The 144,179-nt window shown below is 45.9% G+C and overlaps 4 protein-coding genes and 1 long non-coding RNA gene across 5 annotated transcripts; 4 read left to right on the top strand and 1 right to left on the bottom strand.

Moving 5' to 3' along the window:
* The first annotated feature begins 29,735 nt into the window (after nucleotides 1-29,735).
* LOC122944149 (CARD- and ANK-domain containing inflammasome adapter protein-like) lies at nucleotides 29,736-32,054 on the top strand. The gene has a single exon (XM_044302378.1). The coding sequence runs from the start codon at nucleotides 29,736-29,738 to the stop codon at nucleotides 32,052-32,054; it is 2,319 nt and encodes a 772-aa protein (XP_044158313.1).
* Nucleotides 32,055-36,980: 4,926 nt separating this feature from the next.
* On the top strand, nucleotides 36,981-39,356 carry LOC122943381. The gene is made up of 5 exons (XM_044301064.1): nucleotides 36,981-37,365; nucleotides 37,888-37,928; nucleotides 37,997-38,071; nucleotides 38,521-38,719; nucleotides 38,881-39,356. Exons 1-5 carry the CDS (start codon nucleotides 37,299-37,301, stop codon nucleotides 39,285-39,287), a joined length of 789 nt encoding a protein of 262 aa, XP_044156999.1. The 5' UTR covers nucleotides 36,981-37,298; the 3' UTR covers nucleotides 39,288-39,356.
* Nucleotides 39,357-41,063: 1,707 nt separating this feature from the next.
* On the bottom strand, nucleotides 41,064-71,538 carry MYSM1 (Myb like, SWIRM and MPN domains 1). The gene is made up of 20 exons (XM_044301062.1): nucleotides 71,452-71,538; nucleotides 69,909-69,987; nucleotides 68,697-68,767; nucleotides 68,137-68,214; nucleotides 67,671-67,700; nucleotides 66,092-66,170; nucleotides 65,780-65,878; nucleotides 62,265-62,875; nucleotides 61,050-61,180; nucleotides 60,860-60,963; nucleotides 58,518-58,595; nucleotides 49,302-49,384; nucleotides 48,921-48,975; nucleotides 47,524-47,574; nucleotides 47,367-47,441; nucleotides 46,706-46,894; nucleotides 45,701-45,833; nucleotides 45,421-45,526; nucleotides 44,756-44,813; nucleotides 41,064-42,360 (listed from the first exon to the last, which is right to left on the bottom strand). Exons 1-20 carry the CDS (start codon nucleotides 71,508-71,510, stop codon nucleotides 42,196-42,198), a joined length of 2,334 nt encoding a protein of 777 aa, XP_044156997.1. The 5' UTR covers nucleotides 71,511-71,538; the 3' UTR covers nucleotides 41,064-42,195.
* Nucleotides 71,539-71,796: 258 nt separating this feature from the next.
* Nucleotides 71,797-105,068, top strand: OMA1 (OMA1 zinc metallopeptidase). The gene is made up of 9 exons (XM_044301054.1): nucleotides 71,797-71,887; nucleotides 75,548-75,979; nucleotides 76,445-76,673; nucleotides 78,757-78,933; nucleotides 79,495-79,602; nucleotides 82,564-82,692; nucleotides 83,409-83,483; nucleotides 96,056-96,205; nucleotides 104,150-105,068. Exons 2-9 carry the CDS (start codon nucleotides 75,552-75,554, stop codon nucleotides 104,339-104,341), a joined length of 1,488 nt encoding a protein of 495 aa, XP_044156989.1. The 5' UTR covers nucleotides 71,797-71,887; nucleotides 75,548-75,551; the 3' UTR covers nucleotides 104,342-105,068.
* Nucleotides 105,069-130,179: 25,111 nt separating this feature from the next.
* Nucleotides 130,180-138,766, top strand: LOC122944051. The gene is made up of 5 exons (XR_006390930.1): nucleotides 130,180-130,216; nucleotides 131,971-132,047; nucleotides 132,398-132,457; nucleotides 134,798-134,958; nucleotides 138,428-138,766. It is a non-coding gene; the product is annotated as an uncharacterized LOC122944051 (long non-coding RNA).
* The last annotated feature ends 5,413 nt before the right edge of the window (nucleotides 138,767-144,179 follow it).

Here is a 144,179-nt window from a genome sequence, read left to right on the forward strand (position 1 = left end):
ACTTGATGGTTGATAGAAAGCGGAGGTCATAGAAGCGCCTTATTTAAGAGAATTGAGGACTTTCCAAAAATAGCGAACAAAGGCTATGCAAAGCTTAGAGAGTTAAGTGACTTATTAATGGAGCTGAGTGTAGCAAAGGCAGAAGGAGATCTGGTGGGATTGACATTCCTCGACACTGCGAGAGGTGTGAATCCCAAAGTTCACAAACTCCCATACAACCTGCAAGAGAAGTGGGTCATGTATGGTTCTCGGTATAAACAGACTTACAATGACCTATTCCTCCATTTAATGTGTTTGTAGATTTTGTCTCTGAACAAGCAAAAATATGAAATGATCCTTGCTTTGATTTCATAATGTCATGTGCCACCACCTCGGTCAGTAATCCTCGTAGGGCAACGGTGGAGGTCAACAAAATTAACGTTTCTTCCACAGGTTCAGTCCATAAAGAGTTCAGCTCCTATCAAGGAGGAGACAACCCCAAGGACCCGAGCAGACAGTGTCCCTTACACAAGAAGCCTCATTCCCTACTCAAGTGCACAACCTTCAGGGAAAAGTCATTGGAAGACCGCAAGACTTTCCACAAGGAGAACAACATCTGTTTTAAATGTTGCTCTTCAACTTCGCACTTCGCCAGGGACTGTGAGGTTAGTACAAAGTGTGCCGAATGTGACAGAACAGACCATGACACAGCTCTACACCCTGGGCCACCATTGTGGGCTTCACCCAAAACCCAAGAGCATAGCGGGGAGCCGAAGGACACAAATACTGACACTTTGGCAGTAACTTCTAAATGTACAGAGGTTTGCAGAGACCTCAGAGGAGGCAGATCCTCTTCTAAAATCTCCCTAGTGAAGGTTTACCCAGCAGACGACCGAGGCAAAGCCATCAAAGTGTATGCAATTCTAGACAATCAAAGTAACAAGTCGTTAACAAAGTCTGCCTTCTTTGATAGCTTTGACATCAGAGGACCTGGTGCCCCATACTCTGTAAAAACCTGTGCTGGTACTGTGGAAACAGCCGGAAGGAGGGCAAGCGGCTACATAGTTGAGTCCAGCGATGGTCAAATGCGTTTGCCTTTACCAACTATACTGGAATTTAACCAGATTCCTGACAATAGGTCTGAGATACCCACGCCAGAAGTAGCAGCGCACCAGCCTCACCTGAAGCGTATAAGACACCTGATCCCAAACCTTGATCCTGAAGCTCAGATAGTCTTACTCCTCGGGAGGGATATCCTACAGGTCCACAAGGTTAGACAGCAGATCAATGGACCTCACAATGCTCCATACGCCCAGAGACTTGACTTAGGATGGGTCATTGTAGGAGAGGTCTGTTTGGGAGGTGTACACAAACCGACAACTGTCAACTGCATGCTTACCAGTACACTTGAGAATGGATGCCCATCTCTTCTCCAACCATGAATGCGAAAATCACTTTTTTATTAAGGAACTGCCTCAAAGCACTTCATCACCAGGTACCCTTGCAGGTCCTGCCTACAATTACTTAATCTGGGATGGCAATCAAGACCATCTGGGATCCACAGTCTTCCACAAGACTAAAGAGGACAATCGTATGGCGATATACGTATAAAGGCAAGTTGTTTACTGTGTAAACAAAAGAGAGGGTGGGGACGCACCATAGGGTAAAAACTTTTGGAAATTCGGACTAAATCCCAATTTGGGAGGCTCACCTTGCAGAGTAGCGCAATTATAGGCACAACGCTATTGTAGACATGTGGGAGATGATTTAATCCCCAATATGAAGGTTGGTATGCGGCCACGGATGTAGATGTCCTCGGATAAGCGTGCCTAGGCCCACACGGAGGATTAAAATGACAGGAAGAAAAGGAACATCCCTCGGCGCAAGGAACCAACCAGAGGTAGACGGTGAATCTTCAAGAGTTTTATTGCAATCACACAATCGTATGGCGATGTCATTCGAAGATAGACTGTTCCTAGATATAATGGAGCAGGGAATGGTGCAGGACAATACAAAAAGATAGGTTGCACCTCTACCCTTTAAGCCTCAAGGACAACGCTTACCCAACAACAGAGAACAAGTTTTCAAACGATTTGTCTCTCTCAGGCACAGCCTACGAAGTAAACCTGAGATGAGAGAACTCTTCTTTACCTTCATGGAAAAGATATTCCAGAACGGTCATGCAGAACTAGCACCCGTACTTCGAGACTCAGAAGAGCGCTGGTACCTGCCCATGTTTGGGGTTTATCTCCTGAGGAAGCCAGGTCAGATCAGAGTAGTGTTTGACTCAAGTGCCAAGTATGAAGGCGTATCATTGAACAACGTTTTACTGTCAGGCCCGGACCTAAACAACAAGCTCATAGGAGTGCTTCTCCGTTTTCGCAGAGACTCCGTTGCATTCATGGCGGATATCCAACAGATGTTCTATTGCTTCCTAGTTAAAAAGGAACATAAAAATTTATTGTGATTCCTTTGGTTCAAGGACAACGATCCCTCTAAAGATGTTACAGAGTATCGTATAAAAGTTCACATCTTCGGCAATAGTCCTTCTTCTGCAGTTGCCATCTATGGATTAAGATGCACAGCTCAGAAAGTAGAAGAGAAGTACGGAGCGGATGTCAGACTCTTTGTAGAGAAGGATTTTTATGTGGATGACTGTCTGAAATCAATGCCCTCAGATGAGACTGCAATCAGTCTTCTTAAAAGAACCCAGGAGATGTTCTCTCTGTCTAACCTGAGGCTACACAAGATCGCTTCTAACAGACAGAAATTGATGGAAGCCTTTCCTTCTCTGGACCATTCAGATGACTTAAAAGATTTAGACCTAGGTTTTGACTCACCTCCGATGCAACCTTAGCCTACTCTGGAATATAAAAGCTGATACCTTCACCTTCCAGGTTAACAGAGAAGAAAAACCCTTTACTCGCAGAGGAGTACTGTCGGCCATAAGCAGTCTATATGACCCACTGGGATTTGCAGCTTCTATAATAATCAAAGGTAAAGCTATGTTAAGAGACTTCACCAGAGAAGTGTGGAACTGGGACACTCCCCTTCCCATGAAGGAAAGAGCCACGTGGATGGCTTGGAAAAATTCCCTTACAGCCTTATCTGATCTTCACATAGCTCGCCCATATGTTTCTGTACCAACTACTAAGGTTGAGACACAAATACTTTGTGTTTTCTGCGATGCTTCAGTCAAAGCAATTGCGGCTGTAGCTTACTTGAAGACGTTAGATACCAGCGGACAATGTCATGTGTGGTTCGTCAAGAGCAGAGCGAAACTATCGACACTCCATAAACAAACAATACCACGCATGGAACTTTGTGCCAGCGGTGGAGTTAGCCGAACTCATCGCTACAAAAATGGACCTGGAGATTAAAGACTCTGAGTTCTATACCGATAGCAAGGATATATCTGTAATGAAGCTAGACGCTTCTATGTCTACGTCAACAACAGAGTCCTAAGGATCAGAAGATCTACCTCTCCTGAACAATGGAAATATGTACCTACGCATCTCAACCCTGCGGACCAAGCAACTAGATCCATCGCTGCTGACCGTCTCAAGGATACAATTTGGTTTACAGGCCTCACCTTTTTACAGTATATATAGCGAAATTGAGGCACACAGATTTTTACTGTTGCAATCAAACATTTTTTATTTTTTAGTTTCGCAGTAGTTTCATCCAATTGCCCAATATTTTTCTTCAATGTACAAACAGAGTATCTAGATCGGTTTAGATACTCTGTTTGCACATTGAAGAAAAATATTGGGCAATTGGATGAAACTACTGCGAAACTAAAAAATAAAAAAAGTTTGATTGCAACACTAAAAATCTGTGTGCCTCAATTTCGCTATGTGTACATTGGCTGTTCTCAGCCCTTGATTGGCATCAGAACCAACTGAATCGAGTGCGGTTCTCCACTCCATTATATATCACCTTTTTGTATAGGCCAACGCACAACACAGCAGAAACTGTTATGTTCGAACTAGTAGACCCACATGCTGATGTTGAGATACGTCCTCAGGCATCTGTGTTACTTACAGAGACTCTGGACCACCACCTGAAAATCCCATAGATTCAGTAGGTTCTCTACATGGAGATCTCTTGTCCGTGCCATCACTTGCCTGACTCACATTGCTCGGTCGTACAAAGCAACCTCATCAGCAGATAAAAATATCTGTAGAGGTTGGCATAATGTAAACATGTTTACATAGTTCTCGATCTAGAGCGGTCAAAAAATGTAATCATCCAAGCTGTACAGGATGAAACCTATGCAACAGAAATAGACTGTGTAGTCAGCCAAAGACCCGTGCCCAAAGGTAGTGTTTTAAGGAAACTTCACCCAGTGATCAATGAAGATGGGCTCTTAAGAGTAGGTGGACGCCTTATGGAAGCCAATGTAGGTCTGGCGGAGAAACATCCTGTGATAGTTCATGGACAGCATCATATAGCTACTCTGCTCGTGCAACATTACCATGAACAGACAAAGCACCAAGGTTGTCTGTTCACAGAAGGAGCTCTAAGAGCAGCTGGACTGTGGATAGTTGGAGCTAAAAGATGTGTATGCAGATTCATATTTAAATGTGTTACCTGTCGGAAACTTCATGTTATGTCACAGGCACCGAAGATGGCAAACCTCCCGTATGGCCGACTAAGTATGGATCCACCCTTCACCAATGTTGGCCTAGACGTGTTCGGTCCTTGGTCTGTGGTTGTCCGGCAAACCAGGGGAGGCCGCATGCATGGGAAACGTTGGGCGATTATGTTTATTCGAGCTGTCCATCAGAGCTGTCCATCAGAGCTGTCCATATTGAAGTAATTGAATCTATGGATACTTCCTGTTTCATTAATCCTTTCCGACATTTCATTGCCATTAGAGGACCTGTCAAACACATTCGTTCTGACCGAGGCACAAACTTTGTCGGAGCAGCGAGAGAACTCTCTTCCAACTTGGACCTTAACAGTATAGAAAGATACCTCAGTGAACGAGGATGCACTTGGACGTTCAACCCACCACACTCTTCACACATGGGAGGTGCTAGGCATCGCACGGAGAATCCTCGACTCAATCTTCTTACAAGAAGGATCTTCAAAGCTCACTCATGAAAGCTTGACTACCTTCATGGAGGAAGTATTGGCTATCATAAATGCCAGACCGCTAACTCCGATATCTAGCGATCCTGTTGACCCAACAGCTCTCACACCCGCCACACTGCTTACCCAAAAGACTGAACAAATTTGTGCTCCACCCAGAGAATTTAATCCCAAAGATCTTTACAGGAATCGATGGAGACAAGTACAGAGTCTCTCAAACTCGTTCTGGGACAAGTGGAAAAAGCAATACATTCCCACTCTGCAACCGAGGAGAAAGTGGCAAACCAGGAAGCCTAACCTCCAGGCCAGCGATATAGTACTAATGAAAGACTGCCAGTCACAAAGAAATGAGTGGCCGTTAGGTCTTGTTACTAAGACATTCCCAAGTAAAGACGGAATTATACGCAATGTAGAATTGAAAATATGGAGACAGGGAGAGACCAAATTGTTTCTCAGACCAGTAGGAGAACTCATTCTACTGTTTTCACCCAACGAATACAATAGTGAAGTCGGCTGAGTGTTCTGTCCTCAGATGCAAATCCAGTTGTTTCTGTGTGTTTATCAGTTTTCACATTGCAATTTACCTGTGTTGTATTTCATCTGTGGTATATTGTATAATAACAGCACCATCTACTGGTGAGTTCATGTATTTCATACAGTCTGTTTTCCTATGCATTATGGGAGTCCTAGGGCATTGTGGGTAGTTCCTGGTTCTTTGTAGTCTTGTGCTTGTATGAGAAGCAGTAGCCATCTTATGTCTGTGTGAGAAGCCACTCTCTCACTGGTTCTTCTGCTCCTGATTTCTTATACATCCTGTTTCAAGCATAGTCGGTAAGGACACTATCTATGTGACATTACACTGTAGTTTATATATGTTACTTGTATGTGATAGCTCATTATTATTGTATTACCCCATATACTATGGATATTTATGTTCTAAAATACTACTGTTTTATTCTGTAGTTTCACCTTTCCTGTCACAGTCTACTAGCAATAAAGAGAAGGTTAAAGCTGAACAGTCTCTTTTTCTCAAAAAGACAGGGGGTTTAACTATATGTCAGATTACACACCATGCTAACGTGTATGAGGACAGTATAAGTACAGTGCCGTCTTAAAAAGATTAAAATAGACAAATCGCCAGGAACAGATGGCATACACCCCCGTATCCTAAGAGAATTAAGTAATGTCATAGCCAGACCCTTATTTCTGATATTTGCAGACTCTAGACTGACAGGGAGTGTTTCACAGGATTGGCATATAGCAAATGGGGTACCAATATTCAAAAAGGATCCAAAAACAGAGCATGGAAACTATAGGCCATCTGTCATGGATAAACTGTTAGAACTTTTTCTAAGAGATGCTATCTTGGAGCACGTCAATGAAAATAAGCAAATAACGCCATATCAGCATGGCTTCATGAGGCTTCATGGATGTCGTATATCTGGACTTCTCCAAAGCATTTGACACTGTACCACATGAAAGGTTAGTATATTGTAACAGCGGCTACTGTGCACCGCTGTTCCCCTGCTTACCGCCGCAGTTCCAGGCTCTGTGTTCAGCGGTGATCTGCGGCCGGTACTTACCATTTCACCGCTGAAGTCCTGCGCTCTGTCTGTGTGGGTGCTGTTGTTCTGGATCTGCTTCACAGTTTGCTCTCAGCACTGGCCACAGCATGCTTGTGGTTTGTGGCTTAGGTCATGTGGCCTCGCTGACCTATCCTAGCCCTCCTGTGCATATATAAGTGGCTCAGCCCCCTTCCCAGATGCCTCAGCGTCAAGGTCCTTGTGCTCTGCTAAGGCTCCTGATAACCACTTGTGTTCCTGACTTGTATTTGTGCTATTGGATTCTGCTACCCGTCTAATCCCGGCCTGCTTGCCTTGACTCTCCTGTTGCCGACCCAGATTGCCTGACCTATAGCTATGCCACCTGCCCTGACCTTTTGCATGACTCTGCCTCATCCTTTGGTCCTGCACTGTTGCTCCTGGTAACGACCCCGCCTGCCTGACTACGCCTGTACGTCTGGTACCTTTCCCTGGTATCTCCTGGTCAGCCTGGACCAGCTGCCTTGTGTGTCTATCCTCCTCAAGAGGTAGTGACCTGGTGTTCCCCTCTGGAAAGTCTATCCCCACCATCAGGGGTACTGTAAATAATCAAGAGGTTCACTTAGACAACACCCTTAGAGGGGGTAGGACACGAGGCACAGTGGGTTCAGACCCGCTGGTTCGTGACATATATAAAATGAGAATGCTTGGACTGGGAGAAAATGTCTGTATGTGGGTAAGTAACCGGCTCAATGATAGAAAACAGAGGGTGGTTATTAATGGTACACACTCAGATTGGGTCACTGTTACTAGTGGGGTACCTCAGGGGTCAGTATTGGGCCCTATTCTCTTCAATATATTTATTAATGATCATGTAGAAAGCTTGCATAGTAAAGTATCAATTTACAGATGACACTAAACTGTGTAAAGTAATTAACACTGAAGAGGACAGTATACTGTATATATACTACAGAGGACAGTATACTGTATATATATATATACACTACAGAGGACAGTATACTGTATATATATATATATATATATATATATATATTTATACTACAGAGGACAGTATACTGTATATATATACAGTACAGACCAAAAGTTTGGACACACCTTCTCATTCAAAGAGTTTTCTTTATTTTCATGACTATGGAAATTGTAGATTCACACTGAAGGCATCAAAACTATGAATTAACACATGTGGAATTATATACTTATCAAAAAAGTATGAAACAACTGAAAATATGTCATATTCTAGGTTCTTCAAAGTATCCACCTTTTGCTTTGATTACTGCTTTGCACACTCTTGGCACATTCTCTTGATGAGCTTCAAGAGGTAGTCACCTGAAATGGTCTTCCAACAGTCTTTAAGGAGTTCCCAGAGATGCTTCGCACTTGTTGGCCCTTTTGCCTTCACTCTGCGGTCCAGCTCACCCCAAACCATCTTGATTGGGTTCAGGTCCGGTGACTGTGGAGGCCAGGTCATCTGGCGCAGCACCACATCACTCTCCTTCATGGTCAAATAGCCCTTACACAGCCTGGAGGTGTGTTTGGGGTCATTGTCCTGTTGAAAAATAAATGGTCCAACTAAACGCAAACCGGATGGAATAGCATGCCGCTGCAAGATGCTGTGGTAGCCATGCTGGTTCAGTATGCCTTCAATTTTGAATAAATCCCCAACAGTGTCACCAGCAAAGCCCCCCCACACCATCACACCTCCTCCTCCATGCTTCACGGTGGGAACCAGGTATGTAGAGTCCATCCGTTCACCTTTTCTGCGTCGCACAAAGACACGGTGGTTGGAACCAAAGATTTCAAATTTGGACTCATCAGACCAAAGCACAGATTTCCACTGGTCTAATGTCCATTGCTTGTGTTCTTTAGCCCAAACAAGTCTCTTCTGCTTGTTGCCTGTCCTTAGCAGTGGTTTCCTAGCAGATATTCTACCATGAAGGCCTGATTCACACAGTCTCCTCTTAACAGTTGTTCTAGAGATGTGTCTGCGGCTAGAACGCTGGGTGGCATTGACCTGGTCTCTAATCTGAGCTGCTGTTAACCTGCGATTTCTGAGGCTGGTGACTCGGATGAACTTATCCTCCGCAGCAGAGGTGACTCTTGGTCTTCCTTTCCTGGGGCGGTCTGCATGTGAGCAGTTTCTTTGTAGCGCTTGACTGCACTTTTGTGACTGCACTTGGACACTTTCAAAGTTTTCCCAATTTTCCGGACTGACTGACCTTCATTTCTTAAAGTAATGATGGCCACTCGTTTTTCTTTACTTAGCTGCTTTTTCTTTCTTGCCATAATACAAATTCTAACAGTCTATTCAGTAGGACTATCAGCTGTGTATCCACCTGACTTCTCCACAATGCAACTAATGGTCCCAACCCCATTTATAAGGCAAGAAATCCCACTTATTAAACCTGACAGGGCACACCTGTGAAGTGAAAACCATTTCAGGTGAATACCTCTTGTGCAAAGCAGTAATCAAAGCAAAAGGTGGCTACTTTGAAGAACCTAGAATATGACATATTTTCAGTTGTTTCACACTTTTTTCTTATGTATATAATTCCACATGTGTTAATTCATAGTTTTGATGCCTTCAGTGTGAATCTACAATTTTCATAGTCATGAAAATAAAGAAAACCCTTTGAATGAGGTGTGTCCAAACTTCTGGTCTGTACTTTATATATATATATATATATATATATATATACTACAGAGGACAGTATACTGTATACATACTACAGAGGACAGTATACTGTCTTGTTACCTGTACACCTTCCGTGACATTAATGTCACGGAAGGTGTACAGGTAACAAGACAATGCAAAATGAATGTATGACTCACTGGATCCAAAACTAAGGAACAAAAGGGAGACCCCTGCATAAAACCTGGCACTCTCCCTGACTGCTCAGCCAATGCAAAAATCCCAATGGTAGATGATCGCATATCCTCGTACCTCGACTGTATAACACCTGAACATCCTACAATAGTGAGGGGACACGACCACCGGCTCCCTACACTAGACACGGAGGGAGTCAGGGTCACCTGGGATCCAGCAAACAGAAAATCACAAAAGAATGTAACACTTATCTCGTAGAAGACTGGAAAATAGGATCAGCATGCACACACACTCCAGGAAGTTGTATAAGCCGCACACTAATGCATTATGGGGAGGAATTTAAAGGGATGCAATCAGTCCAACTACATGACAGCTGAGAGAGGCTAACGAGATGAAGAACTGAAAACCAAAACAAAGAATAGCTCAAGGAGGAGGTTCTGACAGGCATCTGTCAGAGCTTCTCAGATGTCTGGTTGTGACAGTTCTGCAGGGGCGGTATTTTGTGCTGCACTGTGGTATCTGGTTCTGCTAGGGCGGTATTTTGTGCTGCACTGTGATATTTGGTTCTGCTGGGGCGGAATAGTGTGCTGCACTGTGGTATTTGGCTCTGCTGGGGCGGTATTTTGTGCTGCACTGTGGTATCTGGTTCTGCTAGGGCGGTATTTTGTGCTGCACTGTGGTATTTGGTTCTGCTGGGGCGGTATTTTGTGTTGCACTGTGATATTTGGTTCTGCTGGGGCAGAATAGTGTGCTGCACTGTGGTATTTGGCTCTGCTGGGGCGGTATTTTGTGTTGCACTGTGATATTTGGTTCTGCTGGGGCGGAATAGTGTGCTGCACTGTGGTATTTGGCTCTGCTGGGGAGGTATTTTGTGTTGCACTGTGATATTTGGTTCTGCTGGGGCGGAATAGTGTGCTGCACTGTGGTATTTGGTTCTGCTGGGGTGGTATATTGTGCTGCACTGTGGTATCTGGTTCTGCTAGGGCGGTATATTGTGCTGCACTGTGGTATCTGGTTCTGCTAGGGCGGTATACTGTGCTGCACTGTGGTATCTGGTTCTGCTGGGGCGGTATTTTGTGCTGCACTATCATATTGCTGACCCCACCTATTTGAGTTGCCTACTTGTATTGGCCTCACCTCTTGTAAATTTGGACCCGCTTACGACATTGGGTCACTTTGGTTTTTTCCAGGGTCACTTTATACTCCCAATCCATCCCTGTGTATAATCATTTTCTCCAGGCGGTAATGGTAATGACCGATCTATGATCTGACTTCCTGCTGAGCTTCTGCTTCTACACAGGAGTCAATCTGAACAAGCAGAGCTGCAGTGTAGAACATGGTGGAGGCAAAGAGCAGCTACCTGAGCTTCTGATGGGATAGGAGGTGCAGCTCGCACTACCTCAGATTCCAACAGACTTTGCAGTCAGGGTGAAGTCACTGATTTTATCCTAATGGAGCACAGATAAAAATGCAAACTACCATAAACCCCAATGGACAATGCAGCTAAGCTGAAGTCATAGATATAACTGCTTCTGGAGCAAAGAGAACAAAAACAGCCAAAAATCAGATACTGAATTATATATGAGTGTTAAAACCCAAACATTTAAAGGGGTATTCTAAACTCATAGCAATGGCGTATATCACTCGGATATGCCATTGCGTTACGGCTGGCGGTGAGGGTCTGACCTCCGGAACCCCAATAATCCTGAGAATGAAGGGGCTGTAGCAATGTTTCTCCCTGCACAGCAGTGGACCTGGTCCTGGCTGTGCAGGATATATAGACTTAACGGGTGCAGGCCTTCCGCACAGCGGGTGACGCCCCCCCCCCCCCCCCCCCCGGTCAGGGAAAGGCTTTATTAGCCTGCGTCCCCTTCATTCTTAGGACTGCTCACCCATGATAAAGTGATAGCGTATCCTGGTGGGATGCCACCAGCTTATGAGATGGGATTACCACCGTAAGGGCTCATGCACACAAATGTATTTTCTTTCCGTGTCTACTGCATTTTTTTTGCGGACCGTATGCGGAACCATTCATTTCAAAGGGTCCGCAAAAAAATAAATAAAAAAAAGGAGGATACTCCATGTGCGTTCCATTTCCATATGTCTGTATGTCCGTTCCACAAAAAAACAGAACGTGTCCTATTATGGTCCGCATTACGGACAAGGATAGGACTGTTCTATTAGGGGGCGGCTGTTCTGTTATGCAAAACACGGAATGCACACGGACGTCCGTGTTTTGCAGACTGCTAAATGCATACCGTTGTGTACATGAGACCTAAGCCTGTGCTATATATAACATGTAATTATTATAATGACGTACCCCGTATCCAAAATGATGCTATCTCTTTAAGTTAAGTTTTTCATAAACTCCACAAAAGTCCCAATTTCCCCCAGTCTTATTGCAAATAGAATGGAAGAAAGATTTTTTTTCATGTCCTGCAAACGTCTGGAGGCGACCCCAGGTGCTGCCTCCCTCTGTACAGCCAGACTATACGTGATTTCCCTTCAAGTCACTTTGCAGCGCCTGCTGCGTAGTCCTAAGTCACTGAACGCCCTTTATAAAAGCCTGTGTTGACAAGCCATATTAGCATAGCACACACGCGTTCCTCTATATAAACAACGGAACGTAACTAATCAGAAAGAACCACATTCACCATCTGCGGGGAACATTCACGAGACGTCTGCAGGGATCCAAAGAACCTTCCACAAACATTTCTAGTAAACCTGCAAGTTTTCACTTCTGCTAAAGGAAAGTCTCGACCCCCCCTCCTCCCGCTCCTTCCCTGACTGGAGCACAATAGGTTCTCACAAGCCCTTAAACAGGTGCATTGCTGTTAAATAGGGGGCACAGAGCGCTCTTTGTACCCATACAGCCAGCAATGACAGATGGAGAGTCCATTGTGGTAATAATAAAGTGCTGGGCTACGGAGATAATCACATTGCAGTTAATTGTCACAATATTTGGCATGCCAGCGCCCCATGTATCAGGACCAACTCCTGGCATCTCAACTGATACTTGAAGCGACCACTACAGTCACAATGTAACAGCCCCACTCTGATATATAGTGAAGATGAAGGAGGATTGCTAATTGCTGTATAATTCATAGTACTCACTTTCCCAAGAACCCTAAGAATTCCCCCAGAATAAGAACTGAGGGTGAAAAAGTGGCAAATGCAGCTCTGAGCACAATGAATGATATCTGTGATTTCCATGGTTTTTTTTTTATTACTAAACTTGGGAGTAAATACAGCAGATGGATTCAGATTTCTGCACTGAGATGGAACCAACTGGAAGAATACAACTCCCAGTTCCCCCTTCACAGCGCTGTACGCTCCATTCTCCAGTTGGCATATCTTACCACACTGTACTCAGTGCTACCTCATGATAAATAGTGGACTCAGGACTATAATACTACCCCCTATGTACAAGAATATAACTACTATAATACTACCCCCTATGTACAAGTATATAACTACTATAATACTAGCCCCTATGTACAAGAATATAACTACTATAAGACTGCCCCCTATGTACAAGAATATAACTACTATAATACTGCCTCCTATGCACAAGAATATAACTACTATAATACTGCCTCCTATGTACAAGGATATAACTACTATAATACTGCTCCTATGTACAAGAATGTAACTATTATAATGCCGCCAGTTTGGTTTCACTGTGATTTCAGCATTATATCCATATAGTATAAATCTCAGTAATCCGTTGCTCCACGTGGTGTTGAATCTTCTGTTATTTCTTACCTTCCGCTGGTGACGTTTTATTTGTGAATCACAGGAAGTATTTACAGGAAATCGTCCTTCCTCTGGGTTCTGGGATTTCAGTTATAGTAGAACTATGTGATACTCTGACAGCGGCTCGTGATCCACCTTCTGCTCTGTTATAACGTAGAGCTATGAAGCGCGGTAGGAATGGTCTGCGCCAAAAGAGAATGTCTGAAATTCCTGGTGAAACCTACAACTTTGTAACATTCCTGCTGCTCGATTATAAACCGTATTCTATTGTATGGATACATTGTATACACAAGGACTGCACCAAGAATTATTGGTATTGTTACTGCCATTTTTAATATACGATACCCAAATAAATGTGTGGTCCTAGGGGTTGCCCATATAGTAGAAGAACAGGCCCAAGTGTGGTGCTCCATCCATGGATGGTCATTCCGATAAAGTACTGTTACCCAAGGAACAGAAAGCATGAACCCATGGATGGGGGGCATGGCGTCCTCTCATAGTGCCTATTTTGTCCCATTGAGAACAGGGCCCAAGTATAGTGCTCCATCCATGGATGGTCAATCATCCTGACAAAGTACTGCTAGAGTACTTTCACACTTGCGTTGTTGGATTCCGGCAGGCAGTTCCGTCGCCGGAACTGCCTGCCGGATCCGGCATTCTGTATGCAAACGGATACCATTTGTAGACGGATCCAGGTGCGAATCCGTCTCACAAATGCATTGCAATACCGGGTTCGTCTCTCCGGTTGTCATCTGGAAAAACAAATCCGGTATTTTTCTTTTTCACATTTTTGAAGGTCTTCTCATGCGCAGACCGCAAAACCGGATCCGTTTTTTCGGAACACTTGGGGACGGATCCGGCATTAAATAAAAAATAACGCCGGCTCCAGCATTCCGGCAAGTGTTCCGGAATTTTGGACGGAGAAAATACCTCAGCATGCTGCGGTATTTTCTCCGTCCAAAAACCGTACAGTGACTGAACTGAAGACATCCTGATGCATCCTGAACGGATCGCTCTCCATTCAGAATGCATGGGGATCAAACTAATACTAATACTAATAATTTTTTTCCGGTATAGAGCCCCTAGGACGGAACGCAATGCTGGAAAAGTTTAACGCAAGTGTGAAAGTCCCTTATCCAAGGATCAGAATGCATGAATCCATGGTTTGGGGGTATGGTGTCCCCTAATTTTGTCCCCCCTCTGGTTTTATTACATTGGATAATGTTTTCATGTTGAAAAACTTTTTAATGAAAGATGAGCCTGGTTCCCTTTAAGTTAACCCTTTACCCTTCGCCCTTGTTTGCCTGCATTGACAACAACCTCTGTGCCAGGCTCAGCTGCCCCATTCCTTCCTCTTTGTGCACACTCATCCGCACCCTCTCCCTTCCCGCGCCCGTCCAGCTCGGTTAACCACCAGATCATTTCCACAGCAACTTTTTATGTTTCTACACCGGATGGCGGAAATCAGATGCTAGCAATCTGTCCTGTAATCGCCACTCCTGTGGGGCTCAGTCCACTGGAGTTGTTTTGTAGAAAGAGTCGGGTAATGCCGCCTGCCGCCTACAGAGGGCGCCGTCAAGTTGTTTACTTCCAAAGGGAATTCTGCTCCTGCCAAGAGTTTAAAATAATTTCCAGGGATACTTTACCAATAAGCAGATAACGCGGGGCCTGACCTACTTAGAGCTGGTGACAATGATGGGGGTGATATCTGCTGCCTTCCAGGACAGGACTGAAAACAGGGACTATTATACAAAAATGCTACAAAATATCGTCGTCTCTAAATAAAAAATGATAAAGAATCCCCAATAGCGGGAAGCCCTTGAATATTCAGCCTTTTCTGTTTCTGGGGAAAACACTGGGTGACAACCAGGATGGCCTCTATTATTGCTCTCACAGGGGTTGTCATGAATATTTCTGGGACCCCACGTGTAATATGGTCACATCCGAATCACGATCTGCATAGATCAGTATGGGGAGGGGGGGGGGGGGGAGAAATATCGGCCGTTAGAAGGGAAGTGATTTACATTAATGTACACACAGGAATGTCGCAATCCTACTGAGCGGCGGGAAATGGAGAAAGAGAATATGGGCTTATTTCTGATCTTTCCATTGGGCAGGTCACACAATGCAGCCTCGACCATTGTCCTTCACCAACAGAGCTTACAATCTAATCTCCATGTCTCACCCACACACTGAGGGTAGCATGTACATGTACAGAGAGATCCCAGCTCTGAAGCCTCCAGATTAGTCTGTTCTATCTATCAATCTATCTATCATTTATATTCTGAAACATGCAGCATTGTGAGTGCAGCTCTGGAGCACAATACATATGATGATGCTGTTCCTCTATCACAGGTTTTGATGCCATTGCTGCACTATCAGGAACGTTCTGGGGGTCATGACGACTGTAATATGGAATACGATCATGAAGTTGTTTCAGAATCAGTCAGCTCATAATTCAGCTTTCAGTTCACCTGATTTCTCGGCGGCCCGCGACAGCACATATACATGATATTGGCTTCGTTTCTGAGGTTCTCTCTTTGATCTTCAGTCCAAGTTACTAATTTGGCATTAAGTATCTGGCGGCAGCATCCCTTTCTTTCCTGCCGCTTTTATCTCGTTCCACATGAAGCCAAGAAAACTCCTGCTGATCAGTGGGGATGCACGTTCTCAGGAGCCATGTGCCTTTAAGAAGTAACCTCTGCTGACAGGACAACCTCCGATGTCTATGGCCTGCTTAAAGGGCCACTAACCCAACAATCAGCAGCTCATGGTAGACATTGTATCACTGATCCCATTGAAGAACGTAACAGCCAAGCCCCCCCAGCATTAAATGGCTGATAACAGGGGGCAATAGACTGTATTCTCCTGCCCTACAGTCATCCTCTCCCCTGAAATGGCTGATAACAGGAGGTAATAGACTGTGTTCTCCTGTCCTACAGTCATCCTCTCCCCTGAAATGGCTGATAACAGGGGGCAATAGACTGTATTCTCCTGTCCTACAGTCATCCTCTCCCCTGACATGGCTGATAACAGGGGGCAATAGACTGTATCCTCCTGTCCTACAGTCATCCTCTCCCCTGAAATGGCTGATAACAGGGGGCAATAGACTGTATTCTCCTGTCCTACAGTCATCCTCTCCCCTGAAATGGCTGATAACAGGGGGCAATAGACTGTATTCTCCTGTCCTACAGTCATCCTCTCCCCTGACATGGCTGATAACAGGGGGCAATAGACTGTATTCTCCTGTCCTACAGTCATCCTCTCCTCTGACATGGCTGATAACAGGGGGCAATAGACTGTATTCTCCTGTCCTACAGTCATCCTCTCCCTGAAATGGCTGATAACAGGGGGCAATAGACTGTATTCTCCTGTCCTACAGTCATCCTCTCCTCTGAAATGGCTGATAACAGGGGGCAATAGACTGTATTCTCCTGTCCTACAGTCATCCTCTCCTCTGACATGGCTGATAACAGGGGGCAATAGACTGTATTCTCCTGTCCTACAGTCATCCTCTCCTCTGACATGGCTGATAACAGGGGGCAATAGACTGTATTCTCCTGTCCTACAGTCATCCTCTCCTCTGAAATGGCTGATAACAGGGAGGCAATAGACTGTATTCTCCTGTCCTACAGTCATCCTCTCCTCTGAAATGGCTGATAACAGGGGGCAATAGACTGTATTCTCCTGTCCTACAGTCATCCTCTCCCCTGAAATGGCTGATAACAGGGGGCAATAGACTGTATTCTCCTGTCCTACAGTCATCCTCTCCCCTGAAATGGCTGATAACAGGGGGCAATAGACTGTATTCTCCTGTCCTACAGTCATCCTCTCCCCTGAAATGGCTGATAACAGGGGGCAATAGACTGTATTCTCCTGTCCTACAGTCATCCTCTCCCCTGAAATGGCTGATAACAGGGGGCAATAGACTGTATTCTCCTGTCCTACAGTCATCCTCTCCCCTGAAATGGCTGATAACAGGGGCAATAGACTGTATTCTCCTGTCCTACAGTCATCCTCTCCCTGAAATGGCTGATAACAGGGGGCAATAGACTGTATTCTCCTGTCCTACAGTCATCCTCTCCTCTGAAATGGCTGATAACAGGGGGCAATAGACTGTATTCTCCTGTCCTACAGTCATCCTCTCCCCTGAAATGGCTGATAACAGGGAGCAATAGACTGTATTCTCCTGTCCTACAGTCATCCTCTCCCCTGAAATGGCTGATAACAGGGGGCAATAGACTGTATTCTCCTGTCCTACAGTCATCCTCTCCTCTGAAATGGCTGATAACAGGGGGCAATAGACTGTATTCTCCTGTCCTACAGTCATCCTCTCCCCTGAAATGGCTGATAACAGGAGGCAATAGACTGTAGTCTCCTGTCCTACAGTCATCCTCTCCCTGAAATGGCTGATAACAGGGGGCAATAGACTGTATTCTCCTGTCCTACAGTCATCCTCTCCCTGAAATGGCTGATAACAGGGGGCAATAGACTGTATTCTCCTGTCCTACAGTCATCCTCTCCCCTGAAATGGCTGATAACAGGAGGCAATAGACTGTATTCTCCTGTCCTACAGTCATCCTCTCCCTGAAATGGCTGATAACAGGGGGCAATAGACTGTATTCTCCTGTCCTACAGTCATCCTCTCCCCTGAAATGGCTGATAACAGGGGCAATAGACTGTATTCTCCTGTCCTACAGTCATCCTCTCCCCTGAAATGGCTGATAACAGGGGCAATAGACTGTATTCTCCTGTCCTACAGTCATCCTCTCCCCTGAAATGGCTGATAACAGGGGGCAATAGACTGTATTCTCCTGTCCTACAGTCATCCTCCCCCTGAAATGGCTGATAACAGGGGGCAATAGACTGTATTCTCCTGTCCTACAGTCATCCTCTCCCCTGAAATGGCTGATAACAGGGGCAATAGACTGTATTCTCCTGTCCTACAGTCATCCTCTCCCTGAAATGGCTGATAACAGGGGGCAATAGACTGTATTCTCCTGTCCTACAGTCATCCTCTCCCCTGAAATGGCTGATAACAGGGGGCAATAGACTGTATTCTCCTGTCCTACAGTCATCCTCTCCCCTGAAATGGCTGATAACAGGGGGCAATAGACTGTATTCTCCTGTCCTACAGTCATCCTCTCCCCTGAAATGGCTGATAACAGGGGGCAATAGACTGTATTCTCCTGTCCTACAGTCATCCTCTCCCCTGAAATGGCTGATAACAGGGGGCAATAGACTGTATTCTCCTGTCCTACAGTCATCCTCTCCCTGAAATGGCTGATAACAGGGGCAATAGACTGTATTCTCCTGTCCTACAGTCATCCTCTCCCCTGAAATGGCTGATAACAGGGGGCAATAGACTGTATTCTCCTGTCCTACAGTCATCCTCTCCCCTGAAATGGCTGATAACAGGGGGCAATAGACTGTATTCTCCTGTCCTACAGTCATCCTCTCCCCTGAAATGGCTGATAACAGGGGGCAATAGACTGTATTCTCCTGTCCTACAGTCATCCTCTCCCCTGAAATGGCTGATAACAGGGAGCAATAGACTGTATTCTCCTGTCCTACAGTCATCCTCTCCCCTGAAATGGCTGATAACAGGGGGCAATAGACTGTATTCTCCTGTCCTACAGTCATCCTCTCCTCTGAAATGGCTGATAACAGGGGGCAATAGACTGTATTCTCCTGTCCTACAGTCATCCTCCCCCTGAAATGGCTGATAACAGGAGGCAATAGACTGTATTCTCCTGTCCTACAGTCATCCTCTCCCCTGAAATGGCTGATAACAGGGGGCAATAGACTGTATTCTCCTGTCCTACAGTCATCCTCCTCCCTGAAATGGCTGATAACAGGGAGCAATAGACTGTATTCTCCTGTCCTACAGTCATCCTCTCCCCTGAAATGGCTGATAACAGGAGGCAATAGACTGTATTCTCCTGTCCTACAGTCATCCTCTCCCCTGAAATGGCTGATAACAGGAGCAATAGACTGTATTCTCCTGTCCTACAGTCATCCTCTCCCCTGAAATGGCTGATAACAGGAGGCAATAGACTGTATTCTCCTGTCCTACAGTCATCCTCTCCCCTGAAATGGCTGATAACAGGGGGCAATAGACTGTATTCTCCTGTCCTACAGTCATCCTCTCCCCTGACATGGCTGATAACAGGGGGCAATAGACTGTATTCTCCTGTCCTACAGTCATCCTCTCCCCTGAAATGGCTGATAACAGGGGCAATAGACTGTATTCTCCTGTCCTACAGTCATCCTCTCCCCTGAAATGGCTGATAACAGGGGGCAATAGACTGTATTCTCCTGTCCTACAGTCATCCTCTCCCCTGAAATGGCTGATAACAGGGGCAATAGACTGTATTCTCCTGTCCTACAGTCATCCTCTCCCCTGAAATGGCTGATAACAGGGGGCAATAGACTGTATTCTCCTGTCCTACAGTCATCCTCTCCCCTGAAATGGCTGATAACAGGGAGCAATAGACTGTATTCTCCTGTCCTACAGTCATCCTCTCCCCTGAAATGGCTGATAACAGGGGGCAATAGACTGTATTCTCCTGTCCTACAGTCATCCTCCTCCCTGAAATGGCTGATAACAGGGGGCAATAGACTGTATTCTCCTGTCCTACAGTCATCCTCTCCCCTGAAATGGCTGATAACAGGGGCAATAGACTGTATTCTCCTGTCCTACAGTCATCCTCTCCCCTGAAATGGCTGATAACAGGGGGCAATAGACTGTATTCTCCTGTCCTACAGTCATCCTCTCCCCTGAAATGGCTGATAACAGGGGGCAATAGACTGTATTCTCCTGTCCTACAGTCATCCTCTCCCCTGAAATGGCTGATAACAGGGGGCAATAGACTGTATTCTCCTGTCCTACAGTCATCCTCTCCCCTGAAATGGCTGATAACAGGGGGCAATAGACTGTATTCTCCTGTCCTACAGTCATCCTCTCCCCTGAAATGGCTGATAACAGGGGGCAATAGACTGTATTCTCCTGTCCTACAGTCATCCTCTCCCCTGAAATGGCTGATAACAGGGGGCAATAGACTGTATTCTCCTGTCCTACAGTCATCCTCTCCCCTGAAATGGCTGATAACAGGGGGCAATAGACTGTATTCTCCTGTCCTACAGTCATCCTCCCCCTGAAATGGCTGATAACAGGAGGCAATAGACTGTATTCTCCTGTCCTACAGTCATCCTCTCCCCTGAAATGGCTGATAACAGGGGGCAATAGACTGTATTCTCCTGTCCTACAGTCATCCTCTCCCTGAAATGGCTGATAACAGGGAGCAATAGACTGTATTCTCCTGTCCTACAGTCATCCTCTCCTCTGAAATGGCTGATAACAGGGGGCAATAGACTGTATTCTCCTGTCCTACAGTCATCCTCTCCCTGAAATGGCTGATAACAGGGGCAATAGACTGTATTCTCCTGTCCTACAGTCAGTCCTCTCCCCTGAAATGGCTGATAACAGAGGCAATAGACTGTATTCTCCTGTCCTACAGTCATCCTCTCCCCTGAAATGGCTGATAACAGGGGGCAATAGACTGTATTCTCCTGTCCTACAGTCATCCTCTCCCTCTGACATGGCTGATAACAGGGGCAATAGACTGTATTCTCCTGTCCTACAGTCATCCTCTCCCCTGAAATGGCTGATAACAGAGGGCAATAGACTGTATTCTCCTGTCCTACAGTCATCCTCTCCCTGAAATGGCTGATAACAGGGGGCAATAGACTGTATTCTCCTGTCCTACAGTCATCCTCCCCCTGAAATGGCTGATAACAGGGAGCAATAGACTGTATTCTCCTGTCCTACAGTCATCCTCTCCCCTGAAATGGCTGATAACAGGGGGCAATAGACTGTATTCTCCTGTCCTACAGTCATCCACTCCTCTGAAATGGCTGATAACAGGAGGCAATAGACTGTATTCTCCTGTCCTACAGTCACCCTCCCCCCTGACATGTCTGATAACAGGGGGCAATAGACTGTATTCTCCTGTCCTACAGTCATCCTCTCCCCTGAAATGGCTGATAACAGGGGGCAATAGACTGTATTCTCCTGTCCTACAGTCATCCTCTCCCCTGAAATGGCTGATAACAGGGGCAATAGACTGTATTCTCCTGTCCTACAGTCATCCTCTCCCCTGAAATGGCTGATAACAGGGGGCAATAGACTGTATTCTCCTGTCCTACAGTCATCCTCTCCCCTGAAATGGCTGATAACAGGGGGCAATAGACTGTATTCTCCTGTCCTACAGTCATCCTCTCCCCTGAAATGGCTGATAACAGGGGGCAATAGACTGTATTCTCCTGTCCTACAGTCATCCTCTCCCTCTGACATGGCTGATAACAGGGGGCAATAGACTGTATTCTCCTGTCCTACAGTCATCCTCTCCCTCTGACATGGCTGATAACAGGGGGCAATAGACTTGTATTCTCCTGTCCTACAGTCATCCTCTCCCCTGAAATGGCTGATAACAGGGGGCAATAGACTGTATTCTCCTGTCCTACAGTCATCCTCTCCCCTGAAATGGCTGATAACAGGGGGCAATAGATTGTATTCACCTGTCCTACAGTCATCCTCTCCCCTGAAATGGCTGATAACAGGGGGCAATAGACTGTATTCTCCTGTCCTACAGTCATCCTCCCCCCTGAAATGGCTGATAACAGGGAGCAATAGACTGTTCTCCTGTCCTACAGTCATCCTCTCCCCTGAAATGGCTGATAACAGGGGGCAATAGACTGTATTCTCCTGTCCTACAGTCATCCTCCCCCCTGAAATGGCTGATAACAGGGAGCAATAGACTGTTCTCCTGTCCTACAGTCATCCTCTCCCCTGAAATGGCTGATAACAGGGGGCAATAGACTGTATTCTCCTGTCCTACAGTCATTCTCTCCCTGAAATGGCTGATAACAGGGGGCAATAGACTGTATTCTCCTGTCCTACAGTCATCCTCTCCCCTGAAATGGCTGATAACAGGGAGCAATAGATTGTATTCTCCTGTCCTACAGTCACCCTCTCCCTGAAATGGCTGATAACAGGGAGCAATAGACTGTATTCTCCTGTCCTACAGTCATCCTCCCCCTGAAATGGCTGATAACAGGGAGCAATAGACTGTATTCTCCTGTCCTACAGTCATCCTCTCCCCTGAAATGGCTGATAACAGGGGGCAATAGACTGTATTCTCCTGTCCTACAGTCATCCTCTCCTCTGACATGGCTGATAACAGGGGGCAATAGACTGTATTCTCCTGTCCTACAGTCATCCTCTCCTCTGACATGGCTGATAACAGGGGGCAATAGATTGTATTCTCCTGTCCTACAGTCATCCTCTCCCCTGAAATGGCTGATAACAGGGGGCAATAGACTGTATTCTCCTGTCCTACAGTCATCCTCTCCCCTGAAATGGCTGATAACAGGGAGCAATAGACTGTTCTCCTGTCCTACAGTCATCCTCTCCCCTGAAATGGCTGATAACAGGGAGCAATAGACTGTATTCTCCTGTCCTACAGTCACGGACACCCTCCGCCCCGCGGCGTCCTGTGGCTTTCCTTTCTCCGCCACACTTTGTACCATGAGAAGAACCCCCCGTTTCTCACGCTCATCTCGCTGTGGTCACCATTAAGGAGGCCAGTGTTACTTAGAACTCGACAGGATGACATTTCCCAGGAAGTGCGGCGTTAACCGCTGACAGCTCTGCTACATTCGCCCTGTGCACCATGACAGCAGGTTGATACAGCGCTCCCTCTAGTTCCGGGGCGACCATTGTATGCTGAAAGCAGTGTAACTTGGCTCCATAACTGTACGGAAAACTGGTAATTGGTTCCAAAGTCCCAAAATTTCACCTGGAGATAAGAGAAAGCGAAGATTAAAAATAAGCAGATAACTATTCCAGATAAAGCATACAACAGTCAGGAATAGATGCTGGAAGCCGTACATCACTTTCTATGATGAGGACAGGAGCTTCGCACAGGAGAATACCAGGAGCCCCCGACAAGGAGCAGCTCCTCCTGGCACAGGCAGAGGGCAGTACAGGACATGTAGTACCGCCCTGTACTGTCATCAGGAGCTACTACACACCAATACGGGGGTTTACCAGAGGAATGGCCGTGTTTATTGGTGGGACCTGAGTCTGAGGCATCGGATGTTGAGTCTTGTTCCAACGGCCCAAGAAATATCATTATATGCTGAAAATACTGTATCCTGGGGCCGTTGTATCCGGAGGAACCACTGTACCTATAGTCATACAAAGAAGAAGCCTTGCCCATGTATCAGGGGCACAAACCTCTTTACCGTACAGCTACACTGCCCCATTGTACTGGACAGAAGGGCAACAATAAAATGTCGCCATGTTGTACATTATTAACATACAGAAGCTGCCTATACACTTTACATGTCAGGTCCCCTTGGAGTAGTGACTCTCCCCAAATGTTTAATGTCACAGGTTTTGATATTTGACATCCTTCATAAGAGGTGACAGAGGAGTCAGACGGCTTCTTATCTCTCCGACTACACAGACATAGTGTAAGGGCTGAGCAGGATGGGAATGATAGTCCTTATCTAAAAAAGAATTCACTGCAATGTATGTGAGCCACTTGTTTTAACACCATATTATATCCTGTATTATACTCCAGAGCTGCACTCACTATTCTGCTGGTGCAGTCACTGTGTACATACATTACTTATCCTGTACTGATCCTGAGTTACATCCTGTATTATACTCCAGAGCTGCACTCACTATTCTGCTGGTGCGGTCACTGTGTACATACATTACTTATCCTGTACTGATCCTGAGTTACATCCTGTATTATACTCCAGAGCTGCACTCACTATTCTGCTGGTGCAGTCACTGTGTACATACATTACTTATCCTGTACTGATCCTGAGTTACATCCTGTATTATACTCCAGAGCTGCAATCACTATTCTGCTGGTGCAGTCACTGTGTACATACATTACTTATCCTGTACTGATCCTGAGTTACATCTTGTATTATACTCCAGAGCTGCACTCACTATTCTGCTGGTGCAGTCACTGTGTACATACATTACTTATCCTGTACTGATCCTGAGTTACATCCTGTATTATACTCCAGAGCTGCACTCACTATTCTGCTGGTGCAGTCACTGTGTACATTACATTACTTATCCTGTACTGATCCTGAGTTACATCCTGTATTATACTCCAGAGCTGCACTCACTATTCTGCTGGTGAAGTCACTGTGTACATACATTACTTATCCTACACTGATCCTCAGTTACATCCTGTATTATACTCCAGAGCTGCACTCACTATTCTTCTGGTGCAGTCACTGTGTACATACATTACTTATCCGGTACTGATCCTGAGTTACATCCTGTATTACAGGCATGCCCAACCTGCGGACCTCCAGCTGTTATAAAACTACAACTCCCACAATGCCCTGCTGTAGGCTGATAGCTGTAGGCTGTTCGCGCATGCTGGGAGTTGTAGTTTTGCAACAGCTGGAGGGCCGCAGGTTGAGCATGCCTGCTGTATTATACTCTAGAGCTGCACTATTTTGCAGGTTTCAGAGCTGAATTCTCTCCACAGGATGGGTGAAGGGATAGACAGACGGACAGATAGATAGATAGATAGATATTTCTATTGTGGTCACATTCTATGAAGGAGAAGAGAATTCCTGGATCTCTCAATCCTCTGCTGTGGGTAATAACAATGCACAGTCCTGGTTTCTCCGGGCCGCACCCTGCTCGTCCTCTCCAGCTGCAGCGCATGTTGTTAAACCTGCACAGTAGGAGGCCCCCTGACTGCACAATGCAATGCTGCCATCTAGTGGTGGACAATGAACACTGTGGATGTGGCAATGAATGGAGGAGTATAAATAATACAGCTGTGGCCAAAAGTTTTGACACTGACACAACTTTAAGTTTTTACACATTTTGCTGCTTCAGTTTTTCTGGTTGCAATTTGCATGAACCCTAGATTGTTAGGAAGGGTGATCAGATGAATCACAATTATATTAAGTCGTTTCCATGAAAAGGAACTTAATAAAAACAAAGATTTTCCACCACATTTCAGCTGTGCCGCATAATGACCTGCATCAGGAAAAGCATTAACAAGGACAATGCAGCTGATATCACTCTGTCTTGTTAATTGGATTAGAAGAGGAGACTGGTTGCTTAAAAGGAGGGTCGTGCTTGAAATCATTGTCTTCTTCTGCTAACCATGGTTATCTCCACGGAAACGTGCAGTCATCATTGATTTGCATCAAAACAGCTTCACAGGCAAGGACTTTGCTGCTTGGGGGTGAATTGCTGTGAAGAAGGCTTCAGGGCACCCAAGATAGTCCAGCAAGTGCCAGGACTGTCTCCTAAAGAGGATTGAGCTGCAGGATCGGGTTACCACCAGTGCAGAACTTGCTCAGGAATGGCAGAAGGCAGGTGTGAGTGCATTTGCAGGCAAAGTGCGGCGAAGGCTTATGGAGAATGGCCTGGTGTCAAGAAGAACTTCAAAGAAGCCGCTTCTCCAAGAAAAACATCAAGGACAGACAAACATTCTGCAGGACGTACAGGAGCTACCTAAGAACACTGCCATAAATAAACTTCTCACAACCGTCCGGGAGACACGTCTCCCAACCGTCCGGGAGACACTTCTCCCAACCGTCCAGGAGCAACTTCTCCCAACCGTCCAGGAGCAACTTCTCCCAACCGTCCAGGAGCAACTTCTCCCAACCGTCCAGGAGCAACTTCTCCCAACCGTCCAGGAGCAACTTCTCCCAACCGTCCAGGAGCAAATTCTCCCTACCGTCCAGGAGCAACTTCTCCCTACCGTCCAGGAGACACTTCTCCCTACCGTCCTGGAGACACTTCTCCCTACCGTCCAGGAGACACTTCTCCCAACCGTCCAGGAGACACTTCTCCCTACCGTCCAGGAGACACTTCTCCCTACCGTCCAGGAGACACTTCTCCCTACCGTCCAGGAGACACTTCTCCCTACCGTCCAGGAGACACTTCTCCCAAACGTCCTGGAGACACTTCTCCCTACCATCCAGGAGACACTTCTCCCTACCGTCCTGGAGACACTTCTCACAACCGTCCAGGAGACACTTCTCCCTACCGTCCTGGAGACACTTCTCCCAACCGTCCTGGAGACACTTCTCCCAACCGTCCTGGAGACACTTCTCCCAACCGTCCTGGAGACACTTCTCCCAACCGTCCTGGAGACACTTCTCCCAACCGTCCTGGAGACACTTCTCCCAACCGTCCTGGAGACACTTCTCCCAACCGTCCTGGAGACATTTCACACAACCGTTCAGGAGACACTTATCACAACCGTCCAGGAGACACTTCTCACAACCGTCCAGGAGACACTTCTCACAACCGTCCAGGAGACACTTCTCACAACCGTCCAGTAGACACGTCTCACAACCCTTCAGCAGCAATCTGGTGATGAACAAAGTAGCTTCCAGCATGATGGAGACCACGTCACAAGGCAAAAGTGAAGACTAAATATCTCATTGAACAAAACATTAAAATTCTTGGTTCACAGCCAGGAAACTTTCCAGATCTCCATCCCATTGAGAACCTGTGGTGAATTCTAAAAAAACGTTGGGGAAAACCCCCCCCCAGGATTGGTGATAAACTTCAAACACTGATTAGGCAAGAATAGGCAGTCATTGGTCAAGATATGGGCCAAAAGATGATCTAGCATGCCATAGAAAACTACAGAAAGAAGGGTCAACATTGGAAATATTGAGTCCTTATATTATATACAAACTTGATGGATATGTAAAAAAAAAAAGTCAAATATACAAATATCTGACAAAAAGATCCAAAAACAATGAAGCAGCAAACTGTGTGAAAACCAAGATTTGTATCAGTCTTAACACACATGACCATGACTGTATTATCAGTGTTGTTATAGGGATCCGCAGGCTCATCATGGGGTCCTCCTGCTGAGACCCTCACATGGTCAGCTGATATCTGCACTCGTACCGCTTCCATTTGCCTCTTCTTCTGTTCTCTGTACTTTGTTATAAAAAGAGAGAGCGGCGTAAAACATGACGGCAGAATCAGACTGCACAGGGGGCGATTGTAGTCTGCAGCCATGGGGACACATAAGGCTGCATAACAGCTGTATACACAAAACGGGGGGAGACTTTTTTAATGAAGAATATCTTAAAGTTGTTTCATTTTTTCAGCATTGGAGCATTAAGAGTAACGCCGTAGAGAGGACTTTGTCATTGACACGATGAGGACCTGTTATAAGGCACATCTGATGTCTGACATTGTGACTCGCGCTCTGTATCACCCACACGATTCTCTCCTAAGTGGTCAGAATAATCAGATCATAAATAACCCTAATGCAGAAAATAGCAGTGACGAGGTTGTGGCGGTGCAGGGAATGCTGTAGGGTGAATTCTAGTTTGGAAATGGAAAAGTATGACTCCCCCAGCAGAGGGCAGCACTGAGAGCACAAGCACATTATATTGTAAGTGATTATTTGTGCTCATGACAAACACTCTACAAACCAAAAGTAGAGTACAAAAATATATTACATAGCAAATGCTATGCTAATAACTTAGAGATGCTTAGCAAATACATTTTGTACAAAATCATTTAAGCCCGTCTGCCGTACGCCAAGGCGATCTCTATAAGACGGGTTCTAACATTATTTGTGCTCATGTTTGTTTTGGGGGCCGTTTATGCTCTTAAAGGGGTCCTCTCACTTCAGTAAGTGGCATTTATCATGTAGACAAAGTTAATACAAGGCACTTTCTAATGTATTGTGATTGTCTATGTTGCTCCCTTTGCTGTCTGGATTCATTTTTCCATCACGTTATACACTGCTCGTTTCCATGGTTACAGACCACCCTACATCCCATAAGCAGTGGCCGTGCTTGTACAATTTGGAAAAAGCACTAGGCTATGTGAGCTCCCATGGTCCCGGCCACCAGAGCGGCTGGCGCTTTTTCCTATAGTGTGTAAGCACGACCACCACTGATGGATTGCAGGGTGGTCTGTAACCATGGAAACGATCAGTGTAAAAAGTAATGGAAAAATGAATCCAGCCAGCAAAGGAAGCAACATGGAGAATCACAATACATTAGTAAGTGCCTTGTATTAACGTTCTCTACATGATAAATGCAACTTGTGAAGTGAGAGGACCCCTTTAAGGCTGTGGCTACATGGCGATCTTGGGCAGGACAGGTGTCAGTGTAGCACTGCAGCCATAAAAATGATGGGGTTACGGCCACTGCTGCAGTGCAAATGTGAGGTGCTGTGCCTATGTGCCCTCCCATGGTCCCAGCCACCAGACAGGCCTGAGCTTTTTTTTCTATAATGTGCAAGCACGACCACCACTGCTGGATTACAGGGTGATCGTAACCCTTGTATACAAGCAGTGTATAATGTGTAGAAAAATGAATCCAGCCAGCAAAGGAGGCAATATGGAGAATCACAATACATTAGTAAGTGTCATGGATTATAAATGCTATTTGCTGAATGGGTGACTGCCAGCACCCACAGTGAAAACTCACCCTTTATAGCCTCTGCACACGGGTGCGGGTAAACATTCAGAAGATCCACATGAATTTCCATGCAGATGTCTGTGCGTTTTTGCACCAAAATCCACGTGTGTTACTTGCACATGTGTGACATGTATGATATCTGCACATCTTGACCTGATATTTTTAGGAGGTGTTGTGCATTTAAGGCTCTGCTTGGGTCATTTTATCTAAAATCCTAGTCCTACACTTTGATGCAAAATTGCAAGAAGACGCCCAGGGTTGTAAAGTACGAGGTAGATTTTCTACAATGTGTCAGGTGTCTACTCAAAACATATCTGGGTATGGGTGTGTAATAGGATTTAGGTATTTATTTGCACTTGTCAAAAGTGTGACCAGTGTCCTGGTAGGAAAAGTGCAAATCTGAAACGCGTGAGCGTTCCTGTAGTTCGAAGTTGTGTAGTGTTTATATAAGTGGACATTCTGCTCTACATTCAGTGGACGTGTCATCTCCTGACTCCCCGACCCAACTTCTAGTTACAATGTTTCCACTGCTCCCAAAATGTATCAGTCTCTGGACAGTTTGTGTTGATCCTGGTATCGTTGTGGCAGAGTCCATTACACAGGTCTTTGCTCTGTCACCCGACTCTCTCTTTATTATGTGTAATGACCTCTCTGCTTCCCATATATTTCTGCGCCGGTTCTAATCCCCGTCTCTTCTGTACACAGATTACCCGCTCACACTCCACTTACTGAGTTGTGTTTGCAGCAACAGTCGCTAAGCTATTATTGACTTGTTTGTTAATCTGGACAAACTGCTTTACTTCCTACCAAGCCCAAACAAAAGGAGACCTGTCCAACAAAGGACTCCAGGGCAGTGTGTGTGATATGATTGCTGAGGCTCAGTGGCTTCTTACAAGGAGCTGGCATTTACTACGATGGTGTCTTGGACTCTCTCATGCTTCGAGGCTGCTCCAGGTTCCAGAAACTAAGCCGGAGTAATCTAAAACCTTGGAATGATGAGTGCTGCAAGTTCGGTGTTGTTCCCGCTTATTCCCCCCCAGGGGCAGTTTAAAAACCCTTACGCTGTAGATGTGCTGAAGACCAAGAAAGAGGAGCTCATCGAAGGTATCAAAAACCCAGAAGAACTCATCAACCTTCTGGTCGACCATGGAATCTTCTCTACAGATAAGAAAATGGTGATGTCCTACTACAGGACAAGGACTGAGAAGAATTCCCGGCTGGTAGACATCTTGTTGTCTAAAGGTGAGAGGGCTTGTCGCCTCTTCTTCTACCCTTGTCTGAAGCAGATAGAACCCAGTTTATACAACAGCATCAAAAGTTACGTCAACCATGTTAACAACGCAGTGGGAGATGGGAGAAGACAACTGGTGGGATATCTACTGGAGAGGGATAAGGAGGAAAATCGAGGTCCCGTCAATGAACCACCAGAAAAAATTCCCCGGAAGGAGAATTTGCCCAAGACAGTTAAAAAAGAGACTCAAAAACCAAGTGTCAAAGTCAAGGAGAAGAAGAGTCCTCCACCAGAGACTCCGAGACAGAAGGTGGGTCAACAGTCAACTGTTGGGGTCTTTGATGCTGTCATGAAGGGCGACCTCTCCACATTGGAGGCAATTCTCAAGGGTTCAAATGTAAATGCTGTAAATTCCTCTGGAGAAACGCTGTTACACGTAGCTGCTTCTAATGGACACGTCCCGGTCATTGAATTCTTGCTTTCGAAAGGGGCCAAAGTAGACGCCAAGGATAAAAAACGGAGGACGCCTCTGCACCGAGCAGCAGAGAATGGGCACATAGAGGCTGCAAGGGTTTTACTCCAAGCTGGGGCAAACATGTACTCCCTGGACAGTGACTCTCAATCTCCTCTACACTTAGCAGCTCAGAACAATCACCACCATCTGGTAAAACTCCTCCTCCAAGAAGAAGGGAAACGCTATAAAAATCGAACCAACTTTTTACACCAGGAGACTTCCAAGGACAATAGTCGTTTGGTGGAGATTCTTCTAAAGAATGGTGCCAGTGTGGACGGTATGGATGAAAAGAAGCGAACCGCCTTATACCACGCGGTGTCGGGCGGCCACGAAGCGACAGTCAAAGTGTTACTGGAAGCTGGCGCTACTATTGACCCCAGCATTATAGACGTGGCCTTCAGTACCAATAACGAATACATTTTCGGTCTCCTTCTACAATATTCCAAGGGGCTCTCCCCCGACACCATGATCTCCGCCATGTTCAAAGCCGTCAAGCTGAACCTTTTTGGAATAATCAAGGCTTTAATTGACAAAGGCACCGATGTGAATGCAAGGAACGACATCCAGTACACACCTCTTCTGCTGGCGGCAGAGCTGGGCAAGTCGGAGACGGCACAGGCGCTTATCGAGAAAGGAGCGCAGGTGAGTGACCGGACGCCAAATCTGAACACAGCATTGCATCTGTCTGTTCAAGCAGGAGATGTTTCCACCACAAATCTGCTGCTCCGGAAGGGAATTAATGTGAATATTACAGGTCCGGGAGAGCAAACCCCACTTCACGTGGCAGCCTACCACAACAGACCGGACCTGAGTGATATCTTACTTGCAGCCGGTGCAAATGTGAACGCTGTCACCAAGGAATCGGTGACTCCTTTGCACCTTGCCAGCCAGAGGAACAATGTTGACGTTGCCCGGAATCTCATAGAGCACAAAGCCAACGTGAACGCCAAAGACAAGCATTCAAAGACGCCCTTACATATGGCGACAGAAGGAGGGGGGCTTCCTCTGGTGCAATTACTCCTCAATAGCAAAGCAGACCCCAATGTCCCAGATAAGGAAAAGAAGACCCCGCTCCACCTTGCAGCCATTGGGGGAAACTCCGAGGTGGTGTCAGCCTTACTCAATAGCGGGGCCAGGTGTGGTGTGAAGGACATGGACGGTTGTACCCCCATCCACTACGCCATCATCTCCGGAAACGTGGACGTTGTCAAATCTTTGCTGACAGCTGGGAAAAATAAAAACCTAGAAGATAAAAATGTCTGGAGGAAAACGCCCCTGCACCTCGCGGCTGAGCATGGACATAGTGACATCATCCACCTGCTTCTAACCAATGGGGCGGCCATAGACCCCCTGGATAGTAACCGTGACACCCCACTGCACTGCGCCTGTAGAGCGGGTCACCTGAGCTCTGTGCAGACCCTTGTGGGCTGGACCCAGGGCCAAAAAGCCAATTTACAGGCCACCAACAGTCTGAAGAAGACCCCACTTCAAGTGGCAGAAGCTGAAAGCACCGACGGTCACCAGCAGGTGGCGACACTCCTGAAAAAGAAAATGCTGATCATTAAATAGAAATATAGAGGCGACTCCTGCAGCTGCTCTTAAAGGGGCCCCTCGTGCAGTAAACTTAAAGGGGTTATCCCATCTTAGACAATGGGGTCATATCGCTAGGATATGCCCCCATTGTCTGATAGGTGCGGGTCCCACCTCTGGGACCCGCACCTACAAGGAGAACGGAGCAGAGAAAGTGGAGGAGGGCGTACTGCCACCCTCCATTAATTTCTATGGAGCTGCGGAAAATAGCAGAGCGCTGGCTCGGCTATTTCCGTCGGCCCCATAGAAATGAATGGGAGCGGTGGCCGCGCATGTGCGGTGCGCTCCCATTCACTTCAGTGGGAGAGGCGGGGAGCTGCGCCTGGTGGTGGACAGACCCCTCTCACCGACTCCGTTCTCCTTGTAGGTGCGGGTCCCAGAGGTGGGACCCGCACCTATCAGACAATGGGGGCATAGCCTAGCGATATGCCCCCATTGTCTAAGATGGGATAACCCCTTTAACCATAAAAAATCTGCAACTTTACAATATACTTTGTTTCAGCTGCTCAACATTTTCAAGATCTTTGCTCTCTGTCAGTGAACTGCAACATTAATGTTTATATACAGACACAAAAACACCTGTATGACTGACCTAATGCTTCTCACAGCTGAGCTTTCGTTACAGTTGCAGGCAATCTGCACATGTGATAAACAGAATGAATGCGAAACTGATACATTGTAGTAAACTATCAACACCAGGGTAGATAAAATGGGAACAAACCCTCAGCTGTGAGAAGTGCCAGGTCTATGGGGTTCTCTGCCTCTGGTTGTAAACAAGAAGGTTCTTATTCATTGGCAGCAAGCAGAGATTTTGAAAATGGTTAGGAATTGAAACACAAAATCTATTACAAAGTTGCAATGCTTTTTGCTGTGTAAGCTTTAGATCAGGGGTCAGCATTAGCAACCTTCGGCGCTCCGGCTGCTGTGAAGCCACAACTCCCAGCATGCACACTTAGTTTGGCTGTTCTGGGAACTGACATAGAAGTGAATGAAGCATACTGGGAGTTGTAGTTTCCCAACAGCTGGAGTGCCAGAGGTGTACAGGAGAAAAGGCATATGAGGGGCGCAGACCTGAGGAGGGCATCAGAATTGAGCCAGGCCACTGTTGCTGCAGACTTTAGATCGCCATAGCGCAATGCTCTGCAGAACTACGATGTGACGCTGCTCCATGCCGCTTGTTGAAGGCGGTTGTCGGAGTGTGCTGGGACTTCACAGCAGGGGTGCACCACCAATGAGGCCAGGTGAGGCGATCGCCTCAGGCAGCACCAGGTAGGGGCAAGAGGGGGGGGGGGCAGCTAAAGGGACATGGGCTGAAGGGAAGGGGTTAGGTTACGAAATTTGCATTGGGAAGGCGCTGTTTCAGTTTTCACCTCAGGCAGCAAAAGGCTAGGTGCACCCCTGCTTCACAGAGGTCGGAGTGCCTCTATAGCGTTCTGTATGCCTTAGTAGATTGCTTCATACTTGTTTGTATTTCAGTTTTTCCTTAAAGGGGTACTCCATCCTGACTCACTAGGATACGCCATCATTTTAAGATCGGTGGGGTCTGGCCGCCTCCTGGACCCCCAAGGATCCTGAGAATGAAGGGATCACACAGCATTGGTGCCGGGCTGCAGCTGCCGCTTTGCTGGTCTCCTTGCACAGCTGAATTGGTGCTACGCCCCCTTCCCCCCCCGTCCGAACCCCTCAATCATAAAGTGACCTCTCAGGAAATATTCAGGATATATAAAATTTTGAGTCATCCACTTCAGCCAAATTTAGTCAGCTTCTGGAAAAGCTGGGTGACAAGCATCAGAAAAGTCAATGTTCTCTCATCTGTGGCTCTCTAGCTATTGCAAAACTACAATTCCCATCATGCCATGACAGCCCACGGGTATCAGGGCATGACTGGAGTCTGAGAGAGGCTACAGCCGTGCTCTACAATACCACAGTGCAATTCATTCTAATGGCCGCTTCCAGCATCGTCTGCACTGAGCAATAAGTCACCGAGAAATGGTTAGAAGCAGGGGTCGAGTGGAGGGGGAACGCGTGGGAACGGCGTTCCTGCACTTTTTTCATGGCAGGAACGCCGTTCCCTTTACAAGCCTCAAGCCAGGAGAACGCGGCTGAAATCAGGGGGTGAAGCGCACTGTGCAGGGCAGGCTAAGCGGCTTCACAGCTGTCTGTGCGGTGCTGCTGCTGTCTGTGACTCCTCTCATGGCGCCCCGCCCCCTACTGACATCATCTCCTTCACTTCTTCTGTCGGCCTAATACGCTGCGAGTATGTTCAGTCACTTCGCAGCTGACACATAGGAGATCATTTAGAAGTTAATCATTAAGAAAAGTTTGTCCCTGGGATTCGAACTCACAACCTCTACACATCAGAGGCAAGGCATTTACCCTCACAGCCATGAATGCTGTCTAGGTAGTTGCTTAAAAAAAAAAATATAAGACTTCTACTTATACCTAGTGTACTGATACCTAGTGTACAACCATACACATGACAGCTGTCCACTGTGTATGGATGTAGCAGAGCTGGGTGTGTTGGGGCAGCTGTCATGTGTATGGTTGTACACTAGGTATCAGTACACTAGGTATAAGTAGAAGTCTTATTTTTTTTTTTTTAAGTAACTATCTAGACAGCTTTCATGGCTGTGGGGGTAAATGCCTTGCCTCTGATGTGTTGAGGTCATGAGTTCGAATCCCAGGACAAACTTTTCTAAAAGTGTTTTTTTTTTTTTTAAGACTCCTACTGATACCTAGTGTACTGATACCTAGTGTACACCCATACACATGACAGCTGCCCCAACACACCCAGCTCTGCTACATCCATACACAGTGGGCAAAGTTACCTACAGTAGAAGTCTTATATATTTTTTTTAAAGTTATTAGCTAGACAGCTTTCATAGCTGTGAGGGCATATGCCTTGCCTCTGATGTGTAGGGGTCATGAGTTCGAATCCCATGACAAACTTTTCTAAAAGTGGTTTTTTTTTTTTTTTAAATACCGGACTGTTACTTTACTGCCACGGGGGAGGCGGGCTATTGGCGCCATGATACTGGCACATGAAGGGGGTAGGAGAGAGGAACTTGATACTGGCACATTAGGGGACAGGGGGAGAGGATGGCACTATGATATTGTGTTTTGAGAAGTCACAAAATCTGCTTTCCCCTAATAGCATTCCTGGCTGCTGGGTGTGATGATCAGTACCTGTCTATGACCAGCAGGGGCCGCTGTTACCATCAATATTTCTGATATGCACTTGTATTACAATGGCGACAGTGACCCCTGCAGGTTGTACGGAGACATTACAGGCGGTCAGGTCACAGTCATTATATTTGTATAATTATATTTACATTTCTATTAAATATTAATATTCATATAACCTCGTGTCAAATTATCTCTGCATTTATCTGTAAAGCTCACCGGATTTCTGTGTATTCATTGCCACATTCACCCTCTAGACACAAGCATTGATGCTATTAGAGGGAACCTGTGGTCAGTGGAGAAGATAAAGGTGAGAGATATGGGAAGTTACAGCATGGTGGACAGGACACTGCACATGCTGTGCTCCTGGTCAGAGTCTTTCCTGTTGATGCCAATGAGGAAAAATGACGCAAAATACAACAGATTATTGACAGAGTCAGGGAGCTTAGAGATTCCTAGGGGTGTGACGTCACTGTGCTGGGGGTGTGATGTCACTGAGCTGGGAGTGTGATGTCACTGTGCTGGGATTATGATGTCACTGTGCTGGGGGCGTGATGTCACAGTGCTGGGGCTGTGATGTCACTGTGCTGGGGGTGTGACGTCACTGTGCTGGGGCTGTGATGTCACTGTGCTGGGGGTGTGATGTCACTGTGCTGGGGGCGTGTTGTCACTGACATGGGAATATGATGTCACTGTGCTGGGAATATGATGTCACTGTGCTGGGAGCGTGATGTCACTGTGCTGGGAATATGATGTCACTGTGCTGGGAGCGTGATGTCACTGTGCTGGGAGTGTGATGTCACTGTGCTGGGGGCGTGATGTTACTGAGCTGGGAATATGATGTCACTGTGCTGGGAATATGATGTCTCTGTGCTGGGGGCGTGATGTCACTGTGCTGGGAATATGATGTCACTGTGCTGGGAATATGATGTCACTGTGCTGGGAGCGTGATGTCACTGTGCTGGGAATATGATGTCACTGTGCTGGGAGCGTGATGTCACTGTGCTGGGAGTGTGATGTCACTGTTGGGGCTGTGATTTCACTGTGCTGGGAGGATGATGTCACTGTGCTGGGGCTGTGATGTCACTGTGCTGGGAAGATGATGTCACTGTGCTGGGGCTGTGATGTCACTGTGCTGGGAGTGTGATGTCACTGTTGGGGCTGTGATGTCACTGTGCTGGGGCTGTGATGTCACTGTGCTGGGAAGATGATGTCACTGTGCTGGGGCTGTGATGTCACTGTGCTGGGGCTGTGATGTCACTGCTGGGAGGAGGATGTCACTGTTGGGGCTGTGATGTCACTGTGCTGGGGCTGTGATGTCACTGCTGGGAGGAGGATGTCACTGTTGGGGCTGTGATGTCACTGTGCTGGGGCTGTGATGTCACTGTTGGGGCTGTGATGTCACTGTGCTGGGGCTGTGATGTCACTGTGCTGGGAAGATGATGTCACTGTGCTGGGGCTGTGATGTCACTGTGCTGGGGCTGTGATGTCACTGCTGGGAGGAGGATGTCACTGTTGGGGCTGTGATGTCACTGTGCTGGGGCTGTGATGTCACTGCTGGGAGGAGGATGTCACTGTTGGGGCTGTGATATCACTGTGCTGGGGGGAAGATGTCACTGTTGGGGCTGGGATGTCACTGTGCTGGGAGGATGATGTCACTGTGCTGGGGGTGTGATGTTACTGTTGGGGCTGTGATGTCGCTGTGCTGGGGCTGTGATGTCACTGTGCTGGGAGGATGATGTCACTGTTGAGGCTGTGATGTCACTGTGCTGGGAGGATGATGTCACTGTTGAGGCTGTGACGCTCTCAGTCTGCAGGGCGCAGCATGGAGACAACTTTCCTGTGTGAGGCCGATACCTCTGTTCTTAGGCGGACAGGCGCCGCCCACGCCCGAGATCTCCGCCTGGTTTATATTTGGCCCCGCCCCTCCGCTGCTGATTGGTGATGGGAGGAAGATGTTTGTTGTAGTCAAGACAACACCTGTCCGCCCATCTGACGTCACGTGACAAGAATGTCAGCTGACCGGAAGTAAAGGTAAACATGGCGAGAAACGAGGAGAAGCAGCTGGGAAGACTGAACCGCCTGTGGCTGCAGAAGGAGAAGGAAGGTGAGAGACTCGGGGGTCCTGTCCCTGGAGAGAGGGCCAAGCCCCCCCCCGCGTCCTGTCCCCGGAGAGAGGGAGCCTACCCCCCCCCCCCCCTTCCCCAGTCCTGCCCCCGGTGAGAGGCCAGGGCCCCCCGCGTTCTGTCCCCGGAGCGAGGCCCAAGCCCCCCGTGTCCTGCCCCCGGAGAGAGGGCCGAGCCTACCCCCCAGTCCTGCCCCCGGTGAGAGGCCAGGGCCCCCCTGCATCCTTCCCTGGTCAGAGACCTGAGACCCCGCTTTCTTGTGATAGGCTTGAGCTCCCTGCACCTGGTGAGAGGCCCAAGACCCCCCCCCCCCCCCCCCCAAGGGAGAGGCCTAAACCCCGCCGCGTCCCGCCCCCGGTGAGAGGCCCAAGCCCGTCCCGGTGAGAGACATGAGACCCCCAAGTCCTGCCCCCAGTGAGAGGCCCAGGCCCCAAGCCCACAAGTCCTGCCCCCTGTGCGGTGACCCCTGGCCTTCCCATCATCTCTTGATTTGTTCTCTGCAGAGGGACGCGTGAGAGAGATCTCCGGGGAGCGGCCGCGTCTGGTGAGTGTAGTCCTGGAGGATGGGGGTATCCTTCCCGGCTCCATGTACTGACCTCCTGTTCTCTGTAGTCAGCTCTGCACACCGCCGCCGATGTCCGGAAATGGATCCCAAGCATCAAGAATGAGATGGAGTATTACCTGGAGGTCAGTCCCCCTGATAACGTGTCATAAGACCCCAGAGACAAGACGTGTTTCCATTCCTCTCCATTACAGTATCTCTGCTTGCTTTCAGAAGATTGTAACTTTAACATCCAGGGAAACAAGTCTTGCCCCACTTCAGTTGTATCCAATCCTCTGTGAGGTGAACCCATCAGTAGCACAAACCTCTCTCCTGTTCTGACAGTTTGTTACAATGTATCAGTCTGTTTACCACACAGGGGATTGTATACAATTGTAACAAACCCTTAGCTGTAAGAAGTATCAGGTCTGTACAGCTATTCTGGTCCCCATTTACTGACTAAAACTACAGAACTGTTAATTCTACAATGATTATAGGAGTAGTCAGTGAGGGTCTGATCGCTGGGACAGGTGACCCCGGTGCAGTCACGTCTTGTCCCTGCCCCCATTCACCGATTCGGCCTTTCTCCTTGCAGCAATCTCAGCTGATTCACTATTCAGACAGAAAGATTGAAGAATTCCAAGAGAAGCTCGAAGCCCTGAAGAAGGAGTATCAGAAATATCTGTGGAAGTTACGCCGCTTGGATCCGTCCTGCAAGGAGCACCCATGGAAACCGCGAGGATACACAAGGAAGAGGACGGCCGACGGGAAGGTGCCATCATGGGTGACATCAGGTGCGTGCAGACAGCACAGGGGACTCTAGGGGTGTCAGTCAAGGGGGCCTCTATCCAACAGCATAAAAAGCTCCCACCAAATGTTTTTAGAAATGAAGAGCTGATGGGACTAATACCCCCAATATCTGCAGATGACCTATGACCTTTGTTCTCTCGGTTAGGTGGACGGCCCGGTGATGCGCTGATCTCTACCCCCATCCTGTCTGACAGCATCAATACTGAGCTCAGTGACCCGGAGGAGGATGATGAGAGTAGCTCTTGGATCAGAGGACGTGAAGCAGCCGTGCCGGACCTCGGCCGCGTCAATCCTCAAGGTCAGGATGCTCCTCTACAGTTCAGTAACGTGAGGTCTCACCCCAAGCACGTCTGGCTGCGCTCGTCCTATAACACAGGGGACGACAGTGCCAATAAACTTAAAGACATTCTCCGGTCTACCCAGCCAATGCAAAAGGAAACCAGTGCTGCAGGGAACAGCATGGAGGACAGGACTGAGAATCAAGCTGCTGGATCAAAGAGCAAAGGGATCCTGGGGTTAGACTGTTACTCGTCTTCTGAGGAGGATGATTGACATATACATTGGTGAAGAACGGTTTCATTAAGAAAATCTTTGTTGAAATAAACACGGTCGGGACGGTGAAGAGAATGTGTGGATGAGGCCGTTCTGTCGTTACCTGCCAGGAGTTTCTGCCGCTCGTTTTGACTCCAATGTGGCTATGAAAACACTTCATGTCTGCACGGTGCACCATAGCTGCCTGTTAGGTTGTGAATGGTGTTTGGACACAGACAGGAGGTGTTGTCATAGGGACATAGGAGCAGAACAGCAGGCAGAGAACACTGCTCATCCTGAGCCTCTCCTGATCTCATCTGCTGTACAGAACTCTTTATTTGGGAATTCATGGGTTTGTATGAGGTTAAAAAAAAAAACGGAAAATACTGCACTAACACAATAGATGCAAGCATTATATATGGACTAAGCCCTCACTCACCTACCTGTGCCATTGGGCATCTACATTCAGGAGAGCAGACCCTGCCAAAAGGCTTAGGCAGGTTTAGAGTAGGACCTGCCTGACTGAGACTATCTTGGCGCTGGTAGGTGGGTACAGATGTGTTTTGATCAAAATATATTGGCTGAGAATCTCAGATTTTATTATATCAGAGTGAGGGCTATGGCCACATAATGTTTGCATCTATTGTGTTAGTGCAGTATTTTCCGTGCTTTGTATGAGGTTAGAAACAGCGCCACACCTGGCCAGAGGTTTGGCATTGCAGCTATACCCCATTGATGTGAATAGCAGACACAGCCAAGGATAAGAGCAGAACGGGTCCTGGGAGAAAAGGCCTTCCATTGCTCCTCCACCCCGTAGAGAACAGTCCAAATTCATCTGGAACCTTCACAGAAGGCACGGGAACCGCAACAGCGAATGGCTGGTGTAACTTACACAGCCTGCGTTATCCTCCAGAGCTGCACTCACTGTTCTGCTAGGAAATGGTCATCGTAGATGAGATGCGAAAAGGATTGCTCAAGAGCAGAGAGAACGGCGCACTGCACTATAGGGCTCCAATAAAACAAGAATATAAGCAGAGGCTACACGTTTCGGTGACTGACAGACCGCATTTATTGGAGCCCTATAGAGCAGCCTACCATTCTATCTCTGCTCTTCAGCAATCCATTTCACATGGTTCTTCCGGCATCCTCAGGTCCAACCTGCACACAAGACCGACAGCCCGGTATCTCCCCCATATGGGAGTGGCTCCATCATGCTCTAGTGCAGGCATGCTCAACCTGCGGCCCTCCAGCTGTTGCAAAACTACAACTCCCAGGATGCCCGAACAGCTATCAGCCTACAGCAGGGCATTGTGGGAGTTGTAGTTTTACAACAGCTGGAGGGCTGCAGGTTGCGCATGCCTGCTCTAGTGTTACTCGTAGGGTGCACCACACTATATGGTAAGGTGCATTACTCTTGTTACCTTAAATCTACTCTGAGGGTATCACATCAGGGAGCGCCTCCTCCTTTTCTTTTTTCCATACTGAATGAGAGATGATTGCACAGCACCTGAAATCACCAGAACAAACTGTGTGCAGGCACAGGGAGATTGCAGCTCTGAAGTATAGTATTATGCAGGATGTAACTCAGGATCAGCAATGTATGTACACAGTGACTGCACAAGCAGAATAGTGAGTGCAGCTCTGGAGTATAATACAGGATGTAACGCAGGATCAGTACAGGATAAGTAATGTATGTACACAGTGACTGCACCAGCAGAATAGTGAGTGCAGCTCTGGAGTATAATACAGGATGTAACTCAGGATCAGTACAAGATAGATTACTTTCACATTAGCGTTTTTTTTTTTTGCTCCGTCATGGATCTACAAAAACGCTTCCGTTACAATAATACAACCACATACATCCATCATGAACAGACCAGGTTGTATTATGTCTTCTAGAGCCATGATGGATCAGTTTTCTATTGTGTCTGTATGTACACAGTGACTCCCCCAGCAGAATAGTGAGTGAAGCTCTGGAGTATAATACAGGATCAGTACAAGGTAAGTAATACAATGTATTTACAAAGTGGCTCCACCGTTTAGGTAGATGATATATATGTAAACATCATTTTTTTCCCCTGCCAGCAGGACGCTGTATTTGGGAGCTTTTAGGTTATCACTGTAGGAGTTGCTGTGACTTTATTGAAAGTTTCCAGGTTGATCTGTTCAGGGCCGGGGAGCTGGAAATCCGTTGTAAAGTCAGGTTACAAAGTCTTTCCCAACATGCTTCAGGCATTCATCAGCTTTTCCTATTTACTATAGAGAGACATGCACATGCATGACAGACACCTCTGTGCTGGAAGAGGGGCCCGGGAATGTAGTGCTCGGCCCTCCGCTAGGGGCTGCACCCAAGGCCCCCAATACTACGATGCGCCGACCACCACTGCTGTAGACCGAGCTCCTAGTAGTCAGTGGGGCAGTTACCATCTTAGTGACTGGAACGGATTGCACGCTCTTTACCTCCGTCTTATAGAATAAAGTGATACCCCGTTATAATGGAGGCGACAGTGCACAGAGCGCTCACGTCTCTCACAATATTATAAAGGGCACCATGTAATTATTCAGTGCCAGCAGCCTCTGTGATTACTGAACCCCTTTATATATTTGGATATTTTACCAGAGGCACTGGATATGGTGCATTTCAGAGAACCCCTTGTATAACGCACTATTAGGACTTGAGGTAACATTAAGGGAGCTTCCAACTAGAACCACCAGAATTTGTCTCCCTCTGGGGTACCCGACCCACCCATAGGATCAGTGGGCACAAAAGAAACGAGCATTGAGTTCCTGCATGGTTAGATCTGCTGGCCGGGGACCCCCACAACAAGTGAAGTGAAGTGAAAGGGCCCCAGTCTACAGTCGGTGGCTAAAGATGAACTGTCCTTAAAGGGTTAATACAAGGACGGGACATGTCCATCAGACAGCAGCCTCACTCTCCTCCTGTGTCCTCTGCCGGCAGCACCTCCCCCGGCTCCTGCTCCTCCTTCACATTTGTATAGCTGTTCAGGAAATAGTCCTCGATCCTGCTCAGGAACTCATCCGCGAACACCGCGCAGGCCGAACTCACCAACGTCCTCCTCAAACACGACAGGAGCTGCAACCAGGACAGAAGAGAGGATTAAAATAACCAACAGACCATTATCCTGAGCTACGGCCTATACTCCAGTCACATCCAAAGCTGCACTTGTCATCACCCCAAAGCTGATAAAGACTCAATCGGCAGCATAGGACAGATCAGAGCAACCAATAAACTCATCTGCAGTGCATTCTGGGAGACCACTATAGTCACATGACATAGAAACGCAGAGACCGGGAGCGCCTCCCACGTGTGGTACCTCTGGTATCCAATGCTGGGCCCTGAGCGTGGTAAACGCAGAGCTCAACACCAGGCTGCCGCGCTTCTACCGCCAGGCACGGGAGGAAAAGACCCTGGGATAAAACAGCGCACTGCGCTCAAACTTCTTCTGATGAGGATTTTTATGTAAAAAAAAAAACCATAAAAATAAATAAAAGCTACGCGTTTCAGCTGCAGTCAGCCGCCTTCCTCAGGCTTGATACAAATGAAGAAAGTCTATTACATAAAAAAAATAAACCGGACGTAAAAGGTAAGTCAATAAGAAAAAATATATATATTGATCACTATGGAGAGTGCATTATACAAGGAGCCACATATGATAATAGTGTGACAGAGACAAAGGGACCCAGCGCAGGAAGTGGTTGCGAATCAACCAGTAAATAGGAATGAAAACCGTAGTGGAAGGCAGCAGCGAATGTCAAGAAATCCCACAGGAAGCAGCAGGTAAGGGCGGTGGAAACCAGTACCAAGGGACGAACAAAGGAAACACCATGGCTGAGTGAAGGACCATTGCTTGTAGAATACTCCATGGTCATCAGTATATATATATATATATATATATATATATATATATATATATATATATATATATTTTTTTTTTTTTATCAAGCCTGAGGAAGGCAGCGGGCCGCAGCTGAAAAGCAAAGCTTTTATTCATTTAGTTTTATTTTTTTAAAAATAAAAATCCTCTTTAGAAGAAGTTTGAGTGCAGCGTGCTATTTTATCCCAGGGTCTGTTCCTCCTATGTCCCCACTAGTCACAGGACGTGGCCGGAGTCATCACGGCGAACCAGCAGGGGGCAGCAGTGCAGCTCTGGGTGGGACCGGAACATGCAGACAGGATCTGGGTGTTGTGGAGATTCTTTAGGTTTCTTTTTATTAGTTCTCAGATATTTTCATCCCTGACAGATAATTCCGGAATGCATGAAACGGGAGACGCGGCGCCGGCCACGGCTCTCCCTGGATCTCGTGTCTCGCAGGTATTTCTCACTTGCCAGAGGAGGACGAGTGTGAATGTTTTAGTGTGGAGGACGCGGCACTGTGGGAGACGTGGGTGATTGACGAAGGAGGCTGGAATGTCACATGACGACTGCCAGCGCCGAGGTCAATAATCGTCATATCCCGTTACATTACACATTAATTCCTTGGATCCAGCACCTGATGATCTGGAAGTCCCACCACCAAAAATAGACCCGGCCCAAGCCCGCTGGATGATCGGAATTGTCCTGATACAGAACAAAGTGATCCCATTCTTTAACTAATTTTTTTTTTGCTCCATGTTCCAGTTAAAGGGGTCCTCCACTTTCTTCATAAACTTATGCCATGCCATACACGGACAAGGTATGCGAACTGCTGTAAGGGCCCATTTTCTACCCCAGTGTGACCTTAAAAGTCCCCACAGTCCGCCATGTCCATTTACCCACGCGTCCACATCCTCTTCTGCGCAGTAGATCCTGCATATGGGATACGGCGGTCAGTTCACACACGGTACCCATGAGAAGACTCTAGGGAGACTCTACACTTGTGTTGAGGTAAGGGCAAAGGGCATTTCAGAAGTTTAATCAGAAAGCAGACAACCCCTTTAAATGCAGCCTGCAGTGTAAAGGATGGGTTTAATTCTGGTTGTCATGTATGTATAGACGTCATGTCTTATTACTGCGTTTAATGAAGACCAGCTCCTGCACAATAGAAATGGACCTGTATTTATTCTAGAGCCTGAAAATATTCTTTACTATGCAGTGTTCTTACGTGCAGTGCAGGACAGTACGCGCCGCTACCCCCCCCCCCCCCCCCCCCCCCCCTGTTTTCCAGCAGCTCCGTGTTAAGATCGGGGGTACCATGCACATGTGTGTCAGTATAATTGCTACATACATAGCTGTATTATACAGAAGTCATACAGCGCCATCTGCTGGCGTTTTGTGAAACTGTCACTATCTGTTGATGTTGAGACTTTGGGGGGAGAAGCTTACAGCAGAACAGAGGATTTCAGGAGAGATGTATGCCTTGTTTGCATCATACTTTTAGCAACCACAGACATAAGTACGCAGTCACACATCTATCACAGCAGCCATGTTATTGTCACCCAGCTTTCCTGGAATCAGATAGGAGATTCTATTATTGGGGATAACACTCACCTTCTGTAAACACGTTAGATCACTGTCTTGTCGAAAGCGCCGGGTCATCGGGACGCTGCTGCTCATGGAAAAAAAAAAGAAAAAAAGATTAAAACCCAACTCGTGCCCATCGCCAGCACTTGTGGGAGGCGATCAATGTCCTGTGGGAAAACAATGAAGCTACTGAACCAGGACTCACTAACAGGTTGCAAATGAAGGGAGCAGGGGAAAAAACATGGTGGTAAGGGCGTTCCCTGCACGGGCAATGTGTGGTCTACTGCAGCTGAAATCCTTAAAGGGGCCATTAGGCTTCTGGGGTAGGAGACGGGGTCATAGAGAAGCTGCAGAGTGACTCTCACTGTGAATGTAATAACTGCAGGGTAATGTGCACTGAATGCAGCCCCTCTGACATCAACTAGTCGCTGGGGGATTCACTAAAGTAGGATTTGTCCCTGCAGACGCCCTGCAACTGATCCGCTAATGGATGTAGCGGAGATCTCAGCAGCGCCTCTGCAGGGAACATGAAGTATTGCATGGCGTCCACTGAAATCAGAATCAGGACATGTAGATCTCTGCTCTGAAGGTGGGCTTAATCGAATACCTCAATATACTGTAATAGGGCACCCTATATGAATACTAGAGGAGCGCCCCCATCAGTGGGCACAGGACGTTTTAATGTCTCCTACTTGTGGGAATGGCGATACTTCTCAATGATCCATCTTGTCTTCTCAAACAGAAGTTCCCAGTGAGGTTCTCCGGGCAAGTGTTCTACATCAAACCGGTACGGTATCCCTTTAAGAAAGGAGACGTGTCCATCAGCGAACGAAGCTACAGGTACAATATCTGCACTGATACAGTGTAACAAGTCCTGCTACTGTGTCGGACAATGTCCCCTCTCAGTGACAGGAAGCAAAGTCTATAAGGTCATTATAGGATGATTACGCTCCCCCCACCTCCCGTACTTACTGTGTGATCCATCGTCGCTGGGATCGTCACTTATCACCAGGCAGGAGAGCTGAGACTGGGGCAGGGGGTTACTGCGATTATACGGGCTGATAATCATCCCCAAAAACTTCGCTCCTCCCCGAGAAAAATAACTCTGGATACAGAATAGAAGGATAAAAAGGTCAGTGCCGGCCATGTATACATATAAGGGGGGGGAGGGGGTCTCAGCGGACACTGGATACGTCCTCGTCACCACCTCTCCAGCCGCACCTACATTTTAAAGGAGTTGTGTCATCTCAAGCATTGGGGGCATGTCGCTAGGATATGCCACCGATGTCTTATAGCGGGACCCGCAGCTACCTCTAGAACGTAGTCCGCAAAAGGGAAGTCCAGTGGACTGCACATGAGCAGCCGCCCTCCATTCATATGGGATTGCCGAACATAGCCGAGTGAGACGCTTGGCCATTTTCAGCACAGAAATGAATGAAGGCAGCCGCACATGCGTGCCCTGCTCTCCTTCACTTTGCAAGCTGTTGAAAAAGCCGATTTGTCACTTAAAAGGGATTCTCCGGGCTTTTTCTATTAAAGACCTATCCTCAGAATAGGTCAAAAATATTAGATCGGCGGGGATCTGAACCCCGGCCAATCAGCTGTTCGAGGAGACGGTGTGCGCAGTGCACACATGCCGTCTCGCTTCGCTCTTCCTGCTCTCTGCTGTATGTCTATGGGACAGCAGTGCTGAACAGGAAGAGAGAAGGCAAGTGTGCACTGCGTCTCCTCAAACAGCTGATCGGCGGGGGTGCAAGGAGTCGGACCCCCACAGATCTGATATTTACAACCTATCCTGAGGATAGGTCATCAATATCAAAAGCACGGACAACCTCTTTAAACCTGATCTCTGTTTTGCTTCATTTTCTGAATACAGCCTGCAGTGTAAAGTATGGAAGTTTGTGTACTAGTTGCCTCAAGGGTCCCACCTCTAGTCCATAGCTGCATATATAACTACATTACATATGGAAGTCCCACCTGGTATTTGGCCTGAGTATCGATATCTCGGATTGAAGGGTTGGGGTCGAACGCTGGGTGAGAGTGGTACCATCCGATGACGCTGTAGCCGCGCAGGTGCAGGGCCTCCGATGCCTGGGTCTGGGAGACCGGATCCATCTCACACTGAAGTCCGGTGCTGAGGCTGTTACACGGCTCCGCGGCGCAGATCTGTGAACAACCGGAGAGCACAGTGTACAGGAATACGCGGGGACGACACCAAGATCGTCAGTAGGGGGCGCCAGAATTTACAGTGCAGCTCCTCTATGTAACGGCATCAGGAGAAATCTACTTATAAGGCCTCATACACACGACCGTAGTTTCAGTCCACATCCGATCCGCATTTTTTGCAGATTGGATGCGGAACCCATTTATTTCAATGGGGCCACAAAAGATGCGGACAGCATACCGTGTGCTTTCCGAATCCGTATGTCCGTTCCCGAAAAACTGGATACAGTCATGTGCATGAGGCCTAAGGCTGAGAACTGTAAAATAACTATCAATGCAAAATCTGAAAACGTAAAAGGTATTTATGAATTATAATATGAAGATTAGTACGGCCGCTCAGTGTGTATAACGTGTCATATGTGCTTCATTCTTCCACCTGTCAGCGGCTGACGGACGGCTGATATCGGCCTCTTACTTCTATAATACCGTCATCCTCTGAATAACTTCCACCCAATAAGCCGATAACCTCCGCCATGGATACGTGAGCGTGCTGAAAGACAGACAGGTTCGTATTAACTGGTCAGACACATAAGACAAGGGGACAGAGACTGATGTCTTCATGCTTCACTTACCAAATCCAATATCAACATGGCTTCCGCTGACACCTTCACTCGAAACGGGGCCTACGACACAAGAGGTAAAAAACTGAAATCTGAAGACCACAAACAACTGAGAAAATAAGAAAATATTCTGATAGATTTCAGACCATTCCGAAAAATAAAAATAGGCGATTCATCTCCTAATCCATCTATATAAGGACTTGAGATCCTTTTTTCTCATAGAAATGCAAGGGCACCCCCTAGTGGTGTCTGTATAATGTATATGTAGTGAGCTCCCTCTAGTGGTGGCTGTATAATCTGTATGTAGTGAGCTCCCTCTAGTGGTGGCTGTATAATCTGTATGTAGTGAGCTCCCTCTAGTGGTGGCTGTATAATCTGTATGTAGTGAGCTCCCTCTAGTGGTGGCTGTATAATCTGTATGTAGTGAGCTCCCCCTAGTGGTGGCTGTATAATCTGTATGTAGTGAGCTCCCTCTAGTGGTGGCTGTATAATCTGTATGCAATGAGCTCCTCCTAGTGGTGGCTGTATAATCTGTATGTAGTGAGCTCCCTCTAGTGGTGGCTGTATAATCTGTATGTAGTGAGCTCCCCCTAGTGGTGGCTGTATAATCTGTATGTAGTGAGCTCCCCCTAGTGGTGGCTGTATAATCTGTATGTAGTGAGCTCCCTCTAGTGGTGGCTGTATAATCTGTATGTAGTGAGCCCCCCTAGTGTTGGCTGTATAATCTGTATGCAGTGAGCTCCCTCTAGTGGTGGCTGTATAATCTGTATGTAGTGAGCTCCCTCTAGTGGTGGCTGTATAATCTGTATGTAGTGAGCTCCCTCTAGTGGTGGCTGTATAATCTGTATGTAGTGAGCTCCCTCTAGTGGTGGCTGTATAATCTGTATGTAGTGAGCTCCCCCTAGTGGTGGCTGTATAATCTGTATGTAGTGAGCTCCCCCTAGTGGTGGCTGTATAATCTGTATGTAGTGAGCTCCCTCTAGTGGTGGCTGTATAATCTGTATGTAGTGAGCTCCCCCTAGTGGTGGCTGTATAATCTGTATGTAGTGAGCTCCCTCCAGTGGCGGCTGTATAATCTGTATGTAGTGAGCTCCCTCTAGTGGTGACTGTATAATCTGTATGCAGTGAGCTCCCTCTAGTGGTGACTGTATAATCTGTATGCAGTGAGCTCCCTCTAGTGGTGACTGTATAATCTGTATTGGTACAGTATCCTCAGGATAGGACAGCAATATCTGATCAGTTAAGGTCTGACTCCTGCATCCCTACAGATCTGCTGTTTGGAGGGGCTGCACCGCTCCTCATACTATACCAAGCACAGCGCCACACATTGTACAGTGGCTGTGCATGGCATTGCAAGTAAATCCCATTCACTTGGGAGCTGACATGGCACAAGTATAAAATGCTCATACCGGCTTCTCTTCTGTAAAGTCGGAGCAGGGAATCAGCTGGAATGGGTCAAAGGAGCTGTGGGACAAAGCACCGGGGTTAACTGCAGGTAGTTCATACAAAAAGCATTACACAGACTTAGCACGTCAAAGAACGTGGAGCCGGCGCTCCCCCTTCCCCAGAACAAGCTGGATTAAAGGGTTGCAGTTTGTCACCATTACAAAGATGGAAACCTTCTTGATTCCATCCAGAGACTAATAACCATTCCTGATCAAGTCTGGTTGACGCCAGTGCACTGACACACTGTAACAAGCCCTGCAGCTGTGTCAAGAGCAGCTCTCAGCTTCGGGTGACAATAAAGCTACTTTACAAGTCCTGAGGATGCAGATCTGAACAGTTCATACCTCTTGGACGGTCTCGATCCTTTGGAACACTTTGACTGTTTCATCTTCTCCCGTCTGATCGCTACCTCTGCTGCCGAGAGATGCTGACAAATAGAAACATGGATCGTTACAGTGTATCTCTGTCCTGATACTGTAACACTGACCATACGCGTCAGATAGAGGTCACTGTCCCCCCATACGCATCTGACAGGGCGTTGATAATCATGTGTGTTCAGAAAGCGCTACCAGACGCTTCTCGAGACACATCTCCCCTGAGAACAAAAGGATTGGACATGCTGGAGTCCAACTGCTTGATCATTATTGATACTGACATCTGTGGAGAGTCTGGACAGTAATGTGTACGGCCAGCCTGACTATAATATACTATACATATCTGTATGCAGTAATCTCCTGAGCTCCCTCTAGTGGTGGCTGTATATATCTGTATGTAGTAATCTCCTGAGCTCCCTCTAGTGGTGGCTGTATATATCTGTATGCAGTAATCTCCTGAGCTCCCTCTAGTGGTGGCTGTATATATCTGTATGTAGTAATCTCCTGAGCTCCCTCTAGTGGTGGCTGTATATATCTGTATGTAGTAATCTCCTGAGCTCCCTCTAGTGGTGGCTGTATATATCTGTATGCAGTAATCTCCTGAGCTCCCTCTAGAGGTGGCTGTATATATCTGTATGCAGTAATCTCCTGAGCTCCCTCTAGTGGTGGCTGTATATATCTGTATGTAGTAATCTCCTGAGCTCCCTCTAGTGGTGGCTGTATATATCTGTATGTATTAGGGGAACCGCCAAGTGAACAGCGTGCAGGGGTTGTGACGTTTCGGCTGCTTCACAGCCTTTATCAAACACAAAATGCCATTAACAAGTGCCTGTTTAAATATCTTAAAACACACCCACTCATAAGAGAGTGGCCAATGATAGTGTGACTAAGGTGCTGAGGTCATCACAGATGCGTCCTCAGGTGCTCCTACTACATGTGTCAAACAATCATACATATTAGATCCTTATCGCCCACATACCTGACAGGCACACATGTGCCTCGGCGTTCACAAGCGCCAGGCGCGCATGACAGGAAAGAGAGGGTCACGTCACTGCCTGTTTCCTTAGGATCAGCTGCTCGCAGTGCGGCTCCGCCCACCCGATCTCACGTCATCCTATCTCCCCCGTCGTGCGCGCCGTTGTCAGGGACGCCTCCGGGCTGGTCCGCCCCTACCCCACAAGACGGGTGCGATAACTCCACCCCACCGCATCCGCAGTATTCACGATCCAAACCTAGATCGGATTAGGCTGCAATGCTGTTCTGCATTCCCTTCACAGCTTAAGGCAACGATGGGGGACGTCCACAAAGGAGGCGGTGTCATCACGTCATCAGCCGAAACCCGGCCCTGATGACATCACAGTCCCGCCTCTCCAGTGTCCGATCCACCCCGCATTGCCGAAGCTGCAACCTCGGTCTAGCCCCATCCTTTGCTGCGGTGCGTGAAGGGAGAAATCCACACTCATCTAGGGGTCACGGATTGGACCCAAGCCTTAGTTCTATGGCATGCCGTACTCCATGTGGGCTAGGAAAAAGTGAGAAACGTGCCTTAATAAAAAACAAACTACAGTTAAAAACATTACACAGAGAACCAGTTCAAAGGTCACTCAGGCTCATTACACATTCGTTATCGGAAAATCTATGTTCATCCCATAAGGTTGGAGGGCTCTCATTTCAAAAATCCACCTAAGTTCTTTCTTCTGTAGAATCCGATCCTTGTCCCCCCCACGTCTCAGAGGGCCAACCGAATCAATGATTCTGAATCGGAGTTGGTTGACCGAGTGCCCACGCTCCAGGAAATGTTTTGCCACCGGCTTGTCAATCTGGGCCCTACGGATGTTACTCTTGTGGGAATTGATGCGTTCCCTGGCTTCCATAGTGGTCTCCCCAATGTAGATGAGGCCACATGGGCACGTGATCATGTATATCACGTCCCGTGACCTGCATGTGAAAAAGTTTTTGATCTTATAAGGCTTGCCGCTATAGGGATGGGCAAAGGTATCACCCTTCAGCATATTGCCACAGTTACAACACCCAAGGCAGGGAAAACATCCCAACTTCCTTGGTGCCAGATACCTTTGCCCATCCCCATGCGGCTCCCCAACCTCGGTCTTCACCAATCTGTCACGCAGGTTGGTCCCTCTCTTGTATGCCATCATGGGGAAACCCACAAATTCCTCTACCATGGGCAAACCTTTTTGTAAAATGTGCCATTCTTTGCGTATAATACGCGCTATATCACCACTTTTGGATCCATATGTCGAGACAAACGGAATCCGTTTAGAATCCCTCTCCTTCTTCTTTCCCTGGAACGTGGACTCCCGGTCAACCTCCCCCACTTTTTGTGAGATCTTCTCTACCAACCGTCGTGGGTACCCCCTCTCAAGGAATTTCTTCCCCATCTCCTCCACCCTTATCCCAAATTGCTCTTCCCCCGATACCACCCGTCTCACCCTCAACATCTGACTCCACGGTAACGACTCAACCATCCGTCGTGGATGACTGCTCCTAAAATCTAACAAATTATTCCTATCTGTAGGTTTGTGGAAAATGTCAGTCTCGATACCCCCATCCCTGACATATACCATCACATCGAGAAATTGCAAAGATACTGTGGACATTGTCATGGTGAACCCGAGCCCGGGCACCATACCATTGAGATACCCAAAAAAGTGCTCTAATTCACCTTGAGAGCCTCCCCACACCACGAAAATGTCGTCGATGTAGCGCCACCAGCACCGGGCTTTCCCGAACAGAGCCGCTTGGTAAATGAGTCTGTCCTCCACCTCCGCCATAAACATGTTGGCATACGTGGGCGCCACGTTCGAACCCATGGCCACTCCGCGCAATTGTTGATAATAGGTGCTCCCGAAACGGAAGTAGTTCCGCCTCAGGACCACCTCTAGGAGATGGAGGACAAAGTCACGGCCGCCCAGGGAGAGCCCGGTGCTGGCCAGGGCCACACCGACGACATTCAACCCGTAAGTGTGCTCTATGGAGGTATATAGAGAGACTACATCGAAACTGACAAGGATGGGATCGGCAGGTAAACTCAGTTCTCTGAGTTTCAACAAAAAATGACTCGTATCCCTGATATAGGAAGGGGCGCTGGTGGCATGGATTCGCAAAACCCTGTCAAGGAATATGGCTATATTGCTAAAAATCGAATCCCTGCCCGACACAATCGGCCGACCAGGGGGGTCGACCAAGCTTTTATGTATCTTGGGAAGTACATAGAACAGGGGAGTGACCGGGTGTGTGACCAGGAGAAAGTCCCTGACATCCTTATCGATGATACCCTCCACCAGGGCTTCACCGATAATTGTTTCTAAGTCACGTTTGATGTCCCATTTGGGATCATTCTGAAGCTCAATATATACCTCCCGGTCACCCAGTTGTCTATGTACCTCCCGTTCGTAGCTTGTTGTGTCCATCACCACCACCGCCCCTCCCTTATCAGCAGATTTAATCGTCAGGGATTTGTCACCTGTCAGTTGTCTAAGTGCCTCTTTCTCCCCCCTTGTCAGGTTCGATGTAGCCCTCCTCTCCTTATGTTCTCTCAATGTCTCAATCTGTTTAGAAACAATATCAATATATGCCTCCACAACGTGGTTATTACGCGGTGGAGAAAAAACACTTTTGTTTCTCAAATCAAATGTCTTCAAAATAAAGTCAGCATTCCCAGCTCCCTCAGAAGCTGATACTGCCTTCCTTTCCTCCTTATCAAGAAAGAAGGCCTTCAATCTCAATGTACGGTAAAAGCGATGGAGGTCAAGTTCCAACTTGACCTCTCACTTTTTCCTAGCCCACATGGAGTACGGCATGCCATAGAACTAAGGCTTGGGTCCAATCCGTGACCCCTAGATGAGTGTGGATTTCTCCCTTCACGCACCGCAGCAAAGGATGGGGCTAGACCGAGGTTGCAGCTTCGGCAATGCGGGGTGGATCGGACACTGGAGAGGCGGGACTGTGATGTCATCAGGGCCGGGTTTCGGCTGATGACGTGATGACACCGCCTCCTTTGTGGACGTCCCCCATCGTTGCCTTAAGCTGTGAAGGGAATGCAGAACAGCATTGCAGCCTAATCCGATCTAGGTTTGGATCGTGAATACTGCGGATGCGGTGGGGTGGAGTTATCGCACCCGTCTTGTGGGGTAGGGGCGGACCAGCCCGGAGGCGTCCCTGACAACGGCGCGCACGACGGGGGAGATAGGATGACGTGAGATCGGGTGGGCGGAGCCGCACTGCGAGCAGCTGATCCTAAGGAAACAGGCAGTGACGTGACCCTCTCTTTCCTGTCATGCGCGCCTGGCGCTTGTGAACGCCGAGGCACATGTGTGCCTGTCAGGTATGTGGGCGATAAGGATCTAATATGTATGATTGTTTGACACATGTAGTAGGAGCACCTGAGGACGCATCTGTGATGACCTCAGCACCTTAGTCACACTATCATTGGCCACTCTCTTATGAGTGGGTGTGTTTTAAGATATTTAAACAGGCACTTGTTAATGGCATTTTGTGTTTGATAAAGGCTGTGAAGCAGCCGAAACGTCACAACCCCTGCACGCTGTTCACTTGGCGGTTCCCCTAATAAAGGGATGTTTTACCGGTCATGCTGCCTCCATCTTCTTTCTTTGGACTGTTCATGAAGGAGCCCTGATGAATCTTGGACTCCAGGTAGGCTGCTGCATACCAGATGACCTCAAGCTCTGGTGAGTGCGATTCCAATACTAATTTTTCTGTTATATCTGTATGTAGTAATCTCCTGAGCTCCCTCTAGTGGTGGCTGTATATATCTGTATGCAGTAATCTCCTGAGCTCCCTCTAGAGGTGGCTGTATATATCTGTATGCAGTAATCTCCTGAGCTCCCTCTAGTGGTGGCTGTATATATCTGTATACAGTAATCTCCTGAGCTCCCCTAGTGGTGGCTGTATATACAGTGGAGGAAATAATTATTTGACCCCTCACTGATTTTGTAAGTTTGTCCAATGACAAAGAAATGAAAAGTCTCAGAACAGTATCATTTCAATGGTAGGTTTATTGTAACAGTGGCAGATAGCACATCAAAAGGAAAATCGAAAAAATAACTTTAAATAAAAGATAGCAACCGATTTGCATTTCATTGAGTGAAATAAGTATTTGAACCCTCTAACAAAAAAAGACTTAATACTTGGTGGAAAAACCCTTGTTTGCAAGCACAGAGGTCAAACGTTTCTTGTAATTGATGACCAAGTTTGCGCACATTTTAGGAGGAATGTTGGTCCACTCCTCTTTGCAGATCATCTCTAAATCCCTAAGGTTTCGAGGCTGTCTCTGTGCAACTCTGAGCTTGAGCTCCCTCCATAGGTTTTCGATTGGATTAAGGTCCGGAGACTGACTAGGCCACTCCATGACCTTAATGTGCTTCTTCTTGAGCCACTCCTTTGTTGCCTTTGCTGTATGTTTTGGGTCATTGTCGTGCTGGAACACCCATCCACGACCCATTTTCAGTTTCCTGGCAGAGGGAAGGAGGTTGTCGCTCAGGATTTCACGATACATGGCTCCGTCCATTTTCCCGTTTATGCGAATAAGTTGTCCTGTGCCCTTAGCAGAAAAACACCCCCAAAGCAAAATGTTTCCACCCCCATGCTTGACTGTGGGGACGGTGTTTTGGGGGTCATAGGCAGCATTTTTCTTCCTCCAAACACAGCGAGTTGAGTTAATGCCAAAGAGCTCTATTTTGGTCTCATCAGACCACAGCACCTTCTCCCAGTCACTCTCTGAATCATTCAGGTGTTCATTGGCAAACTTCAGACGGGCCTGCACATGTGCCTTCCTGAGCAGGGGGACCTTGCGAGCCCTGCAGGATTTTAATCCATTGCGGTGTAATGTGTTTCCAATGGTTTTCTTGGTGACTGTGGTCCCTGCTAATTTGAGGTCATTAACTAACTCCTCCCGTGTAGTTCTAGGATGCTTTTTCACCTTTCTCAGAACCATTGACACCCCACGAGGTGAGATCTTGCGTGGAGCCCCAGAGCGAGGTCGATTGATGGTCATTTTGTGCTCCTTCCATTTTCGAACAATCGCACCAACAGTTGTCACCTTCTCTCCCAGCTTCTTGCTAATGGTTTTGTAGCCCATTCCAGCCTTGTGCAGGTCTACAATTTTGTCTCTGACATCCTTGGACAGCTCTTTGGTCTTTCCCATGTTGGAGAGTTTGGAGTCTGCTTGATTGATTGATTCTGTGGACAGGTGTCTTTTATACAGGTGACTAGTTAAGACAGGTGTCCTTAATGAGGGTGACTAATTGAGTAGAAGTGTCTAACCACTCTGTGGGAGCCAGAACTCTTAATGGTTGGTAGGGGTTCAAATACTTATTTCACTCAATGAAATGCAAATCAGTTGCTATCTTTTATTTAAAGTTATTTTTTCGATTTTCCTTTTGATGTGCCATCTGCCACTGTTACAATAAACCTACCATTGAAATGATACTGTTCTGAGACTTTTCATTTCTTTGTCATTGGACAAACTTACAAAATCAGTGAGGGGTCAAATAATTATTTCCTCCACTGTATCTGTATGTAGTAATCTCCTGAGCTCCCCCTAGTGGTGGCTGTATATATCTGTATGCAGTAATCTCCTGAGCTCCCTCTAGTGGTGGCTGTATATATCTGTATGCAGTAATCTCCTGAGCTCCCTCTAGTGGTGGCTGTATATATCTGTATGTAGTAATCTCCCGAGCTCCCTCTAGTGGTGGCTGTATATATATATCTGTATGCAGTAATCTCCTGAGCTCCCTCTAGTGGTGGATGTATATATCTGTATGTAGTAATCTCCTGAGCTCCCTCTAGTGGTGGCTGTATATATCTGTATGCAGTAATCTCCTGAGCTCCCCTAGTGGTGGCTGTATATATCTGTATGTAGTAATCTCCTGAGCTCCCTCTAGTGGTGGCTGTATATATCTGTATGCAGTAATCTCCTGAGCTCCCCTAGTGGTGGCTGTATATATCTGTATGTAGTAATCTCCTGAGCTCCCTCTAGTGGTGGCTGTATATATCTGTATGCAGTAATCTCCTGAGCTCCCTCTAGTGGTGGCTGTATATATCTGTATGCAGTAATCTCCTGAGCGCCCTCTAGTGGTGGCTGTATATATCTGTATGCAGTAATCTCCTGAGCTCCCCTAGTGGTGGCTGTATATATCTGTATGCAGTAATCTCCTGAGCTCCCTCTAGTGGTGGCTGTATATATCTCTATGCAGTAATCTCCTGAGCTCCCTCTAGTGGTGGCTGTATATATCTGTATGCAGTAATCTCCTGAGCTCCCCCTAGTGGTGGCTGTATATATCTGTATGCAGTAATCTCCTGAGCTCCCTCTAGTGGTGGCTGTATATATCTGTATGTAGTAATCTCCTGAGCTCCCTCTAGTGGTGGCTGTATATATCTGTATGCAGTAATCTCCTGAGCTCCCCCTAGTGGTGGCTGTATATATCTGTATGTAGTAATCTCCTGAGCTCCCTCTAGTGGTGGCTGTATATATCTGTATGCAGTAATCTCCTGAGCTCCCCCTAGTGGTGGCTGTATATATCTGTATGCAGTAATCTCCTGAGCTCCCTCTAGTGGTTGCTGGAGGCAGACAGAATTTTATCATGTAACTATGTCTATGGTGAGGATTTGGAGCTCTGTATCAGTTCAGTGCTGCTGTGACGGCTATAAAAGGTATATAATGAAAATCAATCAACAAAAAAGCACAGAATGCAGCGCTCACCTGTGTGCGATCGATCTCCAACAGAAGCCTGGAGGTGCTTAGGATACAGCACGATGAAAGCCATAAAACAAGGGGGAAAAAATCCAGCTCCCGATAAAAGGTGCGGACCTTTATTTTTAGCGCAATAAAAATCCGAACATAATACACACAGCATTTACTCGTTTCCGATCTAGGGAATACAATCCTTAAATCTTGATTAACACTTATCAGAAGCTGGATTATTTTTTCCTTGTTTTGTAAATGAAAATAATCAGCACCAAACGTTTGAGACTTAAAAATAACATGGTGCAGAGGTTCACTTAAAGACATGGGTTGCTAGATGGCCGCTAGGACATCCGCAATACCCAGTCCCCATAGCTCTGTGTGCTTTTATTGTGTAAAAAAATAATAATAAATGATTTGATACATATGTAAATTAACCTGAGATGAGTCCTGTATGTGAGATGAGTCAGGGACAGGACTCATCTCAAGTTAATTTGCATATGTATCAAATCGTTTTTTTTTTACACAATAAAAGCACACAGAGCTATAGGGACTGGATATTGCAGATGTGCTAGCGGCCATCTAGCAACCCATGTCCTCAGCTCTATACCCAAAATCCCGGTGACAGGTTAGCTTTAACGGCCAATTGACAGGCATGTACCCGTCTGACGGCCGTTAAAAATGAGTACACTTTATCTATATGGCCATTTAGGGGGTTAAAAAAAACCTCACCTCATCTACTTGCTTGCGCTGCGGCAGTCTCTTCTCTCTTCATTGAGCAGGACCTGCCGAATGACCTGCGATATGCGTGGTGACGTCATCACGCACATTGCAGGTCCTGTTCACTGAAGAGAGAAGAGACTGCTGCAGCGCGAGCAAGTGGATAAGGTGAGGGGTTTCTTTTTTTTTTTTTGTGTAAAATCAACAAAAAACAAAAACAAAAAACTGCGGCGGGCCATTATTTAAGATGTGGGACATTATTTCAGAAGGGGCTGTAAAAATAAAACAATCCCTACACTATGGGGGACATCATTTCAGCTGGGGGCCTACCATCATGTGGGTGTTCTCAGAAGGGTGGGTCTGCTAATCAAATGCATCCATTTTCCAGGTCTTTAATGTTTTTAACGGACATGAAGAACTGATGCAAAACGGACATGGGGCCAGAAAATGGATGCACACTTATGCAAAATGTCCATGAAAAACTGACAGTGTGTCTGTTTTCAACGGTCGTGTGCATGTAACATTAGACTTGAGTTCATGCTTTCAACACCCACGTGCTGACACTCTTCCCCCCCGACCTCCAGGAGGGACATCCCATAAGGGCACCGCACCCTGAAAGATCCTGACGAGCAGGGACACTGAACACAGAGTGAACATACATAAGATACATGAGGAGGTGTGTGGCGTCATGGCCGCATGGACATCCAACGCTTCCTGAACTCACTTTGAAGGCATCCACCTACCTCAAAGGTCTGTCCTTCCAGATCTCTGGCATCACACCAGTTTCCCCGGGGGTCTCGGACACGTCTTCTTCTGGTGCGCTAGTGCAAAAGAGGCAAGACTGTTACCGACACCGAAATGCTGGGAACTAATAAAATCTGGAGAACTTTTCACTTAATCTCTTTCACCCGTTGGCGCCACATGCCGCCCATTCAGCCTACCCTTAAAGGGGTTTTCTGAGATTTTACTACTGATGACCTATCCTCAGAATAGATCATCAGTATGTGATCGGTGGGGGTCGGCACCTGGGACCCCTGCCGATCAGCTGTTTGAGAAGGTACCAGCGATCGGCGTAGCACCAAGACCTTCTCGCAGCTTTTCCTAGGCTGAGTGACAACACGTTCATCGGTCACGTGGCCTAGGAGAAGTGAATGAGGCTGAGCGCGATACCAAGCACGGCCACTATACAATGCACGGCGCTGTGCTTGGTAAGCACGGAGAAGCACGCAGTGCTCACAGGAGCTCCGGTGCCTTCTCAAACACCTGATCGGTGGGGGGGGGTCCCAGGTGTTGGACCGCCACCGATCAGATACCGATGACCTATCCTCAAGATAGGTCATCAGTTCTAACATCTTGAAAAACCCCGGACTGTGGGCACAAATCGAATAACAGCCTGCCTGCAACAACAGCCGAGATCAAACATAACTTCAATCTCGGATGTTTAACCCATTAGATCCTGGAGAGAAGGGGCTCCTTTTGTTTTTCCTCTACAGCCTCTGTGACAAGATGACAAGGCCTGACAGGCACCCGAGTGGGACAAAAATATAAGGTTTAACCCCTTCTTGCACCTTGATGTACATATAAATCCCAGGTGCGAGAAGAGTGACCGGGTGACACCTGCTTGCAATGGCTAGGATCAGAGATATTCCCAATCCTGGCCGTTTTCAACTCCACAGATGAGACAAACAATAGTGAAGGCATCTGAGGCGTTAGACCAGGGATCAGCAACCTTCGGCACTCCAGCTGTTGTGAAACTACAACTCCCAGCATGCTCCTTTCTCTTCTGTGGGAGTTCAGAGAACGGGTGTGCATGAAAGTGATGCATGATGGGAGATGTAGTTTCACAACACCTGGAGGTTGCTGACCCCTGCGTTAGGGGAAGAGGGCTCCTGCTTACCACAATTTATCGCACAAAAACATATATAAAAAAAAAAAATTATATATATATTTTTTTTTTTTTATAACTGGCATCGCTACATCGAAAAATTAAAATATTGAATTACCTATAAGATCCAATGCCAATTTTTTTTTGTCTTTGCCCTTCCTCCAAAAAATTATAAAAAAAAAAAAAGTATGTACCTGAAAATAGTAAAAAGTTATGGGTGTCAAAATATGGTGACAAAACCAAATGGTTTTTTTTTAGGTGGCAAAGGTAGCAAAACAGAACAAAATTTGCTATCACTGTAATAACGGTAACATGTCAGCTTCACTGCACAGAGGCGGCTGTAAAAGCGAAATTCAATGAAGGAATTTTTTTTATCCTTTCCACCTCAAATATATTTTGAAGTTCCTCAATATATTATATAGAACATTAAATGGTAAAAAATGTAACGTCCCACAAAAAACAAGTCGTCACATGGTGATGTTGAAAAATGGCAGGTAGTGGAATAAAGAAAAAGGTCGCTGCCAAAATGGGGTTAAAAATCCCACAAAGATAACTTATTTTCATAAAAATAAAAAACCTATTGAATAAATGTGATCAAATACAATAAAATTGTCAGGGGTTTATTACCCGGACCCCGCGCTCTGCAGCAATATCGAACTAATTTCTGGCTGCAGCAGCGACGCCGGCTGGAAATCCTCCAGGTTTGTGTAAAAGGCACTTTATCGCCGCAGACACCAATATAAATAAAAGAAATGTTTGTTCCCGAAGAAAAACTGTAAAATCTTCCATAATCTCCATTGATTTCGGCACATAAATCTTACCAGGCGGCCGCTGCGCAGGACTGTGTGCAAAACTGTAAAATGCAATATAAATCAGAAAACTGTAGCCAAAATCTTAGGCTGTAGCATGAAATTTGCATTTTTTGGTCAGTGAAACAGGTTGTAGATATTACAGAAGCCATGACGCCATGCTGGATCTGTCATATGATGGTGAATAACGGATCCCAGTGACTTCCAATGGGGTCCATGGAGGTTAAAGGTGAGACTATTGATGCAAAATGTGCTACGCTAAAGCTTAAAAGTGATGTAACCCTGATGTGAACAGACATCTTGGATTATACTCCAGTCACAGCCAGAGCTGCATTCACAATTCCAGCAGACAGACTGAGCTGTTGAAATTCATCATGAATAGACGCCTTACCATAGAGTGCAGGCGGTGAGCCAACTCGTAGGCTTCCAAGGTGTCCTTCCCCATCTTAGACTTGGTTTTGTCCACCGGTCGCGGACGGTTGTAGACAGCTTGCTCTGCAAAATGGACAGAAGGTCTGGTGAGCGTTTGGTAGCGATCTGTCGATGAATCGCTGGGTGTGAAGTGACAACTGGTAATTTACCACAGCCAAAGTTGATGGCACCAATTAATTCCAGGTAAGTGTGGATGCGACCGATGCAGTTCACGTCTCCGCAGTTCCTCAGCCCCGGACGCACGGACGTTTTGTTTAGATAGTTTGGTTTACAAATCTTCCTGTGAGAAACGGAGAGAAATCCCTGGAGATCACCATCCACATCATGACCGACATCCTCCCCGGATAGAAAGGTGGCAGCTACGCGTGACCATTCATAAGGGTGGAAGTGTGGGTGTATACCTGACAACACTGCGCCTGACACAAATCAAGGGCGTGATGTCATCTGAATGTCTCAGTAGTGCAGCCTCCTGCTCCAAGGAAACCAATGAAAAACAGATGTGTCACGTGACGCATAAGGGACACGTCACTACTGCTGCCAGTCATTGGCTGCAGTAGCACAGATGACTATCTGTCAAATTAGCTGTTGACACTGAGTGTTATTGGCACCGAAAGAGCCAAAACCCAACGCTTCATTCTGCAGGCCTGACGACGTAGGGGCTGTCAGTCCAAAGGGCCTCTGAACATGGACAATCCCTTCAATACTGCTAATAGTTGAGGATTTGTTACAATTGTATCCAGTCTAGACAAATCTCTGACCTAAGCAGACTGGACTCCAGACTGATACATTGTATCAAACCATCATGAGAGGACAGAGGTTTGTTGGGCTCAGAGGATTGTCTAGACTGGATACAATTGTAACAAACCCTCGGCAGTGAGAAGTGTAAATAAGAATTCCCATTCTCTGTCCACAGAGGTCTTAAAAATGTTGAGGAATTGAAATACATGCGGAAAGTTCACACACGGTGGAAAAGATTCTGCAGCAAATTCCATTGTGAAGGGTGAGATCCACAGCAATGAGGGAACTGAAATGTTTTGGGTGGAGATACATTTTAAAGGGTCACTGAGGTCTGAGTGCTGAGACCGCCACGATACCTAAAATGAGAAGAGAGAAGCGTTCGCATATCACGTTCCCTCCTCGCTGAAGAAGGGAGACGGACTCAATAGAAAGTCTGCAGGACCGTCTCAATCCAGTCTCCTGCAGCGAGCATGATATGCGAGCGCTCCTCCCTCCTCATTCATTCTGACCCCCTCTCTATGACATATCAAAGGTCTGCTGAAAATTCAAGTGACCCGTCTAGGATATTAGATCAGGGATATACATTTCTGTGGTACTGAATCACAGCATTGTTACTCCTACATTACCATTGATCCAGAATGTAATTGCGAATCCGGAGATAACGCTCTGGAGTCTTCGCTGGCCGGCCCTCGAAAAATTCTGAGATGGCCTGCTTCTCTTCCTCAGAAATAAAGTCTTGCTCTATTTCCACTTCCTGCTCGGGAGGTTTCAGCTCGTCTACTTCCTCCAGCTGTTCCTGCTCACAGGGTGGAGGGGACGGTAATGAGGACGGACAGTCGTCCTTCTCCTGGGTGTGTGGAGAGGCAGGACTCGCCGCCTGCATTTGAGGACTGGGGGCTGGAGTGTCGCTGAGAGCAGGGGGAGAGCGTCCACCGTCCATCAGCTGACACATGGGATCTGTAATTGCCTCCTCTCCTTGTTCACTGACTGTAGGCCCCACCTCCTCCGCCAGAATCATTAGCGGGTGGTCTCCATTATCGGCAGGCTCCTCCTTCACCTCATCAGTTATGTCAATCTCTTCGTCGTCTGATAACGTCTCGATCTTCACTGCGTTGAGGTTAGGATCGGCGCGGCCTCGGAGTGCGGACAGCTCATCTCCAGCGGCATCCTCTAGACGGAGCAGATGAAGAACCGCAGAATCCACCTTGGAATCGTTCTTTCCATCTTCCGCTTTACACTGTACAAAGAGAATGGCATTACTAAGTGGAGATACAAGAGACGAAGGCATGGATGCAGGGTTCACAAACTTCCTTATGGAGCTTAGGACTACATATTGCTTTTCCTATGTCAGATTGGCCCATATTTGCCTGGGACGATAAATCAATTCAGACATATACCGTATTTTTCGCCGTATAAGACGCACCTAGGTTTTTGGGGAGGAAAATAAGAAAAAAAAAATTTTGAACCAAAAGGTGTGCTGTGTGTTTGGTGGGTTTGGAACTAATGGTGGTCTGTGGATGGCACTATTACTGGGGATCTGTGGATGATGGACACTGTTATTGGGGGGGGGGGGGGATCTGTGGATGACGGACACTGTTATAGGGGGGGGGGATCTGAGGATGACGGACACTGTTATGGGGGGGGAATCTGTGCATGACGGACACTGTTATGGGGGGGGGGGAATCTGTGGATGACTGACACTGTTATGGGGGGGGAATCTGTGGATGACTGACACTGTTATGGGGGGGGAATCTGTGGATGACTGACACTGTTATGGGGGGGGAATCTGTGGATGACGGACACTGTTATGGGGGGGAATCTGTGGATGACGGACACTGTTATGGGGGGGGAATCTGTGGATGACGGACACTGTTATGGGGGGGGGAATCTGTGGATGACGGACACTGTTATGGGGGGGGAATCTGTGGATGACGGACACTGTTATGGGGGGGGAATCTGTGGATGACGGACACTGTTATGGGGGGGAATCTGTGGATGACGGACACTTATGGGGGGGGAATCTGTGGATGACGGACACTGTTATGGGGGGGATCTGTGGATGCACTGTTAACGGGGGGGGGTGGGGGGGGATCTGTGGATGGCACTGTTACAGGGGGGGGGGGGATCTGTGGATGGCACTTTTACAGGGGGGGGGGGATCTGTGGATGGCACTGTTACGGGGGGGGGGGGATCTGTGGATGGCACTGTTACAGGGGGGGGGGTCTGTGGATGGCACTGTTACAGGGGGGGGGGGGGGGTCTGTGGAATGGCACTGTTACAGGGGGGGGGGATCTGTGGCTGGCACTGTTACAGGGGGGGGGGATCGGTGGATGGCACTGTTACAGGGGGGGGGATCTGTGGATGGCACTGTTACAGGGGGGGGGGATCTGGGATGGCACTGTTACAGGGGGGGGGGATCTGTGGATGGCACTGTTACAGGGGGGGGGGGGATCTGTGGATGGCACTGTTACAGGGGGGGGGGGGGGATCTGTGGATGGCACTGTTACAGGGGGGGGGGATCTGTGGATTGGCACTGTTACAGGGGGGGGGGGGGATCTGTGGATGGCACTGTTACAGGGGGGGGGGGGGATCTGTGGATGGCACTGTTACAGGGGGGGGGATCTGTGGATGGCACTGTTACAGGGGGGGGGGGGGGGATCTGTGGATGGCACTGTTATACATGTGTCATCCACAGACCCTCCCAGCCCATAACTGTGCCATCCACAGATCCCCCGCCGCTCCAGTATACTAATATAATATGTCTTATTCAATTAATAGTTATTAAATATGCCTCTTTATTCCTAATAGTACCTTAAATCCTAAGCGCTTCAGTACAATGCCGGCAGGCCGGGCGCATAAAGGGGCATATTTAATAACCATTAATTGAATATGACATATTATATTAGTATACCGGAGCGACGGGGCTACCATCGAGCGGCTATTGCCGGCCCCAGCTCCTCCTCCCAGTCCCCGCTCGCTTTACATCGCAGCTTGCGATGTAAAACTGACAGCATTCGCCGTATAAGACGCAGGGGCATTTTCCCCCCATTTTGGGGGAGAAAAAGTGCGTCTTATATGGTGAAAAATACGGTATATGCATTCCCGGGAAAGGTAAGGACATCCCTATAAGACCAGGTGGTTTACCATCAGCATTGGTGCCAAAAGATGAACTGTCCCTTTAAGAAAGCAGCCATCCAATTAAAGAGCATCTGTCAGCATGATCAACCCTAACAAACCAGGCATGCAGCCTGGTAGGGTTGATCATGCTGATAAAAATGACACCCTTATTATGACTAGCTGTGGCCCAGCTGCTGAGTAAAATCAATTTTATTCATATGCAAATTACCTGACTGGAGCACTGAGGGGGCAGCCATAGCCCTCGGAGCCCCAGTTTGTAAAGCTTTAGTCCCTCTTCACTTCCCCTGGATTGACAGGGCTAGACATCTCTCAGCGCAGACTGGGAGGCGCAGTGCAGGTGCAAAAATGACAGGTCTCAGGCACTTTCTCAGTTGGAATCTACTCTGCTTGGAGAACAACTGGAGACCCACTGAGCACAGGCCAAGACTGGAAGACACAGCGCAAGCAGAAGAAGACAGGACTAGACTAGATGTGTAGCCAGGAGAAAGGGGGGGGAGAGATTGAAGCTGAAGGGATGTAACAAACTGGTTCTCCGAGGTCTCTGGATGGCCCCTCGGTGCTCCAATTAATCCATTTGCAGATGAATAAAAATAAATTTTTCTCACCGTGATCAACACTGCCAGGCTGTATGCCTGGTTTAATAGGGTTGATCATGCTGACAGATGTTCTTTAAAAGGGATAATCTGCTTTGGAAAATCCCTGTTAGAAGGGTCCCTTGACAATAAACCAATCACAATGTGGGACCTCCAGCGATCAGCTGTAATCTGTGGTTAGACATAGCAGTAACTGTTCAATTTCCCTGCAGCGCCACCACAGGGGAAGCGAAGCATTACATGACGCCTATTCACATCAACGGGTTGTCCGTGTAAGGTAGGACAGGTCCTTCAGAGTGAGAGATGCTCTTTGTAACCGCTCTCCGCTCTGCTGAAAACCCTGCTTCCAATAATGGTGCATGACGATATGTTTTCCAAACTGGAAAACCCCTTTAAGCGCGAGCACTGACCTTATTCTTATAATACTGCCTGGCGTAGCTCTTCACTTGCAGCACTGTGCGGCTCCCGATCAGCCTTGCGATACTCGTCCAACGTCTGCCATACTTGGCCTTAAAGAAACACAGGAGAATTGAACATACAAGCTTACTGACACCTATAGATTGGGCAGAGCGGTACGGTGGGATCGGGCAGAGCGGTACGGTGGGATCGGGCAGAGCGGTCAGGGCCCAATGTGCTTTTAGTTTGCGATTAGAAATCATTTCGATCAGAAGATGAACCACAGCAACAAAAGAAAGGAAGGAAAAGGTCAGGAGAACGCTCACCAGTCCCTGCTCAAACAGAGCCTTCTCCTCCGCGCTCCACTTCACGGCGCTGCTGCCGGGCTTAGACGGCGATCTGACCCTGGAAAGTGACCGCAAGGCGTTAACAGTGCGGAGAAGACAGCGCAGAGGTTTTATTACAAGACGGGGTTGTTGTAATACTGATGACCTACACATAAACTTATGAAAGGTCATCCACGTCATATGGACAGGGGTCCGACTCTTGGCACCCGCACCAATCAGCTGCTCTCTGGAACAAGCACAGCTCCGTATACTGGGTAGTGGTCATTAATAGTGCCGCAGCACTGCCCCCAATCCAAAGGAAGAAGAACTGCACTGCCAAGCATTGACACTAAACAGCTGATGGTGGAGGTCCTGTATCCCGATCAATCTGATACTGCTGACCTATACTAAGGAAACTTCATCAATATTGCCAGAGAACCCCTTTACATACTGATGACCTATTCTCAGAATAGATCATCACTATGACATTGGTGGGGTTGGACCCCCGGGACCAGCTGTTTGAAGAAGCTACGGTGCATGTTCATCGGTCACGTGGCCTAGGAGCCTCAAGTGAATGGGCCTGGGCTGCAATACCAAGCATGGCCACTATACAATGTACGGCACTGTGCTTGATAAACTGCGGGGAGGCTCTGAGCGCTGCGGCCTCCGCAAACAGCTGGTCGGCAGGGGTGCTGGGAGTCGGACCCCTGCCAGTCTCATATTGATTACCTATCCTGAGAATAGGCCATGAATATGTAAATCCTGGAGAAACCCTTTAATCAAAGTATAATGAAAAGCTCTGTAGACAGGATTCTTTACTGTGAGAGCAGTGAGACAAGGGAGCTGCCTCAGGGTTTTCTGGTGGTTGAACCATTGTATAATTTCAGGAGGGGTCGGGATGTATAATATCACAAGTTTCTGAGTAAGTGACGTTGATCCAGGGAGTTGGGAAGAAATCTTCCCCTAGATAGGGGCTGATTCAGACGGCCGTATGCTGTCCGCAAAAATGGGGATTAGTTTTTTTTTTTGCGGATTAGACATTATCCCATTCACTTCCATGGGGCCCTTTTCTTCCATTGCATGGCTCAGCAAAAAAATTAAACATGTCCTATACTTGTCAGTGAAAATCAGGACATTGCCCTATTGAAGTCCATGGATCAGCAAAAAAACGGAATGCAATCCGTTTTTTTGCGGACAGGCTGAACTGTCCGCCAAAAAAACGGATCCACATTTTTGCAGACAGCATACGGCTGTCTGAATGAGCCCTAATATGGAGAATCTGCTGACGCCGTTGAGCCGTTCCTCAACCACGTCAACTCTGTAAGGTAATCGTCATCACTGTACTTCCTGTCAGTGAACGGTAACAATGCAGGGCATGGCGTCCAGTCTAGACGCTGTGTGAACAGCTGAACTCCAGACTGATACATTGTAACAACGGTCAGGAAAGAGCTTTGTGCTGTTGATGGTTCAGCTCACACTGGATACAAATGTAACAAGCTCCTGAACAGGTAACGATTAGGCTTTAATTACTCGACCACATACAGCTACATCCAATGACGGAGTCGCTCTCACTACTTACGGGGCCCGCGCCACTTTCTTTTGTGGACTCCTGTAGGAAGAGAAAATACTGTCCGTTACTGTACCGGGAGTAACAAGCTCATAAATAATAACCCCACCCCAATCACCACAAAAAAAAAAAAAATAGACTGGCAGCAAAGATGTGCTGAGCCGTTCCCATAACCCTCACCTCAAATACCAACTGCCCCCCCCCCCACCCCCCACCCCAGCCCCTGGACAAAGATCAGAAAGACATTGTGTAACTGGGGTTTTGTTACAAAGTTGCACTTCTTACAATTGCAGCCTTCAGGAAGCAGCAATTTTTTACTTTAGAAATTCCCGTACACACGGCAGGACATGTTGTACTGTTGGGGGGGTCTAACAGAAAGAAATGGAGTCAGGTACGGATGGCTGGGGGTTCAAAATGTAAAAAATGGACAACCCCTTGAAGTCCACCACAAAGACATGAAGCTTCACCCACACCAGACCTTTTGATGCCGGGCTTGTCGCCATCTTTAGCATCAGACCAGACCTTGCCTGCGGGCGGCTTGTTAGAGAAATAGTATCTGGGAGCAGCTAAGGAAGATCTGGCACGGCGAGGCCCGCTGCCGCACTGAGCAGCCACATTCCTTTAATTCGGCAATCAATAACCCGAGTCTGATAATCCGGCACAGACAGAACCAGACCTACCAGTCGCAGCAGAATTAGTGGTAACATTTGGGCTCCTCTTAGCTGCCTCTACAAGACCCGTTTATAGACTTTACGATGACCGTCCAATAATCCAGAAAGTGGCGCTGCACAGTCCGCGGGCGGGGTTAACCTAAGTCCTAAACATCGTGATAGCGCAATTGCAGTTTAAAAAAAATTCACTGAGTTTTCTCCATTCACATCCAGAGCAGCTTAGAAACAGACAGAGGATCCTCCCCACCATCAGACATGTGACCCAACAACTGTAACTGTCCTCTCAGCTCCCACAATGCACTGCTCTCTAGTAGCTTTAGACCTGAACAGAGAAGAAAACTGCTGCTGCGCTCAGAGCAAAGGATACTCCTCCTCCAGCAGCATTCGCTCGATGGCGGCGCGGTTCTCATCACTGATCGAGTTGTCCAGGGTCCACGGCTGCAAAAGGAGAACAGGTCAGCGAAGAGTTAAAACACTAAAATCAATCAATTCTACTTTGTGAACCTTTCACTATCACATCATCCGCCTACCGGTGAGCAAAGTATTAGATACCCACAGAATGTGCTCCAAATGGTGTCTCGTTATGTGTCAGTCTTTAACGTATTGTTGGCGTTATATTCATAAAAAACTAACTCAGGATCAGTACAGGATAAGAAATGTATGTACACAGTGACTGCACCAGCAGAATAGTGAGTGCAGCTCTGGAGTATAATACAGGATGTAACTCAGGATCAGTACAGGATAAGTAATGTATGTACACAGTGACTGCACCAGCAGAATAGTGAGTGCAGCTCTGGAGTATAATACAGGATGTAACTCAGGATCAGTACAGGATAAGTAATGTATGTACACAGTGACTGCACCAGCAGAATAGTGAGTGCAGCTCTGGAGCATAATACAGGATGTAACTCAGGATCAGTACAGGATAAGTAATGTATGTACACAGTGACTGCACCAGCAGAATAGTGAGTGCAGCTCTGGAGCATAATGCAGGATGTAACTCAGGATCAGTACAGGATAAGTAATGTATGTACACAGTGACTGCACCAGCAGAATAGTGAGTGCAGCTCTGGAGTATAATACAGGATGTAACTCAGGATCAGTAATGTAATGTATGTACACAGTGACTGCACCAGCAGAATAGTGAGTGTAGCTCTGGAGTATAATACAGGATGTAACTCAGGATCAGTACAGGATAAGTAATGTAATGTATGTACACAGTGACTGCACCAGCAGAATAGTGAGTGCAGCTCTGGAGTATAATACAGGATATAACTCAGGATCAGTACAGGATAAGTAATGCATGTACACAGTGACTGCAGCAGCAGAATAGTGAGTGCAGCTCTGAGGTATAATACAGGATATAACTCAGGATCAGTACAGGATAAGTAATGCATGTACACAGTGACTGCACCAGCAGAATAGTGAGTGCAGCTCTGAGGTATAATACAGGATATAACTCAGGATCAGTACAGGACAAGTAATGCATGTACACAGTGACTGCACCAGCAGAATAGTGAGTGCATATCCACAGTAGTGGAGAGGCCCCTGAAGTGGTCACAGCACACAGGTCACTTACAGTCAGTAGGTCGTCTCGTTTCCACACGGGTTCCACGTAGTGATCGGGGGTGAATGGCGAGTCCAGAGTTTCGTAGGTTCTGCGGGACACATGTAGAGGGGGTTAGCGGTGCGGACTCTGTATGTGGTGCTTTACCAAGTATGAGTTTTTTCCAGAGGCAGGAAACCTGTACAGACCTGTAACTTCGCACAGCTGAGATTTTGTTACAATTGTATCCAGTCCAGACAATCCTGTGTGGACTCCAGGCTGATACAATTTACATGCACTGATACAATGTAACAGACTATCAGCACTGATGTGTTTAGCTCACAAAGGATTGTCCGGACTGGATGCAAAAGTAACAAATCCACAGCTGTGAGAAGCGTTAGGCCTCGTTCACACTTCAGTGTTTGGTCAGTGATTTCCATCAGTGATTTGTGAGCCAAAACCAGGTGCAGCTCTAAACATAGAACAGGAGCAGATCATTCCCTTCTACCTAATGTCTATGGAGGCTCCACTTCTGGTTTTGGCTCACAAATCACTGATGGAAATCACTGACCAAACACTGAAGTGTGAACTAGGCCTTAGGCTGAGTTCACACGGGCGCGATTTCCGCGCGGGTGCAATGCAGTAGGTGAACGCATTGCACCTGCACTGAATCCTGACCCATTCATTTCAATGGGGCTGTGCACATGAGCGTTTTTTTTCATGCATCACTTCTGCAATGCTTTAAAATCGGAGCATGCTCTATATTCTGCGTTTTTCACGCAGCCCTGGCTCCATAGAAGTGAATGGGGCTGCGTTAATAACGCATTGCATCTGCAAGCAAGTGCGGATGCAATGCGTTTTTCACTGATGGTTGCTAAGAGATGTTGTTTGTAAACCTTCAGTTTTTTATCACGCGCGTGAAAAACGCATCAAAACGCATTGCACCCGCGCGGAAAAAACTGAACAGCTAAACGCAATTGCAGCCAAAACTGACTGAACTTGCTTGCAAAATGGTGCGAGTTTAACTGAACGCACCCTGAACGCATCCGGACCAAATCTGTCACGCTCGTGTGAACTCAGCCTTAGGACATGTAATCTACAGCCCGCGGTTTTAAGGGGACGTCCGTGCGGTAGTTCACACAATCACGGACATGAGGTCCGCATCGCGAAAGAAAAGAAAATAAATCGTTAACTCTCAAGGAACAGGGCGACATCAGCTGCAGATTCCGTATCTGCCTCTGGTTGTAAACAAGAAGGTTCCCATTCACTGACAGCAAGCTGAGATCTCACAAAATGATGAGTAATGGAAACAAACTGATGCACAATTTTAGCACCACGTTTTTTTTCCGCTCACATCCCTCCCTTTTCCATGAATATTTAATAATAATAAAATATTTTTCAAAGGAGAAGAAGAAAAAAAACAGAAAGGAGCAGGAAAACAACCATTAATAATTATTTGAGTGTCAGCTCTTCCTCCATGTAATATAGCACAGAACGATTAGATTGTAAGCTCTTCTGCCTCGTACCCCTCCCCACACATACTGTCAGGAACCCATCACATGCAATAAGTCCTCACCCCCTGCACGACTCAGTCACATCTCCCTCTATGTCCACATCCGCCTCCTCCGCCGCCATGTTGTCTGCGCCTCAAACAGCCTTTGCTGACGTCACAGGGACGTCTACCAATCAGCGTCCCCGACAGCCACATTAGTACACTCTCGCCGCTTCCTTGCAGGCGCCATATTGGTCCTCCCTTTACGTTTGCGTGAGAAAACGGAGGAGGCCATCTTTGTACACCCGCTCGACCTTTTTTTTTTTTTTATTAACGAAAAGGAAGCATTTCAGGACCAGGTTAAGGCCTCGAAGATGAATCAGTTTCCTTATCCCATTGTACCATGCTGGTAATAAAATTTGTTCCCTAGCCAGTATTTGTTAAAAGCGGGTGCACCAAGATGGCGGCGACGTGACAACCATGAGCTCTGCCTCTTCTGCCCGTTTCTCCTCCAGGCTGGGTGAGTCTGTTGCCCGGGGGCCGTACTTAGAAACGTTGTGTTAGAGGTGGACGGCAGTAAATGGAAGGGCTTTATCGTAACAGGCCGCGGCCCTGACCTGCTCCTCCTGCCTCGGGACTTGTGGTGAGTAGAGGTCAGTGTGCAGGGAAGGTGACAGCAGCTGGCAGGTGACAGGACCCCGAGCTACATCACAGGGGTCCCCAGTGACAGATGTGGGACTACAAATCCCAGCATGCCCATGCCAGTCAGTATTAATATGCAAAAGTATTGCACTATGGAAAGTTCTGCAACTTTCTGATACACTTTTTGTGCTTTATTGCTTTATCATTTTCAAGATCTGTACTTGCTGTCAGTGAATGGAAGCATTCTAGTATTGATTGAAAAACAGAAAACATGTTGTGCCCTTCTCTGCTTGTTCAGTGTCTGCACAGGGTTTGCTCCAAGGATTGGGGGTCATTTGCAAACATTTTATGTCAGTATTTATACCAAATGTATTTGCGTACAATGCATGACCCCTTTTTTTGCCCCTTTTTAAATGTCGTGTGACCTTATTTTGTGGCATGGGCGTCTTTGCACCTTGTTCGACGGTCGTGGGTGTTGCCACCTGGTCTAGTTTTTCCCATAGTCCAGGGTCTGCTGAAGGTGCGTCTAATTTATGGCGCTTTCTCATAAATGATGCACATTTTCCGCAAGCAAAACCTGCACAAAAGGATTATTCCTGCGGCATGTGCTGGTGCTGCAATACTTGCAAATCTGGGCGGAAAATCTGCAACGTATCCATATCGTGTGGCTCAAAGCGTGGGGCACATTTACATTTTAGGCGTGAAATAGTCGCAAGTCCCCTTTTCTAACCGGTCATGTAACATTGCACAACCAGTTTTACTCCGTGTCGACAGTTAGGCGTGATGGCGGCGTATTTGGAGGGGGGGGGCGCGTGCCAGGGCCAGGACTCCAGCCCCGGCAAATTTACTAACATTTAATCTTGGAAACAGATGTAAATATTAGCGATAAACGACGTCAGCCAGCGCCGCAAGGACAGCCATACATGCGCTTAATTTGTGACAAGACGCATGCTTCGTCATAAATTAGATGAATCTAATGGAAGCGCAGAGGGGGAAACTGGGGCTACTTTCACACTAGCGGTATTCTTTTCTGGAGTTCCATCCTAGGGGCTCAATAACGGAAAGGAACTGATTTTTATCCCCATGCATTCTGAATGGAGAGCGATCCGTTCAGGATGCATCAGGACGGAGATAATACCGCAGCATGCTACGGTTTTGTCTCCGGCCAAAAATCCGGAACACTTGCCGGAATGCTGAATCCAGCATTTTTTTCCGATGGGAATGTATTAATGCCGGATCTGTCCTTCCGGTCTGCACATGCACAGACCGAAAAAAATGTGAAAAAAATAAATGCCGGATCCGTTTTTCCGGATGACACTGGAAAGACTGATCCGGCATTTCAATGCATTTGTAAGACGGATGAGGATCCTGATCCGTCTTATAAATGCCATCAGTTGGCATACGTTTTGACGGAACTGGCAGTCAGTTCTGGCGACGGAACCGGCAGTCAGTTCTGGCGACGGAACCAGGCTCGGACTGGCCCACAGGGGTACAGGGGAATGCCCCGGTGGGCCCCTATGCAAGGCGGGCTCCTAGTCTCCCACCCCCCTGCACAAGTGGCACAAAACGCATATTATATTTACTGCACTACATACATATATATATAATGTACAGCACCTCAACCAGCCTATGTTCATATAAAAAAATTAAATGATTTATTATATTCAAATGTAACCGTATAGTGGGCCCCCAAAATACATTTTACTAGTGGGCCCTAGGTAACCCAGTCCGACACTGGACGGAACTGCCTGCCGGATTCCTCTGCCGCAAGTGTGAAAGTAGACTGAGACTGGAGTAAATATGCCCCGTTGAGTTCTGCATTTGGATTTGCATGCACTACCACCAGCCAAGTAGATGAGATTCAAAATTTTTCATAGTGTAAATTTTCCATGTGTGAACAGACCTGAGGTGTGGAATCTGAAATCTGCAGCATGCCAGTTATTTCTGCGGTATTTATTGCAGAATGGGCAGCACAGTGGCTGAGTGGTTGGCGGTGGCTCAGTGGTTGGCACTTGTGCCTTGCAGTGCTGGTGTCTTGGGTTTGAGTATAAGGAGTTTGTATGTTCTCCCCGTTTTTGCCGGGGTTTCCTCCCACACTCCATAGACAGACTGATAGGATCCTTAGATTGAGCCCTATTGGGGACTGTGTGATGATGATTTCTGTAAAGCGCTACGGAATATGTTAGCGCTATATAAGTCCATAAAATGAAAATAAATTCACACTTTGCAATGCATAGATTGATATCTGCAGCAAATCCTAGATTCATTCCAAACATGTCAAATCCGGATTTTGCTGCAGATTCGTTATGGAAATTTAGTGAAATCCACATGAAATTCTGCAGAGAAAATCCACATCCAATGTATTTCCGTGAGCAGGTAGCCTTGGAATTCCTACAGGGAAATCAGATTCTCCACTGCTTCTCTGCTGTGGTGTTAGCAGATAGAAAACTGCTCATAAGGCAGTTCCCTAACCCTAAGTTCACACCTGAGCGTTTTACAGCGTGTTCCTACGCGCTGTAAAACGCTCAACAAGGAGAAACCAATGCTTCCCTATGGGAATGGTTCTCACCTGGGCGTTTTGCTGCGCGTACGATCGCGCTGTAAAACGCCCGACGCTCAAACAAGTTCTTGAGCTTTTTTTGGGGCGTTTGTCGCGCGTTCCCGCACATAGACTTTCGGGAACGCGCGACAATGGGCGTTCGCTTGTCTCTGTATGAGCGATTGCAAACGCCCGTACAATCGCGCATACAGAGCGCTCGTTTCAGAACGCTCAGGTCTGAACCCAGGGTAAGGGCATGTTCGCACCAGCACCAGTCATTGCAGTTGTTATACACCTCTAATGGAAGATGAGTAATACAAGTGCACAAAACGGAACCAAATGTAGGGCTGCAGAAAACGATTATTTTAGTAATTATTTTAGCTCCACTCCGCCCCAGTGCCTTCCTCTTTCCTCTCCACTCCCCCTCCAGTGCCTTCCTCTCCACTCCCCCCCAGTGCCTTCCTCTCCACTCCCCCCCCCCCCCCCTCCCCAGTGCCATCAGCTCACCCCTTGTGCCCTCCTCCTGACACCTGTAGTGCACAGCGTCATTGGTTGGTATGATGCTGTGCACTCTTGGCGCCCGGCTATAGTTGGGTCCCTACCCCCTCTGTGTCACCAACTTAACACAGCGTGTTAGGTCACGCCGTGTGTGTGTGCGTGCGTCAGGAGGTCAGTGCAATGCGGGACCATGGACGTGCTGTGGAGTGTCTGGAGGCCCCCTGCTGGAAAGGTGAGTATTCCAAGTGCATTGCAGGCCAGTGGGAGTAATAGCAAGCGCTTCACTCCCGCTCCGTGGCCACGTGACACAAAGGAATCCTCGATGCAAAAATTACTCAATTTTATTGCTTTCTGTTCGGAAGCACACTTTTTTTTAACAGAAGAAAGAATCCTGCATGCCCTAATATAAACCTTTCAATGATGAGTGAAACATTGTAACCTTTCTGTTATGATCTGTTGTATGTGTGTAAGATGAAACATTGTAATCCTTCTACGTTATAGGGAGATGATGGAGGCCGCCTGGATCCTGTGCATCTCCAGACAGAGAATCTCCCCTCTGCTCAGACTGATCTCTTCCAGATTAACCCCTCATAAATGCTTCTTAACACCAGATCCGGCCAGGCCGGCCATGGCCCTGAGGACCGGACTGTGTCCCCCCGCTGCTGTACACCTCGGCTCCCCGTTATTCTCCACATATGCATCCGGGACCTCGTTCTATGGAGGATGTGGCCTGAAAAATCTCAGTCATGGACACAGCCCGGTGGTGTATGCTAGTTCTATACAGATCTGGGACCGGACTCCCCCCAGAGCACAGAACTTCATGGGGGGCAGCAGATCCATCCACACCACCCGCCGCCTGAACGTCCTCTTACCACCTCATATCTGGATCTTTATCAAACCGCTACAGAAACTGTTTGCGATTATACTTGGCAGGTCCGGTATAACTTGTTACTTTTATTATTACACATAAGAGAGCTCTCCTGAAATACTTTGTGCTGCTGTTAAACTCTGCACCTCCTCCTATGTAACTCAAAATCTGTCTAAGAGCTCCTTCAAAATCTGTCTAAGAGCTCCTTCCACTATGTAGCTCTTAGCCTCCATTCTATAAGTGTGACACTTATTCTGCCACGTGCAGCCCTGTCCTCACATTGTCACAAGAGTGAACAGGTTACCGGCTCCCACACGATCCTGAAATACTTTGTGCTGCTGAGCAGCCCTTCTTCTTCTACTATATAACTGTCTGTGACCCACTTGTCTAGATCCTTGGCACATCATCACAGGAGTGGACAGGTCAGCATGCGGCTCTTCTCCTGAAATACTCTGCGCTGCTCCTTCCACAATCATGATATCTGTGGACGGGTTGTCTTGTCTTCTCACTGATGTCTCTTATTTTTCTAGGAGTGTGAGGAGATGGTGGAAATCTCTTCCAGCAAACAAGCAGCAGCTGTTTAAAGAGAGTGTGAGGCGGAATAAGTGGAAGGTGTCTCTTGGTGCCGGAGCGCTGGGAATTCTCTTCATTCTCTTTTACTTCACCAATCTGGAGGAGACTCCTGTTACAGGACGCAGCCGGCTCCTGGTGTTCAGGAAGGAGGACTACGATCTGCTGACCAGCTTGGAGTATGAGAATGTGAGTATCATCCCCAGAGCATGTAATGTCGGGAACCATAGTTTGACTGACGCAGTGCAATCTTATCAGCCTTAGAAATGCATAAAGACCCAGGATGGTTAGATCCTCCTCAACCATGGACTTTGTGTATATATTATACTCCAGAGCTGCACTCACTATTCTGCTGGTGCAGTCACTGTGTACATACATTACTTATCCTGTACTGATCCTGAGTTACATCCTGTATTATACTCCAGAGCTGCACTCACTATTCTGCTGGTGCAGTCACTGTGTACATACATTACTTATCCTGTACTGATCCTGAGTTACATCCTGTATTATACTCCAGAGCTGCACTCATTATTCTGCTCACTATTTTTGAAAATGGGAATCAAGCATAATGTTAAGGGGGAGTTAATTACTGTACATATGACAGATCACCAGAGCAAGCTTGCTGCAGACACTGTGCAGGCAACTGATATTAGTAGATTTCAGCTCTGAAGCCTGCAGAATAGTAAGTGCAGCTTTCGAGCATAACACAGTCTGTAACTCAGGATGATTACAGGGAGTGCAGGAGGACTACAGTGCATCCATTACCCCAGGCTGTAATGGATAATAACACGTGTGCTCCGCAGTGGATGCCTCCCCTTGTAGCATTCCTCGCCGCCTCCTTCCTGCAGCATCATCTACCTCCAGGTCGCACGTGTTTTTCTGAGTAGAGATGAATCGTGCTGCCGTCTACTTATGCGATAGAAAACGGATGTTATTTGCGCAGTTAGGTGCCAGCTGTGAACAATTCTCCTTGATGAAAATCTAATTCATTTTGAAAGAACGATTTCAGTGAAAGGAGAGAAAATAACATTTTTCACGGCCAAACTAGTAAAAGCAGCAGGACGCTAATGCAGCAATAAAGACGCTCGAGACTCCTTATAAGTGATATGGGAGCGGAATCGGCTCATTACATCAGATATTCATCAGTATTAGAAGAGGAGGCGAAGAACGGCCCGTTATAAGGATTATAATAGACGGACCCAGTACGGGGGGGAATCTATCGCATATCTATCTATCTCATATCTATCTATCTATCTATCGCATATCTATCTATCGCATATCTATCTATCGCATATCTATCTATCTATCTCCTATCTATCTATCGCATATCTATCGCATATCTGTCTATCTCACATCTATCTATCTATCTCATATCTATCTATCTATCGCATATCTATCTATCTATCGCATATCTATCGCATATCTATCTATCGCATATCTGTCTATCTCACATCTATCTATCTATCTCATATCTATCTATCTATCTCATATCTATCGCATATCTATCTATCGCATATCTGTCTATCTCACATCTATCTATTCTATCACCCTGCTTTCCTAGAGTCCTCTCTTTGAGGAGTCCGATGCGCAGTCCCCCTGGCACCCGTAGTAGCGGCCGTCCATGGCTGTTGATTCCTCAAGTCCATGAATGATGAATGTGCCTCATTATGTAGTAATATGGGAGTGGGGAAAGTATCTGGCTTGTGGGAAAGCTGGGTGAGCATGTCCCAGGACCGGTATTATACAGCAGGGATGTGACTGCATAGCGGGCAGGTTTGCCTTTCAGGATCCCGGGAAAGCTGTGTGGACAGGAGAGGAGGGCTGGCGCACGTCTCAGTCCATAATTGGGTGATTTATAAGGCAATTCAGTGCTTTGCGCTGAGTAGTGTTATCGGACGGCGGGTCTGCGCCGTCTCATTGAAGTCTCTCCGCTCCCGCAGATTATCTCCCGCGTCCAACAATAAAACCCATTATTTCCCTTTTATTCCCCTGTTTCCGCCCTATGACAGAAGACGTTGCTGGACACAGAGGATTTTTCCAAGCGCAGCAAATCTGGCCTGTTCCTCCATTTTAATTTCTTCTCAGAGATAACCTGGTATGGAGTCTCCTCTTAGGGGTCTCCCCCGGTTCATGGGCTCATTCGTCTCCCCCGCTGCGGAACAGATAGGACAATTATAATAGACAAGAGATTAACGTATGGAACCTGCTGAGCTGTCGCTTTCCAGATTTTACCTCCTTCTTTTTTCTTCTCTTTTACGTTATCTCCTTGCAGCTGATGGAGGAGTTTAAGGACGCCATACTTCCCGCACAGAGCAAACTTCATCAGCTGGTGCAGAAGGTCGTCGACCACCTTATCACCTGCAACCGCGACCTGGCCGAGGTGTCCAAGATCCAGTGGACCGTGCACGTGGTGGACAAGCCGGAGGTCATCAACGCTTACGTGCTGCCGGTGAGATGTCTGCTATGCTACCTTATAGTGGTGTTCACCAGCCCAGGCCTAACTACGACCCCCAGCATGCTAGGAGTTGTAGTTTCACAACAGCTGGAGAGCATATATTGGAATCCACTATGTTAGGACATAATAAAGTACCAAAGAGGAGTCTCACGATGGTAGAGTATTGTTGGATGATGAGTACACACTATCAGATCACTTTCAGATTATACTCCAGTCGCCTCCAAAGCTGCTTTCTGGATTTTTCTAGTTTCCCCTTTATATTCGTCAGCCCTGTGATCACAGTCACATCCCCTGATAGCATTGCTGGACTCCATCATGAGCAGTCCAGTGTAAAAAGTGTAAAGTGCGTCAGTCACCGAGACCGGACTCCTTGAATTTTTAACCCATTGAATGTCCCTCAAAATGTAACAATGAAAGATTTCAGATTGTACCTGATACGGTATATGCGGACAGCTCGCTCTACCTCTGATACACACCGACAGATCTTACATGTGAACACTGCCGTGTCCCCATCATATTAACCAGGGCTGAGACATCTAATGATTTGTTTTGCAGAACGGTCAGATATTTGTGTTCACAGGGATGCTGAATGCGGTGAAGGACATTGATCAGCTGTCTTTTATTTTGGGTCATGAACTCGCACACGCCATTCTTGATCATACGGTAAGTACATAGGTGTAATATTGGTTACTTCAGAAGGAATATAACTACTATAATACTGCCTCCTATGTACAAGAATATAACTACTATAATACTGCCTCCTATGTACAATAATATAACTACTATAATACTGCTCCTATGTACAAGAATATAACTACTACAATACTGCTCCTATGTACAACAAGAATATAGCTACTATAATACTGCTCCTATGTACAAGAATATAACTACTATAATACTGCTCCTATGTACAAGAATATAACTACTATAATACTGCCTCCTATGTACAAGAATATAACTACTATAATACTGCCTCCTATGTACAAGAATATAACTACTATAATACTGCCTCCTATGTACAAGAATATAACTACTATAATACTGCCTCCTATGTACAAGAATATAACTACTATAATACTGCCTCCTATGTACAAGAATATAACTACTATAATACTGCCTCCTATGTACAAGAATATAACTACTATAATACTGCCTCCTATGTACAAGAATATAACTACTATAATACTGCCTCCTATGTACAAGAATATAACTACTATAATACTGCCTCCTATGTACAAGAATATAACTACTATAATACTGCCTCCTATGTACAAGAATATAACTACTATAATACTGCCTCCTATGTACAAGAATATAACTACTATAATACTGGCTCCTATGTACAAGAATATAACTACTATAATACTGCTCCTATGTACAAGAATATAACTACTATAATACTGCCTCCTATGTACAAGAATATAACTACTATAATACTGCCTCCTATGTACAAGAATATAACTGCTCCTATGTACAAGAATATAACTACTATAATACTGCTCCTATGTACAAGAATATAACTACTATAATACTGCTCCTATGTACAAGAATATAACTACTATAATACTGCCTCCTATGTACAGGAATATATTTGGTATAACCCCCCTTGGCTATGTGAATGTAACCACAAATTGTAATTTTTCACATAGTTCTCGTATAAATAAATAAAAAATAGCAAAAATAGCAGCACTCTCTAGTAGCAAAATTAAGAAAATGTATTCACCCATGTAGGACGCAATGTTTCGGCTTTATAGTAGAGCCTCCCTCTAGTATAGAGCCAAAACGTTGCGTCCTACATGGGTGAATACATTTGCTTAATTTTGCTACTAAAGAGTGCTGCCTTTTTTGCTATTTTTGGGCGATTGTCTAGTCCCATTGGGCTTGCCCTTCAATTTGTAGGCTTTTGTCTGGTGCTGCCATTTTTCCTTCTCGTATAAATAAGAGATAGAAATTATGACTGATGTGTCCGGTATTGTTAGTACGTTACTGGGTATAATCTCCATATATTCCAGTTTATATCTCCTGATAATTATGGGGCTACTGGGGACGGGGGATGGGCTTGGCTGAATTTGCTGCTGAAATCCTCACGTCCGCTGTGACTAATAAACCGTAATTGGATCATTTTCTGGTAATGATGTATCTCCTCGCTCTCTGGCTCGGGCAGTCGCTGAAGTAGGAATCTGCTCCGGATCAATACTTGTAAATTCCTTCTTTGGAGATAAGAGGCTGAGCGAGATCTGTGGCTTCCCTGCCGTGTTCTCCGCCAGCAGGGGGCAGTGTCAGAATATGGGGGGCACCAATGTGCTGTGGATATTTATGTGGGTATTTTGTTCTCGAAACGCGTGAGGCCTTTATAATCAGTAAGAGGTCGATGAACTGAAGGGCGGCCGGGCTCAGGTCCACGTACATGTTCGCCTCTGCTTCCGTATTAACGTGTTTTATTGTGACGGCAGCTGGAGCCGAATTACTGTGTTTCTAATTTGTACTGCTCCACGGGATGAGAGCGGAACCGCACCGGCCTGTCACCAGCATGTCACCAGCATGTCGGCCAACCCATGACCCTGCAGCCATTCACATATGACGGCTATATAGATAGCATCTGTAGTCAGCAGGGCTCCCAGGAGAGGTCATCACTCAGCTTTCCTGAGTCCTGAAGGGCAAATCTGCCTAGAATTGTAGCAATATAGAAAAGCTAAATGTATCATCGCTTCACTACAAGCTGGGAATTGTAACTGATAGACATCAGACGGGATGTGGGGATCCTTTCTGGACAAGCTGAAATCTTGGGTTACACTATTTATTATGCCCCATTCACACCAAGAGCTGCATTCATGATTCTGCTGGTTTCATATCCTACCAGCAGAATAGTGAGTGCAGCTCTGGAGGATAATACAGGATGTAACTCAGGATCAGTACAGGATAAGTAATGTATGTACACAGTGACTGCACCAGCAGAATAGTGAGTGCAGCTCTGGAGTATAATACAGGATGTAACTCAGGGTCAGTACAGGATAAGTAATGTATGTACACAGTGACTGCACCAGCAGAATAGTGAGTGCAGCTCTGGAGTATAATACAGGATGTAACTCAGGGTCAGTACAGGATAAGTAATGTATGTACACAGTGACTGCAGCAGCAGAATAGTGAGTGCAGCTCTGGAGGATAATACAGGATGTAACTCAGGATCAGTACAGGATAAGTAATGTATGTACACAGTGACTGCACCAGCAGAATAGTGAGTGCAGCTCTGGAGTATAATACAGGATGTACCCCTGGATTTGTATGTGTATTTTATCTGTATATAAACTATAATATGATGACATTACAAGAATTAGAAATTATATTCTGCAGGTAAAGCCGTTCCTGTGAGGCGATAATAATATACACCTAATGACAAATAAATCCCGCACCTGGATGCAGTTGTCGGAATGAAGCTTTCTGTGTGGCTGTCATGATGATATTTGCAGCTTTTTTGCATGGCAGTACTGTTGCGCCCTCTTGTGGCAGGACGCTGTCATGCTGAGTTTAGCAGCAGTCAGACATGTCTATCGGGTGGCGGTATTATTTTGTCATAGTGCAATTCTTTTTCTTCGGTCTCTAATGTCTCTTTTCTGATCCTTGCAGGCGGAGAGGGCGAGCGTCAACCATTTCCTGGACTTCCTCCTCCTCATCTCTCTAGCCATGATTTGGGCTATCTGCCCTATGGACAGCCTCGCCATTGTCGGTCAGTGGGTTCAGTCCAAACTACGAGAGGTAAGGGCAGCACCTTCAGAGCCAGGAGCTCACGTAGGACGCCACTTATACTTACTGGGCTGAATACAGCTACGGTCGTGTAGGTACATTAGTGGAACACATGGGTCTGACCTCCGCCAGTCACGTATTTGCTTCATATTTAGGGTGTACCCCTGTTCCCACAGTCCAGCGCGGAGCAGAGATGATCATGTAATCTTCACTTGTATGGGAAGTACAGTAATTACAGGTCTGTAGGAATTTACCCACTATGACCACTAGGAGGAGCAGCCCGTCAGTGCTCAGTAGAGCGTAGGGATATAGGGAGGGGTCGGGCGCTGCTTGTTATAAAGGGGTAGAGGGGATACATTTCTCATTAATGACTCTAACCGATCCAAGCATCGTTAAATGCAGACGATGTTCCAGTCCCCCCCCCCATTGCCAATGAGGCCGACAACCCGTCCTGAACGAAGGTTTCCTTCCATACTTACAGTCTGCACTGATACATTGTAACAAACTACTAGGATAGTGGATAGGTTTATGTTGTGTAGTCTGGATACAAGTGTAACAAAACCGCAGCCGTGAGACATATTAAATTAGAATGTTATTGTTTTTTTTTTCTGGAAACTTACAATGAGACATGCGCTGTGATTGGTTGGAATTAATGAATGGTGTAATAAATACTACGTTATAAACAAGTGGAGAAACCTAAACCTGATGTGACGTCCGTTCTCTTCTAGTTTCTGTTCGATCGGCCGTACAACCGCACACTGGAGGCTGAAGCTGATAAAGTGGGACTAGAGCTCGCTGCAAAGGTAGCGTATAACGGGCATGATGACGTATACCGCTCGCCTGCCTGCACTAATATAAAAACTACAGGGATGACGTACCGCCAACATGACAGTGTAATACAGGTCACAGGAGCAGTATTATAGTAATTATATTCTTGTACATAGGAGGCAGTATTATAGTAGTTATATTCTTGTACATAGGAGCAGTATTATAGTAGTTATATTCTTGTACATAGGAGCAGTATTATAGTAGTTATATTCTTGTACATAGGAGCAGTATTATAGTAGTTATATTCTTGTACATAGGAGGCAGTATTATAGTAGTTATATTCTTGTACATAGGAGCAGTATTATAGTAGTTATATTCTTGTACATGCGAGCAGTATTATAGTAGTTATATTCTTAACCATATTTCTTTTTATTGAAAGAAAATCAAGGCCGAGGCCCACACATGACCATACAATGGCCAAAAGTACAGAATAGTCATCCAGCATACATGTCATGTGAGGGCATCACAAGCTATCATTGTCAATGAGCAAATCATACAAACATGACATATGAAAAAAGATGGGGGGGAAAAGGAGGGAAAGTCAGGAAGGGGAGGAGGGAGGGGAAACAGGAAGTGATACATTTCTGCTCTATCAAGCAAAGTGTCTATATACTTTCCATGGGGACCACAGTGTTAAGAAGCGAGAGCGTGAGTTACTCTCCCAGTGCGCCAACTCCTCAAAACGGTAGATCTGGTCAACCTTATCTGACCACATATGGAGAGACGGTGGGGAATCATTTTTCCACAAAAAAGGGATAAGCAGCTTCGCTGCGGTAAGTAGCATTGTCGGGAGGTTATTCTTAGCAGGAGTAAGGGTATCGTTAGGGCACCATACCAGAACAAGTTTAGCATCTAGTGCAATCTTGGTCTTACAAATAGTGTTAATCAGAGACTCCACCTGCTTCCAAAACGGCTGAATCTTGTGACACAGCCACCAAATGTGAGACAGGGATCCAGTTTCTATGCCACATCTCCAACATGTTTCAGGAATTTCTGGGTTCAATTTATGCAGGAATTCGGGCGTCTTGTACCACCTGCTGAGTAACTTAAAAGAATTCTCCTGGACTCTAACACAGCGGTTAAACCCATGCGAATGAGCTAAAACAAAGGCTTTCTCTGGTTCTGTAAAGGTCAGAGATAGCTCCTTTTCCCAAGAGGCCATATAACTGAGCTCCGGAGGCAAGCTGGAAAGCATTTCTTTATACATCAGAGAAAGTTGCCTAATGGGGGGCTTAATCGCTAGGACTTTCTTCTCCAGCCAGGAAGAAGAACCATTCCCCGCAAAAGATCCAGTACACTTAACTGAATCTCTCTTAAAATCTGCCAGGTGAAAGAAGGGAGCAGCTTTGACTTCGGGGCGGTTCAGTATCAAATTCCAGTCCAAACTACCATCTGGAAGAAGGACATCTCGCAAAGTGAGGTCAGCGAGCTTGGACCAAATCCCAGAGGGGTTTGACACGGAGGGGTGGATATGAGATTGCAAAAATTTGAGTGGCATACAGGAGTTTGGAAAGTTGAACAGGTGGGATTGGTCCATCTTGGACCATTCTACCAGCATCCCCTTCAAAAACGGAGAAGAGGCGCTGTGATTGGCTGAGAAGGGCCGAACACCCCACAGGGTAAGCCATTCCTGATTGGAGATCAATGCAGACACAAGGCTTGAACATAGTGAGCTAGATGGCCGGGACAAGGCTGTTACACATCTGCATAATTGAACAGCAGTATAATATAATTTTACATCCGGCATCCCAAAACCTCCAAACCTTCTATCCCTTGTCAGGATATGGTAGGCAATGCGCGGGGATTTGCTATTCCATAGAAAGCGCGTGAACACTCGGCGGACCTCTGTGAAATACGAATTCGGCAACCAAATAGGGAGGGATTGCAGCATATATAGAAATTTGGGGAGAATGAATGTCTTAAGGTAATTTTTCCTTCCAACCCAAGATATAAATGGAAGCTTCAAGTCTTGTAACTGATTACGCACATCTTGCAAAAGTGGAGCAAAGTTGAGAGAGGCTAAGTCCTGAACATTAGCCGAGACTCGCGTCCCCAAGAACGTAATGTCTCTGGAGGCCCAGGCAAACGGGGTACGTTGTTTAAGGTCATTAATCACAGTTTTGGGGCAAGAAATATTGAGAGCCATGGATTTCCCATAGTTTATTTTAAAATTGGACACGAATCCAAAGTCCTCAAATATATCTAACAATTTGGGCAAGGACTCCGAAGGGTTAGAGGTCAGAACTAAAAGGTCATCCGCAAATGCTGCAGTAACATGGTAGCCAGAGCCAACCCTTAGGCCTATAATATCTGGATCATCTCTAATTTTACACAGTAGGGTCTCCATCACTAAAACGAATAGTGCGGGTGAGAGGGGGCATCCCTGCCTCGTCCCATTAGTGATGCGAAATGGTGGGGACAGTGCTCCATTGACCTTGACCATGGCAGAGGGGGCCGAATATAGGGTATGGATAGCAGTAACAAACTGGTCCGGGAAGCCAAACCTCGCCAGGGTCCGCGACATAAAGTGCCAGCTGACCCTGTCGAAGGCCTTCTCCGCATCTGTACTTACCAGAACCAGAGGCTTTGAAGCTCTCTTTGCCCAATTCACCAGATGAAGAAGCCGCACCGTGTTCTCCGACCCCTGTCTGCCATGGACAAAGCCTACCTGCTCCTCATGAATCACGTCAGGAAGAACATCCTGAAGCCTAGAGGCCAGAATCTTCGCCCACCACTTCACATCATTGTTAAGCAGGGATATCGGCCTATAATTACTGCAGCAAGTCGGATCCTTATTTTCCTTATGGAGGACAGTAATGTGTGCCAACAAGGAGTGGGGAGCAAGCGAACCACCAGTCAGGAGGTAGTTACACAGGTTCTGAAAACGAGGGATTAACACATCTTGGAATGATTTATAATACACGATGGAAAAACCATCAGGCCCTGGACTCTTGCCTGACGGGATTGACATAAGAACTTTGCGGATTTCTGACTCTGAAATAGGCCTAGTTAGTTGAGAGGCCTTAGATGAGGAGATAGAAGGGAGGTTAAGGGTCTGCAGGAATTTATCAGTGGCTTCCGCTAGGTCACCAGGCGTAGATCCTGCCGGCGGGGGTAGATTATACAGGGCTTCATAGAAGGAACAAAATGCCTTGGCTATGTCTGGGGTGGACTTATGTAACAACCCTTTGGGATCCTTGATAGAGGAAACAAAGGAGTCAGAAAACTGTTTTTTGGCAATAGCCGACATCAGTTTGTTTCCCCTATTCCCATGGGCATAGGCCCTGAACCTGGATCTCAACACTAATTTTGCAGAAGTGACGTTTAATAAGTTTTTAAGACGCGTTCTGGCTTCGGTCAATTCCGTTAGGGTATGAATAGCCTGTGACTCCTTGTGGGAGGATTCCAAACGAGCAATAGTAGCTAACAAAGCGTCTAAAGCCTTTGTCCTTTGCTTTTTTACATAAGCCCCCAAGGCAATAAGTTCTCCCCTAATGACCACCTTATGGGCTTCCCAAAGTATAGCTGGTGAAGGGGGGGAATCTGGGGTGTCATTAATACTAAAGAATTCCGAGATCGAGGCCCTAAGTTTGGTTGCGTGTGAGGTGTCTGAGACCAAAGTATCGTTAAGGCGCCACACACGTTCCTTCCTTTGCGGGCCTGTCAAAGAAAAGCTTATAAAAACAGGGGCATGATCAGATAACGTTATATTGCCTATCCGGGCTCCAGAGACATTACGGATATATAAATCAGATATGAATAAATAATCCAATCTGTGGAAGGACGTCTTAGCATGGGAGTAAAACGTATAGTCCCGTCCATTGGGATTCATGATCCGCCAGACGTCTAAAACTTTTAGTTTCCTCAGCGAAATTTTTAGCCTTTTTAATAACCTGTAAGACACAGAGGGTCTGCCCGCCGAAGTGTCCACCGCTGGTTCCATGGCAACATTAAAGTCGCCCCCCAGAATCAATAACCCCTCAGAGAAGGATGAGAGTGCAGCTAGGGTCTGAACGAGCCATGGGATTTGGCCTTTATTAGGGGCATACAAATTGGCGAGCGTTACCGGGGAGTCCCCCAAGACGCCCTTTACAAACAGGAATCTGCCTTCGGGGTCAGCGGATATAGTTTGGGGCTTAAAAGGAAGGCACTTATGTATAGCAATACTAACCCCCCTGCTGGCCGAATCATGTGTGCTATGGAACCATTGCACAAATTTCTTAGGGGGTAACTTGGGAATTTTGCCTGTCCTAAAATGAGTCTCCTGTAAGAAGACCACTGACACCTTATCCTTCAGGAGGAGAGAAAGTGTCTGAGCCCGCTTGCATGGCTCGTTCAGACCATGTGCATTAAGTGAGGCTACAGTTATAGAGGACATTTTTGTATACATACAGCTGTATATGAGCATATGGTACACCAGGCCACAGAAAGAAGCACCAAGATAAGAAGAGCAGCGGAAAGGAGGGGAGGGAAAGAGGTCAAGGAACAAAAAATAAGGGGAACAACATGTAACATAGTGGACAGACACATGACCTGCTCGGACAAGCAACCCATCCGAGAGGTGACGAGCGCCTCACTTATCACCAGTCCAAATAGAAATGGACTGGTGAGGGGGCAAGTGAAGCGCTTATTGTCTCTAACATATAGACCAAAAAAGAACGAAAAAAGTGAAAGAAAACACATCCAGCACCGGGATCATCCGGTCATTACCCTGCACATGAGGGGAGAGAGACCCCTTTTTGGAGGCCTGCCTCAGCAGGGAATCATCCCATTCAAGACATAACGTTTCATAAAAAACATAGATTATGAGCTGAATAGCAGCGAAACATAGGGCCATTAGGGAATGGCCAGAGTCCGCTAAACAAAACATTTTGCACAGAGGTAGAGGTAACCAACTCTTCACATTAACGGAGTGAGATAAAGCATGGCATTAGCAGTTCATGCTCATACAAACAGCCAAAAACCTTGTCACCGGCTCAGGTGAGAGCCCTGTCCGACTTGCTGCGTCCCGATCGATCCGGCCTGCCCGCAGATGCCGTCTGCCAGGCAGATACTCGCGGTGGTAAAGGCAGGGGGCCATCTTGGTCGGCTGGCAACCACGAGGGAATTTCCACTGGAGGGACATCAAGGGACCTCCAGACCGATTCCAGATCCGCAGGTGACCGCACCGTGAGCAGTTTTCCATTCCTGGACACCGACAGACCGAATGGATACAGCCACCTGAACGGAGTAGACGTCTTGCGAAGAACATCCAGGAGAGGCTTGAACAAGCGTCGCTTTGCCAGGGTAGATGGCGCCAAGTCCTGGAACATCTGTAGCGGTACGTTGTCATACTCCAGCACTTCCATCTCTCTTTGCCTTTTCAGAAGAGCTACGGTGTCCACGTAGCTCAATAGGCCGCAAATTACATCGCGTGGCGGATCTTGGGGTTTAGGCCTAGGGCGCAATGCCCTGTGAATGCGCTCCACTACTATCCCCTCCGCTCTATCAGGCCCAAGCATCATGGAGAACAGTTCTCGCGCCACTTTCGGCAAGGCCTCCGCCGCTAGCGATTCATGTAGGCCGCGAATGCGTATGTTGCGCCGGCGACTCCGGTTCTCCTGATCCTCCAATTTCAAGAAGGCATCATTCAATAGGGCTTTGTGAGAAGCAAGCACCTCCGCAGCTTTGCCCTCGTAGGTCAGTATGGCTTCTTGCGTGCTTTCCAGCGTGACCACTCTCTGGCCGAGATGTTTTATATCGTCCTTAATGTCCGCCAAATCTTGCTTGAGTGGCGTGAGGGCAGATTCAAGAACCCGACGAAGGGTTTGTTCCGACAGCGGTGGATCTCTAGGCCTCCTATCCGAAATATCAGAGCCGCTGCCCGCATCCGATAGGTCTCCTGCGTCGGAGTCTGGAGCAGTAGACGCCGCCATATTGGCGCCTTTCTGTGCGGCAGCTCTCGGCGTTTTTCGGAGAAATTTCTCCATCTCGGGCTGTCTGGAGCGCTGTGGGGTAGACTCTGAGCTTCCTCTTGTCTTTTCTTTGCCAGGTTTCCCCATAATCAGGTAAAATCCAAGCTTTTATAGGGTAAATGAGCCGGAATGCTGGAGGAGCTCAAGCTCGTGCGGCCATTCAGCAGCGTGGCTCGGCTCCGCCCCCCTATAGTAGTTATATTCTTGTATATAGGAGGCAGTATTATAGTAGTTATATTCTTGTACATAGGAGCAGTATTATAGTAGTTATATTCTTGTACATAGGAGCAGTATTATAGTAGTTACAGTGGAGGAAATAATTATTTGACCCCTCACTGATTTTGTAAGTTTGTCCAATGACAAAGAAATGAAAAGTCTCAGAACAGTATCATTTCAATGGTAGGTTTATTGTAACAGTGGCAGATAGCACATCAAAAGGAAAATCGAAAAAATAACTTTAAATAAAAGATAGCAACTGATTTGCATTTCATTGAGTGAAATAAGTATTTGAACCCCTACCAACCATTAAGAGTTCTGGCTCCCACAGAGTGGTTAGACACTTCTACTCAATTAGTCACCCTCATTAAGGACACCTGTCTTAACTAGTCACCTGTATAAAAGACACCTGTCCACAGAATCAATCAATCAAGCAGACTCCAAACTCTCCAACATGGGAAAGACCAAAGAGCTGTCCAAGGATGTCAGAGACAAAATTGTAGACCTGCACAAGGCTGGAATGGGCTACAAAACCATTAGCAAGAAGCTGGGAGAGAAGGTGACAACTGTTGGTGCGATTGTTCGAAAATGGAAGGAGCACAAAATGACCATCAATCGACCTCGCTCTGGGGCTCCACGCAAGATCTCACCTCGTGGGGTGTCAATGGTTCTGAGAAAGGTGAAAAAGCATCCTAGAACTACACGGGAGGAGTTAGTTAATGACCTCAAATTAGCAGGGACCACAGTCACCAAGAAAACCATTGGAAACACATTACACCGCAATGGATTAAAATCCTGCAGGGCTCGCAAGGTCCCCCTGCTCAGGAAGGCACATGTGCAGGCCCGTCTGAAGTTTGCCAATGAACACCTGAATGATTCAGAGAGTGACTGGGAGAAGGTGCTGTGGTCTGATGAGACCAAAATAGAGCTCTTTGGCATTAACTCAACTCGCTGTGTTTGGAGGAAGAAAAATGCTGCCTATGACCCCCAAAACACCGTCCCCACCGTCAAGCATGGGGGTGGAAACATTTTGCTTTGGGGGTGTTTTTCTGCTAAGGGCACAGGACAACTTATTCGCATAAACGGGAAAATGGACGGAGCCATGTATCGTGAAATCCTGAGCGACAACCTCCTTCCCTCTGCCAGGAAACTGAAAATGGGTCGTGGATGGGTGTTCCAGCACGACAATGACCCAAAACATACAGCAAAGGCAACAAAGGAGTGGCTCAAGAAGAAGCACATTAAGGTCATGGAGTGGCCTAGTCAGTCTCCGGACCTTAATCCAATCGAAAACCTATGGAGGGAGCTCAAGCTCAGAGTTGCACAGAGACAGCCTCGAAACCTTAGGGATTTAGAGATGATCTGCAAAGAGGAGTGGACCAACATTCCTCCTAAAATGTGCGCAAACTTGGTCATCAATTACAAGAAACGTTTGACCTCTGTGCTTGCAAACAAGGGTTTTTCCACCAAGTATTAAGTCTTTTTTTGTTAGAGGGTTCAAATACTTATTTCACTCAATGAAATGCAAATCAGGTTGCTATCTTTTATTTAAAGTTATTTTTTCGATTTTCCTTTTGATGTGCTATCTGCCACTGTTACAATAAACCTACCATTGAAATGATACTGTTCTGAGACTTTTCATTTCTTTGTCATTGGACAAACTTACAAAATCAGTGAGGGGTCAAATAATTATTTCCTCCACTGTATATCCTTGTACATAGGAGCAGTATTATAGTAGTTATATTCTTGTACATAGGAGCAGTATTATAGTAGTTATATTCTTGTACATAGGAGTAGTATTATAGTAGTTATATTCTTGTACATAGGAGTAGTATTATAGTAGTTATATTCTTGTACATAGGAGCAGTATTATAGTAGTTATATTCTTGTACATAGGAGGCAGTATTATTGTAGTTATATTCTTGTACATAGGAGCAGTATTATAGTAGTTATATTCTTGTACATAGGAGCAGTATTATAGTAGTTATATTCTTGTACACAGGAGCAGTATTATAGTAGTTATATTCTTGTATATAGGAGGCAGTATTATAGTAGTTATATTCTTGTATATAGGAGGCAGTATTATAGTAGTTATATTCTTGTATATAGGAGGCAGTATTATAGTAGTTATATTCTTGTATATAGGAGGCAGTATTATTGTAGTTATATTCTTGTATATAGGAGGCAGTATTATTGTAGTTATATTCTTGTATATAGGAGGCAGTATTATAGTAGTTATATTCTTGTACATAGGAGGCAGTATTATAGTAGTTATATTCTTTTGCATAGGAGCAGTATTATAGTAGTTATATTCTTTTGCATAGGAGGCAGTATTATGATTATTATATTTGTACTATTAGAACTTGTAAGATGTCAGGAGTTGGAATACAATTGTTAGAAATGAGCATTTCTATGAACATTTTGTGGATAAAGATGTGACTCGTAGAGGTTAGATGCTTTTAGATAAATAAATAAAAAAATGACATCTTGCGATGTTGTCTGTAGATGGGACACATGACAGGGAGGCCGGCGGCAGCACTCGGCTCTTTGCAGTGAATTACACGCCTGTACATAGTGAGTTGCAGGGGCTGCATGATAATTTGTTAGCTCGACAGCTCGTCTGACTGGGATGATGATGTACAAACTGCTGCGGAGTAACCTTCTTTGTCTGGAAGCTTGTACACATGCAAATATCTCCTCCAGTTTGAATAACAGATTTCATTCCCACAAGCTTCCTCCCCGTGTTATCTTCTCATGCACTGCATGCTTGGAAGTCAGCCTCGGAAATGTCAAGTCGAGAGGTGGCTGAGTACAGGATTCACATTTATGGCGACGCTTTGATGTAATCACAGCCACTAGATGCTGTTCTCTGAAAGAAAAGCAATGAACAGTCACAGAAACCCTGTAAAATATTTAGTATCTTTATATTGTAGAAGTTACTATCAGGTGCCGCCATCTAGTGGCCATAATTTAAATGACACCTATAATACACCCCCTGTCCTGACAGCTTGTTACATTTTACCTGCCCTGATACACTGTATCAGCCTGGAGTCCAGACTGTAGCTCACAGAAGATAGTCTATGACGGATACATGCACATTAGATAAATGTCCACCGGATGTCCGATTAAGGTGGGAACAGGCCATTAGGTCGCACATATGGGGCCCTTCCCCAATGGCAAAGGTTGTAGAAGTAAGGACTGGATAATTGAATTTCAACATGTCCAATATGATGCTGCTAGATGTGTTTGGCAGTCCCCTTCTCCCCTCTGCCCTATAAGGACATATCACCTATCAGAAATATGTGAATGCCCAAACCATCCCAGTGTCCCTCACTTACCCAACACATTTCGCCGATTGGGTTCGTCAGGGGAGACTAAGCCAATTGGTGAAACGCGTTGGGTAAGTGGGGGACACTGGGATGGTTTGCGCTGGCTTGTAATATAGTCTGGCGGATTCTGGCACCCTTAAGGCCGGACATGCACTTGCACGTTATATAATATGAATTGATCCTTTCTTGGTGTATGGGCTTTTGCATAGCAGATTTATGCATGCATCTTTGAGCTTTTGCACTTATAATTTGTATGTTAGATCTCTTATACAAATACTTTGTGTCCTTGATTTAACATTTTCATGCAACTGATACTTACCTGTTGTGGTTAACGGGCCCTCTTTATAATTACGTGTTTTATTGCATGCACTACAGCCTTTGGTGCTTTTTTATGATCTGCACGCTACATTGTTGACACAAAGGCTATGTGCTACTTGCATTATGTTATGTCGCCAATAGAGGAATTGATCACTGATATACACAGAGTATGTAATTTGGCCAGCTCCTTTCCAGTTGTCCTCTCTATGTACTGTGTGGATTTCTATATGTTTTTTAAAAATACTTTTATTTGGTATTGATAAAGATATTTTTAACTAAATTTAGTTGTGATCATTGTATGGTTTGGGCATACACATATTTTTGATAGGTGATGTTTTAAAATTAATGTGGCCCTTCTAGGTCAGGAGATATATATATATATATATATATATATATATATATATATATATATATATATATATATATATATATATATATATATATATATATATATATATATATTTTTTATTTTTTTTTTTTTCTCTTTCCTATAACGACATAGGCACATTCGGCCGAGCATGCATGGTCATGTGGGCTTGAGAGAGGTAGCTGTTTGTCCTGTGCAGTTTTTTTTTCCTATTTAGCAAGCTTTTGAGATTTTTGAAACTAGAAATTGTAAGGTTCCAGAACCTCGAAAGGTTGAGCTGTTATATAAAGGATTTTCACATTAGTTCAGGTTTTTCTGGTTGTCGGCAATAGTGGTGGCTGTATAATCTGTATGTAGTGAGCTCCCTCTAGTGGTGACTGTATAATCTGTATGTAGTGAGCTCCCTCTAGTGGTGGCTGTATAATCTGTATGTAGTGAGCTCCCTCTAGTGGTGACTGTATAATCTGTATGTAGTGAGCTCCCTCTAGCGGTGGCTGTATAATCTGTATGTAGTGAGCTCCCTCTAGTGGGGGTTATTTAATCTGTATGTAATGAGCCCCCTCTAGTGGTGGCTGTATAATCTGTATATAGTGAGCTCCCTCTAGTGGTGGCTGTATAATCTGTATGTAGTGAGCTCCCTCTAGTGGTGGCTGTATAATCTGTATGTAGTGAGCTCCATCTAGTGGTGGCTGTATAATCTGTATGTAGTGAGCTCCATCTAGTTGTGACTGTATAATCTGCAAGTAGTGAGCTCTCTCTAGTGGTGGCTGTATAATCTGTATGTAGTGAGCTCCCTCTAGTGGTGGCTGTATAATCTGTATGTAGTGAGCTCCCTCTAGTGGTGGCTGTATAATCTGTATGTAGTGAGCTCCATCTAGTGGTGACTGTATAATCTGCAAGTAGTGAGCTCCATCTAGTGGTGACTGTATAATCTGCAAGTAGTGAGCTCTCTCTAGTGGTGGCTGTATAATCTGTATGTAGTGAGCTCCCTCTAGTGGTGGCTGTATAATCTGTATGTAGTGAGCTCCCTCTAGTGGTGGCTGTATAATCTGTATGTAGTGAGCTCCCTCTAGTGGTGGCTGTATAATCTGTATGTAGTGAGCTCCCTCTAGTGGTGGCTGTATAATCTGTATGTAGTGAGCTCCCCCTAGTGGTGGCTGTATAATCTGTATGTAGTGAGCTCCCTCTAGTGGTGGCTGTATAATCTGTATGTAGTGAGCTCCCTCTAGTGGTGGCTGTATAATCTGTATGTAGTGAGCTCCCTCTAGTGGTGGCTGTATAATCCAGTGCTCCAGAGAAAAAAAAAAATACCTAGTAGCCATTGGCTCCTGAACTGAAAAATTTAGGAGCCAAATTCAATTTTTTGTCGCCAAATCGAATCAAAATTTTGGTATTGTGACAATGCTACACCGATCAGATCGGTGTAGGGTTGTTTCAATACCAAAATTTTGATTTGCTTTCGTCACCAAAAAAAAGTATTGTGATACTCAATACCACGCAAAAAAAAAAAAAACACTAAAAAAAGTTCGACCCATAATAGAACAGTCCTATCCTAGTTTTTGGGGTGACAACGTGACTTAAAAATGGCGAATCGCATGGTTTTTATTTATTTCTGTTACGGCGCTCACCGCATAGGAGATATTATTTAATAGTTTGGACTTTTCGGACGCAGCGCTATGTAATATGTTTATTTATTTATTGTTTATATATTTTATATATGTAAAATTGGGAAAGTGGAGATTTAAACTTAATATTTTAGGGTACTTTCACACAGCGTTTTTCTTTTCCGGCATAGAGTTCCGTCACAGGGGCTCTATACAGAAAAGAACTGATCAGGCATATCCCCATGGCGGCGGGGCAGAGAACTATCAGCTCCTGTGCCCCGCCGCTATATATTCAACTGCAGAGCAGCGGAAAGGCAAATGGCGACTAGACTAAAAATGCAATGCAATGAGCTGCAGCCCCATTCGCATAAATGGAGCTGTGCTGCAGTGGGGGGCAGGTGCCCCATAATGGTCAGGATTGTGGAGGTCTCAGAGGTCAGAATGCCCCACAGTCATAAAAAGTGCAATCGCATTATAAAATGGGAATATCCCAAGAAACTCTTGTTGTCCTTATTCTAGATACATCTTACAGCTGAGGCTTCGTTACAATTGTATTAGTTTTGTACAGGTTTTTAACCTCTGGATGAAGAATGTTTCCATTCACTGACAGTAAGCCGAGATCTTACAAATAGTAAGGAATGGTAAAACAAACAATCGTTATTATACACTGAGTGACTGTAAGTCTCTGATAATTTTGCCGTCTTGCTGGATACAATGTATTAATTCTGTTCTCTCTCTGCCCCCCCCCCCCCCCCCCAGGCCTGCGTCGATGTGAGAGCCAGCTCCGTCTTCTGGAAACAGATGGAAGTCATCGACGCCATAGCAGGACTGCCCCGCGTGCCGGAATGGCTCTCCACCCATCCATCCCACGAGAACCGAGCGGAGCATCTGGACAGACTCATCCCCAAGGTCGGTGGTTGCTTCACTAAATACATTGGGCAGTATATAGGGGGCCTATCATGGCCTATCAATGCCAAAGCCTTTTTTTTTTTTTTTTAAAAGAAAAATATCCATGTATTTATTTTTTGTGAATATGAAGTTTTATTCTGCCAGATTCTGCGCCTACAAGTACCCTGGAGGCGGAGCTTCACTGTGACCTCCTCCCTGCATTGAGCTGCTTCACAGCCCCTCCCCTCTACTCTGAGTGACAGCTGTAGCATCCAACCAGGAGACAACTGCATCTGTCACTCAGATCAAAGGGGAGGGGCTGTGAAGATCGCAATGCAGAGAGCAGGTCACAGTGACTTGCGGGAGCAGAATCTGGCAGAATAAAACTTCATGTTCACACTACACGGATGCATGCTCTATTTTGTCCGTGTTCACGGTTCCATCACGCCAATTATAGTCTATGGGTCTATGAAAACTACGGATGCCATCCGTGTTGCATCCATATTTCACGGATCACTAAGAAGAGATTCTTTGAAAATTATTTTTCAGCTGTTCAGTGTCAGTCAAACACAGACAGCAAAAAAACGGACACACAGACTCAACACGGATCCTTCACGGATGCATCACTGACCACCTTCTCACGGATTTGAGCAAGGACATGGACGTGTAAATGAGGCTTAACATAGGAAACTGAGACATGGGGGTCTGTATAGTCGGATAGTCGGATTCCCCCCCCCCCATTGTTGGTGGGGGTGTAATGTGGTCATTGGGGATTTTCTGACAGGCAGTATTTTTTTAGGGGTAATATGTTACCTGCAGCCATCCTGCTAAGGCGGTTCAGCAGTGTGAAGACTCTGCAAACAGCTCCCTGTATCTCAGCTGCCTGAACTGGAGTGTGACATGAGGAGGTTGCTGCCTGATAAATCTGCCTATGAGACAGTGTTCGGATGTTTTTTAAAATCTTGCATAGATCTGCTGTTTTATTTTCACCAGTCACCTCCAGAGCTGCATTCATAATTCTTTTAAATGCTTCTTGGCTGATAGACCTGTGCTGACAGGTGCAGCGCTTGCAGCTCGTCTGAGGTCATATAATGTGCAGTGCATTCTGGGAGACCGCTATATCATGCGTGACGCTAACTGCGCTATACCTCCCCATCAGCACCTGCACAGCAGAATATGTTAGACTGCAGCTCTGGATGTCGGCCTATAATATCTGGGATAGGTTCATTGACCTCTAACCTTTCCCAGTATATTGATACAATATTACAGCCAGTAGTTAGAAAAACCAAATCATATATCCGAGATACAACAGATATTATTAAAACGCTTGAGGACTTAGATGTAGAGTCAGACTGGATCATCGGTACCCTAGATGTCCAGTCCCTCTACACAAGCATAAGACACGATCAAGGTATAGCAGCTGTAAAATCACAATTGGAAGTAGATGGCACCATATGTACTAGACAAATAGAATATCTGATGGAGGGAATCCAATTTATACTCCATCACAATCACTTTTATTTTGAGGGTGAGCACTACTTACAGCTACGTGGGACAGCCATGGGGACCAGGTTCGCCCCCAGTTATGCAAATCTATTCTTAGCACAGTGGGAATGTGAAAACATTAACCCGAAACTGGGGTCGAGCCTGGCCCTATGGCGTCGCTATATCGACGACGTCCTATTCATCTGGAAAAAAGATACAGACGAGTTACATCAATTTTTAGAGGCCCTGAACCAAAATGACCAAAATTTGACTTTTTTGTCCAAAATAAAAGACGAATCTATAGAATTCCTGGACATACAGATCACCCAACGCAACAATAGATATATATGTCAAACCTATTATAAACCAACGGCTAAAAATAGCTTTATACCATTTACAAGCTGCCACTTACCCCAGTGGCTGTTAAATATCCCTTCGGGACAGTTTCGCCGCATCAAGCGAAACTGCACCGATGAAACAGATTTTGAAACAGAGGCCCTAAAAATGAAACGGCAATTTGAGAGTAAAAATTACCCCGAAAAAATCCTGATAGATGCCCTAGAAAAAATAAAAAGAGCAGAGAGAAAAACCTTTTTTCAGCCTAATACCCAGAAAAACATAAACGAGGAATGTGAGTTAAGATTAATTTTACCGTACAATACACAAGCTAAACAGATACGTCACATTATAAACCAACACTGGCACTTTCTACTAAGAGACAAAATCATTGGACCTTCACTGCACACCTCCCCTTTAATCACCTTTACTAAAGCTCCCAATTTGGGTATAAAAATTGCACCTTCAATAAAAAATCAAAATAAAAAAATCAAACCCACATTACAAAATTGGCTGAAAATGGATGATGGTTTTTACAGATGCGGGAGATGCTCAGGGTGTAAAAATTCAACATTCCCGAGAAAGACCACTAGGGTTCAATCTACTCAGAACCAATTCACCATGGACATTAGGGGTTTCTTAACGTGTGATTCCTCCAGTGTTGTCTACCTTTTCCAGTGCCCCTGCCAGAAACAATATATTGGCAGAACGAAGAGACCCCTGAGGGTCAGAATCACAGAACATCTAAACAACACTGTAGGAAGGGATATGAAAACCATTCCCTATCGAACCATTTTAAAATGGCACATAATAGTGACCCCAGGGGCTTCTCATTCGTGGCCCTGGAGAAGGTGGACATACACTGGAGGGGAGGGAATCACATTATGAGAATGTCACGGGCAGAGTCCAGGAGAATATACGATTTTGGGAGTCTTCTCCCTGCAGGACTAAACTCAGACCTAGAAATTTTTGGCTTTATATAAAATACAGACACATTAGATCTGAACATATGGTGATAAACAGGGGAACTATATAGTAATATCTAGAAGTGAGATAGAGAGGACGATCTACGACATATAGATGGAGTCTCGAGGAGACACTTCAGATATTTTTAAAGACAAAAACCCTCTGTTCAAGATGCCCCTCTATAAAGGTCCCTCCATGAAAATGCAGGATTACACCATATAGTTATGAATGAATGCGTAGATAGAAGATAGCACTATGTGAAACCTGCCTCCCCATAAAAATGTAGAATCACCTCATACAGCTGTAAACAAAGACATACATGAGAAATCTGTCTTGAATAGAATGAGATTCTAAAAAGAAACAACAATATATTGAAAATAGTAATGGGAAAGCAAGGACAGACAGACAATCTCTTGCTAATAGAAATATACCTATGTGCAAAAATATTTTTCTATATTGCATTCTTGTATTTTCTTTTTTATGTTACAATTTTTATATCACATTTTATATGATATTTTTTATACTATATGTTTTATTTTATATTGTATAATATTGATACCATTCGAAAAGTAGCTGATGCATAAAAGCTTTAATGATGGTGAACAACTGAGGAAATGACAGAATTACAGAGAAAAAAACAAACCAATTGTGAACTAGACTTCACAGCGATAACAAGTGTGATCAATTAAGAGGAGAGTATAAGAACCAAGAAACCACAACTCACAGGCGACCCACTGATGAAGAGATAGTATCTCGAAACGCGTCTGGGTGTTACCTGTGAGACGGTGCATGGCCATGTACAGAAGGATTGACAACTGATAATCTCAAATAAAGACAGAAAGAACTCCAGCGAACTCACATACACGGAACACCGTATTGGGATTCACGAAAGAATTACCCGACACAAGACTCTCGCGAGACTAAAAGCGAGACTTCAGCAGAGCCGGAAGTAATAGAAACATACCGGAGAAAGGTGGAAGCGTGGGACGCCACGCTAACAACCGACTACGGGACGCACATAGTGAACCCATACGGAACGCAGTGAGTAATACATACAACTGATAGAAATATACGTGGAGCGACGCTATATCTCTGTGCTTACACAGGTGGGACTTTAAAAACTCTACCGAACTGCTGACTTTGCTTGGGTGATACACCCGGAGCCTTAAGAAAACTGCGCTAGAGGACTGATGCATTATACAATGCGAGCTGTTGCTTGAAAGCTATACTATATATCTGTCGCAGGGACTATCTATATAACCATCTGCTTGTAACTGTCAATTTGTAAGGAGCCATACAAATAGCCCCACAAATAGGTCGCTCGACCATAGACGGCTGCGATTCACTAGTCCCATTAAACAAGCGGGATACGGATGCAGCGACATATGGTATAGCGAACCTACAGGGCAGTTTTAATAACGATTCTTCCTTACTGAAAGCCCCCAATTGAATGTGTGCAGCAGTTATTATTTTTAAGTTTTTTATATATTTTTTTAGAAGTGCACAAAAAACATATTATTTAATAAAGTTTTATAAGTTAAAACAATCCCACGTGTGTTCCGACTGTTTGAGTGCCGGTTCCATTCAACATTTATTGTCACTGGAGTATAAATATACATTTTTGTTACAGGTCTTTCCCTTATTTCAAAACCTCTGCTTGCTCCAGTGCAGTGCATTCTGGGAGACTGCTATATAGTGCCAGATGTAAATGCTACACCTCCAGTATGTTCTGTTCAGACACTGAACCAGCAGGGGGCACCAGTGATAACCTAGTCGATCAAGCCTGAGCGCTAACTGAAAGCTAGTAGAATTTATGCAGCAGCTTTGGATGTGACTGGAGTACGAATTATATTTTGTTTCAATTTTTTTCCCTTCTTTTAAAGTCTCTGCTTGCTGTCAGTGAATGGGAATATGCCTTTTACAATTCTTTATACTTTTCCATGTCTTTACTTTATTATCAGTATTTTTTATTTATTTTTCTGTGCAGCCTTATAATAAACCCGCCATTGCGACGCTGCTGCGAGCGGTCGTCCTCATGGCTGAGCCGGTAATGTCTGCAAATGCAGATATAATTGGATGTACATGCGGATCCGCTTCAGTTGGTCCATACCCCAGTGACGCAGGCGCATGGTAATCACTTCCCTTGCAGATGCCGGTAATCTCTGCGGCTGCACACTGTCACGCTTCTTCCACTCTGCTACACTAAATACGCAGGAACGTTCACGCTTCACTTACATGAAAAGGCTGAGTGTCGGAAATTTCAATACCGGATATTATAAGATTCAGCCTTAATGGAGGCAAATCCGGGCTGCTTGATAATGGCCTTGGTCACAGGCCCCTCCCCCTTATGGAGGCCCCTCCCATCAGTCTTTGGGGGGGGGGGGGGGGGAGCAGGCACCTGATCGTCGTCTCTTCTTCGTGGACGGTTTCATTACTTTGTAACGTCCAGAAAATGCTCCCAGCGAACGGCTGTGACAGAAACGACAAAATATCAAGACTCTCAGCTATATCTGTTTGTGGGAAAGCTGGGTGACAACCAATAGGGATGCAATTACAGACCCCATAGGAGGTCTTAGCTGTTCCACCTGACATCCCCATATACATGCACCCTGGGCTTAGCTGAGCATGCATGTGCCCCCCCCCCCCCCCCCCGTCATCCCCCCCTCTTCCTCTCGGGACCCTCTGTCGTCCTCTCCCTGTCGGGACCCCTCGAACCCCCCCCCCCTCCCCCACTTGGGACCCCTGAACACATTTTATCCATATTTAAATGGCTAATTTTCTTCTGAGCCTTTTCCAGATTGATGGGGCCGCGTTCACACGCTGCAGCTAGGTCACAAATTCACATTGTGTGAAGATCCTTTTCCAGATCTCTGCTGGTTGTCATGGGATGGAAGCATTCTTTATTCCCTGAGGCTGGAAACCCATACAGACATAATACTTCTTCCCCCAACTGTTTGTTACAATGTATCAGTCTAGTCATCTGGTGAACTGGATGCACCAGCAGAAATCTCTGTGCTATTCTGATATTTTGCTACGATGCATTATATGTAATCGGTCTGGGGGTCCAGGCTGGTTAGATCCCAAAAGATTGTCTAGACTGGATCCAATTGTAACAACCAGTCAGCTGTGACTCGCATTCACTTTGTGTACAAGATGTAACCGCAGATGTGCACTCACTGATACATTGTAGCAAAACTGATTTGATGTTGAAACCAGTTCTTGTTCTTCACCTTCCTTATTTGTTTTTTTTAATTCCTCACCATTTCCATCTGTGCTTGCTGTTTTTCATACATCACGAGGCAGAAGATAAACACTTTCCCATTTCTGAAGTTTTGCTACAGTTGAAGCCAGTCTAAAAACGGCAGCGACACAACTCTTTGCCCTGTCAGTGCGGGTAAAATGTGGAGAACATGGCAAGAAACCATCAGTACTAGCACCTGTAAAAACAAGAATAACTCCTTCAACTGACAGCAAGCAGAGATCTTGAAACAGTGAGAAATTTAAACACAAAGTTGGTTATAAAGTTGCAGAACTTTACATTTATATTTCATCTATGAATGTATTTCCAGTGTGAACACACCTCTGCTTACTGATCCGGATTGGTTTGTAATGGAATCTGTTGGGCCCCAGATGTGACCATTGATATGGATCTGTCTATATATGTGAATAAGCGTCCACTGGTCACAATGTACAGACGCTTATCTCCCCTCTGTATAACTAGCACACAGAGACCATCAGAGTTGTCATAGGGGCGCAGTATCCGGCCGCATCGCATACAGCAGGACATTTACCGGACGGGTGAATGAGCAGATTCCCGGCCAGATGTGACGGCTTTATACTGTGTAATGTGGCGTGTCAGATTTTGTTACAATGTTACCGTAACCCCCTGCCCTTCCCCACGTCTGCTGCTGTCTGGAGGGCACTTAGTGGTAAACTGTATGTTTAGGATGACACGGAGCCTCCGGGGATCACAAATTGGGAATATTACGGTGCATTTGTGTCTAATCCCGAGGACGGCCGCTCACGTTTTACGGCTCGCTTTATGTGTTTTCCTGATTAACGCTCGCAATGTTTATTAAACGCCATTAATATCCTTTTATAACCGCCCTGACGAGCAGCCGAACAATCCCGGGCGTCTCTGCCGCTTGGTCGGTGGCTGCAACCAAGCGACAGAACATTGAAGGACGTTTTGTGTTGTCCTACGACCGGAATGATTTCACAGTTCATTTCTTCTTGGAAATCTCCCATCGTTGATGCATCTGTCAGCGCGACCCTCAATAATTTTTTTTTTATTCACATGAACATAGATTGCAGTGTGTATAATGTAAAAAGTACAATGTTAAATATTTCATATTAATTGATTTGCAATTATACTCCAGTCACATCCAGAGCTGCGCTCAGAATTCTGCAGATCACAGGATGTTACTTCCTCCTTCAGTGTCTGTACAAAGTATTCCTACAGTGCGCTGGCTGCCAAACCCTTTCCCCCTATTGACGTGTGAATGGTGAAGAGGATGTCCTCCTCTGATTGAAGTGTGTATGGAGCAGAGGTCATCATCACACCTGTTTGCAGTGTTCTGTACAAATCTGCATATTATTATGACCCCATTGATTGGGGGGGATCCGCGGTTCTTGGCTGCAGGGTAAATGGCCGGGACTAAGTTCCGGCACTGGACATCCATGCAGAGCTTATTCTACTGCACCCATAACACGTGTGTGTGTGTGTGTGTGTGTGTATATATATATATATATATATATATATATATATATATACAGTTTTTAATGGGTTGAGTGATGCTCCAGCCACATCCAGAGCTGCATTCAGAATACTGCTGATTACTTGTTAGCTCCCCCTCCCTTTCTCCGCAAGGTCAAGAGTCTGCTGTAGTGCATTGTCGAAGGTGTAGAGCAGGCATCCTCAAACTGCGGCTCTCCAGCTGTTGTAAAACTACAACTCCCACAATGCCCTGCTGTAGGCTGATAGCTATAGACTGTTCGGGCATGCTGGGAGTTGTAGTTTTGCAACAGCTGGAGGGCCGCAGTTTGAGGATGCCTGGTGTAGAGTTTCCACTATGAATGTGAATGCAGCTCTAGTCGTGACTGGAGTATAGGACCTTAAGCGATTTTCTTGTTTTTAAATAGTATTAACTGCCCTTTTTTTTTTTTTTTTTCTTTCAGGCCATAAAGCTGAGAGAGTGCTGTAACTGCCCAGATCTTCCTTCCATTGACCCCAGAGTCATTTTTGAGATGTCTGCGAAGGAGCTACTGAAGAACCACAGAGACTCTCAAGACAAAGTTATAACCAGCCCCAGTGAACTTCTCCAGGTGGAGGACAGAGTCGCAGTCACGGCTGCAGTCATAGGAGCTTAGCGGAGTGTTTAGTATGAGATGTATGATGCACCTTTACAGTGGACAGATCCTTATATTTTTTTTTTGGAGTTCCAAATCCACTGCCATTCAGTTATATGATCAAATTATGTCTGCCTCCAGCCACCACTAGGGGGAGCTCCCTGCGTACAGATTCATACAGTTCTGCAGTAAGCTCATGAGCTCCCCCTAGTGGGGGCTGCAGTCACATTTTTATCATGTAACTCTATGGAGGGAAGCAGTGTCTCCAGCTAACAGGTAAATGGACATTTAGGTATAGTATGCACAGAATCTGTATAGAGATTTTACAGAATGTTATTGGTGGAGGACCTTAAGCAGAGTCACTGAAACTAAAGGGCTGCAGCGCTCACAATAGCGCTCCCATTGGGATCTACGCCACCAACTTCCATCCAAGAACATCTCTGAAGCCATTCAGTCTAGCAGCAGTGATGGGGTATCCGGCTCATGGACGTAACACACTCGCAGGGTAGGGAGTTTTTATTTGATTTTTTTTTACCAAAAATCCTGTTGACATTTTTCTATATTATTCAGTTTTTTTTGCGGAATGTGTATGCTTTAAGGGCTATTCTGTAAGGATCCATCCACATGTCCGCAAAACGGGTCTGCATCCGTTCCGAACAGGTGCGGACCCATTCATTTTCTATTGGGCCGGAATGTGCTGTCCGCATGCGCACTTCCGTATCCGCACTTCCATTCCGCAAAAAAAAAGAACATGTCCTATTCTTATCCGCAAAAAAGAACATGTCCTATTCTTGAGGGGGCATTTTTTTTATTTATTTTTTATTATATATAACTGTGTTCATCCAGAAGAAGAAAAAACAAAAACTGTTCTTCAGGTATCCTAAGAAGGGGCCGGGTGGTATTAAAAGGGGTTTCCAGGTTTAATTATAGGATACCTGAATCCTATTGGACAGTAATGTGTGTTCTTCCCCTACCTGCACTGATACATTGTAGCAAACTATCAGGACAGGAGAAGGAATTGTGCTGCTGCTGCTGATGTGTTTATCTCACAGAGGATCGTCTAGGCTGGATACAATTGTAACAAACCCTCCACAAATGTAGGCAAGAATGTTCACGTTCACTGACTGCAAGCAGGAGAACTGCAAATCTGTTGATAGACTGGAAAAACGATTTGATCATCCTGCTTGCCTGATCAGCCGATCATACACCTGAAGACCCCCCAGTCCGTCCATAGCGGGAAGCTCTCGAGCGCCATTGTTTACTTTCTTCTGTGTCCATTTTTACAAAAAAAGAAAGTGCAATGGACAGTGGAGCACCCCCAGCCCTGGAGCATCATGTGAATGCAACCTTCCCAGAGGATTTGTATACATTGTTGTTCTTTATCAGATTATAGTGATACAATGTATCTTGTTGGTAAGTCTATTAACTGTTTATTGTCTACAAGGGAGGGGGAGCTAGTACATGACCAGATTATTTAAAGTGGGGTTTTGCCTTTTATTTCATACTTTTACTCTACAGATAATAGGAAATCACTTTAAAGATTCATTTCATCTCCTTCTCCTTGTCACATTGTGTCTTCTGCTCCAGTCACATCCAGAGCTGCTTTCAGAGTTCCTGTTAGTTCTCAGGTGCTTGTTCAGGGTCTGTACAGATCAGTCTGTCAAGGTGTATTATGGGAAATGTAATGTTTCGGCCAAACTTTGTACACTAGTGTGATATAGAAAAAAAAGATCTCACCTTATCTGTAATGCATGGCATTGTGGGTGTGTGTTACATGAGTGGCGTCAACACCAGAATTCTGAGTGCGGCTCTGGATGTGACTAGAGTATGTATGATTTTCTAATAGCTTGGGTGCAGTGGTTGCCGTCTTAGTGTTTTACATTATGAAGGATGTTTTTTTTTTTTAGAGTCTGTCATTTAAAGAGGCGGTTACCGCAGAAAGCCGTAAACTGACCTGTGAACCACACAACCTACGTAACATTTCATCTGATGCTAAATGTCAATTTTTTTAAAATCTCGGTTATGATTTTTGCCACCAATCATCATCATTTTTGTTTTAACTTGCCGTGTTGTTATAGTCATTTTTATGGTTTGTATAAACCCTCAGAGGCTGTGGGTCTCCGCCAATGGGCTCCCTAAATGGCCCCTGAAAGTGCCAGGCAGGGGCCGCACAGGCCTTTCACATGACTTCCTATGAACAGGAGGAATTAAATGAATCCCTTATTTCATACCGCCTGGTGTCTAATTATTTATTCCAACCAGTTTACCTCATTTTTCTCTTTCTGGGAAAGCTGGGTCATAAACGGCATGGCTGCCATTAGCTATGACCCCCCCCCCCCCCCGCCCCATATCTGGATTAACCCCTCGAGGACCATCGGTATACATGTACGGTAGAAGTCATCAGTTAAAATATGTCGCCCTCACTGGCTGGGTTTCTACTGTTTCAAACAGCAGAGACTCAGGTTTAATGTCTACAATTGTCAATAACGCCAATCGCAGACGTTAAACCCATCAGATGCAATGGCATCTGAGAGCTAAAAACCATGGCACGTGTCCTCCCAGGGCAGGAACACCTTCTACTTGCTGAAATTGGGGAAGTCATTCCTTTGTAGTAATAGACCTAAACCTCAACCAGGCTTCCAGGCCTATTACTGATATATTCCAATGCAGGTGGCAGCACTGCTTTGGACTATACTACATTTTCTAAAAAATAATTAAAAAAAATTCAAATCATCCCCTTTCCTTAAAAAAAAAAAAATTAGGCATTGCCACAATCAAAAATGCCCGTAATACTAAAATATAAAAAATATTCCATTTCCGTTATCCCCTTGGTGCACCAAAAACGAGGAACGACACAACAGAGGAACATAAATGAGGTATCGTTTTACTCAGCAGGACCTGCTGGGTATTATGCTGGCTTTAATAGGGTTGATTCTGCTGCCAGGTGCCCTTTCAGTAATGCACATTAGTGGCTTATCCTTAGGCGACCATTTATCTTTTTAATGTGTCTCGTGTAGAGAAGTGCTGCTGTGCTTGGAGAGCCACTGACCCCAAAGACCACATCAACAGAACAAAGGGGACTCTGACTTTCCTACAGACTTCAAGACTCAAGGTTTTATGGACACAGCACCACGCCTGTACATGTGGCAGGGTCTGGTACTGCAGCTCAGCCTTATTAAAGTGATCATTCTAATTGATGGAGGTTTCGTGGGTTGGACCTCTAGAGAATGTACTACAAAATTGTAAATATTAATAATTCCCCCCACCCCAAAAAAAAATAAAAAATTCTACTCAGCATCCTGAATAGCGCAGCAGCTTGTCATTCTTTGCCGTCTTCTGATGTACGAGAAAACACAGAACCCCTTCTATACGGCTTTGAGGTTCAAAGGGAAACCCGAAACGCGGCAGCTGCGGCTGAACATAATCAGTCCCGTGTGTAATCCTACTGCGCCTCGTTAAAGCCGAGGATCTGATCTGACAACGTGACTGATCGATGCAACAGCCCGACGTGTGCCGCCCATCCGTGAGCGCTGATTGTGCCGCTCTCCGGCTTTAAACACCTGTTCCAAAAGGAGATTTCTATTTGATCAGAAAAATGGTGATTAATATTCATGAGAAGCGAAGGCCCCATGAATATTCATGAGGATTGCGGGTAATGAATTCTGCCGTCCTGTCGTGGACCTTTATTACGTTGCAAATGCTTCGCACAAGGTTACACGTGAGGGGGAGAAGCTCGAAAAGTTCCACACCAATTACCGCGACGATCGAGGGAGGAAAAGATACAAAGTGTCTTCTGGATCTGCGGCCTGTGAGCCGGCAACCGCTACATTGTATCCAGTGGAAGGAAAAAGGAAAAACATCATTTGCACAATTGATATTACTATATTGTGTCTTATGCTCTGGTTTATACTCAAAGCAGTATTCAGAATTTTCTCTCTTAGGGCTCTTTCACATCTGCGTTATAGTCTTCCGGCATAGAGTTCCGTCGTCGGGGCTCTATGCCGGAAGAATACTGATCAGGATTATCCTAATGCATTCTGAATGGACAGTCCGTCCTTCAGGATGCATCAGGATGTCTTCCGTTCCGGAACAGAACGTTTTTTGGCCGCAGCAAATAGCGCAGCATGCTGCGCTTTTTGCTCCGGCCCAAAATCCGGAACACTTGCCGCAAGGCCGGATCCGGAATGAATGCCCATTGAAAGGCATTGATCCGGTTCCGGCCTTAAGCTAAACGTCGTTTCGGCGCATTGCCGGATCCGACGTTTAGCTTTTTCTGAATGGTTACCATGGCTGCCGGGACGCTAAAGTCCTGGCGGCCATGGTAAAGTGTAGTGGGGAGCGGGGAGCAGCATACTTACCGTCCGTGCGGCTCCCGGGGCGCTCCAGAGTGATGTCAGGGCGCCCCAAGCGCATGGATGACGTGATCGCATGGAACGTTATCCATGCGCATGGGGCGCTCTGACGTCATTCTGGAGCACCCCGGGAGCCGCACGGACTGTAAGTATACTGCTCCCCCGCTCCCCACTACTACTATGGCAACCAGGACTTTAATAGCGTCCTGGCTGCCATAGTAACACTGAAAGCATTTTGAAGACGGATCCGTCTTCAAATGCTTTCAGTTCACTTGCGTTTTTCCGGATCCGGCGTGTAATTCCGGCAAGTGGAGTACACGCCGGATCCGGACAACGCAAGTGTGAAAGAGGCCTAAGGTAATTTTCCTGCTTCTCGCTGCTTGTTCAGCATCTGCCATGGTGTGTGGCGCATTCTGGGAATATTATATATAATACATTCCTATTTTTCCAATAGCAATTATTGAAAATTGAGGTTTTCCTCTCCTTTGATTCCATGTTCCAGTCCCGGCTGTGAAAAGTAAATCAGAAAATCTATAGCTTTTTCAGGACTCGTGAACCTTTCTGGCTGTAAGACAACTGGATGCAGCAGGAGCCCTCCCCCTATCTGCAGAAGGAGACCTGGAGCGTTAGTGTCCATCCCCGTGGAAGAAATCAGCGGGGAAGATAATCCTTGTGTTCTCTTTAGGTTATGAGCTTGCAAGCGTTTCTGCTTCATTGAATCATTCATTTCTAGGTGTACTGCCCCTTTAAGAAAAATAAAATATCAAATTATTTAAAAACATACAGTAGCAGGGGCCTTGTGAAGTTTAAGGGGCTCCACAGAAAGCACCCCTCACCAGACCTCACTGGCTCTAAGCAGAGGAGTCTGACGTCTGGGGAGATAAATGGCCGCTGAGGCGCTGGGCGCCGTCCGTGGCCACATCTTGTGCTCTGCAGCTAATTATATAAAGATTCAAAGCGTGGCACCACCAGGAAGCAGATCCATCATACTTTACTGGCGCTGGAGTGTGGCAAAGGCTGACAAGCGTGCAGAGTTTACACAGGTCCAGCACTTAAATGAAAATGTTTTGGGGGATTTTTTTTTTTGTGTTACTTTCACAGTCAAAACGGACGCCATGATTTACAATGATGGATGAAGCTGCCGGAAAGATTTCATGTGAAACGTTTACCAATGCAAAGCAAACAACGCGGCTCCCGACAGCGAAACATCCAAACGACAGCATTATATATTATATATACGATATTACGCATCACCGGGGAGAACCTGACACCGCACTGTAATAGAATATCACTAACCCAACCAAACGCAAAGCCAGTCACATCTGTATTCTACAGGGGGCAGTGTTATAGTAGTTATATTCCTGTACATAGTAGCAGTATTATAGTAGTTATATTCTTGTACATAGGAGCAGTATTATAGTAGTTATATTCTTGTACATAGGAGGCAGTATTATAGTAGTTATATTCTTGTACATAGGAGGCAGTATTATAGTAGTTATATTCTTGTACATAGGAGCAGTATATAGTAGTTATTATTGTACATAGGAGGCAGTATTATAGTAGTTATATTCTTGTACATAGGAGGCAGTATTATAGTAGTTATATTCCTGTACATGGGAGCAGTATTATAGTAGTTATATTCTTGTACATAGAGGCAGTATTATAGTAGTTATATTCTTGTACATAGGAGCAGTATTATGAGTTATATCTTGTACATAGGAGGCAGTATTATAGAGTTATATTCTGGTACTAGGAGGCAGTATTATAGTAGTTATATTCTTGTACATAGAGGCAGTATTATAGTAGTTATATTCTTGTACATAGGAGGCAGTATTATAGTAGTTATATCTTGTAACATAGGAGCAGTATTATAGTAGTTAATATCTCTGTACATAGGGAGCAGTATTATAGTAGTTATATTCTTGTACATAGGAGGCAGTATTATAGTAGTTATAATTCTTGTAGCATAGAGCAGTATTATAGTAGGTTAGATATTCTTGTACATAAGGAGCAGTATTATAGGTAGTTATATTCTTGTACATAGGAGGCAGTATTATAGTAGTTATATTCTTGTACATAGGAGCAGTATTATAGTAGTTATATTCTTGTACATAGGAGCAGTATTATAGTAGTTATATTCTTGTACATAGGAGCAGTATTATAGTAGTTATATTCTTGTACATAGGAGCAGTATTATAGTAGTTATATTCTTGTACATAGGAGGCAGTATTATAGTAGTTATATTCTTGTACATAGGAGGCAGTATTATAGTAGTTATATTCTTGTACATAGGAGCAGTATTATAGTAGTTATATTCTTGTACATAGGAGGCAGTATTATAGTAGTTATATTCTTGTACATAGGAGCAGTATTATAGTAGTTATATTCTTGTACATAGGAGCAGTATTATAGTAGTTATATTCTTGTACATAGGAGGCAGTATTATAGTAGTTATATTCTTGTACATAGGAGCAGTATTATAGTAGTTATATTCTTGTACATAGGAGCAGTATTATAGTAGTTATATTCTTGTACATAGGAGGCAGTATTATAGTAGTTATATTCTTGTACATAGGAGCAGTATTATAGTAGTTATATTCTTGTACATAGGAGGCAGTATTATAGTAGTTATATTCTTGTACATAGGAGGCAGTATTATAGTAGTTATATTCTTGTACCTAGGGGGCAGTATTATAGTAGTTATATTCTTGTACATAGGAGGCACTATTATAGTAGTAATATTCTTGTACATAGGAGACAGTATTATAGTAGTTATATTCTTGTATATAGGAGCAGCATTATAGTAGTTATATTCTTGTACATAGGAGCAGTATTATAGTAGTTATATTCTTGTACATAGGAGCAGTATTATAGTAGTTATATTCTTGTACCTAGGAGCAGTATTGTAGTAGTTATATTCTTGTACATAAGAGCAGTATTATAGCAGTTATATTCTTGTACATAGGAGCAGTATTATAGTAGTTATATTCTTGTACATAGGAGCAGTATTATAGTAGTTATATTCTTGTACATAGGAGCAGTATTATAGTAGTTATATTCTTGTACATAGGAGGCAGTATTATAGTAGTTATATTCTTGTACATAGGAGCAGTATTATAGTAGTTATATTCTTGTACATAGGAGCAGTATTATAGTAGTTATCTTCTTGTACATAGGAGCAGTATTATAGTAGTTATATTCTTGTACATAGGAGCAGTATTATAATAGTGAAGACGTGATTGGATTGTTGTATAAACAATTTTCTTAAAGGGATTCTGTCATCAGAAATTAGGCCTATAACCTAAACATATGGCGATGTCCCTAGTAATACACTGAATCCTAAAGTGACTTTATCAAATGCTCCTGTGGCTCTATAATCATAAAAAGAGGTTTATATTACCTGTCACTCACTTCAAAATGTGTCCAAGAGGACGTCTCATGGTGAAAGGTGCCGGCTGCAGCCATCTCGTTTAGGTGCCCAGCGCCGCCTTCTGAAGTGAAATCACCGCTCTCCCTTTCATTATATCCGCCTACCTCAATTCATTGGCGCCTCTCTAACGTCCGCTCACTTTAGCCAGATTCTGCGCATGCGCACTAGGTATAGGGATCTGGCTGAAGCGAGCGGACAGATCCCTAGTTATATCTACTGAGCTGTGTGGGAGCTTATTTTATGTGGGACAATTTGTAGTTTTTATTGATACCATTTTAAAGTGTGTGTGACTTTTTGATTACATTTTATAAAAAAATTCGGATAAGAGAAGTGATGAAAAAATTACAAATTGGCCATTTTGACTCTTTTTTTCCATTACACCATTCGCCGTATTGGAAAAATATTTTTATATTTAAATAATACGGGCATTTTTTTGTCACGATGATACCCAGGATGTTTATATTTTTTGTTATTTATGTATTTATTTCTTTATTCTACGGGAAGGGGTGTGATTTAAACATTTTTTTTATATATATATATATATATATATATATATATATATATATATATATATAATTTTTTTTTTTTACTTAAAAAAATAAAAAATGTATTGTTCGTTTTTGAGCCTACAAAATCCAATATAAATATTTTTTAAAATTCTGAACAATTTGGGATTTTTTTTACATCCACCAATTGTTCAGAATTCCTCTTTTATTCTGTTGGCCTGCCACCTGCTGGCCAAATTGAGAATTGCAGCTTTAATGCCCTGGGTCCCTTCAGCGAGACCCAGCTCATTGAAACTAATTTCCGGCATCCTCATTGGCTGCAGAGGATGCCGGTAAGAAGCCCAGAAGCGCAAGCTTCCGAGTTTTTCACCCTCTAGATCTCACTTGATCACGGTTTAATGACCGTGTTTGCAACAGTGGAGACCCACCGACCATGACGCCCGCTGCACATGTGAGAAGGCGCCATGTTTGGCTATCGCTTTAGCGCTGTACATGTATGGCGCTGGTAGCGATGGGGTTAAGAATTTTTTTTGTCAATTGCTCCTTTTTGTGCCACCTTTCATTATATTTAATGGATCCCTATCTGGGTTATTATGATCTATTAATAAGACAATTCATGTTTAGTATTAAAAATTCCCCAAAACCTTGTTGCTGATAGCTGGGAATTCTCATGCTTGTCACCAGCTGAATCATTGGCAGGACATCTGGGATTTTGATAACTTTTGGGTGTCATCAGTTGGCCGGCACCTTTCCATCTTCATTACAAATGTATTTATTATTTCTTTTTATTCTTCTAATCAAATTGAAAATGTAATTGACTTTGCTAATGGTCTCCATTAATAATTTCTTAGGCCTCTTTCACACGGGCGTCATGTTTTTGGCCCGGATAAGATGCGGGTGCGTTGCGGGAAAATACGCAATTTTTCTGCGTGTGTGCTAAACATTGTAATGCGTTTTGCACGCGCGGGAGAAAATCCAGTCATGTTTGGGACCCGGACCCCTTCACAGAAGTTCAGATTTGGGTTCGGTGTTTTGTAGATTTTATTATTTTCCCTTATAACATGGTTATAAGGAAAAATAATAGCATTCTTAATACAGAATGCATAGTACAATAGCGCTGGAGGGGTTAAAAAATAAATAAATATTAACTCACCTTAATCCACTTGCTCGCGCAGCCGGCATCTCTTCTGTCTTCTTCTTTGAGGAATAGGACCTTTGATGACGTCACTGCGCTCATCACATGGTCCGTCACATGATCTTTTTTTACCATGGTGATGGCTCATGTGACGGACCATGTGATAACCGCAGTGACTTCACCACAGGTCCTTTTCCTGTGCACAGCAAAGAAGAAGAAAGAAGAGAAGCCGGGCATGCAGTGGATGAGATGAGTTAAATTATTATTTTTAACCCCTCTTATCCCTATTGTACTATGCATTCTGTATTCAGAATGCTATTATTTTCCCTTCTAACCATGTTATAAGGGAAAATAATAATGATCGGGTCTCCATCTAGATCGTCTCCAAGCCACCATGTGTGAAAATCGCACCGCATCCGCACTTGCTTGCGATTTTCACGCAGCCCCATTCACTTCTATGGGGCCTGCGTTGCGTGAAAAACGCACAATATAGAACATGCTGCGATTTTTCACGCAATGCACAAGTGATGCGTGAAAATCACCGCTCATGTGAACAGTCCCATAGAAATGAATGGGTCCGGATTCAATGCGGGTGCAATGCGTTCACCTCGCGCATCGCACCCATGCGGAAAACTCACCCGTGTGAAAGGGGCCTTAGAGTTTTGGGTCTTCAGCTCCTATACAGTCCTGTGTGTTTCCATGGTAACAGACAACATCCAACCCTTTGTAGTCAGATACTGCACATGTCCTCTGTTTCTTGCCAACCTACAATATGTAGATTAAGAAGGAGGAAGCATGACTGCCGGACCTGACTACCCGGGGTTTGTTGTCTGTTACCAAGGAGACACATCCATGTGCATTGGAGCTGTAGGAGATTTTTAATTAAGATTATTTGCAAAATCGCTTAACTCACCAGGGAAATAGTCCCTTTTTTTCTAGGTTTTAATGGGAAGGGCTATGTCAAAAGAGGCAGTGACTTAACATATCCCGTAGCTCCATTGGCACAACTGTCCATATAGGATCATGGCATGTGTGCCATAGAGAGGACCTCCTACAGCTGGAGAGGGCATCCTCAACTCAGAATGGGCTTTTAACCCTTTCCCTTTGGCAGTTTGAACCTGATAAGGGCCCCAGGAATGTCAGGGTCGAGCTCTTCGGTCCAGATTGTGCCCACCCCCTCCATATTGCTCTCTGGAGATGGGGGGCTGGCGAACTCTTTTTCTACAAGAGCCTCCGTAGAATTGCTCAGATCCCGCCACCGTATTACAAAGCTCATTATGACGGCTTAGCAATTCATTGATTTTTTTTTAATGTGCTTTGGGAAATCCATCTGACCTATTTTCTCCGATCCGCACGTAAAAGCAAATCTATAGAATCCCCATCCCGCCTTATAACAGATCCGGCTCTGGGGAACAATGCATTTCCGTAAAGAGACCCCAGATTGGGGTGACTCGGGCGCAAAGTGGCTGCAAAACCCCAGCGAGACTCCGCATCCGCCATAATGAGGGATATATTACCTATTCCTGATGACTCCGGGCTCTACACATCATCATTGATGTAGTTCCAGTCTTCACCTATACCGATGTAGCAGAGCTGAGTTTGTCATGTAGTATGATGTGACTAGTTCTTATAATACATTGTATGAGCGTCTTCTCATCATGATGGTGGGTCCTTCTTCAGGTAACCAAGGGCGGATTTATTATAGACTTCATCTCCTGGAACCTATAATAAACTCTTAAAGGGAAACTCCATCATTACTCTGATCAGGTGGCAATGAATTCATGTTGTGAAAATATATCTAATATCTAATATTTGTGTATCATAATTTTATCCCATGATGCATGACAAGCTTATAAACCCCACTCACTGTGGGTGGAGCTTAGTTGTCACATGACTAGTTTTCTTTTCATCCTGGGAACTGGCACAAGGGGGTGTTGCCTGACACAGTGGCTGGCAATGCTAACATGGAGACTACCAGGTTCTGCTCCTTGTTTATGTGGGCCCTTGGCAGTGGGGGCCCGGCCCCTTATAAGTATGAGGGTTTTTTTTTTTTTTTTTTTTTTTTACAGCCCTGGAACAACAGGAGCGAACTGCCACATGGTAGAAACTTTACTGTAACCTAGAGTAGGGAAAATTGGCTTCTAACTCACAGGGGTTTCTTTGCCTTCCTCTGGATCAACTTTCAGAATAAGGCCTCATGCACACGACCGTTGTTGTTTTGCGGTTCGTTTTTCACGGATCCGTTGTTCCGTATCTGAGGTCTTTTTTCTCTCTGATTTAAGTCCTCTTCCATTCCGTTATTCCACAAAACAAATCCATATGGTTTCCATATGCAATCCGTTTTTTGCGGATCAGAAACGGAAACAGTAACTTATTAATCACCAAACACATGAGCAATATGGACCGGGCATAGCATTTCTACAGTATGGATCCGCAAAATACGGATGGCATACGGATGTTTTCCGTGTGCGTTCCATATTTTTTAAGGACCCATTGACTTGAATGGGGCCTCGGACCGTGATTTGCGGACAATAATAGGACATGTTCTAATTTTTGGCGGAACGGAAATGGAATGCACATTAAATACCTTCTGTTGTTTTTGCTGACCCATTGAAGTGAATGGTTCCGCATACGGTATGCAAAAATATCGGAACGGAAGCGGAAAGAAAATGTTTGTGTGCATGAGCACTTATCCAGTGGAAAGAACCATTGGCCAGCCGTAGTGCCTGCCCCCTCCCAAACTGAACAGCCCCCAGGCTACATACTTGGGCCTCTTTCACACGACCAATTTTTTTTTCCATTAACGGACCGTTTTTTGCGTTCCGTATACGGTCTGTATACGGAACCATTCATTTCAATGGTTCCGCCAAAAAAACGGAATGTACTCCATATGCACTCCGTTTCCGTATTTCCGTTTTTCCGTTTCGTTGAAAGATAGAACATGTCCTATTATTGTACGCAAATCACGTTCCGTGGCTTCATTTAAGTCAATGGGTCCGCAAAAAAAAGGAACACATATGTACTCCGTATGTCTTCCATATCCGTTTTATTCATGCAGAACCATCTATTGAAAATTTTTATACCCTGCCCAAATGTTTCTATGTAATTACTGTATACGCCAAACGGAACGGAAACACAACAGAAACAAAAAAACTGAACAACGGATCAGTGAAAAACGGGCTGCAAAACACTGAAAAAGCCATACGGTCATGTGACAGAGGCCTTAGGCTACTTTCACACTAGCGTTGTTTGAATCCGGCATTCAATTCCGACACCGGAACTGCCCGCCGGATCCGGAAAAACGTGTGAAAACTGATTACATTTGAATCCTGATCAATGAAAAAATGCATTGGAAAAAAATGGATCCGCCATTTATGGACTTGAACTTTTATTTTTTGGGTTTAACATGCAAAAGCCGGATCCGGTTTTTCGGAACACACAGCGCCGGATCCGGCGTTAATTCAAGTCAATAGGAAAAAGGCCGGATCCGGCGTTCAGTCAAAGTGTTCCGGATTTTTGTCCGGAGGTAAAAATACAACATGCTACGGTTTTCTGAAAAGCCTGATCAGTCAAAAAGACTGAACAGAAGACGTCCTGATGCATCCTGAATGGATTACTCTCCATTCAGAATGCATGGGGATAAAACTGATCAGTTCTTTTCCGGATTTGAGCCCTTAGGACGGAACTCAGCGCTGGAAAAGAAAAACGCTAGTGTGAAAGTAGCCTTAGTCAGTCCTTCCCTATCTATACCCCTGGTAACAAACCATCAGCTGTGAAAATTCACTGACAACAAGCAGAGATCTTGCAAAAGGTGAGGAAATTAGATACGCAGGCATTAATCCAAACTGCGCTGGTGTAAGGTGCGACAAATTTAGGTGCCAGACGCTTAATAAACTTGCCGCATCTTTAAAGATCAAATCTACCCTAGTTTCTGGCGTAAATTATAGTGGGAAGCCTGACCCCCTGCACTAAGCCATGTCCGAAAGAGACCAAAGTGGTGGAAAATGGGCAGAAGGCGTGTGTGAAATCTGTGTGAGGCCATTAATAAAATCCTCCCAAAGTCTATTAGAAAATTGCAGAACTGTTCATCCTGGCAGCAGGAATAAGCTTTAGTTGCACAAGACTGTACCGGCCCTTTAAGGAGAAATAAATGATAGCTGCTCCTCTGAGCAGGGGGGAGATTAATACTGACAGAGACGTAATGTCACTTTTCTTAAGGGACACCGCTCTGTTTATTTAGTGTCTTTCATTGGACTCATGCTAGAAGCTCTTGGAGGGGGTACGGCTCGGGGGTCACGGAGCGTCTTTGTATGATCTGCCGATCTGCCGAGCCCTGATAAAGGTCACTTGGACTCAATCTTTGAGTTGTTCAAAGACTTCAAACAATGTTTAATCTGGAAATAATGTCAGCGCCTCTAATGTGAGCCACAGTCCACACAGCCGGATAGATTGTGCAATTGCGGCAGAATATACCCCCCCCCCCACCCCCCCCACCCCCCCCAATCATAAAATACCCTCTAGTCCTTCATTAGTAATACATTTAGGATGGCTGGGACCACCGGCACGAAGCTATCCAACCAGTGCTGCCACTGGTAACTCCCAGGCGGACCCTCATTGTAGACTGCTGACATTCACTCAGAACTTCTAGTAGGAATAACAGAGGAATGGCATAAAACAGAGCGACGAGTGCAGATGCTAAACAGGCCTGGCAGGAGAGGTGACATTGGGAAATGTGCGATGCTAATCCCAGACGAAGGCTTTTCACATTTACAGCTCTTTGGTGTGAAAGTGTGAAAACTTTTGCAATCACCTTGCCGGCAGCGTTCAGAGGGGAACCCCATTTTTCCATTCCGTAAGACTTTCTGAAGGTCATATTTGAGGCCGCGCACTCGGAGGCCACGCTGTAACGTCCATCAGCCGCCTGTTATTACCTCCAGCCCCTCGGTTGTTACATTCGGAATTACATTGTTTCTTTTTTTTAATGACCTTTTGGCCTCTTTAGAAACATTTTTTTACATTCCGGTCGGATTAAAGGTAATTAAATTTTTTCCTTCTTCCCTTCCAGCCAGATTGATCTCAACAGGAGATTTGGACCCGGAGGAATTCAAGGTATTTCTGGGAAAGAAAAAATATATAAAGAAAAATGTTCAGTTCAGAAAGCAGATGAATCGTTCTGTGTACGGAATAAATAATTCAGCCGTGTACAGAACGCGGCGTCTGCCGATAACGAGCGCTTTGTCATATTAAAGGAGCATTTAAGATGCTAACAACATTTAAGAACAAAAAAAACTGCTGAAGCCGACGGTTAGGAGCCGGGCGGCCGAGCCCATCACCGGTGATACTGGGTAGAACTGTCGCCTTACCTCACTATCCAGGGGGTCTCCTGTGCCCCTGACAGTAGTGCCTCAAACCGGCTGTCCCCAAAAATAATAAATCCAATTCTCTGCTAACCCGATGTCATGTGTAGTGGTGCGGGCTACACCCCTCCTCTGGTCAGTACCATGACAGTCATGAGCATCCCCTACAAAGCTTCATTATGGTATGGTCCTACAGTGCGGGCAGCAGCCAATGGCCGCACTGGGCATTCATCGGGGTATGGCCCAATGCCTACCCACAGTAGCAATGGCTGAATGACTTTACTGCAAAATCGTGCAGCCATTGGCTGCCGCAGTCTTGCATTTTTTGTAATCCGTATACGGTCTGTATACGGAACTATTCATTTCAATGGTTCCGCAAAAAAAAACGGGATGTACTCCACATGCATTCCGTTTCCATATTTCCATTCAAAGATAGAACATGTCCTATTATTGCCCACAAATCACATTCCGTGGCTCCTTTCAAGTCAATGGGTCCGCAAAGAAATGGAACAAATACGGAATGTACTCCGTATGTCTTCTGTATCCATTACGTTTTTGCTGAACAATCTATTGAAAATGTTATGCCCAGCCCAATTTTTTCTATGTATTTACTGTATATACCATACGGAAAAACGGAACGGAACCGGAAAAACTACTAAAACAAAAACGGATACGTTAAAAACAGCCCGCAAAGCACTGAAAAAGCCATACTGTTGCGTGAACGAGCCCTAAGGCTCATGCACACGAACTTAATTTTTTTCCGTGTCCATTCTAGGTTTTGTTTTGCGGCCCATATGAAGAACCATTCACTCCAACGGGGCTGCAAAATACGGGAATGACACAGCGTGCGCTCTGTGTCTGTATATCTGCATGTCCTTTTATTGTCCGCATTATGGACAAGGATAGGAGTGTTCTATTAGGGGTTGGTCCGTCCATTCAGTTTTGGGTTACCCTTTGGTCACTCGATCTGTAAAAGGTTCGCCATCACTGGTCTAGAACTTCCCACGAATGATGCTTTGTCATAGTTGTACCCGGTCTAGACAATCCTGTGTGAGCTACGTGCATAAGCGGCACAAATCCTTCTTCTGTCAGCAGTTTGTTATAAAGTATCAGTGCAGGTAAATGGAGCAGAATGTTATGTTTATTGATAAGACTGGATACGAATGTAACAATCTCCTGGCAACGAGAAGGCTACGACTGTGGTCAGAATCCAGTATTCTGAACCTCCACCACAGGAGTGAACCTAGCCTGAGGTTTATACAGACGGTTGTAAAAAAAAAATATCCATTCACTGACAGCAAGCATGAAATATTTTTCATTATGGAATAAGTAAACTTTGTATATAAAGCAGGAAAATTCCTTTTGGATCACAGGACCAGCCTGCTGCCTAGACGAAGGCTAGCTCATTCATCTAACAGCTATTCTTCCTGACCCTTCCGTACACATGCAATCTCAGCTCTGCTGGAATAATAAAAAACCAACATGGCCAGCTCTTCTTCCCCCCCCAACATCTGCTGTCAGGAGACAGTATGGCGCCCCCTTCAGTTTGCAGACTGTAATGGTTGCACTTTAACCACTGAAAAGAAGACAGCCCTCGAAAGGTGAATATAAAGACTGAGAAAGGATTTGAGGGGCCACAGGGGCCGGCAGAGGGATGTAGCACCGTGTTTTGGTTTTGCCCTTTGTCCTGTCATGTCTTGACTTGCATCCCTTGAATGAAGCTGACATTGGGCTCATATCTTGTCACTATAACAGAAAGCGAGCGGTGGATTTGTTCCTCTCCTGTTGATCCAGATTCGGCGTCTTCTTCCTATATATTATATAGAGGGGCGCAGCTCTCCGGAGAGAAGACTCATCAGTTACTGAGCCGGGCGCTGTCAGGGCCAGGACGCGTCATTTGTAACTGTCTGACACCCTGAGATCAGAATCTACCCAGGGATCCTGCTCCTTTCATGCCCGGGAAATAGACTGGTCGGGGCTGATAACAGCCGCCATGCGAAGGAAGAGAGATACCGGGAAATGGAGCTTCCTCGGCGTCTGATCTGTCGGGGGAGGGGATGGTAATTCCGGACACATGTGAACCTTTCTTGTATCTTGACTTAAGATAAATTAAATCCAATGTATTGACCTCTGCAGAGATCAGGTCTGATAGAGGCGCCTGTGTTCTCGGCCACGATGTCACATTTCTTCCAGTCAGAAGACGTCTTAGGCTGGGTTCACACGGGCGTTGCGGGAAAATGCACGATTTTTTCCCCGCGAGTGCGAAACTTTTTCATACGTTTTGCACGCGCGTGTGAAAAATCGGCATGTTTGGTACCCAGAAGTTCGGGTTTGGGTTCGGTGTTGTGTAGATTTTATTATTTTCCCTTATAACATTGTTATAATACAGAATGCTTAGTAAAATAGCGCTGGAGGGGTTAGAAAAATAAATAAATTTAACTCGCCTTAATCCACTTGCCCGGTGTTCCGTTAGATTTCCCTACCCTCGTCACTTCCTGCTGTGACGTGGCCGCACCAGACATGATGTGAAAGAGGTGTGCCGCGCAGGAGCACAACGACGGAGTAGGGAAATTTCACAGCAGAGTTAGCTATACACGGGCCGACACTGCGCATGCGCTGGGAGCCTCACCAGCGGTTAGGGTAAGGAAAAAGCACTGGCCTGTAATTTTTCCCTACCCTAACCGCTGATGAGGCTCCCAGCGCATGCACAGTGTTGGCCGGTGTCCAGCTAACTCTGCTGTGAAATTTCCCTACTCCGCGCGGCACACCTCTTCCACATCATGTCTGGTGCGGCCGCGTCACAACAGCAGGAAGTGACGAGGGTAGGAAGATCTCACGGGTAGGGAAATCTAACAGAACACCGGCTTCTCTTCTTTCTTCTTTGAGGAAAAGGACCTGTGGTGACGTCACTGCGCTCATCACATTGTCCCTCACTATAGTGATGGATCATGTGATGGACCATGTGATGAGCGCAGTGACGTCACCACAGGTCCTTTTCCTCCTGGACAGCAAAGAAGAAGAAGACAGATGAGAAGCCGGGCTGTGCGAACTAGTGGGTTAAGGTGAGTTTAAATGTATTTTATTTTTTTATCCCCTCCAGCGCTATTGTGCTATGTATTCTGTATTCAGAATGCTATTATTTTCCCTTATAACCATGTTATAAGGGAAAATAATAATGATCGGGTCTCTATCCCGATCGTCTGCTTGCAACCATGCATGAAAATCGCACCGCATCCGCACTTGCTTGCAATTTTCACACAGCCCCATTCACTTCTATGGGGCCTGCGTTGCGTGAAAAACGCACAATATAGAGCATGCTGCGATTTTCACGCAACGCACAAGTAATGCGTGAAAATCACCGCTCATGTGCACAGCCCCATAGAAATTAATGGGTCCGGATTCAGTGCGGGTGCAATGCGTTCACTTCACGCGGAATTCTCGCCCGTGTGAAAGGGGCCTTACAGGGAAAATCCGCTTTTGCAGCATTTCATTGCTGAGTAAAGCCTCATTCACACGTCAGTGATTTTCATTAGTGATTGTGAGCCAAAACCAGGACTGGAGCCTCCACAGAGATAAGGAATAAGGGAAAGATCTGCACCTGTTCTGTGAATAGAGCCGCACCTTGTTTGGGCTCAAAGTCACTGATGGAAATCACTGACCGAACACTGACGTGTGAATGAGGCTTAACTTTATAAATTCTTTGCTTTACTAATCGTTTATAGAACAGCTGAACATGAACAATGTATTTATTCAGGGACTCCACCAGCAGAATAGTGAGTGCAGCTCAGGAGTACAATACACAATGGAAGTCAGGATCAGTACACAATAAAAGTAATGTCATGTATGTACGCAGTGACTCCACCAGCAGAATAGTGAGTGCAGCTCTGGAGTATAATGCAGGATGTAACTCAGGATCAGTACAGGATAAGTAATGTAATGTATGTACGCAGTGACTCCACCAGCAGAATAGTGAGTGCAGCTCTGGAGTATAATACCGGATGTAACTCAGGATCAGTACAGGATAAGTAATGTATGTACACAGTGACTGCACCAGCAGAATAGTGAGTGCAGCTCTGGAGTATAATACAGGATGTAACTCTGGATCAGTACAGGATAAGTAATGTATGTACACAGTGACTGCACCAGCAGAATAGTGAGTGCAGCTCTGGAGTATAACACAGGATGTAACTCTGGATCAGTAAAGGATAAGTAATGTATGTACACAGTGACTGCACTAACAGAATAGTGAGTGCAGCTCTGGAGTATAATACAGGATGTAACTCAGGATCAGTAAAGGATAAGTAATGTATGTACACAGTGACTGCACCAGCAGAATAGTGAGTGCAGCTCTGGAGTATAATACAGGATGTAACTCTGGATCAGTAAAGGATAAGTAATGTATGTGGACAGTGACTGCACCTGCAGAGCAGTAAATGCAGCTCTGGAGTATAATACAGGATGTAACTCAGGATCAGTACAGGATAAGTAATGTATGTACACAGTGACTGCACCAGCAGAATAGGGAGTGCAGCTCTGGAGTATAATACAGGATGTAACTCAGGATCAGTACAGGATAAGTAATGTAATGGCTGCCAGCAAAGTGTAGTGAGCCAGCCCGCTGGTCGGGGTCATGTGATCCTCCGCCTTCATCTTGCCTGCAGGGACCCTCCCTAGTGTACTGAATTTTAAAACTTAAATGGAGGGCGCCATTTTACGCAGTTCGTTAGAAGGGGAATCGCCAAAACTTTGGATTCATTTTGCAGATTCATTTTTGTGACATTTTTAATGAATTTGATTCGTTTAGAATCCATTCACTCATCTGTATTGCTGCACCTTTTCTATATGATTATTGCACAAGACCCGAGCCCACTACTGAGGGTATAACAAGCGGACCTCATGTGGGCGCCATGACCTCTTTGTGCTTTGATAACTGCTCACCAGGGGATCCTAAATTTTACTCACCTCAGTTTAACGATTAATGAAGCTTCAGACGGGGAACAGATTGACTTTATACAAGGTGACACTTTTATGGATATATTGTTAGCCAAACAGATGTTCATTTCTGGATGTCTCTGTTCTGCTCTCTGCTGAGGGGAGGGCAGTAGATCTGCCATTCAGGATGCAGAGACCAAGCTCACACCTTCCTGCTTCACGCTAAAGGGGGGCCATGTGGATGACGTCCTATCACTGGCACAGCTCCTGTGAAGACCAGAGGCCTGCTCCATGCGGGTTTTATTCTAAGGGCACATGTAACATTGTATCCTCACCGACAATCCATGAAATTAACATTTCTATCATGTTAGGGATCATCAAAATGAATGTCTATATGAAGCCTGAAAGGGGAAAACTCATTCTCATACACTCTATGAGTGGAGTCATGGTGTACATACATGGCATTACTTAATCTGTATTATACTCCAGAGCTGCACTCACTATTCTGCTGGTGCAGTCACTTTGTACATACATTACTTATCCTGTACTGATCCTGAGTTTTACAGCAAGACACGGAGGCTTCGTATTGCTTTCTCCTTCTTTACTTCCACCAATAGCAGCAAAGGAGAAATTAACATAATCAAAACAATAAAGGACCCTCCCCTAACAGATCCTATAATAAGCAGTGTCCTCTTTAGTAACTTCCTCTTTCTTTGCTGCTCCACCAAAGATAAGTTACCTATATATTCGTTTATGTGATCTTAGAGTTGGAAGCAATTATGTCTTTGCATGATATTTTATTGCTGACCTAGTATATATGTACTGTTCTGATCTGTAACAGGGTTCCCCTTTTCCCTCATTTTGGGATTTTTTCGCAGTATTGCTGTATCCTCCTTACATCTATTGCGGTCTTCTGCTGGGGTTCGTTTTCCCCCTCCCTCTCTTTCCCCTCGGCCTTGGCATCGACACTTTTACCCCCTAACCTGTTACTTTTGGGGTGTGTTCTTGACCCCCCTCCTCTCCCCCCACCTTCGCGCCACTCCGATTCCTCCCTGCTGGTCTCGACGGCATAGGCTTTCAGCGGCACTTCTCTGTGGCTTCCCGCGGCTCCGAGATCTCGCGAGCCATCTTGGGAGCTCCCGCCCGGCCTCTCGCGGGATTTCGGAGCATTCACCAGTTGCCTTGCTGCTCCTCTCGGCTCCGGATCGGCTCCTACTTCACTGCGGCGCTTGGGGTGATTAACCCCTGCTTAGGTTAGTTTTTTCTGCCACAGATTAGGCACTATTAGACTAGGTACCCCCATCGATTAATCTGCTAATAATCCTAGCTGAATATAATCGAGATCATGTCCTCAGACCGCTCCCCCTCTGGGCCTAATCCCCAGCTTGCCAGTCATGTGCACACAGGCCCTGGAGCTACAACGCTCAGTGTCTAGTGCCATTATAGAGGCCATGGGCTCCATGTCCTCAATGATCTCTCAGACCATATCTCAGGCCTTATCTGCCCATGCTCCAGGCCCCTCTAATCTAATGCCTACACCCACTAACCCGCAGCCTGCCATTGAACCTCCTGCCCAGGAGAATTTGATTGGTGTGATCCAAGCCACCCAGGATAGCGCGCTTAGATCGCGCAAAAGAGCCTTACCGCGCCAGGCAGAAAGGGCGCGAACGTGGAAATGTGCTAGAGCACAAACTGACGACATAGATTCTGATAATGAATTGGACATGGAGGCTTATGCGGAGGCAGGTGACCACTCTGATGGAGAGTTGGAGATGGAACAGGAGCTTCCAAGTACCTCCGGCCCTAGGCCGTCCACATCTGGGTCCGCGGGCGCATCCACCTCTGCCCCTAACACGGCTTCTAGCCTGGTGGATCCCTCTGGCAACCCACTATTTGACCCTGATGCCCTCCACCACCCTAGGTCGGCGGAGTGGATGCCGGTAGCTCATGTGAGCGACTACCTGGAGCATTGGGTGCATCGTCCTCTCAGCAAAGAGGCGCGCAGCAAGCTCCGTGCGGAATGCCCCAGACCGTTAATCCCCAACAAGGTCTGTGAAACGCCAGCTGTGGATCAAAAGATGACGCAGTTTTTGGCCAAAACCGGCTGGAATCCCCGTAAAGGGCTAGATTCCGCTATAAAGAGTTGTCAGGACAAGCTCCTCGACATTTTTGGCCCCCTCGCCAAAATCTTTGAGATGGCCGAGTCGGCCAGAGTGGACGGCTCTCCGGTTGATCCGGAGGAGCTTAATGGCTGGATTCAAAGAGCCATTTGCATTGCGGGCAGCACTAACTCCTCCCTGTCCATTGAAAGGCGTAAAGCCATTCTTTTTAAGATCGACCCAAAATTGGCCAACTTGGCACTCACTGAGACAGGGAAGGAGGCTCAGGGTCAACTGTTCGGGGATTCCTTCATTAAGGACCTCAGCAGGTACGTTGGAGCATTTACCGCATTGGACAAGGCCCAGTCCTCCATGAAAAGGGTATTTCAGGGACGGGTCTCCACTAGGGCCGGCAGTGGTAGGGGCCGTCTGTCCGGCCGCTCCAGTTATCAAGCCCGCAGCTCGGGCAGAGGCTCCTTCAACCAGAGGCCTCCTTTCCAGGACCAAAGGAATCCCCCCTCGTTCTTCCCGGCCAGAGGCGGCCAATGGCGTTCCAGGTCGGTTAGAGGGAATCCGAGCTACAGAAAATCTTTCGGTAAGTCTTTCCCCAGTGGGGACTTCTTCCACCCCTCGCGTAGGGGGCAGACTCCGTCTATGTTCCCACGTTTGGTCCAACATCACATCAGACCCATGGGTGCTGAACACTGTGCAGGGGTTCCACATAGAGCTTACGGGTTCCCCAGATTTCGTCCTTTCTCCCCCGCCCCTGGCCCTACCGGACAGGGAGCTAGTGGACGTAGAACTTTTTTCCCTCTTGCACAAGGGTGCGATAGAAAGGGCCCCTCCTACCCGAAGGGGCGTTCTCAGCCACATTTTTCTAGTTCAGAAAAAAGGGGGACAATTTCGTCCAGTCATAAATCTCCGGGCACTGAACTCTGTGGTGCGCTACTGCCACTTCAAGATGGAGGGGATTCACCTCCTTCGGGACTTGCTGATTCCAGGGGACTGGATGGTGAAGCTGGATCTCAAAGATGCCTATCTGACGGTTCCGGTTGCCTCCTCCTCCAGGGACCTTCTTCGCTTCCTGTGGAAGGGCGAAGTGTGGCGCTTCACTTGCCTACCGTTCGGCCTTTCCTCAGCGCCTTGGTGCTTCACCAAGTTACTGCGCCCAGTCATGGCCTGGCTGCGGAGTCGGGGGGGTGCGTCTTGTCATATACCTGGACGACATCCTCATTATGCACCAATGTCAGCGGTCTATGCTACAACACCTCCAGTGGACCTCGGATCTGCTGACGGGTCTGGGTTTTCTACTCAATCTCGAGAAGTCCTGTCTCACACCGTCTCGACGTATGGAGTTTCTGGGCTTCACGGTGGACTCTGTCGCGGAATCCCTCAGTCTTCCTGCAGAGAAGTTACAGACGATACGCAAGGAGTTGAGACATGCTCTCTCTACTCCCTCCCTATCGCTACGCCATCTGGCTCGCATCATTGGGCTATTAGCCTCCTCTATCCAGGCTGTCTTCCCCGCTCCACTCCATTATCGGGCTTTACAGCGCCTGAAGATCGTCCACCTCCGTGCCGGGGCCTCGTTTGCAGACGCGGTGATTCTGGATCAGGAAGCTCAGGAGGAACTCCGTTGGTGGTTGAGCAACTTGGAAGCCTGGAACGGCAGAGCAATTTTCGGATTCCAACCGGAATTCACGGTAGAGTCGGACGCGAGTCTCCAAGGCTGGGGGGCCCACTGCGAGGGTATCTCCACTGGGGTTCGATGGTCGGAGTCCGAGACCCGTTTTCACATCAACGCTCTGGAACTTCTAGCGGGTTCGTTTGCCATCAGGAGTTTCACCAGGGGCATAGCTCATGCATGCATCCGTCTACGCATGGACAATGTGTCGGCGGTCCGATACGTCAATCACCTAGGCGGCACTCAATCGGCCACCTTAGCCCGACTGGCGAAGGAGTTCTGGTCCTACTGTCTGTCCAGGGACATCATGGTTCAAGCGGAGTACCTTCCGGGTCTTCACAACTACCGAGCGGATTGGAGCTCCCGATGCTTCACGGACGGCAGCGACTGGAGGTTGAATCCGGAGATGTTCTCCACGATCTCGGACATCTGGGGTCCTTGTTCCATAGACCTCTTCGCGTCCCGTCTCAACACTCACCTGCCCAGGTTCCTCAGCTGGCGTCCGGATCCGGAAGCAGAGGCGGTGGATGCGTTTCTCCAGGACTGGTCTGCAGCCCTAAATTACGCGTTTCCGCCGTTTGCCATGATTCCGAGGATGCTGTTACAGGCTCGTCGTCAGGCGGCGGACTTGGTGGTGGTGATCCCCTTCTGGGGGTCTCAAGCCTGGTACCCGATTCTCCTGGAACTCCTGGTGGATGTACCTCTCCTACTCCCGACGCGGACGGATCTCCTCCAGGACCCGCTGGGTGCCCCACATCCCCTCCTGGTCGACGGCTCCCTTCAACTTCTGGCGTGCCGAATCTCAGGACTCCAGGTGAGGTCGAGGGAGTTTCGGAGGCACCTAGACGCCTCCTGGACAACGCTTGGGCTCCCGGCACCCGAAAATCTTACCGGGCAGCTTGGGGATCTTGGGTTGGCTGGTTCATGGAACGGGACCTGGATCCCGTTTCGGCGTCTGTGACCCATTTATTGCAATTCCTGACGTCTCTTTTTGAAGCAGGGAAAGCTTATCGGACCATCAATTTGTTCCGTTCTGCGATTTCCTCGACTCATCAGGGTTTTGATGGCGTTCCTGCTGGTCAACACCCTTTGGTGTCTCGGCTTTTACGCGGCTCGCGTTTGGCTCGGCCTCCTCGGCCGCGTTTCACCGATACGTGGGATGTTTCCCTGGTCCTGTCTTTTCTCTCTTCCTGGCCCGACAACGCGGCTCTTTCCCTCCGTCAGCTGTCGGCCAAATTGCTGACTCTTTTTTGCCTGATTTCCTGTAAGAGGGTCTCTGATGTTAGGGCTCTGGATCATGATGCCAGATCCTTTACGCCCGAGGGTGTTACTTTTAACATCACGCGGCGTACCAAGACCAATATTCGGTCGGTGTCCTATCCCAGTTTTCCGTCTTCTCCGGCGCTCTGTCCTGTAGTTTGCCTGCGGGAATATGAGTTGCGCACTCGGTCTCACCGTTCTGCGGACACTCCGCAGCTTTTCCTCTCTATTCGCCATCCCTTTGGCCCGGTGACCAGTCCCACTTTGGCGCGATGGATGAAGTGGGTCATGTCCCTTTCCGGGATTGATACGACGATCTTTACCGCTCACTCGGCCAGGGGCGCGGCTGCTACTGCCCTGGCGGTTTCGGGGGCTCGTTTGGAGGACATTCTGCGTCTGGCTGACTGGTCTAGGGCCACGACGTTCACGGAATTTTATTTCCGTCCTCCTACTCATGTGTTTTCAGCTATTATTGAGCAGCTTTGAACTTGCAATATGAAGCCTTCGTGTCTTGCTGTAAAACTTAATGATTTTCCTATGCATGACGTAAAGTCATAGTTTTATTAAAGACACGGAGGCGAGTATTGCCCGCCCTAGGTTTCTCTTGCCCCCCCTATTGTTATGGTGTTTTTGTTATTGACTATTCGACTGTCTTTTATTGTTGTTTATGACGTTTTACCGTTACGGTTTGTTATGGTTTTGTTTCAGCGACCTTTTTGATGTGCGACCGTTATAGGGTCGTGATTGCGCATTTTGTACCCGTGTGTTTACACTGGCTATATTGTTTGTTCTGTTTCAGGTTGAAAACTCCTTGGCAGATGGTGTTCCGTGTTGTTCCAGGTTTCCTGAGATGTTAGCCATGTTGGCTTGAGTTCTTCTGTTGGAGGGACCAGAATGGTCGGTGTCGGATCCAGTTCCAGTTCGGTTCGTTTTCGGTTGGCGGTTGGTGTCGTGGATTCAAAGAAAGAGGAAGATATGAAGAGGACACTGCTTATTATAGGATCTGTTAGGGGAGGGTCCTTTATTGTTTTGATTATGTTAATTTCTCCTTTGCTGCTATTGGTGGAAGTAAAGAAGGAGATAGCAATACGAAGCCTCCGTGTCTTGCTGTAAAACTCAGGATCAGTACAGGATAAGTAATGTATGTACACAGTGACTGCACCAGCAGAATAGTGAGTGCAGCTCTGGAGTATAATACAGGATGTAACTCAGGATCAGTACAGGATAAGTAATGTATGTACACAGTGACTGCACCAGCAGAATAGTGAGTGCAGCTCTGGAGTATAATACAGGATGTAACTCAGGATCAGTACAGGATAAGTAATGTATGTACACAGTGACTGCACAAGCAGAATAGTGAGTGCAGCTCTGGAGTATAATACAGGATGTAACTCAGGATCAGTACAGGATAGGTAATGTATGTACACAGTGACTGCACCAGCAGAATAGTGAGTGCAGCTCTGGGGTATAACACAGGATGTAACCCAGGATCAGTACAGGATAAGTAATGTATGTACACAGTGTATGCACCAACAGAATAGTGAGTGCAGCTCTGGAGTATAATACAGGATGTAACTCAGGATCAGAACAGGATACGTAATGTATGTACACAGTGACTGCACCAGCAGAATAGTGAGTGCAGCTCTGGAGTATAATACAGGATGTAACTCAGGATCAGTACAGGATAAGTAATGTATGTACACAGTGACTGCACCAGCAGAATAGTGAGTGCAGCTCTGGAGTATAATACAGGATGTAACTCAGGATCAGTACAGGATAAGTAATGTACGTACACAGTGACTGCACCAGCAGAATAGTGAGTGCAGCTCTGGAGTATAATACAGGATGTAACTCAGGATCAGTACAGGATAAGTAATGTATGTACACAGTGACGGCACCAACAGAATAGTGAGTGCAGCTCTGGAGTATAATACAGGATGTAACTCAGGATCAGAACAGGATACGTAATGTATGTACACAGTGACTGCACCAGCAGAATAGTGAGTGCAGCTCTGGAGTATAATACAGGATGTAACTCAGGATCAGTACAGGATAAGTAATGTATGTACACAGTGACTACACTAGCAGAATAGTGAGTGCAGCTCTGGAGTATAATACAGGATGTAACTCAGGATCAGTACAGGATAAGTAATGTATGTACACAGTGACTACACTAGCAGAATAGTGAGTGCAGCTCTGTAGTATAATACAGGATGTAACTGAGGATCAGTACAGGATAAGTAATGTAATGTATGTACACAGTGACGGCACCAGCAGAATAGTGAGTGCAGCTCTGGAGTATAATACAGGATGTAACTCAGGATAAGTACAGGATAAGTAATGTATGTACACAGTGACTCCACCAGCAGAATAGTGAGTGCAGCTCTGGAGTATAATACAGGATGTAACTCAGGATCAGCACAGGATAAGTAATGTATGTACACAGTGACTGCACCAGCAGAATAGTGAGTGCAGCTCTGGAGTATAATATAGGATGTAACTCAGGATCAGTACAGGATAAGTAATGTATGTACACAGTGACTCCACCAGCAGAATAGTGAGTGCAGCTCTGGAGTATACTACAGGATGTAACTCAGGATCAGCACAGGATAAGTAATGTATGTACACAGTGACTGCACCAGCAGAATAGTGAGTGCAGCTCTGGAGTATAATACAGGATATAACTCAGGATCAGTACAGGATAAGTAATGTATGTACACAGTGACTGCACCAGCAGAATAGTGAGTGCAGCTCTGGAGTATAATACAGGATGTAACTCAGGATCAGTACAGGATAAGTAATGTATGTACACGGTGATTCAACTTCCACTCTGTATGTAAACAGCAATTTAATTATTGCATTATTTTTTCTCCTCATATATTTTCTGGATAGCAGCAGTCCGACCTTTAGCCTGTGATGTGAAGGGTCATCTCCAGTATCCAGATCTCTGTGGCTGCTGCGTTGCAGATGCAGTGAGTTTTATCCTTTTTTATTTGGAATACTTCACAACACACGAAATATCCCAAATCACAAAACGCGTCTCTCTTTCCCAAAACAAGTTGATGTGATGAGTATCAAATCGTAATACAACATGTCCCCCCCCCCCCCCCCTCCACACCCTGGGGTCACTTTCACACATTTCTCGTACTTTCTTTCGCATTAGTGTCCTGTGACTCCGTGGACCAATAACCCATGCGGATCCCTTCCCCGCAGCCGTTCGCACGTCCTGTGTAGATGCTTTATTATCTTTTATGGCTTTTTTCCCCCTCCCCTGTTATTCAATGTGCTGCTGTTCAGAATAACTTTTGCAGTTTAATTACAGCTCAGTGATGAGGAAGAGCGGAGATGTCGATAGGCGCCGGTCTAATCCCTGCTCCTACAAGTGAGTCCAGCTGTAGTCTCACATTATACCGCGATAAAAGCTGATGGAGCCAGATGGCGGCTGCATGAAACGAGCCTCATATTTTTCCCGGCCTCGTGCGCTGGAGACTTTGTAAAGGCAAAATCCCATTTCGTGTCTGGCGCAGAATGTCGCTGCCTTCGGAGCTGTTCACTTGCCAGTTCCGGAATTAAGTGTCCAGGGCGGAAGGGATATGATCAGCACGGGGTTAATGCCGATTATACGAGACCTGCAGAGTCAAGTACCTCAGATACAGGAACATGAGACTATGGGACCCATCATGACTGACACGTGTGGTGCCATGAACATACATACATCCGACTCGCCGGACGGTTGTCACCAAGCTTTCCTGTAGTTCTGAATGACAAAAAAAAAAATAGAACTGCATCATTTTGCCTTTCAAGATCCTAAGAAAGCTGGGTTGCAACCCTTGCAGGAGCTGCATGTGTGCCTTGGCGGCCTCCGCTTTCATGCTATATACAGGTCCTTCTCCAAAAATTAGCATATTGTGATAAAGTTCATTATTTTCTGTAATGTACTGATAAACATTAGACTTTCATATATTTTAGATTCATTACACACCAACTGAAGTAGTTCAAGCCTTTTATTGTTTTAATATTGATGATTTTGGCATACAGCTCATGAAAACCCCAAATTCCTATCTCAAAAAATTAGCATATCATGAAAAGGTTCTCTAAACGAGCTATTAACCTAATCATCTGAATCAACTAATTAACTCTAAACACCTGCAAAAGATTCCTGAGGCTTTTAAAAACTCCCAGCCTGGTTCATTACTCAAAACCGCAATCATGGGTAAGACTGCCGACCTGACTGCTGTCCAGAAGGCCATCATTGACCCCCTCAGGCAAGAGGGTAAGACACAGAAAGACATGTCTGAGGGAATAGGCTGTTCCCAGAGTGCTGTATCAAGGCACCTCAGTGGGAAGTCTGTGGGAAGGAAAAAGTGTGGCAGAAAACGCTGCACAACGAGAAGAGGTGACCGGACCCTGAGGAAGATTGTGGAGAAGGACCGATTCCAGACCTTGGGGGACCTGCGGAAGCAGTGGACTGAGTCTGGAGTAGAAACATTCAGAGCCACCGTGTACAGGCGTGTGCAGGAAATGGGCTACAGGTGCCGCATTCCCCAGGTCAAGCCACTTTTGAACCAGAAACAGTGGCAGAAGCGCCTGACCTGGGCTACAGAGAAGCAGCACTGGACTGTTGCTCAGTGGTCCAAAGTACTTTTTTCGGATGAAAGCAAATTTTGCATGTCATTCGGAAATCAAGGTGCCAGAGTCTGGAGGAAGACTGGGGAGAGGGAAATGCCAAAATGCCTGAAGTCCAGTGTCAAGTACCCACAGACAGTGATGGTCTGGGGTGCCATGTCAGCTGCTGGTGTTGGTCCACTGTGTTTTATCAAGGGCAGGGTCAATGCAGCTAGCTATCAGGAGATTTTGGAGCACTTCATGCTTCCATCTGCTGAAAAGCTTTATGGAGATGAAGATTTCATTTTTCAGCACGACCTGGCACCTGCTCACAGTGCCAACACCACTGGTAAATGGTTTACTGACCATGGTATTACTGGGCTCAATTGGCCTGCCAACTCTCCTGACCTGAACCCCATAGAGAATCTGTGGGATATTGGGAAGAGAAAGTTGAGAGACGCAAGACCCAACACTCTGGATGAGCTTAAGGCCGCTATCGAAGCATCCTGGGCCTCCATAACACCTCAGCAGTGCCACAGGCTGATTGCCTCCATGCCACGCCGCATTGCAGCCTCCTGGGCCTCCATAACACCTCAGCAGTGCCACAGGCTGATTGCCTCCATGCCATGCCGCATTGAAGCAGTCATTTCTGCAAAAGGATTCTCGACCAAGTATTGAGTGCATAACTGAACATAATTATTTGAAGGTTGACTTTTTTTGCATTAAAAACACTTTTCTTTTATTGGTCAGATGAAATATGCTAATTTTTTGAGATAGGAAATTTGGGTTTTCATGAGCTGTATGCCAAAATCATCAATATTAAAACAATAAAAGGCTTGAACTACTTCAGTTGGTGTGTAATGAATCTAAAATATATGAAAGTCTAATGTTTATCAGTACATTACAGAAAATAATGAACTTTATCACAATATGCTAATTATTTGAGAAGGACCTGTACATATGTACAGGACAGATCCTCTCTCTAGCACCACCTGGAGGTTACTTTCATGTGAACATGACCCTAACTTTGCAATAGGCCTGAGCCTGATTACTTCATTTTTGAAACATTTTTATGTAAGTAAAGTTTAGCCAATTTCTACTGTATTTTGTCTTTCAGTTCCTCACCGAGTTCTGCTTGCTTTAAGTGAATGGAAACATTCTTGCTCAGTCGCACCCAGAGTTCTGTGCATGTCCAACTGACACAAGAGAGGGGCTGGTTGTCATAGAGGAGGAAATTGGAAGAGAGTAACACAGGACCACAGGATCTGACTACACTGGGTTTGTTTGCAGTCTGTAACCATAGAGACGTATAGATCTCCATAGGAGCTGTGTACACAAAGCGGTAGAAGAATTGAAATTAAGACTAGTTTAGCGTTTGGCAAATTGACCATAGCACAGGACATTCACGACCAGGTCTCTTATATACAGAGTAAAAAAGGGCAGCAGGATCAGACTACACAGGGTTTGTTTGCAATCTGTTACCATGGAGACACATAGGATTGTATACACAAAGCAGTAGATTTATATTCAAGACTAGTTTAGTATTTGACAAACTGATCCTGGCACAGAGGATTCATGACCAGGTCTGTTATATCCTCTGATTCAGAGGACTCGTTACTGCAGGTTCAGACTACACAGGGGTTTGTTTGTAGTCTGTAACCATGGAGACATATGGTTCTGCACAGGGGCTGTATACACAAGGTTGTAAAAGATATTTACTCAGGACTAGTTTAGCATTTGGCAGATCGATTGTGGCACAGACGGGATTCACTGACAGGTCTGTAATGTACTCTAATACAGAGGAGGCAGGTGGAAGAACGTAAGACATGACTGCAGGACCAGACTACGTAGGGTTTGTTTGTAGTCTGTAACTATGGAGACGCATAGGTCTGCCTAGGAGCTGTATACACAAAGTAATAGGAGATTTTTATTATTGATCATTGGACTCAGGATTCATGACCAGGTCTGTTATATTAAGAGTAACACAGAGCAGCAGGATTAGACTACACTGGGTTTGTTTGCAGTCTGTTACCATGGAGACACATAGGATTTTATACACAAAGCAGTAGATTTATATTCAAGACTAGTTTAGTAATTGACAAACTGATCCTGGCACAGAGGATTCATGACCAGGTCTGTTATATTCTCTGATTCAGAGGACTCATTACTGCAGGATCAGACTACACAGGGTTTGTTTGTAGTCTGTAACTATGGAGATGCATAGGTCTGCCTAGGAGCTGTATACACAAAGTAATAGGAGATTTTTATTATTGATCATGGGACTCAGGATTCACTACCAGGTCTGTTATAGAGTAACACAGGATCAGACTACACAGGGGTTTGTTTGTAGTCTGTAACCATGGAGACATATGGTTCTGCACAGGAGCTGCATATACACAGTGGCAAAAGATATTTACTCAGGACTAGTTTAGCATTTGGCAGATCGATTGTGGCACAGACGGGATTCACTACCAGGTCTGTAATGTACTCTACAGAAGAGGCAAGAACATAACACTTGACTGCATGACCAGACTACACAGGCTTTGTTTGTAGTCTGTTACCATGGAGACACAAAGGTCTGCCTAGGAGCTGCATACACAAAGTAATAGGAGATTTTTATTATTGATCATGGCACAGAGGATTCACTATCAGGTCTATTATATACCCTGACACAGAGGATGTAGCCGCCCCTTGAGGTCAGAGGTCATGGGGCAAATGCCCTACATATCAGCAGTGACCAATAATCTAAGAATGGACTGATCTTCCCAAAATCGGCAGCCCACAGCCCCCTCCTCCTTTTGCGTTACAATGTATCAGTCTTTCCTATAGTGCCCCTTTGCTTCTCTGTGCCCAGATGTTCGCAGCTGCAGAATATATCAGGTTATTAATAAATTATAATAATAATAATAACGCAGAGTCTAGTATAATCTTGTTGCTTCCATTTCAAGCCTTGATCGCCTGTGAGCGCCTAATGCGCCTCCTATGAGGCAAATGCCGAGGTCTGAACCAAGAGGAATCAAACACTTCCTACCCATAGAAATCTACAGCAAATGGGGCCCCTCGGGACGTCATCAAACATCTTCTGTTTCCAAAGCGAGATTCCCCTCAGAGTTTGAAGATACAATTAAGCCGCTGCCGGGGTTGTGCGCTCGTCTCGCTGACAGAGGGGGCAGAGATAAATAACAGCCGATGGCGTAACGTTCCGGGGGGCGCCGTAGATCAGGGTTCACCCTGTGATCAGGCTGGATTGCAGCAGGAGTAATTGGTTTAGTATTTGGAAATATCACAGAAATCGCACTGGAGGCCGGAAAAGAGCAGCACATGGCTGCACAGCGCGTCGCCTTGTAGGTGGCTGACTCCACGCGCTTCAAGTGGCTTTGAAATGTAACGGGTCATGAAATGAAATCATCAGACGATAATGATGAGCATAGATCCAAGAACAGGTCTGTGCTAAACAGGTGGTCTCCATAATGAAGGGGCTGCTGCCAGAACACACTCCCTTATCTGGATTCCTATGATGCTCTGGTGCATCCTGGGAGTAGTAGTTGTCTCTATTTTCCTCATCTGACCAACACATCATGGGGGTTGTTGTTCATATATTTTTCATCTAACTAGTGCATCATGGGAGTGGTTGTTTCTATTTTTCTCAACTGACGAGTGCATCATGGGAGTAGTTGTTTCTATTTTCCTCATCTGACGAGTGCATCATGGGAGTAGTTATTTCCATTTTTCTCATTTGGCTAGTGCATCATGGGAGTAGTTGTTTCTATATTTCTCATCTGACTTGTACATACCGTTTGAACTCTCAATCACAATGCATTGAAACAGTGCATGCTATATTCATTGCACCAGCAGGGGGCAGCAGAGAGATGTAAGTTGCAAAAAAAAAAAAAGAAGCAGAATTGTGAATGCAGATCTGGATGTGACTATGGTATAAATCTGACTACAGAGTCGATGGTCGGCTAAATCGAGAGTGCTATCCTTCATATCATACAAGTAAAACAGTCACAGACAGTTTCAGACGTCAGACCCCCCACTGATTACAAAGTGGCATATCCTAGTGTTGTACCTTCACTCTATAAGATGAATGTGCCCCTTTAAGGGCTCGTTCACACGACCGTGTGAAGCCCGTTCCCGTGCTGTGGACTGCAAATTGCGGTCCGCAATGCATGGGCACCGACCGTGCCCCTAGCCACATGGGATCGTGGACCCATTCACTTGAATAGGTGTACGATCTCTCTGTTCCGCAAAAAGATAAAGCAAGTTCTATCTTTTTGCAGTGCGGAGGCACGGAACGGAACCCCGGGAAGCACTCCGTAGTGTTCCGTTCCGCGCTTCAATTCCGCATCTCCGGATTTGCAGACCCATTGAAGTGAATGCATACGGAACGGTGCCCGTGTATTGCGGATCCGCAATACGGCAACGGGCAGCACACCTATGTGTGAATGATCCCTAAGGCTGAGGAAGGATTGTCGATTATCTGTTATATTGTTGATTGTGAAATGTTTAAAATTATATTTATTTAATAGTATTTATTTATATTTTATTTATTCTTGCCTTGAACTGTTTATCAATTATTTTATATATTATCTTTTTTGCTATTTTTTTTTTTTTTATATTTACATTTTTATTAGTGCATTATTTTATGTAATGTGGTATTATTTCTCATGTTTTTAAGTTGTTTTTAAATAATTCCATAAATTATTGTATAGATTTCGAACCTTTTCCATTTCCTTGTTTTTCTCAGAGCTTTAAAGTCGCCCATCTATCTTTCCTGCCCTCCTGCCCTTTTATAGATGGCATCAACCATATTTCAGCTAACGCATGTTGGTGCACGACGCCACAGAGGGGCAGAATTTTCAGCTGCGCTACGGAGACAGTTGCCAAGCAACATCTCACATCAGAGAAACCTGCGGCTGGATGAATACGAAGAAGATCCCGAATTAAAAAAAAAACATCTATTTTTGTAAATTCTTGGACAGATTTCTTTATGTTTTGTTAGATCATGGGGTAATGGTAAAAAAATATATACGGTATATATTTTTTTATAGAATGTGTTCAAAAGTTTTAAACAAGACTCCAGACAGGGAAAACATTATTGCAAAACCCAAATTTACATTAGCATGGTCGATGCTGAAATAGCGGAATAAAAAAAAATAAAACATGCACTTTCCATGAAAATGGGGTTATTTTCACCAAAATTGGTTCATGAGATTAAGAAATGATTAATTTTCTGCGTCACTTTGCAGAAATGATGAGTGTGAACATTTTCCTAATTTGTTTTTGCCTCATTAAGCAGATTTAAGATTTCATGACAGCAACGATTGCTGGAGGTTGCGCCATAGAAGAGCTGCTATAGAGGGCTGGTCTCTTTGGAATACCCCTACCCACATGTTGCAAAACTACAACTCCCAGCATGCTCTGACAGGGGGTTGTAGTGTTGCAATAACTGGAGAACCCCAGGTTGGAGATCACTTTGTTAGGGCATATCATAGTAATACATTCAAGCCTCCTAATTAGGTTAGCCAGAGTCCAGGGTCACCTATTAGCTCTGGGGGGCGATTGATTTCGATGGCGGCCATGTGTGACATCTACCCCATCAGCTAATCCCAGGAGTATGCTGACCAAAGTGAACCACCCCTTTAACCAAACTAGTCGCTGTGAGATTAGTAAGTATTTTGCGGTTCCGCAAAAAACGGATTCCGCAAATCAAATTGAATGGAAATAAAATACGTTCATGTGCATGAGCCCTAAAGAAGTGGCTAGATCTCAGTGTATAAAGTCCAAAAATGAGAATCCAATATGTACATAAAATGTATACGTTTTCTACACATCCAGAGCTGCATTCAGAATATCTTAAAGGGATCTTACGGGTTTAGAAAAACATGGCCGCTTTCTGCCAGAAGCAGCATCACGCCTGTCTATGACTTGTGCCTGGTACTACAGCTCGGCTGAAGTGAATGGGGCTGCAATAACACACATAACCTGTGGATAGGGGTGGCGCTGTTTTTGGTTAGAAGCAGCTATATGTTCAACAATTTAAAGGCATTTTCGGAGTGTTTTATACTGATGACCTATTCTCAGGATAGATCAGCAGTATGTGATTGGTGGCACCCTGGCACAGCGCTCCCCAATGCCAGTGACGTCACGTTGATTGGTCACATGTCCTATGCATTCAAGTGAGTGAGGCTGAGCTGCAGTACCAAGCACAGCCACTATCGAATGGACGGCGCTATGTTTGGTAAGCTGCAATGAACTCCAGTAAGTGCCACAGCCACTTCAAGCAGCTGATTGGCAGCGGTGCCAGGACTCAGAGCCCCACCGATCAGATACTGGTGATGGATACGTCATCAGTATAAAACCGAATTCACACCTACGGCAGTGCTGTCATTCATACCCTTCAGTGCAATGCATTATGGGGATGTTGTTCCCACATGAAGCTACGGCGCCTGGTGCAAGCACCACATCCTTCATGCAGAAACACGAGGGCTCTTGCAGCTTTGGAGTGAAAAGTAAAATAGCAGCATTCTGAATGCAGCTTTAGATGTGACTAGATCATAAGATATCATTTAAGGGGATTTTATCAGCAGGAAATTTCCTGTTGCACCAGGCACAATGCCTTGTAGGGCAATCACTTAACGATCTGTTGCTTCATGCTAGAGGAAAAACACTTTAAATCCATATGCAAATGAGCAGTAATGGGTCCTGCGGGCGGGCCCCAGATACTCTGTGCAGCCTCGCCCCTTCTGCTTCCCCTTCCAGCCTTTACTTCTTCGTCTTCTTCTTTGAACCTGGAATAAGAGGGAGGAGCCGAAAAGGAAGAAGGAGGAGCAATGGTGCACCGAGTAGCTTAGTCCTGCCCCCTCTTTCACATGGGCGTCATGGATTTGGGCTGGATAAGATGCGTGTGCGTTATGGGAAAATGCACAATTTTTCCGTGCGAGTGCAAAATTTTAATGCGTTTTGCACGCACGTGAGAAAAATCGGCATGTTTGGTACCCAAACCTGAACTTCTTCACAGAAGTTCAGGTTTGAGTTCGGTGTTGTGTAGATTTTATAATTTTTCCTTATAACATGGTTATAAGGGAAAATAATAGCATTCTGAATACAGAATGCATAGTACAATAGCGCTGGAGGGGTTAAAAAAAATGAAAAAATAATTTAACTCACCTTAATCCACTTGTTCGCGCAGCCCGGCTTCTCTTCTGTCTTCATCTTTGTGGAATAGGACCTTTGATGACATCACTGCGCTCATCACATGGTCCATCACACGATCCATTACCATGGTGGTGGATCATGTGACAGACCATGTGATGAGCTCAGTAACGTCACCACAGGTCCTTTTCCTCAAAGATGAAGGCAGAAGAGAAGCCGGGCTGCGTGAACAAGTGGATTAAGGTGAGTTAAATTATTTTTTCATTTTTTTTAACCCCTCCAGCGCTATTGTACTATGCATTCTGTATTCAGAATGCTATTATTTTCCCTTATAACCATGTTATAAGGCAGGCATGCTCAACCTGCGGCCCTCCAGCTGTTGCAAAACTACAACTCCCAGCTTGCCCGAACAGCATACAGCTATCAGCCTACAGTGGGGCATTGTGGGAGTTGTAGTTTTACAATAGCTGGAGGGCCGCAGGTTGAGCATCCCTGTTATAAGGGAAAATAATAATGATCGGGTCCCCATCCCGATCATCTCCTAGCAACCATGCGTGAAAATCGCATCGCATCCGCACTTGCTTGCGGATGCTTGCGATTTTCACGCAGCCCCATTCAATTCTATGGGGCCGTGAAAAACACACAAAGAGGAGCATGCTGCGATTTTCACACAACGCACAAGTGATGAGTGAAAATCACGGCTCATGTGCACAGCCCCATAGAAATTAATGGGTCCAGATTCAGTGCGGGTGCAATGCGTTCACCTCACGCATTGCACCCGCGTGGAAATCTCGCCCGTGTGAAAGGGGCCTAACTGTTCATTTGCATATGAATTAAAAGTGTTTTTGCTCCAGAATGAAGCAACAGATCACTAAGCGAAAGGCATCATTGCATTCCATGTGTCTGGTGTGACAGGTTCCAGCAATGATAGAAGTAAGATAGTTACAAAGTTACTGATTTGTATAAGTCGGGCTGCAGGTCAATATTTATATGTATCTATGTCGTATGAGACAACATTAGAAAGCTGCCAGAATAGAAAGCAGCTTGTGCTGTGACTGGAGAATAGGGAAAAAAAACTTACAGGAGAAAGAAAGGAAAATTAAATGTTGTCAGACGCCTTCCTGCGCAGCGCCGTATGTGACGGCAGAGACGTCGGGGCCATTAGAGAAGGCTGAAGGGGTGAACCGGGTGCGGCTGGGGGCGCGACACTGAAGTTTCAGCAATACAAGAAGCCACTGGGACTATGAGGCCTCAGAGATAAAGCAGAAAGGTCAGCGCCGCGCCAGCTCTTTACCCAGCAAATGTCAGCCGGCCCGGAGCTTGCATCAGCACAAAACCGAGCCGGAACGTTTTTTTGGCAATCACTGCGCTAATTCCATGTTATTAAGGCACCCGGCAGAAACGTCACCTCCTTGGCAGGAGCAGAACCTTGGAGGGAGCCGCTGCCAAAAAGTCGATGACAAGTGAATATATTATGTTAATGGGAACATTCAGGAATAGGTTAGAGGAGCGACGCTGAGTCCGATGGCAAAGTAATCGGTGTAGAAAGTTACCATTTCACCGAGCTGAGGTCCTGGCTAGAGATGAGCGAAGTACTGGAAAATACGATTAGGCTGTTTCGTTGAATTTTACAAAAAAATTTGCTTTGTGATGAATTATTACGTTACGAAGTGCATTTCTTTGTAAGTAGCGGGTGCAATGACAGGGTGCGGCGATTGCGCCGTTCCCCTTCATTGCACCCCTCAGATCTAACATTGATATTACAGTGTAAAATGGAAAAAAATTAATTAAAATCATACTTACCCTCGTCCATTTGCCGCCGCCATGTTGATTGAAGATCTTGTGCGAAATTTCGCCCAGCCCGTGATGACGTCATCACATCGGCTGGCATGGTGAATGGTGATGTCATAGTTCCCTGTGTCCAGGATTTTTCACAGGATCTTCAATCAAGATGGCAGCAGCCGGCTCTTCACGCTGAAACAGATGAGGTAAGTATGATTTTATTTATTTTTTTTACCGCCATTCTGGGAAAAATCAATTTGTTACCACAAAACACGAGCAAATTCGGCTTCAAGGCGAATCAAATTTTCCCTGAAATTCGGATTGAAGTCCACTTTGTGGACTTTGATTCGCTCAACACTAGTTGTGTCGGCAAATGGAATTCGGAAGTATTCAATTTCCATGACTGTGTTATGCCCGGTACCCAGTAAGTGGGCGGAGCATGACATAGGAATTCCATGAGATTGTGTCATGCCCCACCCCCTTTGGATGTGCACTAGACATAACACAACGTATTTTTTTGGGACAAGACAATGTATTGTTTTAAATTTTTGGGACAATGCATTAGATTTTTGGGGAATAACGCAATGTATGTTTTTTTTTTCTGGAAATAACACAATGGGGGTCATTTATCAAACTGATGTACAGTAGAACTGGCTAAGTTAACCATAGCAACCAATCAGATTCCACCTTTCATTTTTCAAAGGAGCTGTCCAAAATAAAAAGTGGAATCTAATTGGTTGTTATGGGTAAGGCCTCATGCACACGGCCGCAGTTTTTGCAGCTCAGATGCGGACCCAGTCACTTCAATGAGGCCGCAAAAAATGCGGACAGCACTCCATGTGCTATCCACCTCCGTTGCTCCGTTCCGTGGCCCCGCAAAAAAAAATATAACATCTCCTATTCTTGTCCGTTTTGCGGACAAGAATAGGCATTTCTACAGTGGGCTGCCTGTTCCGTTCCGCAAATTGCGGAAGGCACATGGGCGGCTTCCGTGTTTTGCGGATCCGCAATTTGCGGTCCCCAATGCATAGAATGGAACCACAAAAGGAGCCCTTAAAGATGCACCTTTAGATTTTCTGGACATAACACAGTGTATACGTTTTCCGGAGTGTTCCTTTAACTGGCTTCCTGGGTGTTTTTCTGTGAGATAGAAAGACCAGCGTGTGCGTCCCATCGGGCACAGGGACGGCCGTGAGTCTGCATTCACCATGAGACCTAAACTGGAATATTCAGAACAGGCGAGGACCCGGGAGCTGCCGGTCCTGAATAGGTTTCTATGTTACCCCAGTTTTTCGCAGCCTCGCTCATTACTAGGACAAGCTGCGAATGCATTATGCCCCCTCCTTTAATTGAATAGATCAAAGGCAACTCATTCCGGGGCCCTCGGGAGGGGGGGGGGGGTCGGGGTGGCGTCAAAGGACCTTGCCACATTCTTAACCGCTGTGCCGCGCCACCAGAGGCCATTGGCTCAGCCTGGTTTTTTTTCATGAAAATTCTCATCTGGTTTTTGATGTTTTATTATTTGGAGCAAAACGGCTTTTCAGAGGAGAACGAAATCTGCA

This window comes from Bufo gargarizans, chromosome 7, assembly GCF_014858855.1.
Source record: "Bufo gargarizans isolate SCDJY-AF-19 chromosome 7, ASM1485885v1, whole genome shotgun sequence".
In the NCBI taxonomy this organism is placed as follows: Eukaryota; Metazoa; Chordata; class Amphibia; order Anura; family Bufonidae; genus Bufo; species Bufo gargarizans.

Excerpts from the sequence above, each read along its gene's own strand:
- LOC122944149 (XM_044302378.1), top strand. The coding sequence starts at position 29,736 with ATGAGTGCTGCAAGTTCGGTGTTGTTCCCGCTTATTCCCCCCCAGGGG.
- LOC122943381 (XM_044301064.1), top strand. The coding sequence starts at position 37,299 with ATGGCGAGAAACGAGGAGAAGCAGCTGGGAAGACTGAACCGCCTGTGG. Across the intron at positions 37,366-37,887 it reads GCTGCAGAAGGAGAAGGAAG|AGGGACGCGTGAGAGAGATC; the intron begins GTGAGAGACTCG and ends TGTTCTCTGCAG. Across the intron at positions 37,929-37,996 it reads CCGGGGAGCGGCCGCGTCTG|TCAGCTCTGCACACCGCCGC; the intron begins GTGAGTGTAGTC and ends TGTTCTCTGTAG.
- MYSM1 (XM_044301062.1), bottom strand. The coding sequence starts at position 71,510 with ATGGCGGCGGAGGAGGCGGATGTGGACATAGAGGGAGATGTGACTGAG. Across the intron at positions 66,171-67,670 it reads AAGAAAGTGGCGCGGGCCCC|GGTCAGATCGCCGTCTAAGC; the intron begins GTAAGTAGTGAG and ends GTCACTTTCCAG. Across the intron at positions 47,442-47,523 it reads CCATGTTGATATTGGATTTG|CACGCTCACGTATCCATGGC; the intron begins GTAAGTGAAGCA and ends TCTGTCTTTCAG.
- OMA1 (XM_044301054.1), top strand. The coding sequence starts at position 75,552 with ATGATGGAGGCCGCCTGGATCCTGTGCATCTCCAGACAGAGAATCTCC. Across the intron at positions 78,934-79,494 it reads TCAACGCTTACGTGCTGCCG|AACGGTCAGATATTTGTGTT; the intron begins GTGAGATGTCTG and ends TTTGTTTTGCAG. Across the intron at positions 79,603-82,563 it reads ACGCCATTCTTGATCATACG|GCGGAGAGGGCGAGCGTCAA; the intron begins GTAAGTACATAG and ends TGATCCTTGCAG.